Here is a 128,211-nt window from a genome sequence, read left to right as displayed (position 1 = left end):
CCCCGCAACGGTGAAAGAGAGCCCGCTCGGTCTGGATAAGGATGGCCACCTGCAACCACAATCCGGAGACATTCAGGAGGAAACCGCGTTCCATTCGCTGCTGTTCTCGTTTACCATGATCGTGGTTTCGGAGATTGGCGATAAGACATTCTTGGTGGCCGCCCTCATGGCGATGCGTCACCCGCGCCTGCTCGTTTTCTCCGCGGCATTCGGCGCGCTGATGATCATGACTGTCCTTTCCGCTGTCCTGGGTCACGCCGTGCCCTCGTTGATTCCTAAGTCTCTTACTAAGCTTCTGGCAGCGGTCCTGTTCTTCGTGTTCGGGCTGAAGATGTTGAAAGAGGGCCGCGAGATGTCCCCCGATGAGGGTGTCGGCGAGGAAATGAAGGAGGTTGAGATGGAACTGGAAGAGAAAGAACAGCAACAGATGCGCATGAACCGTCGTCGCTCTTCCGTGACTCCTCATGCCTTGGAGGCCGGTCGCGTGGGCCGGCGCAAGTCCCGTTCATCTGGCAACCGCCTCCCTTCGCCTCCTGAGAGTGTCTCATCTTCTTCCTCGCGTGGATCGTCACCTTCCCCCAATCGCTGGGGCGATGTTCTCAATGGCATGAACAACCTATTCTCGCTTCTTCTCAGCCCCGCCTGGGTGCAAACCTTTGTGATGACCTTTTTGGGTGAATGGGGCGACCGTAGCCAGATCGCCACAATCGCCATGGCTGCGGGTCAGGACTACTGGTGGGTCACCGTCGGCGCTATCACCGGCCATGGACTCTGCACTGCTGCGGCAGTGATTGGAGGAAGTGCCATTGCTGGCAAGGTCAGCATGCGTGTTGGTAAGTTTTTTTGTCTCTTTTGTTCTGTCGGTACGGGCAGAATGCTAACGTGTCAACAGTCACCCTGGGCGGTGCTACTGCGTTCTTGGTTTTTGGCGTCATCTATCTCATCGAAGCGCTCTACTAAGATCCTTCCTCTTCCTTTCTTCCCTTTGAGCCTTGCTGCTTATGGCACGCTGGGTCCCTTGATACGCATATACTTGATAATGCATGCATGTATTCTCTTAGCCTGTCTGGCATGTTTTAATAAAAGATGATTTCTGTCGAAATCCATCTTAAGGTGGATGGCATCTACGGCGTTGATTTATGGGAGCTGGTATTGGCTGAATTTACCTGGATTTAGAATGAGTTGCATTTCAATCTCATCTTGCTCTACCAGCAATTCCCTCTTTGTCTGTTGGCCGGCTGGCCACAACTTGGTTCTCTTATCTGAGTTCAGTGGCTGACGATTCGATGTCCTTCAGTTCGTCCCGTCGTCGTATGGCTTTGTATTAGACTTTGTGGCAGTTCCTCCTCTGCTACACAACTCAGCTGAGTGGTTCTGCCTCGAGTATTGCGTAGTCTGTTCCAGAACAGTTCACTCATAACTTCTCACCTGATCTCCTTCGGTAGTTCCTCTACTTCATTCTGAATTTAGCCTCCGTGATGATAAGGTCTCACTGGCTTCGTGTGAGGGTCGTTGGAAAGCAATGAATGAACATAGTTAGAATGGGGGCTTGCGGCGGGAATCGCCTGGCTCAATTTTATACTTGAGCCGAATTGACAAGTATTCGAAAAGGCACAATTTCTTAAGGACTAAAAATGGGATTCTTGTAACTTTTGGTAAGGTAGTACTCTAGGCTCTAATGTACACCTCACCACCACCCTCTGTATGTTCAGGAAATCTTGTGGGGTGAAGTTATTTGAGACTGAGTTGTCTATGATGCTGGGTGTTGCACGGGCAGACGCGGCTGAAACAAAACTTGCAGTTGTTATTCACGACGCAATTGCTCGAAAACCAAAAACAGGAATTTTTTGATCCTTGATAGAACAGTGCTTTAGGCTCTGGAATATGTTCCGATGGTCTTCATGATTTCAGGAAAACTCATGGGCTGAAATTATTTGCGGCTGAGTCTCCTAGAATACTGCGTATTGCACGGTTGGACGCGGCCGGAATCAAACCTATGACTCTTAAACGCGACGCAATTACTCGAAAATAAAAACAGGATTGTTTTGATTTTTGGTAGACGGGTGCTGTAGATACTAATCCATGCTCTAATATTCTCCGTTTATCTGGGAAAACTCATAGTGTCAAGTTATAGAGGGCTGAGTCCCCTATAAGGCGGGCTATTGCACGGATGAACACGCCCACGACTCCTGCTGTTGCTGTGCTATGTCTTCTGTTGTGCAGGATTTGTAAACAGGAATTCCTTCAATGTCCAGGCTGTAGCACTAGAGAGGCTGGGCTATACTATTGGACTCTTTCACAGCCTCCAGAATCCCCCGGGGCCGAGTAAATACAGGGTGAAGTGTGCTTGGTTTCATTGCCCCTGATTCAGAACCAGGGCTGTCGACGTTGCTTCTCTCAGTGGTCTGGCTTGCAGAGCAAGCTGCGTCTGTAGAGATTTATACAGTGTTTATAGAGAGACGCATCTCACTTCATGCGATAGCTTTCCATCACTTCCACTGGGCAGGCAACACTGTCTTCCCCAAAAGGGAATTATTGTCCAAAGGCCGGCAGTTCTAAGATCCAACATAAGGGTTTACATTAGGGTTTCGCTCACCGCCCGCAATCTGCCGCTGACGTAAGCCACTTACATAAGCTCATACCCTACTTAGTGCAACCGCTTACCCCAAGTCTGTCCCCTAAGCGTTTGGCACAATCCAGTTCTTTCCATTTCTCCGCTCCAGCCATCGACCACTTCTCTTCATCACAACAACAACCATCAGTGCTGGTGGGAAACACTCTTGTTGCATCTCAGTTTTCTACTTCCTTCGCGATTTAGTAGGGAATACCACTTACATCTTCCCGTCCCGCCTGACCGCCTTCCTGTTTACTAGGGGTTCTTCTCACTGTGTGTTGTGGTCATTGTTTTGGGTTCGATATCTATGGCGCGGTCGCGGTCGCGCCAGGTGGAAGGACCACCTTCCACCCCATTATATTCTTCATCCCTGCCGCTGATGAAGGAAGGGTTGAATGGACATGGCTTGAGTTCCGGTGCTTTTGGTCAAGTTCTCAGGAAAACAACAAGTCCCGTGACCCGGAGAGTGACCAGGAGTCAGAGTCGGGAGCTGGGGCATCGTCGTCGACCGCTACTTGATGATGAGGACGACGCTGATCATCATTTGGATAATGATGATGATGATGTTGCGGCTACCTCAGGCAAGAAGGGGCATGCAACCGGTGAGTGAATGGCTTTTTTTTCCATTTCTCTTCACCTTACTCTGTATATCAATGTGGAGGGTGTGTGGTGGTTGTTGTTGTTGTTTGTGTGGGATGGTCGGTTGTCTTTGTTTGTCGTATTCATGCCGGTTCTCCTTTGTTCTGCCTTGGGCCTGTCCCGACCCTCCTGTGTGACCCTTAAGCTCACTGTCTTTTCGCTTTGTCAGCCCTTGCTGTTGTCGTCGAGGAATCCCCTCAAAAGTCGTCGCCTCTGAAGCCGATGGCTTCGCGACCTGAAACTCAGAATCAGGTCATCCCTGAAACACCAGATGATGAGATCAATATCTCCGGGACCACTATCTTACCCTCGGAGCCGGACTTGGACCTTGACCCGGGAAAGATGATTGAGGCTTTCCCCAAGTTATGGGATGCGGCCGAGGATATGCTCGAGTTCTCGGTGCCCAGCCCTTTCGAATTGCTCGAGTTTACCAAATTGCTTCAGAAGCTGAATGATCCCCAAAGTTTGGAAAGCTGGCGGCTGGCTCGACAGACGTCCAACCTCAGAGAGGAAGCTAGGTACTTCGGAAGTCAGCCGTACATTGACGTCGAGCTGGTTGATGACATTTTCAAATCATCGGCAACAGTGGCTGAGAAGCTCCATGAGCTTGAGGGCCAGTGGGATCCAGCCCCAGCCTTGCAAAAAGCTAATTGTGCGCGGTTTGTGCTCGAGGTACTTCTGTGCGAACCCGAATCAACTTCATCTCTAAAGCAGGCGATCCGGATTCTTGACAGCATATTTCCTTTGCCTTTCACAACCAGGCTCGTACCAGCGGGCCAGAGAAGATCTGCGGGTGATAGTCTGTTGGAAAAGGAGACCTTTGATCTCGCTCTAGAACTGCGTACCCAGTACACGATCATGCAGCTGGAGGAGAAGTATCAAAATGATCCGGATTTTGAGCCTTCCAGAGTGCTGGAAGAGGGCTTCTGCATTGAGCTGGCGAATGAAGAGGGTTTAGTTCTCCGAGGCTTCGAAACTGAGGCGCTGAGGGGTCCTAACGGAGAAATCCCACCAGGGCTTGCAGCTGAGGTGGCGTATCGCTACCAGGAAATGGAGGCTCTTTGCTTGGTGGAAGACATCATCGACATTGAGGGGCTCAAGAAAAACTACGGATGGCGGAAGTTCGTCCTACGCGCTGCCCAATGGGTCTGTAAACGGACCGACGAGATCAATGCCGATATGCGACGACCATTACAAACTTATAAGGATGTTAAAAAGGCGTTCTTTGCCAGACCTAAGACGCGCTATAGTCTGGGCAGCACATTTTCTTCGACCCCTAGGATGCGAAACTCCGGAACGCCGTCAACTGCCCGGCATCCGACGCAGTCTATTCCAGGGACTGCCACGACATCGAGATATGCTGTTGTTACGCCCTCACTGGCTCGAAATGGCTCGCGAAATATCCCTGGCAGTGTGGTCTCGGCACGAAGTACGCGCTATAGTGCCACTCCTTCCAGCCTTAGGAATGAGTACCATACTATACCCGAAACTCAACCGGTGGGCAGAAATCCTCATTGGGAGTCGGGGGAGTCCGCAAGTCCCGAGGCCCGCAGATCAATGCAGTTAGAATCTCCTGTTAGACCGTCTGCAAGATCCCTGCAGAGGACTACTGGATCTCCTGTCGAGCACGATCTTAGTCGGACTCTCGTGAGCCCAGAGGTTCAGAGACAATTGCAGCCGGAGCTGCCTACACCACGGTCTGGAAGTATGGAGCAGGCTGAAGGTGTGAATGGCTCCGATACGCTGCGCGTTGAACAGCAAGCCAGAGCGCCGGAAAGAGCTACCCCAAACCCTGCTGAACCTGCTAGGTCTTCGACACGCGCAGAGCCCGCGCCTGTCACTACTAGACCGGAGAAAAGTGTCAGTGATACTGTCGAAACGACCCGGGCTAGCAACAACATTCCGCCAAACTCATTCAAGAAGCCTCCGTCGGTCGATGGAGAACGGAGGAAGTCCCTCAAATCCAAGCCGTGAGTCTTCCTTCTGCTGTTTGTGTTGTCCTTGTTCTAACGTCCTGAAGAGTGTTTCTGAATGCAACCGCCATGGATCGATTGCGGCAACGAGAACTGCAGCTCAGCGCTGCACCCAAAAATCCCGGAACTCCCCGGCAGACGGAGCCTCTCCAGCCAACAAACCGTTCCGCGAGGCAGCAGTTCACCTCAGAAAAAAGCTCTGAAAATCGCCAGGTAGAGCGCCCGAGGGCAAACACACGGGAACCGGCCCCTGAGGAACCGTCCGAAATCCCAGCATCGCCCGATATGACGTCTACATTTGTTCAAGACGAGGTCGAAATCGAGGTGACCGATGGCCAACTAGACATTGGTGAGCATGGGGAGTCTCAGTTGGAGAGGTCTCATAGTCCCTCGTTTGTTCGCAGCTCCCGTCCATCGTCCCTTCGAGAGGAGGCATTGCAGCAATCTAGGCACGGTCAAGGAAAAGACACGAATAATGATGTCAGTCAGGTATCAAACGTGTCTCACGAAGAAATCCCACGGTCTGGGGCTGCGCCTCGCGACTCACGTGTCATGTTTATTGACCGACAGACTAATGCCGCACGTGTGTCCCCTATTAGTCAGGGACTGGATCCTCGAAGCGTCGAGCGTCGGCGCAACGAGACATCCCGCAAGCGTGGGCGAGAACCCGATGAGATTCCTGAAAGCGATGCTGAGTTCGAGCACGACGACCGCGAGGTATCCGTAGAGCGCCAACGAGCCAGAAAGCCGATCCAGCCACGCAGCAAACGTGCCCGTCGAGAAAATCAAACAGAAAATGCGACGGAGCGCTCGAGCAATCGTGCTCAAGAGATACACTCTAGTCCACTTAGACGGTCGACTCGATCCGCTCAATCGGTTTCACCACATCCACCATCCGCCTCGGCCCCTTCCACGCAGAAAAATAAACCAGGTCGGCGGCCTACGGTGCGCTGGGAGCCTGGGCAATCAAAACGACTAAAGAGGCTTATTGATGAGCATGGACAGGACTGTCTAAGGGGCACCCATTTCGACTGGAAAAAAATCAGAAAACATGACGCAATCGAGCCTCTGCAGCCAGGTGAAAAAAGGTTTACTGACAAAGATGAGGGGCAGGTCAAAGACAGAGCACGGAATATCAAGAATTACCACATAAAGTACGCGAAGCCACTGAGTCGCTTGTTAATGTTTATGGGCTAATGGCGCACAGGAATGGTATACCACTTCCCCCTGGCTGGGAGGGCGTCACCGCCAGTGCATCAATTTTTGATCAAAGAAAGCAGCCGTAGGACTTTGGCTTGAATCACATTGAGCCGTTGAGATGTTGCGGCCATTGGAGTGGCTTGTGCAGTCATCTGGCCGTGTGGATCATGATTTATGATTTATTCCTAGTATCCTTTCGATGTCTCCATTCTTCTCGGGTCTTGTTACTGCGGTGCGCAATTCAATAGGGTTGGTCAAGGTCGGAATGCGACTAGCCTTTTGGTTATTGGAGACTATGTCTTCCTAATCTTCTTTCGGGCCTTATATGGTAGCGCGCATACCAATATGTCTTCTAATCTATGACTACTGTAGTAGTTTTCACACAGCAGGGAGCATATTGTGAGGACAATACTGATGGGGACCAACGTACCACGCCAGTCAGAAACGCAAGTTGCGGCGTTGGTGTCATTCGATCTCGCCGCTGAGGCTGTGGTCGTAGGTGGATGAAGTAGTCCTCTGAGGTAGTGCCCTCCATCGAGGTGGTCACTCCGGTGGCTCTGCCTACCGACGGCTACTGACATCCTTTTGCCTCCGATCCAAAGGCCCCCCCTGTCCGAGTAGATCACATCCCGTGCTGTAGGCTCGGCAATATGCCGTGAGTGTACAGGTCAGTATTTGGCATAGGGGTGTTTCCAATTGTGTGTCTTTGTTTGTATGGGGTTGATATTGGGGGTAGTGGTTCGGGTGTTGAGATAAGGGTTAGAATTGGACTCGCTCGAGGGTGGGATTGGGGTTGTTTTGGGGAGGAGGGGTGGGTTTGGTATTTTGTTGTGTCTGCATGCAGACTGTGCAGTACCGATTAAGTTATACCTGGCAGGCCTTGAGTTCCTATGTCTGCACCGTGCAATCATCTCAAGGAGGCTCAGGGCTCAGCTCCTTTGTATTCCTTCCCAATTGGCATGATCCTTCTCTCCGTAACTCTCTCGCATAACTAGTCCATTGCACCACTGCAGCAGCAGATAGTTATAATCCATCGCATCAAATCCTATGTCCAAACATCCAAACATGCAGAACATACCCTCAACTAAATCCCCAGTACAGTACACCCTCATCCCTCCCTCCCCAAACCCCAAGCCCAGCCCATCACCACCACCCACAACCCACCCCGACGACCCAACAACCAGTGACACCATCACCATCTCAATCAAACACACCCCCCCACCGCCTCCAAAACCACCTCATCCACCAACACATCCCACACATACGAACTGCCCGGCGACGTACACGACCCCGTCACCGTCAACACATCCTCCGCCCGCCGCCCCCGCCGCTGATACGACCCCCGCACCGTCGTCCACCCCTCCCCCGAGGGCTCCAGCAGCTGCGACACAATGAGCCCCGTCGTCGCGTTCCCGCCGATATACGCGTCCACGAAACAGTACTCCACCCCCGACGAGGCGCCCGGGATCTGGATCTGCGCCCGGAAGTCGTACACCGTGCCGCGCTGGAGGCCCCTCACCGTCTGCGCGATCGAGTGCCCGCGGTTGCCGTAGTCCGTTTTGAGGTCGCTGGTCCCTCTCGGCTTTAGTGCTGTGCAGTAGGTACATGTGATAGGGATGGAGGGTAGGGAGGCAGGGGGCAGGTGGAAAAGGGCAGACCTACAGGTAATAATTCCCATCGTAGGCGGCGGTCGCGTTCGTGATGGTGGCGATGTTCACGTTGGGGACAGTGGTGAACCACGGTGATAGGGTGCCGGTTTCGAAGGAGGGGTTGGTGAGGAGGTTGCACGACATTTTCGTGTTGGGTTTGTTTTGTTGCTGGATGGATGTTGGGGGAGTGGAGTGTGCTGTGCTGTGCTGTGCTGTGTGTGCAGATGTTTTGGGGGATTGTGTTGCTGTCCTTGAGCTAGAGCAGAGCATGGTTCTTATACTGCTGTCGATATCAGAGTATGTTACGTTTGGTATAGTACAAGTAACTATAGGGTCCGTCCTTCAGCCTCCACACCACCAGACAAGACCCTGGTGGATTATTCTTCCCACCGGATGGAGCGGGAATCCGGCTGTCTGGGACGCCTGATTTTTCTATTTTCAGCGGTCAAGTCTGCCCTGAAATCGGTCTACTCCACTGTGTCCTCGTATCTTGGCTCGCTTTATTGGTCATGTTTGGGGGAGGCCGAGGGGGGCCAGGCGGCTTCGTCGCGGAGGTTTACTACAAATTGCTACCGTTCCATGGCGAAGCTTGGTTTTCCGTGCGGCGTGAGGAAACTTGACATTGTCTGATTCTTGGTTCTGGTGGGGAAGGGTCCCGATTGCTGATGCTTGATTAGTAGGTTGCATCGGCATCAGGTACATAGTACTATAGTTAGGACTTATGAATAGATGCAGTGGTGTGACCGCATTAATGCTCCATCGATGCGTACCCCCACTATACTTCGGGCTGAATGCACTATTAACCCTCCTGCCAAATCTACCAACTTAGCCACCATATTTGTAATCAGTGGCTTTCCTCGGGTCCATGATGCGCATTCTCACCAGGTAGTACTCATACTAGCTTACCTCTTGTTGATCAAATTAATAGAACTTGCTTTCAGATTAGTGATGCTAGCATTTGACGGTCGCTCACCTTGACCGAGCGAGCATATGATTATGGAAGGATCCTTCCCCTCCAGCTTCTATTTTTGTATTTTCCTATTTTTATATATTTTCTGTTAATTACATGGGCGACTGCAGTGAGCATCGCAATGACCCCCTGGTAGCGATAGTAAGTACATGCGAACCGACCTGCGGTTCTTCTCGGATGTCAAGCAAGGGTATTGTAAAAGCTATACACTGAAGTGAGTACCATCTGCCATCCGTCTGCCGACCATGCGAAATGTATCTAATGAAGCAAGGTTGCAAGTATCGAAACCAGCAAGCCACCGACCAGCGACCCGTGCCCTGCACCCGCGTCCAAGACAGCAGCAGCGCCTACGCTGGCCGAGGGGCTTGCAGATGCGCTTGACGATGCAACAGCGGCCGAAGAAGATGGAGTATTCGACGCAACAATCACGATCGACGCGGCAGTAGCGGTTGCCGAGCCCACCTGCTGCTGTTGCTGCGCAGCAGTCATGGTTGGGGCAGTCAAGATGACGCTGGGAATAGATGTCTTAGCGCTGCCTCCCGCGTCACTGACGACACTGCTGGCGAGCGCAATGCCAGTCTCGACCAAGGTGGGGTTGACTTGGATATTTGCCGCAGAGTCCGGCGTGTCCGGTGCGGTCACGATGACAGAGCCGGCATCATCGCGTTTGACGTTGATGGAATCGGAGCTGACACTCCAGGTGTCAGAGCCGCCGCCTGTGTGGACATGATTAGCTGTTGTGCAAGTGATAGATAAACTGGAGGAGACATACAAGTATCAGAGGGGAACCCAGCACAAGGCGTGTTGCATCGTGCAGCTGGCACCTCAGATTCAGAAGATGGCAATGCATCGCCGCAGTAGCATTTATTCCCGTCGTGCAGAGCGTATACAGTCTGATTGCGCTTGTCGCATGTTTGTTGGCAGTATCCGATGGACTGGAATTGATAGGATCCCGCGAGAACTAGCTCGCCGGGTTCACTATAGCAGCCCACAAAAGAAGAGGCAGACGAGAGGGAGGCGAGAGACAGGATCGCGAGGTTGCGGATGCTCGTCCGAATCATTTTGTCGGTTGATGGTGTAGAATCTGAACGAAGGCTGGGTAAAGAACGTGTATGCGATTTGGGAAGAAAACTCTGAATCAAAGAGTGGATATGCGCTTGACAGGAGACAGAAAGAAGAAACAGATGGCAAAAGAATGATATGGATGACAGGAAAGGTTCCAATTTTCATGGGCGGAGCCAACCTAAATATGATCCATCTTTAATATACCAGCGGATGGAGACGAACCAACCGACGATACACACTTTCCCATGGCGAACCAACCCCTTGGGGCAGCATGCAAAAATCGGCGGTTGAAACCCAGCAGAAATGCCGATCTGATGATCGCGCGTAAGAGCGCCTCTCTTCTGTCCGGATTCCATAATGGTTCGTTAAGCGATCGTCGGCTCCGCGCCGGCAGCGTTTCGGACGATCCCTTGCTGTGTTGAGCCAGCTAAGGCTGGTGTTTCAGCATTTGTCCTCTGACTCCTCTCAGAAAGGTTTGAACGAGTGATGTAGGGATCAACGCGCTATTGGTTTCTGAGACCACCACGCGATGACTAGCGATTGTCAGTTGGTTGGATTTGTGGGGAGGCGAACCCATGATGGATCCCAGAGTGGATTCTTATTAGCTGACCAGAATGGCACAAAATGGAGATGTTCCTGATCCCCGTTTCATCACTCAATGATCAACGCGACAGAATGTCGGTTCCATGGAAGCTTAAGCTGAAGCATGTTAGATGAGTCGTTGGGCAGGAAAACATCAAGGATTCAAAGGACCAAAAAGTTTCAAGTGAGATAAAGAAGTAAGTGTCCGTAAGTATCCGTAGGGTGGAAGGCCCCCGGGGAGAAGAAGGAGAAAAAGAAAGGAGGACGGCCAAGTCACGAGACCACTATCGTCCTTTACGTCCTTCCTGTCTGGGCATCTTTCTCTGACTTCAAGTTCCAGTTACGACTTACCAACCTTCCTTCGTCAATCGGCATATCATTCAACACTCATCATCACAACCTACCCACACCATGCAATCAACCCTTTTTTCTCCGTCAAGGCTGGCTGTTGCTCATGCAGATTCTAATGTTGTGCTACTCCTGTCGATCCTCACAAGCTTGACAGCGCCACAATGATGCACTGACATTTTAGCCTCGGCTTCCATCGTCATCATCGAAAGTTAAAAAAGCCATCGCTGCTGCCCTTCATGCTGTCAGTAGATGGCTTTGGTCTGGTTTGCAGACCAATAAGACCAAACTGCAACTCCTGCTTCACTAAGCACGGAGTCAACTGAAACAGCAGCTGATCCCACTATCCACTCAACCTGCAGCAAAAGTTCATCAGAGCTAACCTCAAAGTGGTTGTTTTGGCAAATCAACAAGAGACAATGACTAGCAATCTGCTTCCTGCGATGCGTGAGACTGGCAGTCCTCCTTATCGCCGATTTCAAGATTCTACCCCGCAGGAATAGTGGCTCTAAAGTACCTCACCGCCACTCATAATATGCTTTCGAATGCAACCAAACCTTCGGTTGCTATCGCTTTGCATGAAATGCTTCCTAGTCTCTGGAAAGACTTGCCCTCTCAGGCAATCCTGGCGCGGCCAAATCCGCCTTAGCCGATAGCCGACTTATCGCGCCGGCAGATACAATGAGGGGGCTGCCATCGACGCCTTGATTGCGCAACCCGGAGATAAGATAACTCAATCCATTGCGTTGTGGCTTAAGCTACTTCCCCTCATTTATAATGGATCCATAATCCCTGAAAAGGGAATTGTTCTTCTTCCCTGCGAGTGCTGCTCTCCTGTATCCGAACCAGTGCCCATGTATCAGCTACTACCTGTCATTGTAGGGCTGCTAGCCCCTTCCGTTGCGTCTCTCAGCGTTCCTTCGGCGCAACAGCTCCTCAATTCCTGGTCCTCCGGCGAAAGTAGCGATCTTTGCCCATTGGCACCTAAAATCGAAGCCCCGGATGACGGCTTCTTCTCATCGGTCAAGTTTGTTACCGACGATGCGGTGAAGTCACGACAGGTCGACCGTCTGTCGCGAGCAGTTCAAGTCCCAACCGCGATTGATGATTACATGAAAGACCCCTACGATGAGAAATTTGCTCCATTCCTTGACTTCCACGAGCTCTTGCAAACGCTGTTTCCTCTCCTGTAAGTGGGGATTCACCTCCGCCCACCAGTGTCTCCTAACAACCGTTCGCCGCAGCCACTCCCACGCTCGTGTAGATCACGTAAACCGCCTGGGACTAGTCTACACCCTCAATGGCACCGACGACAGCCTCAAGCCGATCCTCTTCCTGGCTCACCAGGATGTCGTGCCAATCAACGACGCTGCCGACTGGACCTACCCTCCATTTGCCGGTCACTTCGACGGCGAATGGCTCTGGGGCCGTGGTGCCAGCGACTGCAAGAACGTCCTGATCGGTCTTCTGTCGGCCGTGGAGGACCTGCTGTCCCAAGACTGGCAGCCCACACGCAGCGTTCTCTTTGCCTTTGGCTTCGACGAAGAGTCCCATGGCTTCCTCGGCGCCGGGAATATCTCGGATTTCCTGCAGAAGAAGTACGGTCCCGATAGCTTCGAATTCATCCTCGACGAAGGCGGCATGGGTCTGGAAACCTTCAGCGACAACAACGACAACAGCAAGCTAGCGAGCGCCAGCGACGACGATGATGGAGTCATCTACGCGCTCCCCGGCGTCGGCGAGAAGGGCAGCATCGACATCGTGCTCTCCCTCGCCGTACCCGGCGGCCACAGCTCCGTGCCCCCGCCTCACACGGGCATCGGCATCATCTCCGAGATCATCTTCTCGCTCGAGCGACAGGACCTCTTCATCCCCGTGCTGGACGAGCGGCACCCATCCCGACAGAAACTTGAGTGCCAGGTGCGCCACTCGCCCGCGCAGGTCGAGCCATGGCTGGCCTCGGCTCTCCGCTCCTCGGACCACGTCTCCCTGGCCGAGAAGCTGGCGGACTCCCGTGGCGACAAGTTCCGCTTCATCCTCCAGACCTCGCAGGCGGCCGACCTCGTCGCGGGCGGCGTCAAGTCCAACGCCCTCCCCGAGAAGATCTCCGCGCTGGTCAACTACCGCGTAGCCCTGCACCAGACCCCGCAGGAGATCCAGCGCCGCGCCGTCGACATCATCGGCCCGATCGCCCGCAAGTACAACCTGAGCGTGACCGCGTTCCCCGCCGACAACCAGGTCGACACCTCCCTCAACAACCACCTGACCCTCACCACCCTCAGCGGCGCCCTCGACCCGGCCCCCGTCAGCCCGACCGACCTCCGCACCGACCCCGTCTGGGCCCGCTTCTCCGGCGTCACCCGCGCCGTCTTCGAGTCCGTCCCCGCCCTCCAGGGCAAGACCGTCGTCGTCAGCGGCGACATCATGACCGGCAACACCGACACCCGGTTCTACTGGCCCCTCACCCGGAACATCTACCGGTGGAGTCCCTCCCGCGCCGGCCGGGCCGTCAATATCCACACCGTCGACGAGCGCGTGGGCATCGACGCCCATTTGGAGGCCATCATGTTGTACTATGGTATGCCCTTGGACGTTGTTGTTTCATCCCTTCTCCCCCTCGACGTAAACCGTCAGACCTCTTGGTGTCTAATTCGCATATATGAAATGACAAGCTAACACGTTGATTACCATCATACAGATCTCATTCGTTCTTTTGATGCTTGGGAAGGTAGTCCGGATGAGGTCTCGCTTGAATTGTGATGGTGAAGCAAGAGACAGGTACCCCCGTGCTAGCGCGAGGAAAATAGTATATGCTAGACCCTGGTTTCGGCTCCGTAAAATGGCTCGGAATTAGTCCAGTAAGGCTATGTCAGTATCACAGGAAAGAAAAGCTTGGGTGATGGTAGACGACAGTGTCCCTCTAGCCGGGGTCATTGACACGTCCATCCAACGCTTGCAATGCATTATGACTACACCATGGATTATCCAAGGATCGGGCGATGAAAGTCGGCTTCTCTACAGCCAAGATGACTAATTCTCGTATCAGACAACAACCAGATAGAATCCAAGCACATGCGATCACCAAGTAATATTTGCAGCCCTGCAACAGCCCAGGCGAGGGAACGTATATACTCTGCGTGTCATAGCCTCCGAATGCACCACCAGGCTGACAATCGAAAACATAGACTTGGCCTAAAGATACACACAACGGTCTGGTAGCAATAAAGCGGTTCCAAAGATAAATGCATAGCGAGTGACCGGCACATCTGAACGAATGAACAAAACAGGTTGGTCCGCTCCAGGGAACCAAAGAAGGCTTTGAGCAGAACAGGTCAGTTGCGCAGACCAAGAATAGATGGGTATATATTAAAGTAATTCAATTGCCTAGATTGAGGAGTAGGAGGGCGAAGGCGCCGCCCACAACGGGTCGGGCGATGAAGGTGATCGATGGATAGCTACAAATGTTAGCCGGAATGGTTCTGAAAAGACAGAGAGTGCTGGATGCTTACTTCCCAGTGGTGGTATCATAGAGATCCGTAAGCGCTCGATTGGTTGGAGTAACATTGATCCAGTTCGCAAGAAGCTGGATGAACATGTCCCTCGTGCTGGTGGACGCGACGGCGGCAGCGAACAGCTCCCAGTCACCTGTATGATGCTTTAGAAGGATATCAACATATGATATTCGAGTTGCCTCACCCTTGGTATATGTGTGTCGCGTGTCCAACGGTACTCCATACGTATTTTGCACCGTCGGGTAGAATGCGCTTTGCATTTCGTATACTGACTTGGGTACCAAGTTCAGTCCCAGCTCGCGGTCGGCGTAAAGGTTGTACAAGAGACCTATTAGTTCGGATTGTCAGTAACTCAATTATATAAGAGTGAAAATCCGACCCCACGCACCATGGGAGTTGTTTGCGCCATATGACAACGTTGTATGGGCAGGGTGTGCATTGTGTGCAATGCCAATCTTCTCCCACTGCCGGATATATCGATGGGAGATTGTTGTATAGTTCGAAGCATCAGAAGAGTGAGCGGTTTGCTTGCTAATGGTGGCCATCGCCTCAATGCCAATGATTCCTTTCAAAGCCAAGTTTGTCTGGTTGCTATAGAATGAATCAGCATTTGTTTGCAAACGAGTCACGGAAAACGCACGCTAGACTTCCAGCGAAGTCGTCAGTGGAAATCTGGTTGGACGGGTACAGCGCATCTTCGATCAGATAGCTTGTCCATACATTCAGCATGTCGTAATGCGCTTGAAGGTAGGACGTATTGCCGGCCCTTTGAGCGTATGCCAGAGACATGATAACCATGTTTCCGCACTCTTCCAGTGGCATCGCCTCATCCTTACCATCTGCATGGCCAGTAGCATTGGGATAATTACTTCCGATATCATGCATTGCATAAGAGTTGGGATACTTCCCAGATTCCTGAAACTCATAAAGGGGCTTCAGTAGGAGGTCAAGAAGCTCTGGGTTGGTGTATAGGAATATCGGATGTGCTGGGAATATGACATCAACAGTGTTGATGTTCCCGTCGGAAGAGATCTCCTTCATGAAAAGATAAGGATCTGCGATTGTTCCACACAATTGTGTTGCACCAAATGCTTGCCGGACAGTGAGCGAAGTGATTGTAAGATAGTCCTGACCAGCTGCTGCTAGAGAGTCGGCCGCAATCTTGTCATCTAGCTCTGTGGAGAGAGACGAAGAGGTTCCGTAGTCATTATGGAAAAAGTCCAGCTTAATGGTGAATTGTTAGTGTATGATAGTATCCGCAATGGCTCAGCGAGGACTTACGGCTTCGACACCATCACTGAAATAACTTGTCCATAGCGATGGCAGAGGTGCGTAACCCTTATCAGTCCCATTATACTGCATTGCATCGGTTTGAGCCAGTCCAATGGAGAACAATACTCCAACTGAAGAGTCAACTGATCCCAAGTCGTGGGAAAACGCGAACACCGGCCAATTAGTCGAGATTGCGCGATAGTTGGCATCCTGAGAGTTTCCTAATGTCCCATTTGCCGAGAAAGCCCCTCTGACATCTACATCTATACCAGATTGATAGGTCATGCTTTCGTTCTCGTCGGTCGCCCAATACCACTCTCCCCAATCCGCTTGGTCGCTCGTCTCCGAGAAAGCAAGCTGGGTTTGGCGGCTAACCTTGTGGTACGCGACATTGTTGCTGGTGGTTTCGTAGTCCCATGTTGCAGTGGCAGTGCGATCTCCAGAAGTCCATTCTACAGCGTGTCAGTTATCCCGAAACCAAACGCACCAGACCCAGTCTACACTGTCCCTTCTGAAATTTACTTACCGGCCGAGATATCTGCATAAACTTGCACGTCATGAGACGTGCCGTCAAGCGATTCAATTTCCACATCCACGTAAGAGAAAATGAGCGATTGTCTCTTCAGATCATTTGGCGTAATGGGCGATAAGAAAGTGATGTTCATCTGCACTTTGTCTGCCACATTCATGGTAAAGATGCTTCTCGTAGACGTGTAAACATAGGAAGTCTGGTTGACTGTGGTAGTTCCTGGCAACCCCATCCAAGTGTAAGTGGTGCCATCGACACGAACCATACCAGCCCAGCCGTTGATTTGTCCACTGTTTCGCATCAAGTCTCAGTCAATTACACGCGTTGATTGTAGAGAATTGCACAGCGGTGCAGGGTAAAGTAGCACTCACGCCCAAAACGTTGGCCATTCCCCGGCCAAATACCCTCCATTGCCTCCGTCACTCCCCGCAGCAAGCCAAGTGCTCAGATACGGTGACTTGACTGCCAAAGGTAATGCTGGGGGTCGAGCAGGAGAGAATACGGATGTAGCCCCTGCGAAGGAGACCAACACCGTCACCAGTAACCCTAATATGAACCGCGTCATTGTGATTTAGCCACCAGGTACTCAGACTAGGAGCATGGCCCTCCCTTATAAGTAAAAAGCGCCTGTTTCTTCGCGCAGCAAAAAGGGAATGACAAAACAGATTAAATTTTGCAGCGATGATGGCGAATGTGGAGTCCGGAATGCTGAACTGGAATGTCAAGGACGTTTGAGCACAGGATCAAGCCAGCATACCAAGCGGAAAAGGAGGGGGTATTTGAAGGACGATGCGATTCAACGTAGACACGTCCTGAATATTGCGTCAATCTCAATTGACCTAGCATGTTTCAGCGAAAGACCAAGAGATGCGTGATGCAATGTCTTCAGCCGTCGTCTGACCTCACAGTCCCTAGGAGAGGTGCTTCTCCCCCCACCCCATGCACATCCAAATCTCCGAACAGTTTTCTTCACCGTGTCAAATATGGAGACGCTCGCTGGCATGGAAGCCATGGCTGAATGTGACCAGAACTTACCATGCAAGCTTTAATTAAAGCATCTGGTCTCGGCCGCTCTCTTTCATGCGGAACTGGGGCTGCAGAACCTCCTTAGGCCAGACGCTAATCGGCAATTCCGGCATAGACTGATCAAGCTGTATGGAGGAATGCTTGAAATTCGGTCCAGGTGAGTCTTGGGACTGAGGCTCGAACGAGTATAGTCGTGCTGAGAGACAGTCAGACTGAAGCCCAATTCTTAGCATTTTGGGGGGCAGGTGACTACCTTCTGCAGATGGAAACATGAACGAGTGACAATATCATAAGTTCAAACAAACAATAAACAATAGATTAAAGTGGTCACACATGATGCCAGTCCGTTTGATGAAGAGGGGGGGGCAAGAACTGGAGCGAAATGAATAAGGTGCATTTCAGTGGAGTAGAAAGTAGAATCCCCAAGAAACCATTGGAGATGGACGCGGAGAGAAGGAATCCCCCCCCCTCCAGCGAACGGAGACGACAATTTGAAAACGGCAGGAAGTGACATGGTTCATACATGACTAGCATTCAATAGTTTAGTAAATCTGAAGGGTCGGTTCTCTGCAGGTAAAATTACCCCCGCAAGAAAGTGCGATGCCCGTGACTTTCAGTGCATGGCTAGCATATCGAAGCTAGACTGACTCTCTCGTCCGTCAGTCCGATCATTGATAATGCAGCATGCGCCAAAGTCGCTCTCTAATAGTTCAAAGTTTAACGGTTCAGTGGGCATTGTGACCAAAGGTGGTGATGGCATCATGTGGAGGAATGAAATAGAGTAGTAGTTCGGGGGGGGCCCGGGGGGGTTTTCCCCTCATCCAACTTTTTTTAGTGGATTCCCCCTGCGTCCAGGAACCGAGGGGAAGGCTGCACTAAGTGGAACAGGGAGATGAGATCCAGGGGAGGATGCAGTGTGACCCTGTCAAACACCAGGATGGCTGCATGGTCGGACATAGGCGGAAGACGAGGAACGGGGAAGGAAAGGATGGATTAGTTCAACTCAGCTTGACTCGGATAGCGGCAGAGTTCGGTTGGGTTGAGTTGAACTCAAGACTCTTCCAGTTCCTTTTCATCCTTCCTCAACTTTGAGCAAATTAGACTCTTCCTTGCCCCAGATTTCTTCCACCATTTCTCCACCTTCCAAATCTTTCCTTTCGGAGAAGTTCCGTTCAGCCTAATATTGCGGCAACTTCACGTCTCGTCTGTCTTGTGATATACTTGATGCATGACCGGTGACTACCTCCTCCAACCCCAGAGGCAGTTGAGAGTCCGTCTCGGTCATAATTATCTTGAAAGACTCACGGAATTCGAGCATTCATATCTTATTTATATCTGAAATGTCTCCAAAAGGTACGTGTCACTGAAATTTAGGTTAGTGTAGACATTATGTGTGATCAAACAGAGAAGATCGTGGTTTCATCATGATAAGTCATTACTACCACCGCATGTCTATATCCACCAGGCAGAAATATCAGAAATATCCCCCTCGTGCTCCGAGAGAACATGTCGATATGTCCGTGTCTGCTGTTGCCGCCAGAGAGCACAGTATGCTCCGGTTTTGCTGAGAGGGTAGGGGACAGACGGATCAGCCAGTCCAGGTATCCATAAGTAAAGAACATCGCCTTGACATGTTACATTAATGATATCGATACCATTATCATCATCATAATCATCACTCGTCACGCGCTGGAAGCAAGGGAATAGTATATACTGTTCCTTTCGGGAAGAAATAAGAAAAATCAAAAGTGCAACCTTCCCCAGAACGCCAGATTTTCAACCGCGGCCAACAAGAGTCTTGGAGCTGCGAGCTAGCTCGATACAGAATTCTCCCCATTCGCTACCTCCGCTACTTGTCAATACTTCCTCGGCAATAGCGTCTTCCAGCCGCTCGCGGTACCGCTGCCGGAACTCGTTCTTGACCTTTTCCAAGTGTCGTGGCTCCCAGTGAAGCCGGACCAGTCGTGAGATCAGGAGCTCGGACCGCTCCTTACCCGTGCGTGATTCGCGTAGCGCTTGGTGCAGAAGGAGAGCATCACGCATGGGTCGATTGATTGCTCCGTTCAATATATGTGCAAGTGTCTCGCCCTGTGAGATGAATTAGCGAAATGAAACTTGAACTGCGGCATAGTGAACCTACCACGAGATTTTGCGACTTTTCCATCATGGCCCGAGCGAAGTTGCGCTGGTAGACCTTCTCGTAAGCGCGTAGCACTTCTCGAAGATGAGGATCGCTTCGCCGGACGATGATATAGATCATCGCCGTCTCACCTCCATGGCGCGAAATCAGAGCGCGATGTAACTCGTGCACATCTCGCTCAATAAGTTCTGGATCAAGTGGATCTCGTTCGTTCTGTCGAGTCTCTTCGAGAGCAAGTAGGACTGCCAAACGGAACTTATCTGCCTTCAGTTCGGCTTTCATACACTTTTCCAGGCTATCCGAGTACCGTGAATCCCGAAAGCATTCTTTGATCTCACTGATTTCGCCATTTGTCCGACCGAAGAGAGACTCAATCAGGAGTTCACGCCGAGATGTACTTGACTGGTAGTAGCAATTTGCCCAATAGGCCTCGGACTCCCAACGTCCCAAAGCCGTAGCATAGCATACTTTGCCAAAAGCGCTGTTGCCCAGATTCAGTCGGACGTGCTTCGCCAGGTTCACTCCCTTTCCGTGGACTTTGACGTGCTTTTTGTACTCTTTGCGCAGATCCAGGATTTCATCGCTTGTCAAGTGTGGCAGCACTTTAATCAGGGTCTTATTGTCGACATGTCGCGTGTGCGATAGAGCCTGTTGCAAGGCTAGAGCATCAGGACCTGCATCGTAGAAGGTAACTCGTTTTCGACTGCTGCTGGGGGTTATCATGACGAGAGCGTCAGGACCGGTGGACCCATGTCGTTCGTGCCGTACTCGGCTACTCTCCCGTCTCACACGATCGGGTTTCAACTCCCTCTCGTCCTTACTCTTCTTGCGTCTGTGTTCCCTCTTTCCCTCGTCTGAACTAGTGCCCACTAGCTCTAGGTCTGAGATGTCATCATCGTACCGTGACGAAATGACAATAGGTGATGGCATCGGCGATATACTTTGATAGGTCCCTTTGTACGGCTCTTGGAGCGGGCTGGCCGGTCGTTGAGTCGGGTCAGGGCCAGCAACTGTGAGATTATGGGCCGACGATACGGAGTGACTGTGAGGTCGGCCAGCATTCCGGTTTCCAGGTGCAATTTCCACGTACTGCGGACCGCTTTCCTGACGACTGGTCGGAGTTTTAGGAAGTTGAGGAGCAGCCGTGTATTTGACTCCACTATAAGGCGAGTCATTGGCCTGTGCGCCGCCGCTCTTCGAGTATTGAGGCGCCGCGGAATACGTGACCGGCTTGGTAGCATTTTGCGCGGCACTTTTGGTCGAGTATTTCACGTTGGGATCAACTTGTGCATACTGAAACGGGGTTGGGGCAGCATATGAAGGCTTGATTGCCGCATCGCTCGATGCGGAGCGTTGGTGGGCTGAAGAGCCCACTCCAGCTGCGTATGTATTGGCAGCAGACACCGACAGCGGGCGACCATTCTGCGGCGCATAAGGGTTCTGTGTCGAACTTGGATCGACATATCTGTATGTAGGCATTGGGGCTGCAGTGGTTGCGGCAGGCATCTCAGGCTGAGTAGAGCCGGCTGGGTATGCACCAGGCATTGCTTGATTAGGCCTCTGAGGCAATGGAGGTACAAACCCCGGTCGCTCACACTCAGGTATCGGTGCCCATGTAGATGGTACGGTAGATGAAGCAAGAGGGTCACCGTAATGTGAAGGTTGAGCGTGAGGATGCTGAGATTGCGCAGCATATTTGAAAGGGTCGGGTCTGGCATAGCTAGGATGACTACCAGGAACCCGCTCCTTGATGCCATCCCCAGAGCGAGATGACGCCCCAGCCGGGGGTGCACCCGGATTGAGTGCACCGGACATCATAGCGCCCCCATGACGCGGTGACGCAGCGCGGCCGGTACCCTTATATCCGTAATAACTTCGCTCCAGGTCATCATCGGGGAGGTCACCGTAGGCAAGCGCATCATCCTCCGAGTCCGAGTACGAGTTCTCCGAGTAGCTCTCGTAGCGCGCATCGCGGCGATGAGCGGAAGAAGAGTATCTACTGTCGCGCTTTGCACCTTTGCTTTCGCCCGAATCAGATTGGTAGTAGTAGTCTCGACCGTGCTCGATTCCTAAGTAAGGATCCCGGCTATCAGAGGGGCCATAACGATGATTAGACCGGATAAAGTCACCTGGCGCAGCACCTCTGCTCCTGGATCTGGTCCTCAACTTCCCGTCCGCCGGAGCGGAAGACAAATAAGTGCGGTCAAGGGTTGGAGGCTGCCGACTGTCGCGAGATTTGGAACGATCGCGGATACGGCCGCCTGGGGACTTGGAACGGCCTCGCGACCGTGGGTCGCCCACCTGGAGTGACATGGATGAGGAAGCTAGAAACCGGTGCGACGATAATCAGAGGTCAGAGCTTGCGAGCAAGAGTCCCACCGAGGCTGAGCGTAAAGTACAGAGTAGAAGGTCAAAAAAGCAGGTGAAAATGCGACCAAGCGAAGTACCAGTAGATAGGCGGAGTCTCAAGAGTGCGATCGCCTTCAAGGTTGTGTGGAGCACAGAGGAAATAACGACTGGGAAGGGCGGGATAGGATATGATGACAGGAACGGGGTACGCAGATCGGAGAGTCAAAAGGGGAGCAGACTCAGAAGAGAGATTAGGTAAATGGAAGTAAGTTAAGACTAGGTGGCAGTGTTTCTCTCCAGTCTCTAGTCTCTAGTAATTGGAGTGACAAGGCTGCGTAAATTGCAGCGAGTGATCATCAAGAGTTCTGGGAGTTCAGCTGAGCAACAGCAGCTGAAGTCAATCGCGTCCGCATGAGGAGGAGGGGAGTTAGTATTCGCCCGCGGGGCTGCGCGCACCACCGCCTTGTCTGCCCTTTCTGCACGCACACACAAACACTGCACACAAAAGTGTAACCAGGGCATATTTGCTGCTGTCTTTTCGCGCCGTTAACAACCATGCGACAGTGCAACTGTAGTCTAGGACTCTCGCTACGGAGTGTACTAAACTATCTGAAGACTGAGAAGTGTCGCCATCCAATCGAGGGCCTGCGAACCCATTGGAGCCGCACACCGTCTTCTGCAGCCTTGAAAACCACCTATCCACTGGGCACGCCCATTGCTGGTCCACCCTGGGCGGCGGCAGTCTAATCATCATCTCATGTTCATAAGGGAGCTTGGGGTCCGGAATCCACCCGCCTGGGCCCCCTCCGAAGGCCCCTCCCTCAATCCATTCAAGCGTCTGCCGGGACTAGCGCTTCGTATCATTGATTCATTAGAGGGTCTCATTCCCATCATTGGTCATTTACTCCTCGTCAAGTGAACTAGGCTAGCCTAATCCACTTCTACTAGTCGGAGGTGGTTGGTTCTCTTCAAAGCAAAAAAGAGCGGTGTTCCTTTTACAGTAATAAGTGCATGCACCCAGTCCATATTCATGTAGTGAGTGGTGGTAACGTTATCTCCGACCGAACAGAAACGACATCAACACTAAGCTAGCAGACTATACTTGAACACCGAAATATCTACTCGATACACACAGCCTTATTACCGGAATGAATAAACCAATTTCACGCACGGAGTCTGGCATGCATTACCCGCTATAACAGCGTCGAACCATCGCAGTAACAGGCATGATACAGACATGCTGAAGCTTTAGCAAAGCCACGAGTCATAGAAGTAGTTTGGCAAGACAGAGTCAACATAAAGGGACCAGAAGATCATCAGAAGTACAACGAAGGAATGGAATTGGGTATGACTTGTGGACGCAATGGGTAACAAAATCAGCATAGATGACCAAGCAGTCAGGTGCTTAGTCGAAAGTGCCGCAGTAGCGCTGGTACATTAAAACATGGGGTTGATATCACATCAAAGGGTAGAGGTGTTTAAGGAGAGTATCGAACGTTGAATAGTGTACGCAAGAGACCATTTCTCATCAGCAGTTTCGGCTGTCGAGAGGCTGGCGGTCTCTCTTCGTATCATCAACAGGTAAAAACAGTTCGCAAGATCGGGTTGCTAATAACCAATGCTGTGGCTGCAACAAGCAAATATGAGAAGATGGTGGTAGATAAATCTCAGACAATTGAGCATAATGCAAGCCATATTAAACGGCTGTCGAGAGTGCAGGGGATCACTCAAATCGATGGAGATCAGGCCCAGTCTTCCCGCCGTATACCTTCTTCTGGGCAAGGTCTTTGGAAGGAGCAGGAGACGTGGCGACATGACGGTTGAGGCGGCTGGTTCTCCATCTCTCATACCAGACCACACGACTCGCTTCCCGAAGCTCGATCCGCCAGTCATTGAAGACAGCCTCCTTCAATTTGAGGAAATCGCAGTGCTCTGGATTGTATGGGTCGGCAAAACCCCACGCGAATTTGCGGCCAATGGGCTCATCCCCAGACTTCAGCGAGTATGGATCGGGAGACAAAGTGGTGAAGGGAAGTAGCTGAGGCACGGTTTGGGGCTCGGGAGCGTTCTGGCTGGGTTCGGATGGGGCGGAAGATCTAGAGATCCCCTCATCATCGCCAGACTCCTCCTCGTCACCGCTTTCTGAAGAAGTATATTCTTCCTGATCTTCCAGAGTCAATATTTCCAAGGGATCGATGTTGACCTTTTTGAGACTTTCCCAGACTGCTTTCCTCAAGTATGCCATGTGCCCGGCAGTGATTGTGTCGGCTTTGCTGATTACTGGGACGACAGTGGTCTTTCCCACCATGGTTCGTAGGACTTGCACATCCAGTCTTTCATCTAGGATGCCAATTATGGTTGAGTCGGTTGATCTTGGAGTCCCTTGCGCTGCTCTTTCAGCGGCCGCGATGTTCTGATCCAAGCGTACGGGATCGAGAATCAGGAAAGTGCAGTGTATGTGCGTGTCTCGGGCGTTGGGAGAGCGAATGACCTTCGTTTCCTCCCTCAGGGTTTCCTCGAACTTGCTCTCCAAGAAGCCTGTTACACCACGTAGTTGGATATCGACAATGTTCTTCTCCAAGCCCGGTGAGTCCCAGAAAGTAAGGCCTACCCGCTCACCGTCGATTTCAGTCTCAAGATAGGAGGAAGTGTAGCCTTCGCCTGTTGTAGACAGACCCTCTTGATCTTCCAGGCCACTCGGCTGACGATTTGAATGCTTGCTGGGCAGCTCCAGAGACTTTCTGAGAAACTTGAGGAACGATGTCTTGCCCGAGTTACCTGCGCCAACAACAAGAACACTGACGCAGGTCAGTATATTGTATCGAGAGATGTCCCCGGATTGATGACAGCTTACTTGTATGGAGTAGGATCTTTGCGACGACGTAGACGGCGCGGGTTGTTGACGGAACTAGCAGCGCTGCTTACATAGCTATAACGTCCACGGTTTGCCATGCTTTCCGCGCGCGCGTATGGATCGCTGCTCTCTGGCTTCACTGGCGTACTCATCGTACTGCGGGACACACTCTGCGGACGGGGCACGGGAGACTGGGTGGGAGGCGCTGCAGTGGTTTCTCGTGGTGACTCGCCACCAAAAGTGTCCAGGACTGGAGCCGGAGACAAGCTTGGAAGACGGGGAGGTTGGTGGTATAGCATTGATGCGCGTTGATGGTGAGATTCCGCTTCCGTCGGTATATTCTTGCCACTTTTGCTTGCAGATGGTCTCCTCTCACCCAAGAGTTCAATTGATTTGGAGCGACGAAGGAAGCTTAAAGATGACGCTCTGCGTTGATCCTTTGTCTCTGCGGCGACAGCGGAAGGGTCAGTCCGAACCGGAGTCCGGGGTGTTGTTGATGTGCTTGCCATTGGGTTTTATTCTGGGTCACCTCTGCTTTCTCTTATCACTTGACTGGCTGTAACACGAATGGGGGGGCAAATGGCCAAACAGAAGTGGGGTCACTGGGAATGATGCGTGTCTCAGATATAGTCAGGAATAATTCATTCACTTTAGCAATCCCGAAATTGCTCTCGGCTCAATCTAGACTGGAACCCCGAAGGATCCAATGGGTAAATTCAGCTAGAGGGGTGGTGAATTGCAGTCAGTCGATGAATTCTTAAAGAGGTGGTTTTGGCACGGTATAATATGCGCCGCACCCCCTGACCGGAAGACTCATTGTTCTCAACGGATTGCCTGTCCCCGGATTGCGAGATGATTAACGTACCTGATCTGCTCGGGTGGCTTCGCTGTTCTTCTAATCTCGCTTGCACTAATTCCTCTTGACCAAACGACGGACAAACGGACCAGAAGAAGAGAGCAGAGAGGCCAGACACAATTATCGGATGTCTGCGCAATCGCTTGACCCGAGATGAGACGAAAAGTCGAGCGACCAGGTGTTTATTCCAATCGACTTGCACAAGCTCAGCAGGTGGATCGTCCAATTGAAAGACCTTGCTACCGCGAATGTACTGTACAGCAAGCAATATGAAAACGAAGGCCAGCAAGCAATACGTCAGCACTGCAGTTCGATCCGACCAGGGAATCTTTGAAAGCGATGCCTGCTCAACAGCGCCCGACTAAAGCGGCGCATACAACTGAAACGGGATCAATATGAGAAGAAGGAAAAGGGGACACAAAAGGATATGAAGGATTGAGCCCGAGACCGAGAAGAGCGGCGCAAAGGTTGGATGGAGCTGGAGGATAGATGATGATCGGCCAGTGAGATTGGACAAAGGCGATGCTGCCTTTATCCGGACTGGGCTGATGTCGACTGAACCTTCTGCTTCGCAAAACAGAAGCTCGACTGACAGACACACTGCAACTGCAGACTTGCAGCACGTTTGCCTTTCTCCAGGACAACTGGACTTTCGGACCTGCCTGAAGTCTGTCTTGTTTGTGAGAATGGAAACCAATTATTTTGTGTCGGTTTGCTTCCCACGTTATTTCTTTTTCTTTTATTCCAAATCTCTTTTCGTCATTTCTCTAGGTACTTTTGCACGTCTACAAAGTCGGAGAGAAGCTTGAGAAGCTTTTGAGCCGGAGGAAATTCAGGGGCAAAGCGGTAGCGAAGCTCGGTCTCTTCCAGACTCTCTCAGCAGTGTAAGTTGGTCTAGTGCAATTTGGGGTTAGTGAGCACTGGGTTGCTTTGCTAGGACAGATTGTTTAGCCTCTAAACTGTTGGGGTTTTAGCTTTGAATTGGATGGATGCTGGAGGGGTGAGCCGTTTGATTGATTACAGCTAACTAAGTTAGTTACTGGCTCTCGAATCTGGGTCTCTTCTCTGATGTTGCTGATGTTGTACGACGACAATTTCCGTACGCGTGGTTAGCTTCTATTACCCGGAAATTAGTGTACAATCCCCGTACCTGGGTAAGAGCTCCAGGCTCATACGGAATGAAGCCCTACAATTGACTGTGATTCCTTTGCGATTGGAATGCTGTGGGAAACAGCTTAAGCCGCGCTAAGCTGGCTGATCCATCTCACAACAATTGATTGATTGAGGCACAGTGATAGATTAATTTATTAACGTTCATGCAGCGAAGGACGGATCGAATCGCGAATTGGAGCAGATATGGTTGCCGTTCAATACGTCTCCGATACCCCTCGTATTGACCGTCCTGCACGTTCAACTGACGATCAGGCGGTGGTCAAAACTCCCCAGGTACAGTACACGTGGGTACCGTCCTGTCATTCCTCGTTAGGTTGTTTATCTCTTGCATCTGGGCGACATTCCTCTTTCCCTTTCCCCGGATTTTCTGAGCATTTGCCTCAACACCCTCTGACTCCCAGTCCATAATTGTCGGATTCTTCAAGGTCGTGGGAGAAGGTCAGACTCAGGAAAATTGAACCAGCCTCGGCCATTCTTGGGGGCTTATCGGTTCAGCCAGCACCTGCCTCATACAGCGAGTGGCCCCTTTTTTCTTAGTGCGGGGTGGGGGTCACTTTCCGTTCCGAGTTGCCCGTGTCTTACGTGGGCAGAGACTGCGGATGCTGCTTTGATGCCTGGTCCTGACTAATGAGAGCAGTAGATTCACTTCCTGGTCTGCTTTTCGCTCTAATTGGCAGAGGGAATATCACAATCGAGAAACAGACGGTTCCAACAGTCTTTGCATTGACCATGCTAAGAAGAACTCACGCAATCCTCACCAAGCCCCTGAGTCATGGCCAAGGAGCACAGAGATACTAAACGCGACCGGAGGGAGCGCAGCATTGGGAAGGGGCCCAGCTGCATCCCAGATATCAATTCAGCTTGTTGGAATTTTAGGTTTTTCATTATTGAAAGCTAACATTTATGATCCCTGGGCCTTTTAGCCAGCATATTTTTTCGAATGAATCCTCATATTGCTGGCCCCATTCCGATCACCAGAATTCCCCTCCCTCGGCATCCAGAGCAAGACACACCGCAGGCCCCACACGTTCTCTCCCCCAACATTGGATTCTGCTGTTGTCATCATTTAGGAATCGCATGATGCATTGCTGATAATAAGAAGTCCTCTTATATACTGGGAGATTCACTGCCTCCTCGTGGTCTCGCCGTCACTCCAGATTCGGAACGGGAGAACTATGCACGGGCTTTTCGGACACACTTCGGATCGGACGATGTGTTTGAATTTGGGACCGTTGGGGCCCCCGGTGTATTTGGCCTGTCCAAAAAGCTCCGGTCCACCCGGCAATGCATCGTCTCCCCATTGACCGTTGTATTCGAGCCAGTTGACCGGGTACTTGGAGTCATAGGGCTGGAACTTCTTGCTCGTTGCATCGTAACTATATGCATATGAGTTGAGGGTCGGATCCCACAAAACCCCGCGATCGGTGTAATCGACGATCAATCCCGTGGGAAGGTTGAAGTTGGGGATGGTATGATCATGAGACCTGTCGGAGAATACGGTAAGCTCCTGACTCGAATACAAACATCGAGACATCATACCCAGCAATTGCATACACAGCATGTGTTCCATTTGCGGAATAGGCGATGGGCCGCTTTCCCTTCTTCTCTGTGGCTTCATAAGTGAAAGCCTGTCCGCCAGCGTGCTGGCTATACCAGAGCGATCTGGGAACTCCATTCTCGAAGCGAATCATGTTGTGCTCCCTATTGCAGTGTGAGCCTCGCAGCCATGATGGCTATGGGGGGTGGTCTTACCAGTCACCGACATGGTTGCCGAATTGCATGCCCAAGACCGTGTTGCCTTGGTTATATCTACAAGACTCGTTAGCCGTGAACCCCCCCCCCCTCTGCTTAGTCTGCTCACTCACGCAAAGAAGTAAAAGTAGAAGGCATCCAAGGTTCCATCACCATGATCGCGAACGACGATGGTAGATGATACAGCACCTTCGGTCACGCCGTGGATATCGGGATCTACCCCATAAAACCACGATGGGTGAGGATCCGCATCGATCCCCTCCTTGGACGTGAGATACACGCTCGTGTTGCCCACGTCGTTGAGGTACGCGAGGTTATCTAGAGTTAGGAGCGACGGTGACTCTGGAATGGATGACCAATTCACCATGGGAATGGTGTTTATGAGCTGTTGACCGATGTCGGAAGGCCTGTATACATCTTGGCTGTGTAGCCATACAAGCGGTGCTGTGGGAACCAATCAGATCACATGCACTCGCTTCGCGGTGTTCACTCACCGTATTCTATCACATATGCGGGGATCGTAGTTGCTGTGAGGGAAGTAGTCGAGGCGACAGACAGGACACTCTCCGTGGCTAGGAGAGTTAGCTGGTAGAGGAGTTTCAACATGTTGACATATTGGAAGAAACAAAGTCTACATATGATTTCGAAAAGCTGCTGCTGTTGCTTCGATGCAGTATTCTAACTCGAGGATTAAGGGGCCTTCCAAGTCTAATACAAAGTTCCTTTCTCAGCCCTCCGCAACCTCCGCAAGACAATGTGATCTTCAAGTCATTTAACGTTGAGTATGCTATGAAACAGCAGAAGCATACCATACCGTGTCATCTGGAGATGCATGTTGCAAAGCCTTACCCTCCTGATGCCCTACAGTGTGCGGATCGAGTCCTGCACCCTTTTTTCCAGCCTCACATGCGACACAACGATGATTTCGGTGTCCGAAACCACTGCTTTTGTCTTCGGCTCCAAGGTCAAGCGCTCACAGTCAGGGTTCTGTCGGCCTTGCTTCATCCTCAGACCGTCAAATCATCAAGCTACTGGGTCAGGCTCCCTGGTTGCAGAGAAACCAGAGTCTAGCATATCATGCAGTTTCGACAGAACCTGAGCTTTGCTATTGACCAATGGGCTTGACCTAGGGCACATTTGGTCGTTCAAATCGGAATTTGCACGATGACTGGGTGATCGTCAAGGTCACACCCTGCAGCTTGTGAGGAGGTTTGGGGCCCCGTGAAACTCATAATGGCCAGTAGCAAGGCCCCTTACCCTGGCATGTCCAGCTTCGATGTCCAGGGAAATGACACCATCTTCGATTCACTCCTCCTTGTCCTCACAAACACAACCCCATGCAGATGACCAATAGTCTTGGCACCGACACTTTCCCCCCCCCCCCCCCCAATTAAGTAGTTTGATGCGGGTGACAATCAATCAACCCAATCAGGTTTCTGCGGCATTGAGAACGTCAAACATTTGGATTCATAAACAGTTTCAATACGAATCACCCAGGCTATGCTATGCTATGCACACAAAGTCGAGTCACGGTCGAGAGAATGACCCGCCATCACTACTGCCTCATCCTCAGTTCCCCAATTCCTCCTTCTTCGCCTGCTCCGAGATCAACTTGAGAGTCCGCAGATCCAACGGAATCCTCTCGCCCAACCACGTAGCACGCTGCGTATGATTACGCAGCTCCTCCGTCTTCACCGTATTCGGATGGATTAAAGCACTCAACGGCCCTCGATTGATGACCAGCCATGGCACGAAGGCTCCAAACTGCGCCGGGGTGAATAGATTGACCTCGAACATGGCCACGGGATGCGGTCCTACGGGACGATCGAAGAAGGTGTAGATCCGGAGTTCGGGGACTGCATCCATATGGGTCAATGTCAATTATTCAAGAGCCCACATGCACCCCTATAGTACGCAGCGTGGCCGTTTGGAAGCCCACGTGCGGAGGTATTCAGAACGCTGGACTAGGGGAAAAACAAGCTCACATTCACGTCGGATTCTTTCCCAGAGCGCCTTGGCGAAAGTGACTTGGTCGGGGTCATTCTAGAAACAGATACCCCTGGATTAGGTCTGGAGAATATGCAATTGGGTGTACTATGGCTGGCTCATCATGGGGGCGTGAACTCACTTGAAAGTGATAGATATGTATGTCGAAGCCTCCGCGTTGGCCTTTCGTGAGGGGATCCGGGAATTCCTCGTATGCTTTGCTCAGGATGCCATGTTGGGGATTCTTGAGGGACTTTCCGTCCTCGTTTCGCTCACTTTGAAGCCGCAGTATCTCAGTAACTCGTGTTGTGTAGAATCGCTTGGCCAGGTACGGAGTATTGTTTCGTGAATATGCGAAGGCTAGGCTGGACTTACTCCGAGAGCGGCTCCAGATTCTCGTACCCTTTGAGCGGAGAGGGGTATGAGAAGGCATATTGATCCGTCATCTTGTCTGGTATTGAACAGTACTGAAGTAATTTATTGTTGAAGATTCGGTTGACTGTGCTTGAGTATTAATTCGGCCCGTTCCTCAATGCGACACTAAGTTACAGAATAGTTGACTTATCAGATGGTGCGAAAAGTCTATTCTTTAAGGACTTTACAAGGTAGTCTACCATCTCAAGGCTTCTATCTACATTACCAATCATAATCTCCATTAGCAATCACTTGAGCCCATTGTCCCACCACTTAAAATCGTTGCGATGAGGCAATTAGTGACCGATTTTGCAAAGCCATGACGAACAATTCCGCACTCCTGACCAACGGCGCGGAACTGGTCGGGTTTGGGTCTTGGCACTGCATCCGCAAAGTGTTCGAGACAGCCAACTTGGAAGCCATCATGACGATCATATTCTTTCAGCTGGTTGTAGCTGATACCAATGGGATTGCATGTGTAGTACTTCTTCGCAAGGCCAACCGGTGAAGCTAAATCCTATCTCTCCACAGCTTTTGATAGTGTACATCTATGTACTGCCGATGCGGGGTGGATAGGGGCGGGCGCCACTTTATTTATATTTCCGTCAAGATTTACCTCCCAGCCTCTTACTACGAGTGTAAACTGACCTTTATGCCTCTGATAATTTAGTAGTTATCTGAGAAGAATTATCACACAGAACCGCCTGTGTGCACAGTGATGCGAAATTCATTGCATGACAGTGTAATAGTCTTTATGATATAGGTTAAGAGTAATGCTACGGCCCCTTGCTAATTCCAAGACGATTCTCTATTAGTCCCAGGGGCTACCAGGAGGCCTTTACATCAATGTGTCCATCTTCATCCACGTATTTACCGCGGTCCCATTCCCGACCCTCACCTTTCTTGGACCATTTCACAGTTTCCAGTCTACCATCGGTATCATTCTCAGGCTTGGAGGTAGTGTTGCTTTTCCAACGCTCCACAAAATCCGTGCTGAACCCAGCTTCGCGGAGCCGCTCCTCGCCTTTCTGCTTCCAACGAGCACGGTCACGCAGAGCTTCCAAAGCATAATCCCAATCATCGTCGCCGGTCATGAGACCAGGAACGTGTCTGCGAGAGCTCTTGTTACTGGACTGTAGATCGTCCTCTTCGAGCTGCACGTCTGTGGCTGGGTCATAATCGGGTGCGAAATGGGCGTCGATGTTGCTCATATTGGGTTTGTAGGCACCTCGACCGCGCGAACGAATCAGCGCCGGCTCCTCAGATCCATCCTTTTTCGGTAGTAGGGGTCCAACGAGATCCTCTAGTGGATCCGACTCGCTGTCCGATGGCTTGCCTTCAGTTGCTGATGGGTGACGACGTGGTGGGTCCTCGCGCGACGCCCTATGGCCTCTGGAGCTATGACGATCATAGTCCTTAGGGTGAATCCTCCTCTCCCTGTCTGTGGTTGTGCGCTTGTCCGACCTTTCGTGGGACCGAGACCGGGAGCGTGGCGGCGATTCACCACGCGTACAGTAGCTTTTGCGAGCACTTCTGGAGCTTGAGTTTCGATCGATCCGTGGGGATCGACTCCTAGACCGCGAAGAAGATCGATGTCGACGACTTCTTCGGGAATGATCATGCCGGCTGACTTTAGTGTCATCATCCTTGTACCTCCTCCGGTCGCTGCTGCGCGTGTGATCACGTTCCGTGGACCTCGAACGACTTCCGTGTTTCCTCCGACGGGAGCTGTGCCTGTCCTCGCGCTCTTCCCTGCCTTTCGTCCGCGAGCCTCGGTGGTCTGAAGGATAATCGCGCCGCCGCCGATGCTCCCGGCTCGACTCATGCGTTGAAGTGGACGCTGGATTTCTCAACTGCCGCATCCGCTCCCTCGCCTCTCGCTCCTCCTTCCGTTTCAACGCCGCATTATGACTGTCCGTCTCCTTGATGATATGCCGGAGAAACCTCGTATTGGGTTTTGGGGCAGCGCCTGTAGGTCTTGCGGGCTTGTATGTCAGCTCTTGCCCTCCTAAACCCCAGAGAACTGCATGCGCGCAACCAACGGTGCTCACCTTCTTGGCATATATGCTTCCAAGCCTTGTGCGGAGTACTTGAGGGAGCTGTCGCGCGCCTCGCGCGCAAGGACTTGGGCAACGTAGTCATCGTCGTCGAGCGCGCCGAGCGATTTCGCTGGATTGGAGGACATGGTATCAGACGGTGCTATCGGTGGGGAATGCAGGAGATTTGATGAGTTGGGGAAATTGCATTATCGTCGGAAGCGGGGCAGGTGGAGGGGATAGTATTTAGACATAAATGGAACGTCGAAGTCGCATTCACCACCAGCTCATTAGTAGCTTAACTGGGAGCAACCTGAATTCAATAACCCTGCAGATGTGAATACAAATGCAAGATACGATTGATTGCAGGAGGGAGCTACGAGCGGCGATACTGGCTGGTCATTGCGGCGGCGAAGACTTCACCGCCCAGCCCCGATAAGGCATTGTGGGTCAACAAAGGGCCACCATGAATGGGAAATCCACTGTTTACCTCCGCATGTTCTGCCGACACGCGCAGCAGCATCAGAAAACCGCCGCTAGATCGTCAAATCCTCTTCGGTCGGCTACACACTTTCACCAATTCATGGCCACTAGGCTCAAAGAAAGTCCTGTCACCTACCTCGTACCTGTCCAATATCTACACCATCACCATACGATAAGACATGTCCGATCCGAACCCCGCAGAAGTACGAAAACAACTGCAGCAACTGGAACAGGAAAATGGCGACTTGAAGACGCAGCTGAATATCATACGGATCAGCGAACCGATATTTTCTCCGACATCTGAGAAACCGACCACTACCCCTTCGAAGCGCAACTCAGATGTCTCTTCGCTAGATAACCCAACACCTGCTTCATTGGAGGCAGACCTCAGCCACTACAAAGTGCGAACCCTTCGATTTTTTTCCCTTAGCGAAAGTCTGCAAGTTAGCGTAGGAGAGTGGCATACTGATGAGTCAATTTTGAAGGAGTTATTTTCGAAACTACGCTTCTCTTATGTAGAGCAAGTGACAAAGGAGAAGTTCCTGCGCGCGATCGTCGGCGATCCTCCTTTGGTCGTTGGGCACAATGAAAACGTCGTACTCGAGACGCAACTGGCCGAGGTGAAGGCAGAACTTCGCGCAAGGAAAGAAGAGGTCCGGGCGATGACTGAGGAGATGGAGAAGATGGGTAGGGATTTGGCAAATCGTGAGTGCTCATAACAGGCCAAGTGAAGTGTTGTGCAAGCCTGTCTGCCTTGGAATGTTGAAAACGCCTAACACGATAGTATGCCGGGACGCGCAGGATACAAAAACGTGCAATTACAGTTGACTAAGCTTTCAACGCTGCCGGAATCGATCGAGAATCTCGAATCAACCATTGAAGAGTTGCGTGCTAAACAAGTCACTAACGCAAATGCATCATCGTCTCAGAATCTACCTCTGCCGGCCACGCTGAGCCTGCTATCCGAACGGGAGGCCGAACTGGCGGCGCTTGATCGACAACTTGCCGCGGTGCAAAATGCCTTGCCCCGCAAGACTAGAGAGGCGGAGGCGGTGGAGCGCGAATTAAGTGTTCTAGAACGGCGGAAGACAGAAGCCATAGCGCAAGCGCAGGAGATTCAGAGGAAGAAGGAAGAGGGAGAGAGCGACGGACTCGAAGAAATGGGAAGATGGTATAGAAGCGCGGAAGAGACGCTGAAGAGGCTGACGGGGGTGGAAGGGTAAAAGATGTTGGTTTTGAGATGAGTAATGACTACGGATTTTTGGGCGTAAACGGCGTCTTGTGCTGAGTCCCATCTACAGATTGAAAATTCAGGAAATTGGCAATACACGCGCAACTACGCAGAGAAGAAGATAGGGCATCGAAAGTGAGCCGAAGGCTATTTGTTCATTCATGGTATTGCAAGACCGTACAACGTGATACGCGATACTGCAGCCATAAAGGAACCCCGCAGTTTTAATTTCGCTAACGAAACCCGTCCGTACTCCAGTTTTAAATCGTTTACTCCTCCTCTTCCTCCTCCTCACCGGCACCGCCGGAAGCAGCAGCGGCCTTCTTGCGCTGGACACGGCCAGGGCGGCCACCACCGTAGGGGGAGGTGAGAGCGAAGTCGATGTGCTTCTGGGAGTCGAGGCGGACCATGAAGGAGGGAACGTTGACGATCTGCTTGCCGACACTGATGATGAGGGTTAGCGCAAATTCATGGTAGTGGATCAAGTGATGGTCGCATACCGGATGTGGCGCTGCTTGATCAGGACACGAGCGTGGTGGATGGACTTGGCGAGGCCAAGCTTGTAGACGCAGGTCTGAAGACGACGCTCCAAGAAGTCCTCAACACGGAGGGCAAGGACGTAATCGAGCTTCATGCGGGACTCATCGAGGACACCGATGCGGACCAGACGGCGAATCAAAGCGTTACCTTCGAAAAGACGCTTGGGGTCCTTCTCGTCGAGGGTGAGGAGCTCACTAAGTCATGGTTAGCGCTTGGGTCGAAGTTGGATCGCGCGGTCGCATTCGAAAATTATGATCGGGTGGCGGGTCGCATACCGAGCAGCACGACGAATCTTGGACAGGGTGAGCTGGACACGCCACACCTCACGCTTGTTGCGCAGGCCGTACTCGCCGACAACCTTCAGTTCCGAGTCACTATAGCATAATTAGACACAGGAACACACGACATAAACAGAAGCACGCTTCTGATCAGTGGCCGGAGAGTACTAACAGACGGGCCGACTCGAAAGCTATATCGACATTAGCACATGACCAACTTCCATATGTATCGAGATTTCTTTTTTTCGATCCCAAACTGATAAGGCTACTTACGACGACGAGGGACCTTGTAGGTCTTGGAGTAAACGCGGCTACATCGCAGCAATTCGAGTTAGAAAATGCGACATCTCGAGTTCTCATCGTAGACCGTATACTCACGGGACGGGGGCCATGACTGCTGATTGCGCGTTGTCGCGATGTTGTCGTGCTACCGAACTTCACGAGAATCGTAGACGTTCAGGATGATGAAGAAGCGTTTTGGAGATGGAGACTAAGCGAGCGAAGGTGGAGCCGCATCTGGATTAGTGCGAGGGCTAGCCCTCGGCGGCGGAGAACGGGCACACTAACTACCCGAACAAGTCTACACCATCGCGACGGGCGGCAGAGTGAGGCACTTTTTCGACGTCGACAAGTTCTCAACACCAGCACCACCAACACCGCCGAAATGGGTCACTCGCACGGTTTGAGAGCCGGCACTCGGGTATGTCGATATCTGCAGGATTTTTGCATCGCCAATTTTCGCTGGTCGGGACGCACGCGCTGACCACAAATTATCGTTCAGTATGCCTTCAGCCGCAACTTCAAGGAGAAGGGTCAGATCGCCCTGTCGACCTACCTGAAGACCTACCGGTACGCCCGATCTTTTTTCCCTCCGCCGAAAACACCGGTATATACGTGATTTGCAGGATCTGATAGTTTTGATATAGGGTTGGCGACATCGTCGATGTCAAGGTTAACGGTGCCGTTCAGAAGGGGTCAGTACCAATTTTCCGCCCGATCCAGCCGTGACGAGTCCGAAAAGAACGACTTGGCTTGGTTGCCTCCGCCAACGTGATCGAATGGTTTTTGCTGAGATTTGGAATAGTATGCCCTACAAGGTCTACAACGGAAAGACCGGTGTTGTCTACAACGTCACCAAGTCCTCCGTCGGTGTCCTCCTCTACAAGGTCGTCGGCAACCGCTACATGGAGAAGCGCATCAACGTCCGCATCGAGCACGTCAAGCACTCCCGTTCCCGCGAGGACTTCATCAAGCGCGTCAAGCTGAACGCCGAGAAGAAGCGCCAGGCCAAGGAGCAGGGTGTCCACCTCCACCTTAAGCGCCAGCCCGTCGGCCCCCGCGAGGCTCACACCGTTGAGGGTTCCGCCCCCGAGACCATCACCCCCATCCCCTACGACACCCACATTTAAACGAATGATATCTGGTCGTTTGCGGTTGCTTGGTGTTTCTGGGTTTTGCATCTGGGGGTTAACCTTTGCATTAAGATGAGATGAAGCAGGGTTCCCGGGTGTACTAGCACACCTTGATCTTGTGCATAGATTCCCCTGAATGAAAGAAAAAACAAAATTTTCATTTCCTTGTTCAAAAGCACTCCAACACAACCTGCGCCCATCGCCGAGCTGCCATGAATTTATTCCGCACGTCTTCACAAGGACCGCTGGCGGTTGCCCCGCCATCACAAGACAAGAGCCGACGAATTCCACACCCCCGAATTCATCTCCGACGTTCTGCTCTGTTGGAGGTCAATATCGTCTTTGTCATGTCATCGGATTGCCAACGCCCGATCTTATGCTGGGATACCCGAACCGCTGCATACTCAGTCGTTGTACCGATACGCCCTGTAAGGCCAGCGCCTCATCCAAAGCTCCTCCAATCGTGTGCGCTCTCCATATTATTGTAGTTCTAGTACCTTGCAATCTTTGTTCACGTAGTCATATTGTAGCCCAGTCGCACCCAGCCTTCATGGGGAAATGACCCTCGCACCGGTGATGTCACCCCGGATCTCTTATCGGCGCCGCACCGTCGCCCCTAAGTAGGCTAGAGTAGTGGATCTCGATTCATCCAGAACCCTAACGATGTTAACGTCTAGTATGTTTTATGCCCTGGCTACATCATGAGCTGTGACTCTTGGGATCGCCGATCGTATCGAAGTTGATCCGACCAAATATTTTGGCACTCCACTGTTGCAAAGCATTCTATGAGTACCTCATTATCTCTGAGACGTCTTCTAATCGGTACTGTCTATCCTGATCTAATTCGAAGTCATTTGAACACTGCAGCGAATGCAGTTCTTGAATGTCTTCGAAAATGGGCCTAGTTCGCATGGATTGGACGAGAGACCTCATTCTGTTTCGCGCGTGGACGAACTCCTTGTGATCGCAGGTCGAATTTTAGGTTTCTACTTTCAAGAGTAGCAAAGCGCTGGTGATTCGCGGTGATCATACAGATTAAGTGACGGTTTAATAGCGTACGGTGTTCATGAGCTATGAAGGACCACCATTCGATCTGCTTTCGACCCGCTCAAAAATAGTTCAACGTAACGATACCCGCGGCCGATTGGGTATGAGTATTTTGATAGTCTGAAAGGAGAAGGAGAATTTAGTAGTGCACTGTGGGTTTCAGCCGAGCCTTCACTGAAGCCTCGAGTTTCAGTCAATGCCCAGTAGCAAGGGCAGCAAGACGGCTGTTGTTGCGAAAGCATCCTCCGACCGTATCAAAAGCTTATATTAGGTGAATCAGCGTGGCCGCCTGGGTTAAAGCTCTGTGTCATGGTTCTGTGGTTTAGATTGCCCAAATGCGGTAACGGTGCTAGGTAGCCTGGAGGTGTCGTGCTGGTAAAGAGACTACTTGAACTCATCGTCGGTCAGTGCATCTCTGTATACTGTGCAATGCAATATTTGTGAGAGGTCGCAGCCAGTGAGCATCGATGTAACCGGCAAATCATGATCAACATAAACAGTGTGAGATGTAAGTTGCTAACACTGGGGGCTGAAGGTGTTGTAGCACCGAGTGAATCTATCCGATGCGGGCGGCAACAAAAGGCTCCAACGCGGCTCCAGCCACAGGGTTTGCGGGAGGTGGCCGCGCTAACCGAAAACAGCCACCCTAGTGCCTCAACCTGAACCGTCCCGTCAAGTCACCGTCAATGACTGCAGCAGCCATCACCCGATCATTCACAAGCATCACCACCTCTTCTATCGCAACCTCCCCCCCCTTAACGGGTCTGCCTGGGCAGCAGCTTTCACTTCTCACTCTACAAGCTCTCATACGCCTGCCCTTCCTCCGCCTTCCTATCTTTCACGGCTTTCCAGCCATTCTGCTGATCTTGGTCCCCTCTCCGCCGTCCACCTGGTCGTTCGGAGCTTTTACCGCTCAAATAGTTGAGCTAGCAAGTCCAACCGTGGCGATCTCTGATACCTGACAATAGGTATATCCTCAGACCATTCCTTGCATGTATCCATGACTCTCGGATCTCAGCCGCCTCTTGTTTCCATATTTACCTGTTCAGAACACTTGTCTAACAGATGTCGCAACCTGTTGGCCTCACAGACTCGAGAATTGTTATGGCAGAGCAGAGTAACCACGATGTGGTAAACCAAACCCTGTCGGGCGGCGATCCTTCGCCTTCCGACGTTCCTGCGAGCACCGCCGACATGACACCTGTTGGAGGGGACGCGGGGGAGACGAAAGATACCGCTACAACGATACGAGCCGAGACGGGGACGAATGCTCAACAGGGTGAACGCAAGACGGGTGCAGCAGCAGAGCCCTCAGGTCAACACGGGAAAGGAGAGGATTCTGAACAACCGCCGAGTGTGAGTGGCCTAACTTGAGGCGTGTGTCGCGACCTACAGCATACTGAATGAGACCCAGGACACTTCGAAGTACGCTCCTGTGCCGGTCGCAGCACGAGCGCTAGAAATGAACGGTGTAACATCTGGGTCGGATATTGGGGAGGACACAGCTTCGCAAGGAGGTTCTGAGTCCGACGCAAGTCGTGCTGAGAGCAAACTCCATGCGCGTGCCGGTTCGAAGAAGCCGACGTCATTTAAGCCGGTCACTTTTGCCAAATTTTCAGTTCCCAAGGCGCCTGGCACTCCTCCCATCAGCAAGCCCTCCGAGAAAGGTAACTAACTCGAATAAAATTGCTCGTCGAATCTATGTTCTAACGGCGCACAGCCCCCTCCTCGACTCTGACAACTCCCCTGGGTACGCCGCAGCAGACCTCACGACCCCGATTGGTCGTAAAGTCCACTAGCAGCCTACGGGACTCGTTATCAAAATCAGGCACGAGCGCTTCCAAAGCAGGCGGTAGCGGACCGGATCCAAATCAGGTTTGGAATAAAAATCGACGTAAGGCTCAATATACGACATGCTTTTATTAATCCTTTGCTAACACTGTTTTGCATTCAGCGGTTCAGCAAACTCCCCCTAAACACCTGACTGACGAGGAACTCAAGCAACAATATGGCATCCACATGACTTCTAGAATTCAAGAAGACGGCGCGGGCACGGAATCGAAATGGGCAGATATCGATGACGACGAAGACGACTGGGCTCCTGAGACAATTGAATGGACTGACGGGACGAAAACGAACCTTACCCACCCGGAGCCTCCCACAACAGCGCCGATACCGACTCAAGAAAAGGCCGTCGCAGACTTCCAAAAGGATTTCCCTCTGGTCGAGCAAGCTGCGCCTCCAAAAGAACTCCCGAAGCCTGTTCCAAATATTCCCAAAACCATAACGTCAGTTGGTCCAAATCCGACTGTCTTACGACTTGGAGCGAACGCCGAAAGACAAGCTAAGAGCGCTAGTATCGTCGCAAAGGGACCAAATGACAAATCTCCCCTGCTATCGACTAGTCCGGCGCCGCCTCCGGCCAAGTCACCCTGGGCTCCCCTTCCCCCGGTCGAGAAAGTGTCACCTGTGATGCCCCCAATGCAGGTTCAACCACCTATACGCCTCCCGGTCAGGGAATCCCATGTTGCCGATAGTCTCAGCGGGCCATTGCCTCCGAAGGAGATTGCAGCCGATGATTTCAACCGATCTTGGAGAGAAATGCAGTCTGGAACACGCGAGCTCTACAACTCTAGATCGGGACGTTACGAGCCTGCTCCTGACACCAGGAAAGGGCCATGGCGTGCTGAGCAACCCTTCCGCACACCATCTGTACTTCAGAGACCAGCACAAGGCGATCAGGCTGGCCCGGCAGAGCCTTCTGCGGCATTCCAGACGCATCGTTCGAGTGGCCAAGATGGTGTGCACCGGACGCGCCGCCGAACATCTTCCAATGTCAGTGGTGGAAGCGGCAGTTTTGGACGTCGGATGTCGATAGGTCGACCTGACGTGGTTCACAAAGCATTCGAGTCTAGAAGGGGCTCTCAAGTCAATGGGATGCCTGATCCATCTATCTTCATTAGAGAGGCACCTAGAGACATTCTTCACCGTGAGATCTCTCCTGATCGACGTGGCGCTGGCCCTTATTCTGCGCGGGGTCCTACGCATGTTCAAGACAGAAATACCACTGCGCCTACCGATGTGAGTCAGGCAGTCGATGAGCAGACGACAGTGCCGCAGGCGCCTCAGGAAGACCCTGTAGCAATGCAAGAACGTATCATGAAGGAGAAAAGAATGGAAGCTCGCCAGCGGAGGCTTGATCAGGAGAAGGAAGAAGAAGCTGCAAAGCGTGAACGGATTCGGCAGAAGCTCGAGGCGCTTGGTCCTCCACCAGAGAAACCAAAGTCGATACGCAGAGAATCAGTTGACACTGGAAAGAATGAAGCTAATGCTCAACAAGCTACCGCACATGTGCTACATTCCCCTCCGAAGCCTCCTGTTCCTGAGCCAAGTGGGGAACCCAAGCAGTATGGAATGATGAAAGTTCACCACCCCGACACTGTGAAGAAGCTCGTCGAGAGGGAAAGAGCTGCGGAGAAACCTGTTGCCACTGCTGGTGTGCGACGCACATCTTCACCGGCTCGTGAGCCCAAGCAAGAGGCGCCTTTGCCGAATGGGATCCAGCAGAGCAACGATGTCCCGGCTCCGTCGTCTGATCAACTCCCAGAAGCTAAAATTGACGAGCAGAACCCGCAGTGGAGGGGCAACATCAACCCTCCTAGCTCATATCTGCCGTGGTCACCGAATCCCAAATTCGTGAACACTGCCCCTCCAATCGCAAACCCTTGGAAGCCTCTCAGCAGTGATAAAACCTTAGGAAACGGGATCTTTGAACAGGGCCTTGGGGGTTTCCCAGCACGAGACATCTCACTCCGCAGTCACCTAGGTTTGGATCAACCGCCCATTGCACCAGCACAGACCTTCTCCGCGCCTGCGCGGTCTCCGCAAGAAACTACGTCGATATCACCTCTACCATCGCCCGAGGTTCGCCATGTCCCTTACGAGGTTATCAACCCTATTGGGCGGCCAGGCCCCATTGGTCCTCCCAGTTTGCAGCATATTCATCATCGTCAGCATGAGAACCGTGCTCCTGGTACTGCAGCCTGGAACAATTTCCATGCGGTTGCTTCAAAGCGTGAGGCAGAAGAGAACGATAAGATCCTCAACGAAATGAATGCCATGCCACAAGGGCCTTCGTCGCTTCAGGTCACATTCAACGAAACCTGGCGTCAAGTCCGCACCGGGGACCAGGCTGGACAGAGACAGGTGGTTGGGATTGCGAGGTCGAACGAGAATAACGCTCCCCTTGCGAACCCTCTTCCGGGGCTTGATCACCCCGTTGGCAATCTTCCTTTTGCAGATACGCACGCACGCCCTCTTGGTAGTGTTCCAGTGCGTAGTTCACGCTTCTTCCCACAGGCTACAGAGACTCCTCGAAAGCCAATGGCTGATGAAGCCGAGTACTATCGAAGCCCTTCCCCACCTCCGCCTGAAGAAATGTCCAGCCATCCGGTGTACACAGGTGATTGCAACAGACCCTTGGTCCATCTCCCAGCACCTAAGCCTATAGTCAAGCTCCCCCCGAAGATCGTCGCACCCCCGCCACCGCCGCCAACTTTCGCCTCAATGGTTGCTGCACCCCCTCGCACCGGCCCGCAACATGGTTCGACAGCGACTTCCTGGCAGGAAAAGATTAATACTTTGTTCGGCAAGAAGACCGTGCCGGAGAAGAGGAATGCTCTGGCAGTCACATCAGCGACGAAGGAGCCTCTCGATGTTCAACTCCATATTGCTGCTGTCTCGGTTTCTCTGCCCTTTAACGTTGAGCTCACAATCGGCGACGGGGAGATAACTGCAAAGCAAGTAGAGGAAGCCGAGGAAATGTTCGAAGATCGCGAAGTGGGGTCTCTGCCAGTTGTGCGAGTGCCAACCCACGCTCCTCCGGCAGCATGGCAAGCTGCCTTACCACCCACGCAGTCGAAGCTACGAGCCAAGAACTTGAAGTCGATGCAAATTCATAGCATTGAGCCGTTCTCAGTTGGTTTCCATGACAAAGACCCCTCCGGATTTATTCGCGCTACGATCCGGCTTCCGGGCGCTATTCTTGCGAAGACTATCTCCCTTCCAAAGAAAATGGGAACGCCCAACCCCCGGCCGCGCAATTCGACGACTTACAAACCTCGTAAGAATACGAAGCCACGTGAGGCCTCCGGAGGATCAGTCTCCAAGAAGCCCACCTCTGCTCAGCAGACGAATGGCGGCAGTTCTCCACGACGTCAATCTCGAAATGCGTCCTGGGGCCCTCGCACACTCAGTGGGTCTCAGTAACCTGGTTCTTTTGGAAAAAACAATTCGCTCGCTTTTGCTGGTTGCCAGATGTTCATTGAGCGTTCATTTCGGTATTGATGAGCTACGCCTGCGGGGGATTTGTTGATCGGTCTGGGTTCGGTCTGAATTCTTAGTACTCCTTTAATCTTCCTTTTCTTTTGCCCGTACAATATTCCCTGGCGCTATACCTTGTTAGTACCTATTTCAGAGTAACATACTGATCTTCGAGCGCGGGATGGGATGTCGGCTTCTTTTCAAGGCAAGATGCGGCGGCGGTTGCTACCACTCTCTCCCTTGCCATTATTCCATTTGGCATGAATCATGGATGTCCATTTATTCATCCCTCTTTCTCTCTCATCTCCAACCTCCTCCGCATCTCTTGGTCCTGTGTCATCTCCCACCCCTCGACCTCATTCATGGTTTCTGGGTCGAGTCCGCAAACAAACTCACCGATTATCTCCCTCATCATCCATATGTTAACACTCAACCCATATTCTGCCCTCCACTCTTCTCCCTCCCACTCATACTCTTTTCTCCCAGCCTGAAAACTCACTTCAAACGACTTACTTGTATGGAAAAGGTTCCTTGTCTTACGTGTTGTTCTACCATGACATGGTCTTCCCAAGCTCGTCGAGTGCAATAGGCAGTTGGGTTGGCTATTGCACGTACACGCAAAGGAAAAAAGAAAAAGAGGAAAGCCGGGAGAGAGAGGGAGAATGCACCTGCGGGCCCTTTTTGTTCTTTTGTACCCCGTTTCTGAAAGCGTGTAATTAGCTTTTGTGTGCGCGCGCGCACTCGCTCCGAAAGTGTGCCCCCATTCTCAATACCTAACAGAATGTTCTACTCGTGGTCCTTGGGACGTAGAGGGTTGGTTGTTTATCTGGGAGTAGAGAGTTTAGAAGGAGAGTTTTGGGGGGGGGGGGGGGTATCATTAGTACTTTACTAAACATTTTACGGTGGTGAGTCCGACGGGACTGTATATCAAAATTATAAAATAGGAGAGGTGAGGACGAGCTTTCTGGACCGTAGATGCCCTGTACTGTACAAGAGACATATACTGTGGTCATCATCCAATGCTATTTGCAATTTTGATTGCTTATATCTTGGCTGTGTGAACAAATGAGCCATTACTACTACTACTACTACTACTACTACTACTACTACTACTACTCATTTATTGAACCTTTTTGAACACCTAGGAAAACACTCACCATCCAGCGAAACATCACCTGTTCCCTGCTCCATAGACTAGAAGATCGTAAAATTACACCGTCCAAGAAAAAAAAAAGGCTCAACTAGAGAGAAACAAAAAACACCCCGGTTCCCTCTTCAACACCATAAGATCACCAAACACCCCGGACAGAAACAAAGGCAAATCATCTCTAAGAGGCAGCACCGAACTCCGAGAAAACAAAATTCGTAAATGAAGAAGGGAGGCGAAGAGGGGGTATCAATCCTCGCTTTACTTGGCGAGCTAGAAAAGTCTTGTTTAGACCATTGACCATAGGCAAACCTTATGGCAAGGCCACACAGCACCACGTCCGCCTTACCAGTTCCACGTGCGCGATGAGGCAGTGAAGACTGGCGGCTTCCATTGCAGGCGGGCGGGATCGATCTTGCGAGCCCCCTTGAGCTTTTCCTTCTCGAGACGCTTTTTGTGCTCTTCGACCACTTGGTCGGTGAGGACTATGACCCAGTTGCCTTTCTGTAGTTCAGGGGTTGTGTTAGTGGGTATGTTGTTGGTTTCGGAAGGTGGGCGGGCTTGCTGATATGAGAGCGAGAGGGGCGAGGGGAAGGAAGGGGGCAGAAAACGTACATGATATCTAAGCATGTTGAACACGACCAGTGTTTCATGGACATCTTTCTCGGTCATGGAGGTCTGCAAGGATAGGTCGTGTTCGCTGATGTTCTCCCGTCCAGACTCCATGAGGATCTCCACGAGCGTCTCTCGCCAGTATTGTCGGTAGCCCAGCAGACCCAGATCACTGAGGGGCTTCTCGGGCGAGCCCAGTTTGCCCTCTCGCTTGCTCAACTCGTAGCTGAACGAGATCAGGAGACGACCGTAGCCTCGACGCTGGTACTGGGGCAGCGTCAGGATACAGGCCAGGTTGTAGCCCTCGGCGGAATCCTTCTCCTTCGAGAAGTAGCCGACCAGGTGGCAGCCGGTCTCGTCGCGGCTGCACATGCAGTAGAACAGGAAGGGGTCGACGTCGTAGTAGAGCGTCTTGTGGTCCAGGAACAGCTTGCTGAGCAGACAGAGATTCCGGCACCAGGTGCGCTGCCGGCGCCCGTCGACCTCGAAGAAGGAGATGTAGTCGTCCCGGTAGATCTCGTTGCCGGGCGGGTGCACCAGCGTGCACTTGGAGCGGTGGCGTTCGAACGACCGCTTGTTGTCGAAGTACCCCAGGCAGAACTCATCGATGTACACAATGTCCGCGTCCGAGAACGAGGCCGGGTAGGGCGAGAAATACCACGGCTCGACATCGTACTTGCCCATCTGCAGTCGCGTCAAGTTCCGCACGCGGTGGATCTCCGTCGGGTTCTGCGTCATACTGCCGCTGGTCCGCAGCCGCTCGATCTCCTCTTCGCGGGACATGAGGCCCAGCGCTTTCTCTTCTTCCTTGACGTCTTTGGAGAAACTGACATCGACCATGTCCACGTCGTCGGATTCCGGCTTGGGGGTCCCGTCCGCGGAGACGGCCTCGGAGCCGCCGCCGATGGAGAGGTTGGCCGGCGTCTCATCGCCGCGGTTCTCCTTCCCACCCGCCTTGGAGGGACGCTGGGCTTTGCCGACGTTGGCGTTCTTCCCCGTGAGGAGATCTGGGGTGACTGAGACATCGCGGCTCTCGGCTCTGGCGCGTTTCTGCGTGTTCTTGCTGGGTGCTTTGTTGCCGGGGCCGGCTTTCTTCTTCTCCGGTTTCTCTGGCTGGGGCCATTCGACTTCATGCGACAGATCGATGCGTGATGAGGCAATCCACTCTGTTGTCATGTCAGGCCTTAAAGTGAGTCCACCCTAAGTTCTCAGAACACTCACCATCAAGACGCTTGTTGAAATCAACATAATGGACACTGCGCAGCTGTCATCAGCACGCGACTCAAGATGCAAAAGTGCAGCGGAGGGGTAGCTTGAGCATACTAAAAGGAAGGGCCGTCTTTTCGCTGCTTTATAGACAAGATTTCCGCTTTCCGTAACTCTCCATCCTAGACGGGGGAAGCAAGTCAGCTATACATTGCCGGCCAAGGCTCGGAGTATACAGCCCATCATCATATCACGTGATGATAGGCCGCGCGAAAAAGTGAAGCGCAGGGAAATTGCGACAACTGACTTTCTGTACCATAGCTTTCACACCGATCCTATCATTCTGATCAGTATTTCCGACCGAGGAAAGCGAGGCTGAAAACCTCGAAACAAGCATCCAAAAAATTATTCTATCGCTTACCGGATGGTACTGAGGGTGGCGAACCCTTTCTCAACAGGGTCTGGTGTGCCGGTTTCGTCCCTGCCGCCCATGGTGCTCGAGGGACGATTTATTCTTTCAATACAAGGCAATTTCTTAGATGATAGGGCTCAAGGGCAAGAGTTTCGTGATGAAAACGCGAAGGGGCTTGATAGGAGGGGATGGGAGGAATCTCCGTTTCGATGCGCCGGAAGAGACCGCCTTTGAACTTTTGCCATCCGCTTTTGGTTCATCCCCAGCTTGCCTGCTTCGGTACGTTGCTTCGGTTCGCCGTCAATCTATGGGATGCTACATCTCTTACACGTGTGAATATACGAAGCATCTAGAGCAAAATAACTATTGACTGCACATAAGCAATTTTTCTTTTGCATATTTGTGCGGTAAGCCGACTTCTGTAACCAATTCCATGGTGTGCCCGGTCACATCGCTCCGCGCATTCCGGGCCAGACTTGAGGAAGTACTATACAAATCGTACATGTAGGGCATGATTAAATTCAAATCACCAGGTCAAACGTCAATCTAGGTATCCTTGTTGGGGCCTCAATGCCAGCCATTCACCATGCCCCCCGTGCCTGTCACCAGCTCATCCAGCTCATCCTTCCTGCTCTTGTAGAGGTCCTGCGCTTCACGCTCTCTCCTCATGACGAAAGCAACATCGTCTCGAAGCTTCTCTAGCCTTCGCGAGAGCGCCGACTCTTCTGAGATTTGGAGAGTCCGGAAAGCATCTAGTTCATCCTTCGATCTTTGAAGTGCATCGCTGGCTTCGACGATCTTCGTGCGAAGCGTTTTCGCCCGGTTCTGATAGCCACCATAGTGTAACGCAAGCTTCTTCTCCAGCTTGTTTCCTCGCTCAGCTGTGGCCAGCAATGAGGCTTGTTCGTTATCGAAAGCGCTGATCATGCGCTGCTCTTGTTGGAAGACGTCTTCCTCCTCGTCGGTATAATTGGCAAGGCCAGGGAGAACATCTGAATGCGTGTTTGACCACTGCTTATCAAAGTTCTCTTGCCATTCCTCGAGCTTTCCGGATGTCGAGGCTTCCGCCGCAACCACTGCACGGGCCTGCTCAATCAGACTGTCGTCAAGTCGCTCTAGTTTTCGTGCCTTGCCCTCCACTTTAGCACCAGGAACAGGGAACTTGCGGGCATCGTGGGCAATCAAGAGGGCGGCTTCCTTCGCAATTAATGCAGAGATGGGCTCCGTGATATGTGATACCCGATCCAGCATCGCATCGATATCGAGAACGCTTGGTCGGGGTAGGGCGCGCTGATATACTTGTGTCTGACGTTTGAGTTCGGCCTGGGCGGCGCGTTCTCGCGCTTCTCTTTCTCTCCTATCACGTTCAGCCGCATCTTCTTCGGTCTCCTCCGCGGCTACCGAGGGCTCATTGGACTCCGTGGGAAGTTCCTCAAGTTCCCACTCTGTCTCTTTGGGTTTAGGAAGAGCAGCCAGCTTGCCGCGAATGGTCTGACGTGCATTCTTCTCGTACATCTTGATATCACGGGGGGTGCTGCCGATAAGCTGCCCGGCCTCTGCCTGATTGAGCGCAAAATGATCTCGAGGTGTCCGCAGCGGAGTAGCGCCGGGTCCGATACCGCCGCGCATAGGTGTAGCGCCGACGCCGTTGGCTTGTCGGAATGGGGTGGCCATAGGGTTGGGAGTAACGATTTCCTGGCGGCGAGGGGCAATTCCATCGAATCCAGTAGTAGCCCCGCCCTCGTGAAGGGGAGTATTCTCTCCACCTAACAGAGACGATTGAGTTTCGGTGAGAGCCTTGATGTTTCGAATTTCGTTTGCGATGTGATCCTCCTGCGGGGGTGCTCTGGGTGTCCTGATAGGTGTCCCACCAACAATCGCATTGTAGTTACCGAGTAAGCCTCGAGCTCCCTCCTCATCTCCTGCCATCTTACTGGCCCTATCACCCGCCATGCCCATCTTGATGATGTCTTCCATCTCGCCCTCGCTGACCTGGGGGCTCGGAAGCACAAGCGCCCTCCGCTTGCTGCTTTGCTCGGCCTCCCGGATTTTCTGCATCTGGCCAGCGCGAGCGGCAGCTGCGAATGCGGCGGAGTTGCTATTCTTGTCGTTCTTCCGTTTCTTCCGTTCCGCGTCTTCGTCCTGATCGCCCTTCCGTTTATTCGCGAGTTGTTGCTTGCGAGGATCGAACATCTCCCGTTGCCTCTCGTTTCGACCTTGTTCATCTGTGGTATCGTAGAAGCCAGGTGCCGCAGGCTTCTCGAAGGGGATGTCGGCGTTGTAGTCCATTTCGCCCTTCTTGCGAGTAACGACCTTGATATTAATGCCAGCATTTTTGAGTTCACGTCGTTTCTGAAGGACCGCCAGTCGTCGCGACTCTTCCAATTGTCGTTCTCTGGCCTTCCGCTTGGCCTTCTTTCCCTGTGTGTTTGCTAGACGGGCACGCGCTTCACTCAGCATCTCCTTCTCATCTTCATCAAGGTCGATCGTATCGGGACGAGCGGGTTTCGATTCCGGGTCGGGATCCAGTTCACCAGGGCTAAACAAAAGTCAACACCTTGTTCTGCGGGATAAATTAATTGGAGAAGGTGACAACAGCATACCGTAGTCGGCGGACGTCGTCCGCACTGGGGGCAGCAGCCTCTGTCCCGGAAGGACCTCCCAGGCCCAGCTCATCATTCTCCCGAGCTTCAGCCTCATCCAACAGCTTCTGGTAGCGCTCCAAGCATTGTGTTGCCGTTCGCCCTACAATGGGCGCAATTGTACGCCATTGTGTGGGCATCAACTTGGCCAGGTGCAACAGCTTCTCATCCTCCTCCCTCGACCATTCGACTTTGCGGATACCAGGATCCAGCCATTCCACCCACCGCGCCTTGCATTGCTTGGGTGTCTTCCGTGCTAAGAGAGAGGATACGCGAGCCCACTGGTTCATACCATACTTGGACACCTGAAAAAAAGCGGTACATTAGCATTGCTCAGAGCTCCAGAGCACCACGTCTATCGATCGGAGAAAAAGGGAAAGCTTACCGCCGCACGAAGCACCTCATCCTCAATGTTGGTCCTGGATAGCATGTTAGCTGGGAGTTCGGCGACATGAAGTAATGTAGCAATGGCTCTCACCAGACACCTCCTTTGACGACGGGCATGGCTGTTAAGAGTCCGGCGGCTCACAGGAGCGAGCCAAGGGAGATAAATATCAGGGATAATCTGGAAATGGTCTCAAAATAATGCGCAGGGGGGATGACAAGTGGAACACTGATGTCCACGATAGGGAATGCCGACGAGCAATCAACGCGGTGCAAAGCGAGAGATCAAGTCCTGAGGCGGCGGCGTTCGTCACTTGCCCGCGATAGCCGCGCAGAGCCTTAGCGCGCGACAACTACACTAGCGTTGCTCCTCCCCGCGGGATCTTATGTAAGCGGGTCCAGATTTTTGGTCCGAAAATCAAAATTTAGGATGCCGCCAAAAAAAAGATAAGATCTCACAAGTCATATCTCCATAGCAGATTTCACACAAGATGTCTGCTTCCACTGAGGCCCCCAGGCAATTCAGTCAGCCATCCCGCAAGGGCAAGAAGGCTTGGCGCAAGAATGTTGATATCACAGAGGTTCAAGAAGGCCTCCGCCTCTTGAAAGATGAAGAGATTAAAGGGTACGAGAATCTTATCAGGCTTTCCTTCTTATTTATATTTGGAGTCTCGCTAACGTGCCATTTACATCTAGAGGTGTTATTGCGGAGAAGCCCTCGGACGAGCTGTTCGTTATCGATACCACTGGTTCAGCAGAGGTCCGCAAGGCAATTCAGAAGAAGCGCAAACTTCTGAAGTCGGAGGAGATTATCGCACAGCGCTCTGCGATTCCTGCGGTGGACACACGCACGCGATCGAACTCGAAGGTCACTGACGGAGTTCTCGAACCGAAGAACAAGAGACAGAAGAGCGATTGGGTTACCCGGAAGGATTGGCTGCGCTTGAAGCAGGTGGCCAAGGAAGGCAAACCCACCAACAAGACCGAAACCGACTTGTACGACCCCTGGGCCGATGCGGAGGACACCACTCGCTATGACGACCCCAAGTTCGATTTCCTGGAGAAGCCCAAGCAGAAAGTCGAGCCCGTTACCTTGAAGCACGCTCCTATCTCGCTCGCTGCGAACGGCAAGCCGATCCCTGCAGTTCGCGCCCCAACTGCCGGCACGAGTTACAACCCCACATTTGAAGATTGGGACAAGCTACTACAAGAGCACGGCCAGAAGGCAGTCGAGGATGAGAAGAAGCGCTTGGAGGAAGAGCGCAAGGAACAAGAAAGACAACGGATGATCGCAGAGGCCAAAGACGACGATGGTGCGGTAAGATCGGATGATGAAAGTGCTTGGGAGGGCTTTGAGAGCGAATACGAGAAGCCTGAGTGGCTAAACAAGAAGCGTCCGCAACGAAAGACCAAGACTGAAAGGAACAGGATCAAGAGACGCAAGGAGGCTGAGCGGCAAGCGAAGTGGGAGGCTCAGATGAATAAGAGACAAGAGCAGTATGCGCGGGCCAATCTCACTCCCGAAGAAATCGAGGCAAAGGAACTTGAGCTTGCCGAGCAGTCGGAAGGCAGCTCTTCAGAAGAGGAAGGTGATGATACTGTTCTGCGCCGCAGACCTCTCGGAAAGCTACGGTATGTCGCACATTCCCCGTTTTGTCGTTCCCTTTTGCTTACTGACCTGATAATAGTGCTCCCGAGAAGCGATTGGAGGTCGTGCTACCGGATGAGCTCCAAGACTCGTTGCGTTTGCTCAAACCCGAGGGCAACTTGCTCGATGACCGTTTCCGGACCTTGGTTGTTCAGGGCAAGCTGGAGGCTCGCAAACCAGTGACACAGGTCAAGAAGCCCAAGAGGGAGGTTACGGTGAAATGGTCCCACAAGGACTTCAAGGTTCCAGGCTTGTAAATAGATTCCCTTTTTGGCGTTTTCATGCGGTGGATTTTAAAAGCAATTTCACATAATATGGGTCAAGGCTGCACGAAAGATTTGTATATGCCATTATCTTACTTGATCATAGAGAGTTCGTAAACAAATGAGCAGATACGTACTCTTGGAATCCTGGTGGGCTGGCTGATATGATATGGGCAATATCGATAAGCCCCCTGCAACAGCGATCGAGAACTGACATGTGGATCCTGTTCCGAAAATTTAGTGCGGGAGGGAAAGCCGGTCCAGGAAAGTTGCCGGGCCAGCCTAGCCTGCCTCCGCAGCAACTGAATCCTTTTTTTTTTCTCCCTGATCTCCCCTCTGCCATCCTGACCAGACCACAATGCAATAGCGATTGGATCTGATATTGGAATGGACTTGAAAAACCTCTCCAGTAATTGGAAGAAACTCCAGGGGACGTTAAAGCAAAGCAACGCCTCCTCTTCCGCCACCAAGCGCAAGATCTCGGACCGCGAGACGCAAAATGCTACCGTGAAGAAACGCCGAACAGACGCAGCCGACGGGAAACCGAAGATCGAACGGAAGAAAGCCACCATCAAGAAGAAAAGCATGTCGCAAAGCGCCGCCCAGGATGGAGGCCAAGAGGCCACTGCATCAGATAGCTCAAAGCCAACGTCGCGGAGGAATTCCGCCGCCGCAGCGGTCGTGGAATCGAAAACTTCCAAGGTCAATGAAGGCCGTTCACCAACGTCAGTTACCATCTTATTTGCTGTCTTGACTTTCCTCAGATATGGTTGCTGACTGTAGACTAGTGCTGAGCTAGGAAAATACGTTGCGATGGATTGCGAAATGGTGGGCGTCGGCCCCAACCCCGATAACGACTCTGCCCTTGCGCGTGTCAGTATCGTCAACTTCAACGGCGAGCAGATTTACGACTCGTATGTCAGACCCAAGGAGATGGTCACGGACTGGCGAACGCATGTCAGCGGCATACTTCCGAAACACATGACCAATGCGCGGTCACTCGAGCAGGTTCAAAAAGAGGTTACGGAAATTCTCAGTGGGCGCATACTCGTGGGACACGCGGTGAGCAACGACTTGGATGCTCTGCTTCTGAGCCACCCCAAGCGCGATATCAGAGATACCAGCAAACACCAGCCCTACCGAAAGGTAGCTGGCGGAGGCTCCCCCCGTCTGAAGATGCTGGCTTCCGAATTTTTGGGTTTGAATATCCAAGATGGTGCCCACTCTAGTGTTGAGGATGCGAAGGCGACGATGCTCCTGTACCGGCGGGACAAGGACACATTCGAACGAGAACACTTGAAGAAATGGCCGGTGCGTGTGATAGTCGAGAAGGAACCGGGTGACGATGAGAAGAAAAAGAAGAAAAAGAAGAAGAAGAACCGTAAGAGGTGATTCCAACAATATCCTGATGAGTCGGCAAGAAATATCTGTCTTAAATATACCCCAGCTTGGTTAACTTACAAAGCTACTCAACATCTAAGGCTTTTCTGAGTATATAGAAATGAATAAACTATACCTAATATACGTTACTTTCTCCCAATAATACGGCATGAAGGTGCAAGATCTACTATGTTAGTCGAAATAAATGAACTCGGGTGGACAACGGAAAGACACTCCGCTTCCGCTCCGTTCGCCCACTTTACGCGGGCAACGCGTCGCGTTTCTCCGGGGTCGAGCATACAACCATCATCGAAGAAGATAATAGGGACAATCAAACATTGCTACTCAAAAATAAATCTCCACCATTGTTCAAGTTGGTATTGAGACTTCTCTATACCTTGTCAAACTTTAGTCACTGCAAACCATATCAACACCTGCCAATCTCTTCTCACAAAGCAAGCATGTTCGCCATCCAAGCAGCGCCAAAGTCGTCTGCGACTGGAACTCAACCGTCAACGGATCGGTTCACTCCGAACATCCTCCCCTGCAAAATCCACTACGATGGGCCCGTGAAGACATTGAATCGGTATTGGGAACCCCAAGCCGACGAGAAAGGTAAGAGCCGCAACGCCAGCTCTTCGTACTCGCAATTCGCTCGCTCATTGATGGGAACCCTCAACAGAAAAAGACGTACAGATCGCATATTTCCGCGGTCGTAGGCTCAAGGGTCGACAGGTTGCTATTCCAGAAGGCTATGAAGGTGCGGGAAACAAAAACTTCTTGCGAAAATTCTTCCCTGGCCCCCCAACTCATAACATCTTAGGCGTCATCGCAACAAGCACAGACCGTGTATTGCCCCCTACTCGCAATGAGAACGAAGCCGATGTTGAGGAAGTTCAGCCGGAGGAGCCGGTCAAGATTCTCGAGAAGCAGGGAACCTTCAACGAGTATGTGGTTTGGGGGCATGAGTTGGTACCCGCGGCGGACGATGCCTTCGTGAAGGGGGTGGAGGAATGGATCAAATTGGCTGAAGCGGTATGTGTGCATGCAATTTCTGGCCAGTTTTCTACTAAAGATCTTGTTGTAGATGCACGGCCAGCCCAGCAATGAACCGAAGCCGTCTTCATGAGCGACGCCCTCGAATACCAAAAGGTTTTCGCCCACCACAATGAGCCAAACGGATTCAGCTCTCATCGCAGCGGCGCCAGCACCTCTCACAGCCGCATTCTTCACCCCGAGCCCAGGGTCAACCCGAACATGTTCGCGACGTGGCTCGATCACCATTCTGCGGACGCGCAAATCGAAAGCATGGCGGGCATAATGGCGCAATAGACGGCGGGCATCAGTGTAGACGATGTAGTCCGTGACATACAACCGAGAAACGAACGAGGGTAACCTAGGATTATGTCTACCATGTCGATTTTGTTATCGGGAGGATGAAAGGTACACACCCACCAGCATCACGGGTGAGCAATATATAGATAGATTGCATGGGGCTTTTCCTCTCTGGACTCGTCTTCTATCCACGAGTATATTTGCACTTTTTTTAAACAACTCTAAATGTCACAATGAAAACCCTATACGACCAAGGTTTGCAAACATAATAGAAGAGGCTGAGTACACTGTTCGATAGTCAATGGATCTCCGCCCACGATCCCTGAGCAATCGATAAGGTTCACCGCCAACACAATTCTGCCCAACAAAGAATATCTGGGGTAAAATCATCAACATTGACCTCCTCTGCAACCAAAACCCAATTTTGTCATTCCTGCAAGCCATTTCCCACAATGGCCAGTACTACAGACCGTCCTGCCCCGGAGACTCTGATCTCCAAGTTTGAGGTCGACAGGTTGCTCAAGCAAGGTACGGTACTCCACAATCCCCTCACCTGCGGAGCTCGCCCCTCTCACTCAGAACGCACCATCAAATGACCTAAATGGTATCGTGATTCTATACTGTGGACTGACACGGTTTTAAACGACTACAGACCAAAGCGGCCGCCGCATCGCCATCCTCGGCGCCATCGACGGCCAACAGGGCATCCTGATCGCCGAACGCGCCGCCTTCGCAACCGAGACCCCTGCCGTCCTCCAAGCCTTCCACGCCGCGATCACGCACGTCACCAACCTCGGCGACAATGACATCTACCGGTGGTACCTGGCGTCCTCCGGCCCCGACGCCGGCGGCCAGCAGCCTCCCGACCTCAAGCTGAACCTCATCTGGCCGTGCACGGACTCCCACATCAAGAAGTACTCGGAGCAGGTGGTCCGCATGGTCACCGAGACGCCGGCGATCTACCGCGACCACGTCCGCCCGTACATGCGCGCCAAGCGCGAGGAAGGGCGGCTGAACTGGGTGTTCAATATCCTCGAGGGCCGGACGGAGCAGGAGGATGTGATCCTGCGAGATGAGGGGAGACGACACCACAATGGGGCGGCTGATGATGATAATGATGATGTTGATGATGATGGATTTCTGATGTTGCCGGACTTGAACTGGGACCGGAAGACCATGGGATCGCTGCATTTGCTGGCCCTGGTGCAGCGGAGGGATATCTGGAGCTTGCGCGATCTCAAGAAGAGACACATCCCGTGGTTGAAGTATCTGCGGCAGCGGCTGCTCGAAGGGACGGTGAAGATGTATCCGGAGCTGGAGCAGGATCAGTTGAAGCTTTATGTGCACTGTGAGAGAGACTCTTTCGCTATAAGTTTTCTTTTTTTCCCCGGTTGGACGGTCTTTTGCTAACACCAGTCGCTTGACTTGCCAGACCAGCCAACATACTACCATTTCCATGTCCACGTCGTCAACGTCATGCTGGAAGCGGGCGCTACACAGGCCACGGGGAAAGCGTTTGGATTGGAGAATCTCATCTCTCAGCTAGAGACTCTCTCCGGTGACGAGGATGCAGGCATGGCGGATGTGAGTCTGACTTACTTCCTTGGAGAAGCCAGCGAGCTATGGACGAACGTCTACGGACCATTGAAGAGAGGGGAAAAGCCGCTGGCCGCATGAGATGAGGATCATATAGATCGACACTAGATATTTGATGTTATGAGCTAGAAATGACATGATGACATTTTTTTTTCTTCCAGTCACCTTAGTCCTACGATTTCTCCAAGATTTGTTTTGTATTTGCACGATGACGTTTTGCCCGCCCTTTGCCCCCGAGACTTTTCCCAACCCCGCAACACCGAAAGTCAACCCCTCACCAACCAAACAAACCATCTTCACTTACTCTTCTGCATACGCTCTCCCACCCACGCAACTCTCCATTTCCACGTCCAAACCAAGACCTGCAATTACCTTAGATCTGAAACAACCAAACCAGGCCGGTTGATTCCTCCCTCTACCACCCGCAACAATGGCCGACAACCCGGACGTGGAATCCACCAACAAGGCCTTCGTGCCCCTCGGTACGTTTTACACACACACTCCAACCAACCCACCCCAAAAATACCCTATACCCCCCGAGCTAACCACGAAGTGTTTCTAGAAAACAACCCCGAAGTAATGACCCATCTAATCCACCAACTCGGCCTACCCCCCACCCTAGCCTTCACAGACGTCTACTCGATCGACGAACCGGACCTCCTGGCCTTCGTGCCCCGGCCCTCGCACGCCCTCCTCCTCGTCTTCCCCGTCTCCGCGACCTACGAAACCGCCCGGATCACCGAAGACAGCGGCCTGCCCGCCTACACGGGCTCGGGCCCCGCCGAACCCGTGATGTGGTTCAAGCAGACCATCCGCAACGCCTGCGGGCTGATCGGCCTGCTGCACGCCGTCGCCAACGGCGAGCCGCGGCGGCAGATCGTCGCCGGATCGGATCTGGATGGTCTCGTGCAAGAAGCGGAGGCGCTGGACCCCGGGCGCCGGGCGGATCTGCTGTACGAGAGTAAGGCGCTGGAGAGCGCGCACGCGGACGCGGCGCGGCTGGGCGACACGCAGGCCCCGCGGGCGGAGGATAACGTGGATCTGCACTTTGTGGCGTTTGTGAAAGGGGCGGATGGACGGTTGTGGGAATTGGATGGGCGGAGGAAGGGGCCCCTGGAGCGCGGGGTGTTGGGCCCCGGTGAGGATGCCTTGAGTGAGAGGGCGTTGGAGTTGGGGGTGAGGCGCTTCTTGCAGGTGGAGGCCCGGGGCGGGAATCCGGATTTAAGGTTTAGTTTGGTGAGTTTGGGGCCGAGTTTTGATTGATTCCGGTGGATGAATTTGGGGGGGGGGGGGGGGGTGGTTGTATTTTGTTTCTTGCTCTTGTATTCCGCAATGTAGGGTCGATAATGGGGATATAGCTTGTTTGTCTTCGAGGTTGCAGGGACGTAAGGTAAAGGTGGTCCTTTGTTTCACATATACATTGGGCAATCAGGTTATTGGCAATGGCAATGCAATGGCTACTGGGAGAATGAGCCCGACATAAATCCTCAAACCCTCGATAATATACGCACAGACTAAGCCTTCAATCCAAGCTATGTCATGCCATACCATCGAATCAACTCTCAGCCCACCATTCCTCCGCATTAAACTTCAGAGCTTCATCCCCAACCGCCCACCATCCCGCTGTGAGATTGCGAGCAAATACCTCTAAGGCCGTATACCGCATCCCGGCCTTGTCTCGAGGACTGCGATCAGAAAAAAACACCTGCTCAAAGACCTCGCGCAAGTTTGGCTTTCGCGAATGAACATCCGGCACAGCCGCAATCACTCTTCGCGTAATGCGATCCTCGCCGGCTTTTGCTGCGGAATGGGACTTGAGATGGCCGTCGTCGCCTCGAGAGGCAGAGACAGAAAGATCTGCCCTCCTCCTCCCAATCACCAGGATCTCATAAGGCTTCCGCCAGAGCGCACCCACGGACGTGATGGGCTCACCCTCCGTCGTCGTCTTCACCCACACCCACTCTTCGCAGACCGTCAGCCCGGCCCCTTGCATCGCGTCGTAGGCCGTCTTGCGGGCTTTCCCTGAGTTCGTGATCCAGATGGCTGCGATGGCGCTCCTGCGACGGCCATCTCTCCACTGTTCAGCGGCCTCCTCCTTCTCCCCCTTGTTGGGCGAGGGAGAGTCCTGAACTAGATGGACGGACAGGACATTGCGAATGCGCTGGGTGAGCAACTCCCAGTCGAGGTAGGTCTGAGTGTGGTAATGACCGCTGCGACGGACTGAGCGGTTGGCCCAGGGTGGGTCAAGCAGAATGAGATTGAACTTCCGGTGGTGAGGGAGGCCTGGGATGGGGGTTTCTGCGTTCGCCACGGAGTCCGTTGAGATCGGGATTCTGCATTGAAGGAAGCTTGAGAGTGGCGGAATGTAGAAAGAGTGAGGAATAGGGCGTGATGATAGGTGATGAGGTCCCCTGTGACAGCATCGTGTATCGTCCGCTGTCCTCTCCAGATCCACCGCACAGGTAGCGTGCACCGTGGCTGATTCCAACGACGTATTGCGGACCACGATGCTGGAGAGCTCTGACATGCAGCTGAAGCGGTTCACGCCGGGAGACACTATCAACGGGGGATTGAGGGAAGCACATGTCGCAGCAGTGGAGGTAGCAGAAGCAGAGCCGATCTGCGTCATTGCAGCGTCCACGTTCCCGTGACTATTGCTGCGTGTTCGCCCGGCCGTCCCCTTCCTCTTCTTCGGGAGGGGAGCTTCGTCACCCATGTCCCCATTGGGAGGTAAGTCCGGTGCGCTGGGGTCTATCTCAACCCGCGGAAGACACCATTGAAACCCCGAGTCGAGCGTCCTGCGTATTTGGAATAACCCCTCCGTCACAAGGGGTTCGAGGATCTCGGAATGCAAAAGCCTCTCCGCAAGAGCGGTCCTTTCAAGAACTCTTGCCCGGGCTGCATCATTTTTCGGCTCTGTACGAGCCGGATATGGCACCCTCAGTGGTGGTGTTGAGAGAAGTGTGCGATTCCTGTCGTTCTTAAGATCAGAAGGCGGTCTTGCGGAGGGCAAGAGCGCTGATGATTGGAATGGGGAGAGTGACTGCGCGCGAGCGATAGATGCGGGAATATCAATCAAGAAGGTGGTGGCCTGGGGATCTTGATAGAGTATAGCTGATGGTGACGGTGCTATCATACTCGTAAGCACATCAGCTAGAATAGTATAGTCTAGACCAGAGCAGTTGGTTGGTTGAATCACGCTGCGGTAATTTTCTCTTCCCCAACAAGAACTACTTACTCAGTACTAAGCATTACCCGGGCGGCGGCCTAGCCAAAAATGGCTTGCTGTTGACATGCGAATTAGACTTCATCTTCGTTGTAGCTCAATTAGGCTCCTCAACCACGCATGTACAGAATACAACATCTGAATACAAGAGGTCTCGATGAAAGACTGGGAAATCGCAAGACGCTCTCTGTTTTGATACCCAATGTAAATTATAGTGAACAGGAGATAGTTAGAGCCAATCTCCCCAAAGCGGTTATGAAATCACTTAAATGCTTATGGACATGGGCAACACCATGATGCTTCGGATAAACAATAAACAATAGCACTTTTTTCTCATATCAGTCCTTCCTCCATTTCCAAGACGATCCAGCGTCGGTCTAGGTGTGACAAAGGTCATTTCATGCATATAGCCATACTACTCTGTATCCCGGAAACTGCAAACAAAAGATCAAGTAAAAAGAAAAAAAAAGAGAGAAACTTTATACATAAGGTTGAAGTTAATGGCGGATTAAAGCATCTTAGGGAATCCTCAATGCTGGAGGCAACCCCACATCAGCTTCGTTCACACAGGCGAGTCCCGGGCTTTCACATGTGCTGGGGGTGGCTTGGACGTCCACGCCGGCCCCCGGCAGACTGCGCCTGAGCTGGCTGTGCTTGGGCATAGAACTGTGAAGGGTACTGATACATTTGAGCAGTGCTCATGACGGGGCTGAATTGCTGAGGAGCGAAAGCCGCCTGGTTCAACATCGAGCCTGGGTTGATTTGCTGGGTGGGAGGTCCGGCCAAGGAAGCAGCCTGAGTCTGCAAGGACCGGAGGTTGTCTGCTGAAGGAGCGCCAGCCGCAAACCCAAAGTTGGAGCTCCCGAGACTTGGATACAGCCCGGACGGCGAAAGGCCACGGCTTTGCGCCGCCAGATAGGCTTGATACTGTAGCTGTTGCTGGGCCAAAGGCATCATGGGGTCTTGGCCAAATCCGGGTGCGTTAACCCCTCCGATCCCGCCAAGAGGGTTGATACCACCGGCAGAGCCAAGGTTGTTCATTCCATTGATGCTATAAGGGTCGTAAGCTCCGGCACCGGGTTGCTGTTCCGAAGGCATAGGTCTGGTAGCGTCCATGTTCTGGTTAAGCATAGTAGGGAATGGCGCGCTATATTGCCTCTCCAAAGGCGGCTGCGGAGCGTAGTTCGAGGCTGCCTGGCGAGACGTTGGACGGTGTTGTTGCTTGTCCGCATTAGGTCCGTGATCACGTCCATGGTGGTTGTCCCGGGCATTTCCACGCGAAGATAGACCAACTTCATCCATCAGGCGTTTATATCCTTGACTGGGGGTTGCCTTAAGTTTGATAAGAACCTTGGAAACATTCTTGACAACCTCGGCGCGCATTGACTCGTCAAAGAAAGGTGTAGTAAGAACCTTGAAGATCAGAGTCGCTCCCGAAGTCTGGTCACTTAGAATTCTTTCCAACACCTCGTCACCCGGACTGAAGAACAGGGCCTTCAGCACGATCTCACGGGCCTCAGGCTCATTTCGCTGATTGATGACCTTCAAGACGGTAAGATAAGCGACTTTATGAGTGCAGAGATGGACGAGATGAGGAACCAGCCTCGGTGCAAGCACAGTGCGGCGGTGAGGGAACGTGCAAGTATCGAGGAACCACGTGAGCAGAAGGGCACCGTTGGCATTCGTTGCAAGTTGCACACTGTGAAGAGCGATGGCCGCAGCGAGCATACGCTGCTGGTCCTTTGTGGCATGGTGACTCTCAAGACAAGCCCGCATGGCCCGAGCACCGAATCGGCCCTGGGCAATCTCCCACATCCGACTGAGCATAGTCTCGAAGATGAAGTCGTTGAACGGGGCACCGAAGCGTAGACAGCACTGCAGTACGTAGTTTCCATACTGATCAAGGAACAGAGGTACAGTGTATGGCCGGAGAGCATCAACGATCAACCCCATCTGATTTGGTGTCTTAGCGACATCAATGATCTTCTGGGCGGCCCATGTTCCGTTCTTATGAATACCAATTTCAGCGAGGTGGGGAGCAATCGGCGCCAGCATCTGTTCCTTGGTTGATTCGGAACAGAACTCGAAAAGTTTTTGAACCACGGTGTTGCCCAGATAGTCCGACGCCAATTCGGCAATCTCTGGAAGCATCGCAACTGCTGTCTCTTCGATTTCCTGTACAGAACAGGCACCATTATCGATCCTCTTGCGGATATCGCGGAGGCGAGGGGCATCAAACATTCTTGTCTGGCTAGGTTCAGCAATCGAAGGGATTTCGTCCTCAAACGCATCAAACGAAATGGCGCGTTGAACACTAGCAGAGATGTTCAGAGCATCCTCTTCAGCAGCACCGAACTCATGAACGATCTGAGCCATCTCTGGTTGGAGCTCCGAAAGAGCTGGGATTTGAGGGACGATGAGCCCGCCCTCGGATCTGGCCAGGCCATCGGGCCCATTTACGCCTGCATTCGGATCCGGAGTGGGCGAGGACTGAGATCCATTGACCCCTGGAGTGCCACTTGCAGAGCTCCCAGGAACCTTAGCATATCCAATACGAACAGGGCCAGCACCAGGGAAGATCTCCTTGCCGTTAAGCAACGACTTGGCCTGGATAGCGCTTTCAATGCGCTCGAAATTGACGAAACCGCAATTCTTGTGAGTTAGCACACGGGTGGACTCAATTTTTCCGTAAATGCTGAAGATCGCTTCGAGGGACGTGACCGTGGTTGAAACAGGGATGCTTCCAATCCATAGTGCGCGAGTCGGCCCATCCTGGTTGTTCTCATCAGCCATTTCCGCCGCAGGGCGCATGCCGAGATTAGAAGCATTATTGCCACCCAGATGCATCAGCTGCACGGCTTCGGACAGCTCATCGTATTCTCCGCTTTCTGCAATGTTGAGATCAGACGCACTGAAGCTGTTTTCCAGACGCGATGGTGTAGCCAGGTAGTTGCGTATAGACGAACGCTGAGGCGGCGCTTCCAGAATTCCGGCTGTCCGGGCACGAGGACGGCTGGCAGATGCGTGATTGGCAAAGGCCTGCACAGCCAGGTTGTGCTGGTGGATCTGAGCCTGGGTTGCAGCCAGCTGAGCAGCCGTCGCGGCGGCTGAGGGCGTGACGGTGCCTGACGGGATTTGTGCATATCGGCTCTCGTATTCCAGGTCCTCGTCATCCGCATATTTTTCCTTGGCATTCACAGAGTAGGAACGAATTCTGCTGTTGTTCTTCATCATCGCCAGTTCCGCAAGTAGCGGAGGAAGGGAAGACTGCTGCTGTTGCTGCTGCTGCTGCTGTTGGAGAAGCATGTCAACTGACGGCCGCACAAGTGTTGCTCGCGGTTGTTGCGGGGTTTCGGCAAGGCCCAGGTAGTCCAAGGTTTTGACATCAGTATCGGCGAGACCGTCTCGAGAGAAGGACGAATGACTTGGCGAAGCCGGGCCCTCAGAGGATCGGATGCTTGTGAGTGTCGTAGCCCGGTCGCGGCCTGTTGCCCAGCTAGTCGAAAACAGAGACGGCCCGAATGGACCGGAAGTTCCGAGGAAATTTGCTCGCTGCGGCATAGAGCCAGCTCGGAGACGCGAGAGGGAGCCTGCGCTATTTCCGCCTGCGGTAGTTGCAGTCTTTGCGCCTGTGTCAATGCCAGTAACCCCGGTTGGACGGAAAGGGCTGGTCGAAGGCGTAGGCCTTGAGGTCTGGGCTATGTGAGGCTGTTGAAGGTTCGCTTCGTTCAGCGCACCGACGGGTGAGAACCTCGAGGGAACGGTCCCAGCTCTAGCTCTTCGAGCAGTGCTATTCATCGAGCCGCTTGAATTGGGCACTAAGTCGGGAAATCCTTCTTGGCTTGGGGACTCGGGGATGTTCTCGCGCAGGGGGGTTGAATGGCCACTGGTCGGGGGACCCCAGATACTGGGAGAAACACCTTCCTCTGCTTGAATTTCACGTGCGCTAGAATGAAGAGCGGCTAATGTCAGTCATCGGACATTCAAATACAACTCTGCTTCATGGCGGACGTAGAACTGCCTACCGTTTCGAGTATAAACGTGCACCGAGTTCATGGGATGGGGATCCAGCCCCTAGCCTCGCACTTCCAATGGAGCCTGCAGCACCGTTCAGGCCGGTTGATGATCCGAACGGCGGCTTCATACCAGCAGACCCCGATAGATCGCTAGGAGAGCTGCGCCCCGTGCTGGTTCCCGACATCGGTTGGGTGGTTGGAATATAATTGAGGTTCATATGGCCCTCGGGTCGTGAAACGGGTAACATTATGTATTATATCCCTCCACCTCAACAAAGGCGAACACCTAAAACTTAGCGCACTTGAGGATGATAACGAAGGATGATGGTTTCCGTAGGGATTGCCAAATTGTTGTTCAGTCAAAGAGCCAATTCGCGCGATTCGTATGCCAGTCCGATTATTAGGGTGACGGAGAGAAGTGAAGCGATAAACCGCCGGAATTTGGGTGAACAGGCAGTGAACAATCCTGCGTATGGATATGAGAATACTCAAATACGCGATGCGTCGCTGAGCGGTGTGAATGTGCTCGTAGCGTAGATCGGCGAGGAATCGTTCCAGAAGAATACGTATGCTCTAACGATCACAAAAGGCCAAGAGCTGGGCAAAAGAGGTGCAAAATCGTGAAAAGCTGTGCGTAATCCGTTATGAGGGGACCAGTCGACGGGTATGACACTCGGGTAAGAAATGTCTTAGACCAGTGTCCAGATTCGATGGCCACGATCTACCGCCGTGATCAAATCTCAATGATTGATTTCCCACTAAATCACTCGGCTCGGCTCGAAACGACCGTAAAGACTCGCAGTGTTGTCTGGACAAGCAACTCGAGCGACGGGGAGGAAAGTTGATAGAAATCAGGAGAAGAGACGCGGCGGCCGTTGAGGAACGGGAGATCCAGAAGGTCGGTCGACTAGAGGTGGCTGGAAATAAACTGCGCGCGTTCGGGCAGAAGCCTAAAAAAGATACAAGAATGGAAAAGACCGGAGATTGAGGAACGGATAAAGATGGATACGATGGGCGAAAAGATTAAGAGTGGAGGCAAAGAAAAGGAACAATGGAGATAGAAAAGTGAAGAAGGGGATGAGGGGGTGGGTGGTGGATGTTGGAGGGAGAGGGGGAGGGGGTAAAGTAAAGAGATGGGAAGAAGAGAGAGAGAGAGAGAGAAGCTGTGAGTTATGGTGGAGGAGAGGGAGTTGCTTGTTAGGTTAGGCGGAGAGAGCGGGAGAGACACAGAGGATGGAAAAGACGGGAGTTAGTTTCACGCTCTCTCAGGCTCTCGACTTTGCCGGATCCCCGGAAGAGAGCAGGCATGTCATATATTCGGCTTCGTGGTTGGCCGGCTCAACCGGTCTGGGGATTTATTGTTATTGGGACGGAGTTATGATTCTTACTTCTGTCACTGCGGAATTCTTAAGGTACCAGCAAAGCTTATTGAACCATGCAATAATCCAACACAGTGAGTCGATTGATTTCAATTCATTGTCCTATTGAAATTGTTGTGTTTGTGGTGAATCTCATACTTGGCAGGGCAAGAGACCGACCCCCTGCTGTTTTGTACAGTAGATGGCAGAATGTTTCACCTGAATTCCCTCCTAAGACCTGATTCTTAGACACATGAGTTCACTTAGTTCCCAGTAAGAGGGATTATCACTATAGCTGAATATACAATAATAGCAGCAGATAGTCTGGCGATAAAACTACCCTCCACCTCCAGGATCACCGTCTAATGACAATGAAGTTTGGCCTACAGCCCCTATAACTATGAAACATAGCACCAAGAGTGGTTCGTCATGGCACCTAACAAGTACACAAGATGATAGGCTGCTGATTCCTACGCCAGAAAGCAAGCAGAGACTGCCAATGGCGTGTTGGACATCTCGAAACCGAGGATGTTGATTGACCCCGACCGGGTGATGCTCGCCCTGAAACATGCTAAAACCCCGCATTCCAAGGTCCGTCTTTATGCGCAGTATGTTTTTAGCTCGATACCACGACTACCTAGAACAGTACAGAGGAGAATAGATATTACCGAGTGCTTCGCGCCAGAGGACATGTAAAGAGTTCGACCAACAGATCCCTTCTCTCTAATGGCCGTGATCCTTGTGGTGTGCTAGTTCCGCCTAGCCGGGAGACCACGGATGTGGTTCTCGTGCGCCCGCAGACTGGCTGGCGACCTGTCTTTCTATGATGACCAATTTATATTCAGGCTTGCAGTGCCGGATATACGATGGCATCGTATTCGGCATGCCGCTATAAAAGAGCACACCTTTGATTGGTCTCATGCTAGATTTAAGAAAGCACCCCATCATTCCAGAAACTGCGGTTCCTGGTAATGACCAGAACATACTAGGTACGACTCAAGGTCATGTTGAGTAGTTTTAGTCACCAATGAAGCCGATCCTTAACTATCCTGAGCTATCGGCTCTGTCATTAGAAAGGCGGCGAAAGGAGCTTTCTGTCCGTGGCCATATGATCAATCAAGTTATCTTGGTATTCAAGACACTAAGCTACCACTCGAGAGCTTTACCATTCTAGTCCTTCCTATGCTATTCGTAATCAAAGACATCAATCCAGGAGAGAGGGAACGGCCAGAGGGAAATACCACCGCCTCCGATATGCGGACGCCAACCTGCCCGCTTCCCTCTGCTGATCCTTGGGTGGGGGAGGCGATCATCACCACAACTAACCAAAGGTATAGACTACAAGTTAGTCAAAGTCGTCAGAGCCTATCCACCTACAAGAGATTGACTCTGGCTGAGCCTCCCTCTGGTCAGTGAGCTGTCCCTCCAACACTGATGCACAAGCGGCAGAAGCCTAGTATACAACATGGTGCACGGGTACCCAGCATTGACCAGCTCCGAATATGGGTCGCTTCTGGGTGCATTGACTACCGACCCAGCGAGCTGGTGGATGCCTTTGTGGGACCTGTGGTGAGGATGATCGTGGACTTGAACATAGGTAGGGCTGTGGTTATCAAGACTTTAGTAGAGGATTCTTTATCCTCGATGTTTACGGCCTCGCTGGTCACCGATTAAAGCCACAGTACTGGCATCTTCAAATGAACTTATCTGAGCATCTATGGGTATGATATGTGGTTTGGTAGATGTTCGATGTTGAAGTACTCCCTAATTAGTCCCTTGTGATACTTGGGTCCTTTAACACAAAGGACGAGGTCAGCGGCAGTCCAATTAGTGATATTAGACCTATATCATAGATGATCTTCCCGTCGCAGTTGCCCTCATCGAAGCGATCCAGCACTACGCCAAATCTGACCTCGGTATTCTCAGGAGCTCCAGTGGGCTTCGCTCTCCTGCATCGTTATCTCCTGTCTCAATCATATATTGTTCAGTGTTCATCGTGGAAAGGACGAATGGTCGGCTGTACTTCTCGAAAGACGATCCCGAGGGTTCGTAACAGTGGAAGAAGTCGATTCATTTCTTCCCCGACAAAATGCCGAGTAGAACTTGCGTCAGACGTCATTGGATATGGTTTTCTGGACCGCAATGTACTCAAAAGAGGAAAAAACCAGGAACCTGCAAGTTCAGACAAGAAGGCTTCTTGTAACGATGACCACGTCCGGATGGATGCACGACACCGTTTTCACTACAAGAACGAGGGATCATCTCAAAAACTGGCAATGCAGACATTGCCATGTAATCAGCCATTCATACACTTCCCTGCCTCTCCAGAGGCTCGAAAATCAGATCAGATCATTGACCTTGGCCATGCGAGTCTTCGTCATGGCTTCAAAAAGCAGTGGAGTTGTTTTCCCCTCGGAGATATATGCTGAGTACTCCATAGATGGCAAGCAAGGGCTTGGTGTCCTGAACAGCAAGGGGTCAGTCCTTTCTGTTTTGATTTCGTCATATCTTGACCAAGGAACAGAGAGCAACAGGCGCCGATTAACTTCATCTTTACTCAGTATAATAAATGTAATACTGACATAAGAGCAGTATATGAATGGGAACAGCTCACAGCCTCAGGTTTGTATCAGTGAACACAAGCCAGCCCAGAGCTGAGGAGCTCCACCTGCATGTGGCACCTTTTTTAATGCAGTGACCGCAATCAGTAAGCAGCATAGTACCTGTACCTACTGCTACCGAAATTGACTGTTGTAAAAGCTCATTTCAGGTGTAGTACCAGGTAGGCATATGAGCTCCTGTTAATGTTTAAGTTAACTCTGCCCAGAGTCAGAGTTAAATCAGTTCAATTGTATCAAATCAAATACTCGTTGAGATCCTGTTGAATGTTCACTGGATCTGGGATCTGACCGCATGTCACGTGAAGATGTTGATGCCCGGGGCAACAAGGTTAGTGAGGGTGAATTTCCGCACCGCCTGCCTGCCTGCCTGCCTTTCCGCAGCGCAGCTGTCGGCACCGCTAGTCGCATGATCTAGTCAAAAAATTCACTTTGCCATCACTGTTCTTCTATATATACTACCCAACCCACATCAGTGTCTCGGGAGAAGTGGAGACGCATGGCAGAAGTGGTGAAGCTGCTGTGACTTGACGCGCCTTAGCCGACTCGCGTCTTATCGTGGCTTGACGGTCGGCTTCTACTGAACGAGTTCGCTTTACCTGCTCCGAGGGACACCTTTTTGGTCAACGAGTCTACGAACAATGGCCGACGAACATGAAACCCCATCCTCCGTGGAGGAGGAACCCCAGGTCGAGTCGCTCGTCCAGGGACGCGCCAAAAGAAGCACTGCAGGGCTTCACATGTCGGCTCTTCTGGATGCTGCCGCAGACGACGACCTTGCACTGCTGTTTGAAGAAGTCGAAGACGACAATGAGTTTGCCGTGGATGCAGAGGAGATGGGTGGCGAGGAGGATGATATGCGCTTTGATTCTTCATCGGAGGATGAAGACGACCAGGGACCCAGCGCCAAGGACGACGACTTTGAAGGCGAACAGCAACTACAGAAGGAAGAGCGGGCAGATAAGAAGAAGAAGAGAGCGAAGGACGACCTTCGATATAAGATAGCCGCCAAGAGAGTCAAGATCGATCCCACCGCCGTGCCCGCAGTGCTTACCCCCCGGCCGAAAAAGAAGTCCGAACGCGTTTCGTGGATTCCGACCCCCGAAGAAGGGCCAACGAGGTCGTCGTCTCGTCGACAAACCATGCAGAACAAGGAACTCACGCATGCACGACTCAAAGATAGCGAGGAGAAACGCATCCGTCTCATAGCGACCATGGAGGAGGCAGCGAAGCGGAAAGCTCAATTCAAGCCGAAGGAGATGACGCAGGCCGAACGTCTTGCCGAAGCAGAGAGGGTAGAACGGCACAATAGCAAGAGTCTCAACAGATGGGAGGAAATGGAGAAGAGAAAGGCCGAGGAAAGAAAAGCGAAGATTGAGGCGCTGCAGAACCGTCGTCTCGAAGGCCCGGTCATGTCATACTGGAGCGGTATAGCTACATGGGCCGATGGTCGCTTAACGCGGATCGGCAAAGTCGATATCGCCCCCAAGCCAGAAAAGGAGGACACTACACGCAAGAAAAGCAAGAAGTCGGACAAAGAAGGGAAAAACGTGACGGAGCAAAAGCCGACCGAGGATGGTGCTACTGTTGGGCCTGCCACGTCGCAAACAGCCCCTCCCGCTACCAACCAGGCCGAAAACTCCAAGGATCCAGTTGGAACTGCTGGAGGGGACCCCGTGAAGGGAAAGTCCGAGCCTTCAGAAGTCTCACCAACTGATTCTCGCCCAGTTCAAGAGGCCGATGCGCCATCAGAAAGCAAAACCACCAATGCCGATGGCGAAGCCTCCCCATGTGCTCCCGAAGCTGCATCTGCATCTGCAACTGCATCTGCACCTGCAGAAGCTTCAGCCGCTGTCCCGGAGCAACCGTCCACTTCCGCGCCCGTAGAGGCGTTGGGTACCGAGAAGTCGTCGGAATTGCCTCCCGTTGATGTCGAGCTTAAAGATACAGAGATGAAAGATGCAGAACCACAAAATTCCGCTCAGGATACGGCTTCACAGGGTGGGGAAGCAGAAACCGACAAGGCAGAGAGTAAAGTCGAGAAATTCGACGCAGAGAAGCCAGAAAAGGCTCCAGAAACCGCCGCTCAAGCTCCGCAGTCCTCAGCGCAACCCTCTGGCGACGAGACTTCTGCGGCCGAACCCGCAAAACAACCTGAGGTAGACTTACCAGCTACACAACTAAAACCCAGCGAAGCCACACAGCCTACAGAGGAAAATCCCAGCGATGGAAAGAAGGAACCAATTCCTGAGCCTCTTGCAGCTACCGGCCAAGTAGTAGAGGCAGTCGCAGCTTCGGAGGAGCTCTCGCCTACTGCAGTGCCGGCAGCTGCTGAAGCACCTTCCCAAGCCGACTCACTTAAAGATGCCTTGGTCCCAACACAATCCGAGAAGGATATTCCCGAGGTGCATGCTAATCAGCCAATTGTCGTCACTGGAGACGCACCACAAGTAGAGGTCCCTCAACCTCCTTCAGTCATTGAACAGACGGGACGCAACCTGACGATCTTGGAAAACTTTGATGAGAAGACGGCTCAAAGTCGCGAGTTCAGCATTTATTTCAATGCGAAAAAGCCTCCGAGGCTGACCAGTATGTCAACCTTCCCCTTGACCCGCATAATGCATGCATCCTCCAGAAAGAAAAATAGACTAAAAAGTATGATAGAGATCTCCTCATCCCTTTGTGTGATCACATCACTTCCCTCCCGCTATCGAGACCCTGACACGTCTCTTCCATTCGCAAACGCCTACGCATATCACGAAATCCGAAACGCCGTGTCGCAAAAGTTCAGTTGGAGCCCAATGCTTGGGTGCTATGTCGGCCCAGCTGGAGTGGCTGCACGTGGAGTGCCGGCTAGGTTTTTGGGCGGACCTGAAGCAAAGGAGGAACCCAAGGAGAGTGCATCACCCACTGCGGGCGATAAGGCTACCAACGATTCCCCTGCGACCAAAGCGGACGGGGAACCAAAGGCTCCAGCTGCAGCTGAGGCCTCGAATACCGCTACTCCTGACCCTGGTTCGGCTGCTGCATCCGCTCCTACCCCGGCGGCCACGGGAGATCCAATGGAGGTTGACCGATGATTGGATGGCAGCCTGAGCTGCCTCCAACTTCCGCCTTTCTACCTCAACCTGTATAACACTCTGATCCATTCAATGATACCCATGTCAATTATTACAATATGCCTAGAGCGATTGCACCTGGCTGCTATAGCCTCATCCACCAATGCTCCCTTTACCACACGATAGTATGCTAGGAAAACAGGTCATAGTCGAGGCGTGTTCGCGTTCGCCTGGTCTACTGTGAACATGTTGCAGTACATTAATTTATGCATACCATAGTTGCTCCCGCATCGAACAGGGGCCATCAAGGTACTTCATGCATTGTGGATACGTAGAGAACCGCCGACCATCTGGTCACCATCGGTAGGGTAGTGTGGTATTGCTGCCGCTTCTTTCCAGCTCACTATCAAGCCGCCAGTAGTCAACGTCGTAGAATGATAAAAGTTAGTATCAGCAAAGGCGCAGCGGTCCACATGCGGCGTTCATAACAAAATCACCTCATGTCCACACATCAACGACTCGAGGTACTCTCCACTGAAATCTATACCGCTATCTCACTACACAACTCAGTCAAACCTAGAAGCAACCAGCACGCTTGACTTAAGTACTCACCACCACCACCCCACAAGTTATTTGGTGGATACTGGTAGCTGGCCAAGGAGCCGAACAGCCGCCGAGTCCCCACAAAGACCTACCCTATCTGTGCTATATACTTCAACTTATAGTGATGTAGTATCCTCGGCCCTCCTACCCAACGCAGATTCTGCAGTGCATATGCGCAGACAAGCCAATTCGATCTAAGAAATAAAAAAAAACCCAGCCTGAAGGTTCCTGTTCCGTACCAGTCGGTACATACGGAAGGGTGAGTGATGTTGCATTGGTGCGGAACCCCCCCTTCCCCCCCTTCCCCTTCGGCCCCCGCGTCTGGAGTTGATTTGAATGCGGGCGAGGGGCAGAGAGAGAAAGAGAAGGTTCCTTGGTTACCAAATTTAATGAGACGGAAATTGCTGGATGTGAGAGATTTTTTTTCTTACGCTGAATGGGTTCTCGGGGTTTAGAGTTTGTTCGAGCCCAACGAACGTCTAACGTGAGTGGGAAAGTCGAGGTTAATTGCTTGCCTTGGTTTGTATGTACTGTTATGTAGTGAGGCGGCGCGGTAGGGAAGATTAGTTTAGCTTGGTTGGAGTGAGGATGTACTGTTGGTACTGTATACTGTAGGTGCTTATCTGCCCTAATGAGGCAATTTGGCGTGTGATAGTAATGGGATGATGGGAGGGAGGGAGGCGCGGGAAAGCCGACAAAAAAAAAACAGTTAGAGAGAGCGAACGCGAGAGCGAGAGCGAGAGTGGTGGATGGGCGATGATCTTCCTGCGGCCCGGTGGAATGTGAGTATTGTCTTCTATGTAGGATGTGAACGGTAGTTGCTGAGTTTGGGGCGTTTAGAAAGATAGGTACGGAGTAGTAGCAATCTATCTGGAGATAAAGGGTCAAGGGGTTGGAGGGGTAGGTAGGTACAGTAAGTTGCTAGGCAGGCAGGCACTGTAGCAGCCACGGCCATGGCTGCATCGCATCGGCATTCCCGCTGAATGCAGTAATTTAGGTCGAAGATACAGTAAGTATATTCATTGATGGAGGGACGGGAAGGGGAAAATAGCCGTTTGCACCCTAATTTGATACTGTAACTACGATGTACTCCGTACTGGCAGCATGGAAGGGAGCCGTTGTGGCAGTCACCAGGACTCGGGAATGCTATTTGCTTTTTTTTTTTGTTAATTGAAACTGAAAATCTGTACATCATTAGGTAATGCAGGCGGAGGTTTGAAGTGAAGTGAGGCTGTCGTCAATGAATTTCCCAAAAAGTCAAAGATTATTTCCCCGGGGGTCAACGTAAGCGACTTACCTACTCAGACTAGAGAAAGTGGCTTCGCTTTGTCAGAAGTCCAGAACAGATCCTGACACGGTCGAGATCGGTGGACCTCGGAGTTTGAAAGTGCAATGAGTCGATACTTGGTCCGGAGTTATTCGTCAGACAAGTGGAAAGGGAAGTTGATTCCTGGAACGACTGGGTGGGAATGTCCATCCGCCTTGAGTCAGATACTCAGTATATTTCATCCATAACGGCACCGTAGGGAAGACCGGCAAAGAGTTTTCATTTGATAGAGAAATACCGTTCATAAATGAGGGAGGCGGCACGGTTTGGACAGACTGTGATTGAGATAGGGTCTTGTCGTCTATCATGCCTTGAATTGTGGTTGCAGTTATCGTAGAACTGCATGGTGCGCTTGATGAGCGTGAAATTGCTTTTATTTTCTTTTCCTTTCTTTACCCCACTATCATTGACTCTTCATTATTGTCTCAATGGCATCATAGACCACATCGCCTCCAGTTCGGCGGCCGGGCAATTATTTCCTCTCCGACCTTGTCTACTCCGTTGATCGCCGTGGACCTTATGGGCGCAAGCCGTTGATGCGCTTCCTTTCCTTCCTAAGTCTGTCTCAGCTATTTTCGTCGTCCTTATTTATGAAAAATCTGTCCCCTTTCATCGGAGCAGCATCGGAATCATGGAAGCGTTCCTGTTGTGGCTGACCCCGCCGAACTCTCTTTGCTTCTGTACCCCTTCTACCGATAGACACCAGATACCCTTCCAGACATTTGTATTGATGGCGTCACACCCCCAAGGTAGATGAACCGGTGGAAAGATAAAGCATGTACTCCATAATGAAGTGTAGTCTCGAACCTTCCTTGTTTGCCTACCACCACCACTACCACCACCACCAAGGTCAACAGGTATTCAGGGCGTGTACGTGTTGTACTACCGGTATGCACTGCATTCGAGCCATATGGCGCGATCATTGGATCTAGACGGCGGCTGATCTTACCGCACTGATCCTACTAGGGGTCGTCGCAATTTCAGATTCACGTCCTGCAGGAGACGACTTCACGACGGAGTCCGCGCTGGAGACGCACTAGTTACCATGTGTAAGTTTGTACGTAAAGCATTGGTCTATCCCTTCCTTGTACTCGGAGTCTTAGACACTGCCCTAGAGACTCTAGACCAAGAGCGGTGGAGTAGGAGGGATTGACAGCTGACGCCCCTCGGTCGATGATGGGTGCCCGAATCAACGAAGGGTGCCAATCTAGAATGGGGGAGGGGGTTGTTGACGATCAGACCTAGAAGCCCCGCGAAGACCATATCGTCTGGAAGCCAAGACGACATGTCATCCGGATACGACAGCATGATTGGGAGGGGTTGAGCTTTTTCCCTCTCGACCCGATAAGCGTGGTTCGGTCGGTTATGGGAAAATCCAGAGAGAAATCGAAAGGGACAGGTTGGAGGGGTGAGGTGATGTGATGTGATGGGCTAGGAATCAAACCGACAAATGGCTCTGCTAAATCCAAAACCAAGCGTCATCACACTTGTTCAAGAGTAATCAAGTAGAGTAGTTACCTAGGATTGTGTAGGAAATCAAGGCTCGGTGGAAGTGACTCCGTAGTTACTAAGGTTATCTCCAAGTAACTTACTACTGTATGTACAGTACCCCGCTCCGGCAACGCTGGAGTGCCGATTGTAGGTATGCCGATTAGAATTCCAATATAAGAATGCGGGAAGGCGAACAACGGATCCGGAGAGGGCTGGAATCTAATTCTTTCTTTTCCTTCAGTCTGACCTCAATTCTCTCCACCGGATCCAGAGCAGTCACAACGTCCAGGTACTAAATTTAGAGACCATCCAGCGAAAATTCTGTTTCAACCAGCGGAGATCGATTGCAACGGTCCCCAGTGCGTCAGTGCAGACCGTAACTGCGGAGTATCAGTTACGAGTAACTAAGTTGACTTTGTCACTTTGCATTGGACAATTAGGTCATCCAGGCTCCAGCTGGTGGTGAGGTAAGCAGGTGATATTTTTGTTATGTTGCTCAATGGTCTTCTCCCAAAGACAATTGAAGACACGATTGCGCGTCGACTGTGGTGCCTGAGGCCAGCCGCGGGGGGGGGAGGGTAAATCCCTCCGTTCTAGACCGCAATGGCGTGACTCTCCAAGGTGGACTTTGACGTGCTCGGCGGTTGTCACCTCGCCCTGGGGAAATAATGCGCAATCGTTTGGGGAAGAAAAGCTGACCTTCTCATCTAGGTGGTATTGCTCTACTCTACCCAAGTATACGGATAGAGTTCAGTTCTAGAATTCCCCGCTGTTCAGTTATATTTACCATATCTTCCTCCGCCTCCTCCCCTTCTCGCCCTCCCTCTGCTTTCCCTCGTCATACTCCCACTCCCATCGGTTCATCGGCAATCGGACATACATCCATCGATCGACTTTCCAAGAAGGGACCGGAATCGACCATCATTCTTATACATCGACGATTCTTGTGTCTTGTGTACCTCATTTCGGTATCCCTTGGTCACGCAATATTCTCCGAGCGAATTTTTTGGGTTTACTTTTCAGCCAGCTGCACGATAACCCATCACCGCCACTTAATAATCCCGCAACGGGATCACAACAACACCCTTCTTTGGCATCAGCCGTTGCACGTGCGGTGTGGTGTACCCTGAGAACAATATCGTCATCGGTCTCCCTTATCCCCAACAATTACAAGAAAAAAAAAGGAGGCAGGAAATTCAATTTTCTCTGCAAGCCAGACAACGAAAATAAAAATTGGTATGTATGCCTCCTCGTATCAGGCTAAAATCTATTATGCCTTGTTGGAAAAGTCCCTTATCTCTCCCCACTCAGAGGCCTTTGATAACCGTCCAACAAGTCGGCCACTTCCCGTTTTAGTGGAACTGCGCCTTTATTTTTTGTGACTGATCTGACCATTGCCGTGCCACTGCAGATACACCGATACACACTCTGAAAAGCTTATCGGCATCATTATCATCATAAAGAATTTGCAATCCGGCTGCTACATATTTGCCTCATTGCTGGGGTTCCCTTCCAAAAAAGAAACACAAAAAAAGGGCGCTCAGATCTGTATTTAGGTCATTCCGTCGGATTGATCCAGCACATGCTTTCAATCATTGCCTCCTTTCTGGACAAGTGCGAGGCATTATTACCATCACGGGGACTGCAGTACCTCTCTGTTCCACTATCCGAGACAGGCTGGTCCAGCTGGTTGGTCCAGCTGTGCACTTGACCCCCCCCCTGCTAGTCGCAAATCCCTCATACTCTGCCCCCATCAGGGGAAGCTCTCGTGCTCCACAACTGGACGCGGCCTCCATCGGCGCAAGGTACCACCCGCCGAACTATCTCAGATAGAGCCACTTCGGTGCCTCTGGACGAGTATATTTTTTTATTTTTATTTTTTTGATTGCCCTATACATATACCCCTTCACCGCCATCAATGACTCAAGGCGCTTTTCATCATCGTCGCACACCCTCGGGTTCGAATGCCACTAAAGTGAGGACCTCCCGGCCGGCACTACATCGGAGAGGCACTTCCTGGGTGAATCATTCCATCTCAAAGCTAGGCTCTGGACAGCCCAACAAGCATTTGCAGGTGGAAGACGACCGGCAACCCGAGATGGCGGCCAGCTTCCTCAATTTCTGGTATGTACCTGGATTGCTTCTTCTTGGCTTGCATTTTGTCTATTCTCTTATCTAAAGTTCACTCAAAGCTAATTGATCAACAGCGCCATGTGCGAGAGACAGATAACAGTGCCAGACAATACTCTTCTTTACTGTAGTGAAAGGTATGAGAATCTCCTTATCGTGCACAATACTTGCCAGCCACTGAGCACAGCTCCGTTATTTAAATCTCACCTCATCGCCCCTATCCGCCCTCAACATCCTGTTTCTCATGCTTACACTCATCTTATCTATAGCTGCCGTCGCAAGGACTCCCATAAACCACTTTCAGCATCCTTCTCATCTGCTCCCTCCATGTCTTCATCTTCGACTCCTCCGAGCTCCCCTTTAATGTCGCCTCGGATGATTGTCGCTCCCTTGACCCCGACAAGAAGCTCCACCAGATTGTCCAGCTCTGCCCGGATACCCGGCGAGTGGCTTGATATCAAGACGGATCAGGATCCCAGCGAATGGAAGCCTGTAATACCGATGGGTAACGGTGCTCATTCAGTGGCAACCTCGGATGCGTGGAAGTATCTGTCCCAGTTCCACAACGATGATCGTGGTGTGCCGCTGCGCCGCCCTGGGCTCGGTCATCGCAGCTCCGCCAGCCTGACTACTCTCATGAGTAGCACGGGACCCGTTCCCTCGCTGACCCATACGCCGTCTACGGTCGCGTCGTCGTTCAGCAGCAACGCGTCGGATTACATGAGTCAGATGCACGATCCGGCATACCGTCCGTTGCCGCCGCGCCACAACCCGCACTTTTGCAGTTCGAGTGCGGCCAAAGGGGTTGAGCTGGTAGTTCCTCACGTCCATGTGCAGGCTGAGGACGTCTCCCCCGTTGACATGTCCAATGATGGGTCCATCTTTCCTGCCAGCAGTGCACTGTGGAATGATAAGCCTCTCAACAAGACATCTACCCTGACTACGACCTTGGGTGCAGTGAGCTCCGATGTGCCTATGCGTTCTGTCTGAGCACTAGGTTAGCTATTTCACGTACTTGCATAGTTGAGTATTTTGAAAGCATCCCCAGTTCCTCAACTATACACACCTGGGTCGCGTGCCAACTGCAACAGTGGTTTCATCCTTCTATTCTTCTTCTTCTTTTTCTTTTTTTATCATCCAGTTGCAATCATTGGACAGGGAACATGATAGAAAGCATGCGAGAAACGATGTCATGGGCGATAGGCGTGGAAACAACTCTTTTTTTCTTGAACATGGACAACAGCAGCATATTATGGGATAGACTCTTTAATAAGCAAGCCGGTGTTGGGCTTGTAAAAAGGCGGATAGCGACGAGCATTTTAGCTAGACCTCACGAAGTGAATCTTCTACAACCACAACTCTTACCGTGAATGTGAACCAGTGGAGCCTGCGAGTCAGGCTGAAAGTGGACATGTATACTTCAGACCTTGTACGTAGCTTGCTGTCCATCGGTCTGCAAGTCTGCCGACTTACCCCAGATTCTCATGGCTTGGCCCACCATTCTTCGTCAGCCTTGTAGGCGAGTCGAACTGGTGGCATCAGCTAGGACAGGACGATACTGCAAGTTAATATGTAAGTAGTGAGCCCACTCTGCATATCTGTTCGGTACCACGGCAGATGTCAAGCATTTGGAGGCACAAGGTTTCAGAACCATTTAACACTTTGAAGACCTCACTTCCCCTTAACTCGACACTTGAGAACCTGTTACGAACACCGTACACTTCATGTACAGTATTGCCTCAGAATAGCAAGTGAAGTCAAGTGCACTACCCCGAGCCGGAGGAGCATTACCCACTCAATTTACCCCCCCCAGCCCCACCATCATCCATCGTATGCACGAGCAACATAAGTAAGACAAGCACGAATGAAATCAACAGCATAGAATCCATTAAACCGGACTACCCGACCTTATATAAACCGTCCCGCTTGAGGATATCAACCTTCATAGTATAAATCCGACTCGCAAGTACATACAGCACAGTCAGTCCATCATAAACTCGCCCTCGCGCGTGTATACGTATACCCCAGAAAAGCAAAGCCAGTAACCGTCACCACCCGGCGCGGGCGTCTTTCACCTCACCTCACATCACAGCAAAAGCCACACCAATCGAACCGAGCCCCTAACGGCTCGGCGGAATCAACCCCCCCTTTCGATCTGAATCAAAAATCCCCAAAGTCATCGTGAACGTGATCGGCCCACGCATCGGCGTCATCGTCCGCCCAGCAGCATACATAGCATCCTTGGTCGGGTTGGTACTGATTGTCGTGGTGTTAGCCAGTGAACCCACCAACCGGGTTGAGGCAAGGAAAGGGGCTGTGGGCACGGCCACTCGTTGCAGGATAGTGCAGAACGACCTCAAGCCCACACACGGCACTGGGTGATCGAGGCATATCGAAGTAAGGGGGGGGAAGGTTGGTCTACCTTGGTCTTGGGACAGGTCAACAGCTTGGGGTTGCGGACACAGGAGCCCACGCAGGCCTCGTTGCCGATGTCGATGCCGTGGGGACGGCTCTGGGCTGAGACGGTGGAGGCGAGGAGGGTGACGGTTGCGAGGAGGAGGGCGGAGAGTTGCATTTTGGATTATTTTGCGGGGGTTTTTTTGGGGGGCGGGGATAGGGGGTTTTGTTGATGGTTGTGTATGTGGATGTGTAAATGAGTGACGAATGGTTGTTTGGTAGAAGGAGTGGAACGTCTGGGGCTGTCAGACTGTGGGTTGGGGATGCACCGTTCTGTTGGATGTATCGACAAGATCTTGGACTCGGGGGATGGAGCTTTAAATTGAGAAACCTACCCTGCGCGCCATACATACATACATGCCTACGTGATGCGTGGGGATCGGGAAGTAAGGGGTGTGGGTAAGCAGCTGGGTTTGTTTGGATTTCGGCAGGCGTTATGGGAGTTCAACTTCTGGGTCGTCGCGTGTTGACACCTTCTCGCTAATATGGATTCTTGGCTCATCACTTGAGCTCAGTCAGGTCTCTCTGGGGATGCGGTCGAGAGGGAGCAGGTGAGGAGGTTGAAGAATGTGGGCTCGAAGGGGGCGATGGGCTGGTCGGTTGGTTGGTATTCGATGGGGTTGGCTGTGGTATGTGGGTTTCAATTGGAAGTAAACAAGGTTGCGAGATCGGCTCACTGGATGGGAGGGAGATTGTTCTCTACGCTATGTAGCAAGTTGATACTGTGATCTTTTACGTCCATCAAAGAAGGTCCAAGCAGTGGACTCGTTGGAGGTTACAGACAAAGGAAGAATTTCAGTATAGAACTGAATGTCGTTTGCCCTATCGAGCCTTCGTAGTCAAGAAACAACAATGGATACGTATACCACATCCTCGAGGTAGATGCTGTTGTTGACAGTGTGATGAAACCTTTCTCGCGCAGCGAGGATATCAAGGTTGTTGAGGCGTCATTGCCGAAAGACCCGCCTGGGTCCTATAATTGAGTGGCCTGTGGAATGAAGTGACATTTAGAAGCAGCATTAAACTGTGATGAAATAAGATGGAAAAGAAGGCCATCGATTGCCTAGGCTTCCTGTAGTGCGGCCTGTCAAGTCTGCCACCTCGGACACCAAGGCGGACAGATTGTTCTGGTCTAGAACGAGGACATGTATAGACTTTCGTTTTGCAAATTGATCAGTCAAAGCTATATGAGCAATGCGATCTCCTGTGCACTGTACGGCAGCAAGGGAATGGATGAAAATGGGTATGTCTAACCGAGTTTGGAAACAAACACATCCTACCTACTAATCAGGTTCGCCTGATAGCGGCCGTTCGACGAGAGGAAGCCGCGTCAGGAACGCAGATGCAATCCAAACAGACTTACCTCTAGCATCAGATGAAGGAGGAGGGATAAAATGAGCGGAAGTGACATGTAGTTGGAACCGTCAAGCGCATGATATCCCCTATGCTAGCTTTACACAGTCTAGGGATCTTGGCCACGGACGGACAAGCATCCTGGGCCCCTATCGACCTGACCGTGTCATTGTTCTGCGGATAATATTTCCGAAGGTGTAAAATGCAGAACGAGCCATTTGTAGTGTATTTCAATTCAGCATTGGCTATGCTTCACAACGTGACCTGGCCAGATCGCATGGCCTTCAAAGACTGAACAGTCTGACCATGACAGAGGACGAGGACGAGGGTGGTTATTTCCATAACGGCAGCTCAATAAGATCGGGCAATCGGAGGAGAGGAAACAAATTGCGAAAGTATTCAAAAGACCTGGGTGGGAGAGAAGGTGGTTAAAACTTTGATGTTGATGCATTTCGATCGCTGATGGCGTCGGATTGATTTGCAATACCAATGGAAGTTAATACTCACCTTGACAAAAGAGGTTGTCTAAAAAGATTCGCCGTGTGTAGAGCCTAGCTGAGCTCGACTTGACTCCATACAAGCAATGGAGTCACGTATCTCACCGCAAAAGCGAGAGCTAGGCTGTTGCGAGCCTACGGCCCTGGCGTTCATCAAAAGTACCATAACCTCCCCAAACAGATGACAGGTAAGACCTGCCCCTGAGTGAGCGTCATTAATGCAGAAGCCAACCGCAAAGATTGGTACGCGAAAAGACCTAGTCGAAAGTGCCGTGCATGCGAACAGCGGAGCCCAATAAGCGGCTCAGGAATCATTATCCATCACAGAGACAGGAGCGCCTCTCCGCCAGACTCTGCTTCTCGTTTTCACATCCTCAATCTGGTCTTTCTCGAAAGGCCGTCTGTCGAACATTTGTTGTGCTCCCACCCCCAAAGCCGGCTCCTTATGACTGCATGGGAGCTGAGATCTCATACCCCGGAAATATCTTCCATACCCGCCTTCGGGCTGTACTTGCCGGTTTGAGGAGGTTTACTCCCTCCTATTGCTTATTTGAACAAAAGGGAGGCTTCTGAGCAGAGGAGACTTGCTCTAGCGGTGGTCTGAGTCTCGCTTTGAGACTTCTCCGACAACAATCCTGGATTTACGCGCGGGAGAATTCGAATATGATTTACATGGGTGCATGAAGGCATCAAGGCGTGCCATCACTTCGGGCTCATCGGGGCGTTTCAAAGGTCCTAGTTGTTGTTTGGCTGTGTTGCTAGCCATCAAGACTAGGAGTGCTGGAATATCCAATATATCGCGACGCTCAGAAGCCCATCGAAGCAAGATTGACTAAGGATCCGATCGAGCCAATGGATCCACCGACGCTTGTGAGTGCGGCTTAGAGACCAAGTGCATGTGCCTTGTCGCGCAATGCAGTGGGAACGCATCCCCTGGCCTGTTGAGCGATTCACCCCAAACACCCTTTCTTACACGATCGACAAATTCGCCACATGTGAAATCATAGCATCGAACGTGGCCGAGATAAGGCAGTTCAGAAGTTGACAGCTGCTAATCCCCGCCGATCCGACTCCCTGTGACCGCAAAACGATGCCCACGAGAAAATTCAACACTCCCTCAAGCGCAAGCGCCTCTCTTTCGTTCCGACCACTTCAACAAGCCTGATCGAATTGCCTTATGCTTGAATGGAATGCAACCGTGTCGGGTCGGCCACCTCGCAGCTTCGAACCGAGACCCGCGCTAAGGCAGACTAAGACGTCCATCGATTGCCGCCGCAACTTCCGTTGAACGAAATCAAGTGCAACATGAACGAAACAAATCAACGAGAAGGTCATTTCAGGATGCACGATGCGAACCTCTCACCGGCCATGTCCTCCGATTCAAATTGTGTGCGATATGTATATCAATGCCGGCCCGTGTTGGTGCCTAGAAGCTCACTGACTTGTGCCTGTTTCTATGCGTTCATAGAGCTGCGTGTGTCTAGTATTCGTGCCCTTCAATTCTGCAACCCGACCCTGCGCTCTCACAGATTGAAGAGCAAACTGAAAAAATCTTGTCCTGCTCATATTCAAGGTCATTCCATATATGGACAAATCGATGGCCACTCATGTCCAAGTGAGCGCATCAATGTCCACAAGCTGTCCACCTCTTACCAATATGATGACCCTGTCTCATGGATATCGTTCTGTCCCTTAACACTATCACACACATCCCCCTCTCAGTCCTGTCTGTGACCAAAGCTCGGGGGTCTCTGCTTTGGCATTGTATGTGCCCAGCCAGGTCGTGTTTAATCGTGCGCATTCTTGAACCAGCTCTCGAGGTGTTGGTGCATCTTTGATAAATACCGCAAGGGGATGCTCTTGGTTGGGAAGTGCATCAGACAGACAGTTACCTGGAGTCCATATCGGACCTAACTCTTTGCGGGGAAAGAGTTCTGAAAGTGGACAGCAGACTACCCCATGTTAACTCAAAAGTTTCACTGCGACCATGAGTTTCGAGAAGCGGTGGGACGGAAAGTTCTGGATTTCCGATTGCTGATACGCGTTGACCATATTGAACGACATGTGTTGAGCTCATAAGACCTATCTCGCACGCAAGATTTCCTCAGTAGCTGCACAAAGACTGGGTGAAACAAAGACATGATGGTAGGATTATACCTCTGCGATGGCCCTGCATCTGAAGTGCCCTCCGTCGTGTTCTGGCCGGAGTACGGGCGCCTTTCGAGATATGTCCACAATCGATTTATGTATGTGACGTAGTCGCAAGATTGACAAGGCACGGTGTTGATAGAAATCGGGAGGAGCATATGGCTTCAAAAGGGGAACAGAAGCCAACAGAACGTCCGTCCCAGATGACTACGGGCGAGTCTCAACATCTGGTAGATTTGCTTGAGGGCGACCAGTCGACGTACTGCTTATCGACAAGAAGTCAGATTGATAGAAATGAAAGCTGAAGGCCGAGTGACGCGTGTTGTCCGTTGCGAGATGCGGTCGAATGAAGGTGACAGCTGGAGCACGTTAATTGCCAATGGATGGCGGGACAGGTACCAAACTGTCGATCAATCCCCTGGATGAGCTAAATGATTAGCCCCAAAGGCAAGTTCTTCACTCGTGTGCGAGATGTATGGAGTCTGCAGTTTTGGCCACAACATGACCTTCTGATGAGGGCATTCGCGGCAGTGGCAAAGCCAGGGGAGACAATCTGCAGCAGTGAGCCGGTGGGGAGAAGACTAGTGGGCAGCTACCGGCGGCAGCTACACAAGCATCGAATTGAGATACAAAACAATAAATCAGCTATGAGCAGCGGGGAATCAATTGAGCCTATCTGAGAGAATGGATGATATTTCCAGAGGATTGCAGGTTCGTCGACCGGCCCTTGTTCTGTTCTTCGTGATGGGCGGCGGAGACCGCCACGGGCCCAGGGATTGGTTGGGGACTTTTTCCGGGGTTTGGGAGGTGGTCGAGACAAGCACTCTTTCCCGGCCATGAAACCATTCCACGACCTCCAAATCTCCAATTTACACCTCCATCGACTTGATGGATATACTTCCATTGGCACTTTGACACCCAATCTCCCTGACTTATCCTGATTCCCGTGTTGCTGCTCTGCGATGGAAACCCATCGGGGATGTTTCAGCATACCAAAACGTGCCATTACAGAGCATCCGCAGCGTCCGTGATGGTAAAGTGGCCCCCCAAATCCAATGGTATATTGGGCGGAGTACTAGCGATACCCAGATACCCAGTGGTACTTGCCACTGAGGGTTCCGGTGTGGTTTAGGGTGAATTGTGGCACTTGTTCACTACTACGGGCTGCAACTCAGGCTCGATTTGTGACGGTCTACCCCTTCTGTAGGCGCGCCAGTGCGCCTATCAGTCCACCCTGTCACCCAGTTTGTTTGGCCTAAAAGGCATGGATATTTTTTCCTCCCTCATCTCTCTCTCTGTCTGGTTCCAACCAGGAAGATGAAAGCTCTCCCCTACCACGCAAATGGCTGATGCGCGGAAGTATCGGTTGAGTGTGTGACTCTTCGGACACCGCATTGACTGCCCAGGGGGTCAGCCTCAGCCGACTGCCAGCCTGCCAGCCTGCCAGCCTGTCACTCTGTCTAGGAGGGACTAGACACCACTAACTCATTGCACTCTTACTTCCTATCACTGCAACTTCCCCCTCTCTCTGGCCGTCCAGATATCATCCAGTCGATAGTGCTCTTCCTCAGTGGGAATCAACCATTCTTCCCTACTATTTCATTTCACACCCAACCTCATCATTTCCCATACCTTTCTGTTGCGAGAACCCCCTGACGTACTCAACCGGATCACCACCAGAACCCCGTGTCGCTCCCGTCTTGTGCAGCCCTCAACCACTACCCCGCGGGACCTTGAGGCAGCCAAGACCAGCAAACTTCTGCCTTGTGACGATATAACAATATGACTGCGGAAGAGAGCAGCTCTGCCCCAAATGGAGATGAAAGGTAGACACTTTTCAGCCCTGAAACTCACTATGCTGGCCCCGCATTGGTTCCTGCCTAACCGTCTGTGGATTTTTAAAGCCTCCACAACGACCACCCGGACGACACTAGCCAGAGTTCTGATCTTGAATCAAGCACCTCACAGGCCCCTGAAGAACTCGCAGCCGAGCTCGACTATTTTAGAGGTCTTCTGGAACGGATCATGATCATTGTCCGCAGCGGAGATCAGGCGCGTGTTGCTCACTTGATCTCCATCATTCGTGCCAATCCCTCTGATACCGACATCTACGATCTGCTGAACAACGATCCTGCCATCAATGATATTCCCGAGGATGAAGATGACGAAAGCCCCAGGGAAGAGAACAATTAGAGTGCTACTCGAGTCATGTCTCCCATGAAGTTAAAATCGTGTTCGGCAGGGATTCGTGATAAACTCTATGGGCTATGAGACAGTTTCTCTTCGGGTTGACCCTGGTTGACCGCAGGATGCACTAATGGGGAGGAGAATGGTTGGGTGAAACATTCTGTCACTTAGAATCTGGTTTAGTCGACCACTGAGAAGAGAGAATCACCTGTCTATTCCTCGGAAGTATTCCCAGATGAAGTTGCGGCTTACAGTACCAGCGCACTATATCATTTTCCGAGGATGTGCCCCAGAGGATAACACCATGAGGAGGTTGTGTCTTGACTTTATTTCGCATACCACTAACTGGGTCGCTCACGGTGCCCATTCGGATGCACATGGACGCTAGCCCATGTGAAGACGATCAGGTTCACACTTCGACTCACTCGACTAAAAGACACAGTATGATTGTCACATTGCGTCATCTCCTGATACCACACACACGAGGTCGACACGATCAGCCTTAACGCTCGGTTTGACATGCATCAGAACACAGTCTTTCCAACAACAACAACAACAACAACAACAACAACAACAACAACAACAACAACAACAACGTCGGCTCGTAAGTGCCAGCGCCATGATCCATTTTCGACCGGTTCCCCTATGCCAAAGTACAGCGGTAGAACATGGGAATGCCACCTCCTACAACAGCAGGTAGACTCGAGCAAGTCGAACGCAAATCTGTTTCTGCCTCCTACCTAGGATAAACTTTCGATGCCAATAGAGCTCCCCAGGCATTGCGCGTGTGGACATAGCCCACCCGTACTAATAACTTTAACCACCAACGCCCTCCCTCTGACCACCATTCCGCCCAGTTGAACCCTCAAAATCTTTCCCCAATTCACAAATACCTCGTATCTCCAGGCGAGAACAACCTCTTATCACATGCCAAACATCCCCGCGGATGTTGCAACCCGCTCGTATATGTATACCGCCCAGGACCATGGCTCGGGAAAGTGTGGGTTACGACCGATCGGATCGGACGCCTTGACCCAAATCCATGGGTTGTCTGCTGCCTTTTGCCACTGCGTCTTCTGCTGCAACACTAACTGCCATCCTGGCTGGGACCAGCTGTTCTCGGATGTTTGTATATTCTTCCTCTTGGGTGTTGGCCTTGTTGTGAGGTCTCTAAGCGGCCTTGTGCGTCGTATCCCTCTCGTTGATACTGGGGATACTTCCGATGGACCTTCTCTCCCGGATTATTACCGTCATCAGGTGTGACGGATCATATCCGCACGTATACTTTGCAATAAAGCTAAAGCTAGCCGATTGAAATGAAGTCGAAAGGTCTGGGATAAGAATGCGGCCACTGGAAAAGAGGAGCTAGGCGCCCGTCGGCTTGCTCGCCTCTACGCAGAAGACTCTTGCACATACAGCCTTCATCTAACTACGAACGATCTGTCCTGTTAGAAGTTAGAGGATGACCTCCGAACACTACATAGTGGATTCGCCACGTCGGGATGGAATTCTACCCAGGGAATCTACGTTTACTCCCTCGCAGCTGGATTTGAACATGCAATCTTCGCGATTCTTTTGAAGGGCACAGACAGTCCACATTAACGCGTGATATCTATGGATGCTTTCTACTTTATCACACAACTCCTTAAGGCGTGCAGCGGCCGGTGAAGCGGGGATACAAGGAGCAGTCCCTGACGGTGTAGCGGGCACACAACCAGGCCAAGAAACGCTCGAGACCGAAACCGTAACCACCGTGGGGGGAGGTTCCGTACCTAAGAGATGTTAGTCAGACATATCAAAGTGGTGACAGGGAGAGGAGGGGGGGGGTAGAGGCAGGAAGACGTTGACATACTTGCGCTGATCAGTGTACCAGTAGTAGGGAGAGGGGTCCATGCCCTCGTGCTTGTAGGCGGCCATCAGCTCATCATAGTCGTCCATTCTCATACTACCACCAACGATCTCACCGACACCGGGCATCAGGACATCGACACTCTCGGTGACTCGGCGATCCTGCTCGTCCTTCTTCATGTAGAAGGCCTTGATCTCGGCGGGGAAGTGGGTCAGGAAGATGGGCTGGTTGATGATGTCGGTCATTTTGCGCTCGGCGGCCTCAGCGATATCATCGCCGAACTCGTGGGGCTTGCCCTCCTCGTTGGGGATGTCGTGCTCACGGAGCCACTCAATAGCATCGGAGTAGCGCATGCGCTTGAAAGGACGGCTGGGGGGCTTGAAGTCGGGGTTGAGCTTCTCGATGAGTGTCTTGGTGGCAGGATCGGCTAGCAAGATCTCGATGACACGGCAAATCATGTGCTCCAGATGATCCAGGAGATCGGTGAAGGTGATGAAGTCCAGCTCCGCCTCAATGTGAGTGTACTCGGACAAGTGACGACGAGTGAGGGACTTCTCAGCGCGGAAAGAGGGGCAAACACAGAAGACATCGCCGAGCGAGGGGAGACAGGTCTCCAGGTAGAGTTGGGACGACTGGGTCAGGTAGGCGTCTTCCCCGTAGTAGTCGAACTTGAAAAGAGTGCTTCCACCCTCCACCTGGGTCTGCACCATGGCGGGAGGAGTGACCTCCAGCATGCGCTTCTCTTCGTAGGTCTGGCGGAAAGCCCGCAGGGTGGCAGCGCGCACCTTCATCACCGAGGAAATGGTCTCACCGCGGAGAACCAGATGACGGTTGTCGTAGAGGGTCTGGGGATCGGCGTCAGGGGCGACACGGTTGGAGATGGCATCCTTGTCACCAGCAGCACGGCCGATGATGGTGAAGAAGTCCGCGTGGAGCTCGCGGTTGTCGGGAGCGTGTTGCTTCGGGGGCACAGCACGCATCTCACCGTGGATGGCAATGGAGGTTTCGAGAGTGAGAGTCATGGCGTCGTACGTCTTGACGAGCTGACCGGTCAGAACACACTGAAGGTAGCCGGAACCATCGGTCAGGGTAAGGAAGATAACGTCCTTCTGGGGGCGGAAGCGGTGGACACGTCCAACAACGCGGACACGAGTACCAGGGCCCTCGGATTCGGGAGATCCCAACTTGACGACGGCGGGGTCGGTTTCATCGAGGCGGATCTTGACGGGCTTGGGAAGGGAGGTATCTTCCTTGATGACGACCTTCTTGGCTTCCTCCAGGATGACCTGGCGCTTCTCAGCCTCTTGCTTCTCGCGGATTGCCAGCTCTTGTTCCTTGGCGGCCTTTCTCTTGCGCTGCTCGTAAAGGTTGGTGGCCTTCTTGACGGCCGACTTGGTGGCGGGCTTCCACTCGAGCTTGTCGGCACCCTCCTCGGCGGGCTCGGTCTGGGACTTGCGGGTCAGGTATTGGTTTCCTTCGGAGGGAGGGTGCTGTGTGAAAGCGTGGACAAGAGTCTTGTAAGGAGCGGATTCGGTGCCGGTCGCGGTCGACTCGTCCCGGCCGACATCCTCGTCGATATAGATGGTGGCCATTGTGTTGGTCCTCTTGCAAGGTATTGTGGTTTGAGGGTATTGAGTCTATGTTCTAACCAGGGAGCATTGTGATCAGTGGATATCCATTTGGAGACGTGCATGTGAGTCACACACACCTCCTGCCTTATCAGGGGCGACTGGAGTGGAGGACAGGGGTATGATAAAAGTACGGAACTTACATCTTAACCAATCGGTCAGACAAGGAAATGCTACCACAGCAAGTCCCGTGTGAAGGTGAGGTGAGGTTGTCCGAATCGCACAGTGCGGAAAGACTGTTCTCTCTTGCGGAGGGGTAAATTTCTGGATTCCGCCCAATATCCCCGCGTGTGCCTCAGGCAGAGATGGCTTTAAGGCCACCGGGCAGTACTGACGGAACACGCATCCGGTCGTCCCATCAGTCGGTGCGTCATGCCTCAACCCTTCGTAGTTAAAAGCAGAGCATTTTCGGTAGGCTACTCCATATAGGACAACACAAGACATAACTAGTATTCTCTTGATAAAGAGCGTGAGTGTGCAGAATGTCGTTCCCTGCGGGGAAATATGAGTATAATAGGCACTCGTCCTAGACCGCCTCAGTCGCCTCGCCCTGCACTTCTGGTCGCTTGCCATTGAAATTCGCACGGATTACGGTATCCTTTGAAGTAGAGCCACTTTTCCCGTCACTTGAGATGACTGAGAGCACTTAGCTCCAATCTGCCATCGATATGCTCTCCCCCAGATACCACGAATGTGATCTGTCTGACTGTCTGGCTGCCTGTCTGCCTAAGGCACTGACCAAGTAGTGGATGCTTCTGCAGCCGGACCGGATCAAGATGAGTTCCGTGCAATATCCCGAAAATCCTCTCTCCGGTCCAGGAACACCCCACCGTCAGACGGTCTGTGGCTGGTTGACACGCCCCCCATTACCCAATGTGGATAGTGACTACCGATTCCACGGTAACTGATCAGAGGTCTGAATGACTGATCGCGCGCGAGCAGAAGAAAAATAACGTCTGTGAAGGTGATGCATCTTATCCGGATGGAAGACAAAAGAGCGCGTCGCGGGAGGAGTGTCGACCCTCTCTGTTAGGGGCTATCTATGCGCTCGCTTCACATCAAAAAGAAGATCAACAAAAATAATCTCATTCCATTCAGATCCTGGACGCGCGAGGCTAGTGGTCAAAGTCCGCCTGAGACTTGGCTGACAGACACGAAGACGCGGTTGAGACTTGAATCAAACTACTCGATATACCTCTCAAGAAAGAGGTAATGTCATGGCTATGGATACGATACTATTATCATGAAGTGTTGATCCTAGACGCTGGTCCCAGAGCCTTGCCGGCCAAGCAAAAAAAAGACTGTTTCAGACAATCTGGTTGACAGGCAGATGGTTGGATCATTCGTTCGATGGGGTCCTTTTCCCCATCTTTGCTTCAAAACTACGGATCTACTAATCAACTCTCACTCCACAGGGGAAAAGAAGATTATCTGCCACTTCTAAAATTATCGACACCTTCAAAACTTATTATGATGGCTCAATCGACCTTAGCTTTGCCTGAGGAATTTCCCTCACCCCCTTTTGCTTTGGTCCCGTTCGACAAAGACTGCCTAGTTTAATTTCCCCATATCATCGGTCACATACCTGTCCCCTCTCATTCCTTGCTTACATGATCCTCTCTTTGTGTGGTTACGGTTGCTCTTTCTCGCCTTTCTGACGCTTCGTGTTTCTACCCGGAAATTGTCGGCGTTGACCAATTTCATTTGTTTTAACCCAGTTATTCATTTGTTTTTCAAAGTCTTACCTTTTTGAGTTGAATTTTCTACTGTCTTTTCTTCAGACATTCTTCCTTGAGCCAGGTGTGAGAGGGCAGCAGCCTTGCGAAAGTCCCAGCAAATCGCTCAATAATATCAAGGTATTATCTTTCTCGACGGACAGTCTATCGCTCTATCTCTCACACGCCCCCCTTTTCCCCCTTCCTACCAGGGGTCCCCTTTTGCGTACCTTATTTTTATTTTATTTTTTTATTTTTCTTACTCCATCGGACCTCTTTTCCTTCTGAACTTGAATTGGCAACTATTAGTCTGGCTTTTGTTTATCATTTCTTTCAATTACTTTTGTTCTTTGCAATCATCCTCCTCTCTCTCTCTCCACAGTCAATTTCCACTTATCCCTTTTGAGCTCAACTATTGGTGCCTTTGGCAGACCTTCTTTGTCACCATTTGAAACTCTAGCAATCTGGCACTTTACGCAGGGTTCGCTGGATTATTCCTTTCATTCACTTCTTGATGTCGGTTTTTTGACTTCGGCTTCTCATTTGACAGACCCATAGCACATTTTCACTATTGTTCACCTGTTTGATCGTCATTACAATTTTGGTTGAACTGCTGTTCGTCCACTTTCTTTCTTCCTGGTGCCCCTGTTCCAGTCTCCTGGATCTCGGCCTTCTTTACCCGCAAACTTAACCCACCCCCCCTAAACTCAACTAAACCATCACAGGTTTGTCTCCGTTCCACCAGCCCATCCGCTCATTGTCCATGCACATTCCAATTGACTACTGGGATCCCTTCTAGACACGTCTCCGTTGGAAGAGGACTTCTGCCCCGTGCTGTGTCCTTATTCTTATTACTTTCATTCCTCAATCGCCTTACTCTCATTCTGGCCTCTTGAGCCTCTCTTCTTGTCCTTATTCCCCCCCCTACTCTTTCTGGGGGTGATCTTCAGGCCCGGCTTTTTTCCCTCTCCCCTGGCCATTCTTACCGTGTCAATTGCATCGTACGTCCTCCCTCCCTTTGGCCCTTGGCTGGGTGACATCAACCATCCCATCTCCGACTACTCACCCCCGTTCTCTTTTTGTTTCTCTAGGGGACTCTCGTGTCCAGTCGCTCTCTTCTCTCGCCATGCAAACCTCCGATGCGAGCATCCCGAGTCGTCTGATTCCCTCCAAGTTCTCTCATCTCAACGCGGACAACACGGGCTTCTCCCACGGTGCATACAATTCCAACAATATTCCCTTGCAGGGTCTATCGGACCGGAACGCTCGTCGTGCCAATATTCCTGCCATTAACACCTCAGCTCCGATTTCGGACACCATGGGTTCCGCGGGGACCGCGTTCGACATGAACTTCACTCCCCTCCTACCGTCTCAGCTGCTACTTGGTAGTCCTTTCCAACCCGGCACCCCATCTGCGTTTGCCTCGCCTCAATTCGCCAACTTTGGAGGCTTTCCTCAAGTCAATGGTCCCACACATGCACAGAATCAGAGCCACCCTCTCGCAAGTCCGACTCAGCCTTCACAGAATCATGGTCTTTACTCCGGCATGTTGTCGCCAGATGGCATGGGTAACTCCCAGATGCTAGGAGCTCCGCAGTCTCCAGTAGGAGGCTTGAGCGGGTTGGGTAACGCCGTGTTTGGCGCTCATGCCGCCTCGGTAACCCCTGGTATGCTTTCTGGAACGAGCCGTACTGTTTACTTGGGGAATATCCCTGCCGAAACTTCTGCGGAAGAGATCTTGAACCATGTGCGGAGCGGTCAGATTGAATCCGTTCGCTTGCTTCCCGACAAGAACTGCGCATTTATCTCTTTCCTGGACAGTAACTCCGCGACACATTTTCACTCGGACGCTATCCTGAAGAAGCTCGCCATCAAGGGTAACGATATCAAGGTTGGATGGGGAAAGCCTTCGCAAGTACCTACATCAGTGGCGCTTGCAGTGCAACAATCTGGCGCATCGCGGAATGTTTACCTGGGCAATCTTCCCGAGGAGATGGCAGAAGAAGAGCTTCGGGAGGAACTTGGCAAGTTCGGTCTCATCGACACTGTCAAGATTGTCAAAGAGAAGGCGATTGGTTTTGTCCACTTCCTGTCGATCAGTAACGCTATGAAGGCTGTCTCACAATTACCTCAGGAGGCCAAGTGGCAGGCCCCCCGGCGTGTCTTCTACGGTAAAGACCGATGTGCATACGTCTCAAAGACCCAGCAGCAGAACGCCGCCCAATTCTTGGGCATTGCTCCAGGATACGCTCATATTCTTAACTCGGCAGACCGTGACCTGATCACGAATGCGCTCGCTCAACAGTCTGTTGCCGCCGCAGCCGTGGCTACCACAGCTGGTGGCGTGAACAACCTCGGTAATCGCACTATCTACCTGGGCAACATCCACCCTGAAACCACAATTGAGGAAATCTGTAATGTCGTACGTGGTGGACTTCTTCACCACATTCGTTATATTCCGGACAAGCACATCTGCTTTGTCACCTTTATTGACCCGACCTCGGCGGCTTCGTTCTATGCCTTGAGCAATCTTCAGGGCCTCATGATCCATAACCGTCGTTTGAAGATCGGATGGGGTAAACACTCGGGACCCCTCCCCCCAGCCATTGCTCTCGCTGTGAGCGGAGGTGCTTCGCGGAATGTTTATGTTGGAAACCTGGACGAGACCTGGTCGGAAGAACGTCTGCGTCAGGACTTTTCGGAATACGGAGAGATTGAGCTTGTTAACACATTGCGCGAGAAGAGCTGCGCTTTCGTCAACTTCACTAACATCGCCAATGCCATCAAAGCGATCGAGGGAATGCGAAACCGGGACGAGTACAAGCGGTTTAAGATCAACTTTGGCAAGGATCGGTGTGGAAACCCTCCGCGTCAGGCTGGTAATGGTGGCCAGCAAGGCCGTAACGGTTCAGGAATGGAAGGCACACAATCCCCCTCTCCGGCCTTGAACGGTTATCAGCAGAACCTGAGCCAGTCCGGCTCTGGATCCAGCCCAACTCATCCCGCTCTATCACCTGCCCCTGGGTCCACTGGCTCTCAGAATGGACACCCCGGCAGACACCCTTTGCAGCAAGTCTCCTCGCCGTCGGGTATTCTTAATGTCGGAGCCAACAATCCACTGACAATGTATCTCAATCAAATGTCAGCTCAGCAATCTCAGGAGCAGGAGAACCGGCTGAATGATCCGATGACCCTCGCTGCGCTCCAGTCTCATTCCCAAGCCCCTCAGCAGCAAAGTCTCTACAACACAGCAAACACTGGCGAGCTCGGCAACGGGAGTATCGAAGCTCCTTTACATCAGCACAAGCCTTCCATCAACGGGTTTCTGAATGTGACAAATGGTTCATCGGGACCGGGTCACCATTCAACTGCCAGCACGGGTGGCTTGAGTGTACCTCGCGCACAGCACTCTCGAGCTGTCAGCCTGCCTTCATTCTCTCAAGAGCCTTTTGGGCATATTTCAAGCCAGGCTGGACCACCTCGTTCGGGAATGGCTCATCAGCCTCAAAGCAGCTTCTCTAGTTTCTCATCCGCTCTTGGGGGCCTCAAGCACGCAGGCTTCGGATTGGCAATCCAGAACGAAAGCTCGCTTCCTGGTTGGGCTGAAGAGGAGATTGGAGCCAAATGATTGCTGCGACGAATATCTCTTTTCTAAAATCACTTGGGTGGTTTCAAAATTTCATGCCCCCATTTTGGCATCTCGCCATTACCTTCAGTGTCACCATTTTTGATCCCTTTCTCTGTATTGGCTTGTCGCCCCTTGTGGTTTTTCACCTTCTCTAATTGTCTAAATGTTTCGTTTCTTGACCACACCACTTTACACCGTTTAATTCCCTCGTTTCTTCATATACCAACACTTGTATTGCTAGCTGGGTATGATTCTTCTTCTTCTTCTTCTTCTTGATCTTCTTTTTCATTTGCCCCTTCTTTCCTTCTATTTCCCTTCTCTGCTTCTCTTCTTTTGGCTACTTACATTATTTTATTGGATCTGCATTTGGCTACGAAAGCGGGCGGGATCTCGGCTGCACCGCAGATCGGTTGGCTTCGGTCTGTTCTTTATGTTTCAAGCTGCCCATTTGCATATGTGATGCCATTCGACGGAACTTGATCCAGAGCACACAGCTCCCCCAGTTGCTTTCTAATAACGACAAGGGTTATATAGCAGGCGGAGGTAATTGATACTGGATAACGATAGCGCTTACCACCATCAAACAACATAGGAGAGACGAGGAGGGTTATCCTCAAGAGCAAAGAAAATGACAACGCCTGGTTAATATGTGTAAGGCTGCAAAGGTGCAAGTAATGCGGATCGTACAGTACTGTTTCCACCCACTATTGGGGGTAATTTGTTGATGGTTTGCCCGGCTTGGTAGCATGGAAAAAACATATATAGTCACGTGATGATAAGACCGGCCAGATAGCGCTAACCTGAATAGGGATTACCATGATCGAACATCCCAAGCAGCATCCATCATAGCTTTGACTTCGCCTTCATCAGTAGCCGTGTAAATCCCACCTTCACAGCCTTCTTGCTACTACCTCAGGATGTCTCTGCCCCCGGAGCAAATTAATATCAAGCGGCGTCGCGAAGAAGAGCCCGTCGACACATTATGTGAGAAGGACCCTTGCTTGATTGCTTTTTTCCCCAACCATTCATTGCATAAGAAGCCGTTTCCTCAGGTTTCTGACCTGGCGACAATCTCGTCTATCTAAATTCCAATACTACGGCCCTTTTCTGCTTCACCCAGAACTAGAACTGACTCACCTCAACAGATATCCAATCAGAACTTCATCAAACCAAACGAAGGTTTACAGACTTTGTTTTCCAACGAGTCCAGGTCAAGGGCCATGGTCCCAAGGGCACTACTAGCGGAACATCCTCCAGTCCACCGCCCCTGGCGTCCGGGCAGCAACGGGTGATCCGCACTCCACGGTCCGTGAGCAGTGGTCTGTTCCCTTCGAGCACCGCTGCGGGGGACGGTGGTGTCCCCTTGGTGCGGGCGACATCGCCCGGGGCGGAATTCCGCGAGGAGCGCCGCCTCGCCGCCGCACGGCGGGAGCACGACGAGAAGCTGAAGCGAGCGTTGCACTCATCGCCGGCCGGCAGTCGCTCGCCGGCCCTCGACAGTGGTGCCGCTGGGCCCACCGTCGCCGCCTCCAGTGGGCACGAGAGTCCCGCTTCCTCGTCATCCGCAGCTGCCTCGCAGCAGTCGCTGCGGCGGTTCCAGATCTCCCGGTCCAGCACCCCGATCAACACTACCCTCCGGGGGACGGGTGCGGGGGTGCAGAAGCGGAAAGGGGACGGGCCCGTCGCGATTCTGGTGGAAAAGCTGAAGCGCAAGCCCCATTCGAGGCAGGCGTCCTTGGTGGCGGATGCGGTTGCTGGTGCTGAAGGGTTGGATGGGATCTCGAGTTCGGGCTCTGGTGCTGGTGGGGCGGAGGAAGCCGTTCGACCGCGCAAGCGGCCCGTGGTGAACCAGGCGGAAAGGAAATGGAGAGAAGAGCGCAAGAGCGCCATCTCGGCTGCCAAGCAGCATATCTCCCAGGTTCTGGATCAGGAATCCCAGGCTTCTCACCAGAGCACCTGGGAGGATCAGTCGGAGCGACTCGCAAAGGAGCTCGAACAGGTGGCCCTGGAGTTGGATGCGGAGATGGAAGTCGACATGCAGCATGCGGGGCCGTATAGCCCCCAGAGCAACATTGGGTCCTCGGCTTTTGGAGGCGGGCAGCCGTCGCCGTCTCATTCGGTGGGAATGCCCAAGCTGCCCCTGAAGTACCAACCGCGGACGCCCAATAAACATCGCCCTACGCAAAAGCCCCGGGAGGGCAGCGCTGTACAGGATCCTCACTCGGCCGCAACGGTGACCGACGCCCTGCCTGCGGAGCAGGATGACGACGAGGAGAGCGACGGCGAATATGTCTACGATACGTACATTCGAAAGCCGCTTCCAGTTAGTGGCATGCTTACGGACCCGCTAGCCAACCTGGAATTGGACCATGATGCCTGGTTCAAGCAGCACGGCATCGATATGACTCGTCAGGACATTGGGGTTATTGTCATTACGCAAGAGGACGAAGAATACTGGGAGAATTTCGCTGAGGAAGAGGAGGATGAAGAACGGTGGGACAGCGAAGATGCAGACTCGAATGGTAAGTCCAAGCGCAAGGTCCCGTCTGGTTGTGAAGACAGGGTGAAGCGAAGGATGAAGGATGAAGGATTGAAGGGCTAACGGGCATGGCACGACACAGCTGAGAATAATCCCGCAAATGATTATCCGGATGAAGAATTGTCGTGGGACGATGAGGACGAGGACGTCACGGCTATCTACAGTAAATACCGAATTCATGCGCGGTCTGATGACGAGGAATTTGACTTCGACGACTCCGGCAGCGAAGGGCGCCGTCGATTTGACTATGGATTCCGGTCACACGTGGAGTCGGATGAGGAAAGCTGGTGAAGAAAGATTCGAATAAGGTCTGTGGGACTGAGCTCAAAAAGCGGGAAGGAATTATTCACAAGTCGAAGAAGGCAGCCGAGACTAGCTGGGGTGGCTGCGTCTGCAGAACGAAAAGGCTGCCTGGTTTGGTAAAGGACGGTCGATGCACGGTACTTTGGTGCTGGGTGCAGTGCTGCAGGTCGCAGGAGGAACCGACAACGACCACGGAGAAGAGAAAATGATACACCTAACCAAAGAAAGACCTGTTCCTTGATAACGAGTTTTGGTTATGCGCGCGCGCGGACGAGAGGCAAGATAGCTCCAAGGAAGATTCAGTCTACGAGCCAACGCATCCATGCGTCGCCAAACTGGCAGCGGCCTTTCTGCAGAATCCGCAGCCAGTGTTGTCAAGCTCAATCGGCGAAGGGAAAAAAAAAAGGAAAGACAGATCACGATAGCAACAATCTGCAGGCTTTGTTCCGGTGCTAACTTAGCATCTATTCGTTCACTTGCAAATCAGCCAGCCAGCCAGCCAGCCAGCCAGCCAGTCTCATCCAGTCAGCCCTGCGATGCGTCCCGAAGAGGAAACAGACAAGATGCTGGAGATTGTGCAGCAAAACTATTCATCCCATGAACAGCCAGCTATCAGTTACCCGAATTAGATTGAATATCGTATTGGCCGATGATCGTGTCTCGAAAGGAAGCGAAGGGAAAGACAGACAAGACAATCAAATAGATTGGATTTGATGCAGACCGAATGGAATGGAAATGGTTGATTGACTGAGTGAATTTGAATGATTGAATGATTTGAATGATTGAACGATTGACAGAACGAATGGGCCCCCAAGAAGATGATGCGGGGTAACTTGGACGACAATCCCCAACCCTTCCATCCATCCATCCATCCTTTCCTTTTCTCATCGGATCCTTCTCTGTTCACCCCTCAACAATAGTATTCTCCATCATAACAACAAGCGAAGGATGGATAGCTTACCCGCTTACTACACCCGAATCATCCCATGATACTTGCACATGCACAATCTCATCATCGTTGCTCCATCCCAATCCTATTCTTTCCTGAGCGTGAGGATCCATGCACGATCGCCTTGTGGTCGGCAAGAGGTCTTTGTTTCAATCGAGAGTTCCTTGGCCTGTTGTTCCTTTCCTTATGCTTCTGCCTTTTTTTTTCTTTCCCTGCCTCTTTCTTTTTTACTTTTTCGTCTTCCATTCCAGGTATCGATTATCTATGGGGCCGTAGTCAGAACTCCATCGTCTAGTCTCTATCAACTCATTCGCCCGAGATCCACAGACACCGCTGTAACCTATGTATGGTATACTACCTACGCCCACTCGTTCGTCCACTGTAAGAGGTTCATCTTATGTAAAACGGCTCTTGATACTCAATATGATTGAGTCATCGTCATCATCGTCACCATCGTCATCATCGTCATCATCATCATCATCACCACCATCCACAACAACCATATCGCATCCATGCCTCCAGCAACCAACTCCCGATGATCTTTCTATCCCCCATGCCCAACCGTAGCGAAGCGAACATCACCGATCATTCCCGCGGGGATATTGTCGATGTCAATCTTGCAATCCAATCCAGAAAATAAAGGACCTCGATCAGCATGGCCTCCTACTACAAACCGCCAAACCGCCAAACCGCCAAACCGCCAAACCACCTCAAATCCCCACAGATCCCTCTCGCTTCCGCTCAATCAATCAAAAAGTCCCCATGAAGTTTGTAGACATTCTCTTTTCTTTTCCCTTCCTTTCCGCACCTACTCTTCCTTTGGCTACTGCGTCAGGTCCCAGTCTAGCGAGAAAGGGGGGGGGCTGTGCAGTGCATTGAACATAATAATAAGCAAGTGCTGAGTAGTTAGTGAGCATGCATAACATGCAAAGCAAGGCCTGAACTAATATCATGCTAACGACTTGCGATTAAGCCTATTATGGAGGTACAATATAAATTATTGATATACTATAGAATGTACAATATTGTGTACGGTACAACGCTCACAACACACCATGCAAGATGCAATATGCAATTATGCTTTCGCTTCGCGTCCTTATTGTCTTGCACTCAATTATGGTTAACCTGTGTAGCTTGGCTTAGCTAGCTAGGTGGTTCCCTTTGGAATCAGCGGGCTTCCTCTTGTATTGTTCCTCTGAGCCTCCAGTGCAGCTGTAGATTATCATACATGGTCAGGAGGTAACTAAGAGGGATAGGTCTACTGGAGTATACTAGAGTTGGAACCCAGGTGAAGTACGTGGTAGATAGTCCTTTTCCCCTGTTGGGATGGTCGGAGTACTCTGGGAATGTAAGCGAGGTGAGTTATTTGTCATGCTTCAGCCGAAGCCAACGTATCATTGTTATACATCATATCAGATCATCTTTCAAAAGACCTTTCCACTTCACACACACACCGTCTTGTGCATGACTAATTCGGTAACAAGTCTTCTTGTATTGCTTTACCTGAGTACCCGTTGTTACCAGCCTGACACGTATAGTACCCGTACTGTACACAACGTTACTCTCCGTACCTCCCTGTCAACGGACGATCTCGGATTTCGGAGGTAACTTATGGTGCGATGTAGTCGGCGACATAGGCACGAAAAGAGTTAAATTGGTACCCACAAGGGTATCATGGTAGAATTCTTCCACTTCAGATAAATCCTCACGGATAGATTGAACGAGACATCCGCCATCTAGACAAGAATGGTAGGTCCATCTAAATGGTATTTGGTAGGTCTGGCCAGACAGAGAGGGAGGTAAACAGGTGGTATGCCTCCGCATATGAGAAAGCAGCAAACAAGTGTAAATCGACGAGTTCCTCCCACAAGCCCAGTGCGTTTTATGCATGCTCATAACGACAAGAAAGCAGACATCCTCCCAGGCAAAAATCAAGACATGCTAAAGGTGACTTTCAAGTGGCAAATAACGAGCGTAAGAAAAGACAAAGAGAATCAAGAAAATAAGACAGAGGAAAGAAAAATATAATAATAACGTAGAGGTATCTTCGGGGTCGGCCGTGAAACAAAGATGTGTTCGGTAGCGGTGGACTAGGAGTAGGTAAGAAGAGAGGGGGGAGAGAGAGAGAGAACACGCGCTGATGAGCGCAGGAGGCAAAGAAATGACTCGACCACCAGGCGGATGCTGATGAAGCTATCCGAAAACAGGATTATCTACCTCGCAATTCGTCGTCTGCGCACCGTTTCTTTGTCCTCGCGCATCCATGGATACCAGGTCCCTACCCACTCAATAACTCCAAATTTCGGAGCCCCCGAGTCGGCAACTCCCGCCCCCTCCCGCAGAAAGTCGCCGTCACGCATGCGGCGCTGCTCCCGTAATGTGGGACACTTCTTCTCTTTGATGAAGCGGTAAAATTTGCATTGGATTCCTTGGAACCCTCGTCGCTGCCGATCGGGGAACTGCCTGTTGAAGCTTTCACGGACCTCCTTCCATTCTTGGCCGAGGTCCACACGGTGGTACCAGATGAAATACATCTCTTCTTCTTCGTATTTGGGTCGGGGAGGCCGCCGTCGCTCCGCAGCATTGCTGGAGCTGCTAGATACCGAATCGTATCGATCACGAGAGTAAGGATCCGGGGAGGATTCCACCGATCGTGTCCGGTAGGGCAGGTATCCCTGGTCCTGCGAGTCCTCCCGATAAGGATGGTGGCTCTCTGAGTAGGAAGTATAGAAATACTGATTCGGACTGGGCGGGTATAAGGGCGAGCCGTGCTGGCTATATTGTGACCGAGTACTGGTAGTTTCGCTTTCTGCGGATGGATTCAGTAGGGAATCAATGGCCATGCGGCTCTGACGAGACGAGGCAGGCAAGTAGCTCGCCCGGTGCTGCTCGTGAATGGCCTGCATTTTCGACTTCGTTGGCGTTTGTGACGAATTTCCTCGAAGATGGTTGTCTTGCACAAGTACACAAGATTCAGCGTAGAATACTATGATGGATCAAGGCGAGCCACAGTGGGGAAAGTACCGGGCACCACTGATAAGAAAGCAAGCAAGGAAGCAGATGCAAGCTCAGATTGAACTCGCACCTTTTGTGTAGGAAAAAGACGGGGTAGCAACAATAATGAGGAAGGAACCACCAGGGACTCGACTTGAATATCAGCAGGCAAGATGATATCTCAAATAGTAGAGAAACCAGTGCAGTCAAGAAGACTCGAGAGACGGGGAACCAAACGAAGAAGAGAGGAGAGAGAAGAATAAGAATGATCGAAATGAAATTGGAGCACGGAAGATCGAAGCCACCCAAATGTGATAGATAGTAGGGGTTTAGTTTCCGCAATAAAGGCCAAAGGTAGTTCCTTTTTCCTCTCCACGGGGAGCGAAGTAGAGTGCCTGGGCTCTAGGCGGATCAATGACGTGGGAAGACAGAAAGAAGAAATGTCAAAGTAAAAAGAGGAGCTGTGCAAGATGGAAATCCTTCGGGCCAGCCTTCCTCCTTAAAGCATTACCAACGCCGCACGAGACTTCCGGTTGGATTTCCGGTTGAGGGCAATGGCGACCAAGGGTCCCGGTTAGTGGTGTTTAGTTGTGCTGACCCATGCAGCGGTACCAGAGCCCTGGGACGGACTGGCCTGTGATAGAGGCCGACGGTGACTGCGCCCCCGGTGTCTTCGTGGGGGAGGGGGGATTGTATGTCGCTTCTATGGCGGGTAAATGAGGTTGACCGGAGTGATGCGTAGCGCCAGCAGCAGCAGCAGGAGCAGGGGTGGGTGGTAGCGTGGTGGTAATGGGTGGGTGGGTGGGAGGGTGGTGCGTCGTTTGGTAACGGGGACGAGAGGGGTCGAGGCGAGGCAAATGCAAGAGGCGAAAAGAGCCTTGGGGTGATGATTATTGTGGTGATGGTGGTGGTGATGGTGATGGTGGTAGTATCAGTAGTACTTAGTAGAAATTGTTGTCTGGTGATGTTGATGCTTTTCTCTTTTCGTACCTTCCACTTCTAGTACTTCACCTCCGCGGGGAGGCCCTCTTTAAGAGTTATATACTGTACAGAACTCGCCCCCAGATAGATTTGAAAAGAATAAACTTATCAAGTCAGCGGAGATAATGCCCTTGAAAACAGAGAAATTATGATTGAAAGAGGACAAATTCATTCCTTTGTCCCCCCCCCAAAAAAAATAGGAAAAGAGAAATTAAAAGAAAGGAAAAAAGACAAGACAGAAAAAAAAACAATTCCCCAGCGTAGAGCTTGTTTCTTATATGCAAGGATGTTTAGAAATGTTCATTCAGTCATTTTGAAGGATTTGCCACTTTTCTCCACGACAAATGGAGCCTCCGCAAGTTCTAAACGGTAAGAAGTGTAATACTGATAATAACAATAATAACAATATTAATATTAACAATAATCTTGCTGATGTGGATGTCATGGACGGATGGAACAGTTCGGGGAGTGGAGATCATCCAAGGATCACGTTGGCAGGCAAGCAGGACAGACGTGCAGTTCATGCTGGAACAAATCAGTATTCGTGTACTGACTTACATGGACTAGTCCCCGTTGGACCGGGTAATTACATTGCGGCTACTGTATTTTAAAAGTTTTCCTTTTTTTTTTTTATTCGTTTTCTGTTTTAAAATGACTATTCTTCGAGCGAGGGATGGATGAAGGGGGAAATACCTGGGCTGATAGTAGAAAGGAAAACCAATGGATATGTTTATTTATCTTGAATTCCATTCGATCGAATCTATTGTTACCCACCCCCTCCGAGACGACGGATCCACTGACATTGAATGGAAGCAAGCCAGCCTAGTGTTAGTTCATGCATCCTGCTCCATCATATCGAGAATCAAAGATGTGACCCCCTTTCCCCGACAGCATTAAAGGAGCCGCAAGAAGGAGCTTTGACTGAAGCAAAAGACCGACGGTGACTTCGGTTGGAGGGAATATTGACGCAGGAGATTAGATTTCTTAAGTCAGTGCCGCGACAAACGAATCAATCAATGATGGTTCTTAGTGCGATGGAGTGATCAGTTGGACCCGTGTTCCGATGATGGACTAAGCTCCGCGGGTCCAAGTCAATCAATCAATCAATCAGTTTCCGAACTCGCACGGTCGTCTCGATGCTCATCATCCAGGGTTGACGGAATGCCGGATGACTCCCAGGATCACCCCCAAAACATCCAGGCTGGAGCTTGAGGGTTGGTTGACCCCATCTGCATGCGCAGCGGGGGAACAGAGGATAGAATCAGACAATCAAAAGAAAAAAAAAAAAAGACTAAGGAACGGACGGATCTATCCTCGTCCTTGCACGGACTCTCCCTCTCGCGCGCGAGGCCATGCAGTCATGAAGGATGTCTTTCGAAAGTTCTAATTCAGGGGACCGTACGGTTTTCTCGCCTACCTACCGATCGATCGGCCTATTGGGGTTATGACAAATACTCGATGCGACTGATGAGTAACTAGTCAAACTGGAGTATACTTGCACGATCCCAACAGTTGACATAGCAAGCGATCATAATGAGATTCCGTAGACATAGTGAGCTATGTCTGATTGTAAATGACATACCGACTTCTTTGCTCTTCCGTGAAACAACGTAACATCCGATGCTCATGGATAAGTTTTCCTGGGCTATCGACTCGGAAGGCCAAGTCAGTCAATATGTTCGTGTTGAGATAGGAATTCAAAGCCTTCCCTTCCTCTCTCTTCCATCTGTCTTCCTCCGTCAGAGATCCGACCATGAAGAATGTGTCATGCTTGTCGTATTGTTCATTCCGGCAGCAAGGGCTCGTATTTGGTTCCCCACCAGCATTCCTCCTGTACATGAAAAAGGATGCGGACGTATTAAGTCCATACAAGTCGCCTTAGTGTCTCTCAACCAGCATCATACAGTCAAAAATGTAGACAAGAAAGGGGCGGGGGGGAAGATTTGCTCGAGGGCTCATGTAACTCATGTAACTCATGTATAACCTGATGAATGTAAATCAACATGAAATTAGGTCCAAGAACTTAACCAGTTGATGACGATGACGCGGTAAAATTACGCCCGCCCGCCTACCCTGCAGCCCTGCCATTGCAGGGGAAGATTCAAGGCAAATACGGAGCTGATAGGTCCGTTCCATGGCTGCAAGACGGGTGGACCGAAACGAAGCATTGCAGGGTTCAAAAGTCAGCCACGGGCGAAAGAGGAAGGCCAAAAGGGAAAAAAAAAATCAAATCAACAAGACTAGAGGAACATCAGACGACACCGGACCTGCTTGGATGGCCGGCTCGTTTGCTCCTCCTCCGGTGCAGTGTGGCACTGGGGGGGTGTGGATTCATCTTCATCTGCTGCTCCTGTAAAGTAGATTGCAAGCGGTGGAGCCGTGAATTGCTAACTAGTCAGGGAATTAATCAGTTCAATGTTCGTCCCGAAGTCCCCGACATCTACTCTAAATTAAATCCGTCATCTCTGGGGTTTCAACCGGGTCTCGACCCATCTAGGAGCAAATGAGAGTGAATGAAGAAATACATTTCTTCCAACTGGGAAAGAGACTGGCTCGGTTAGTAGTAGTGCACCGGGAACACGTTCGGTGGCAGGAAATAATCCGACAGCTAGTCGTAGAAAGGGAGAGGAAGAAAAGAAAAATCAGGAATACAAAGGAGGCCTCTGAAGTAGCATGCAGAACTGCCCTTTACCCGTGCTCCGAAAGTTATAGGGCAAAACAGGAATAAAAGGCAGCCGAAGCGGTATGATTCTCCAATCAACTATATTAAACAGATAACAAGAAAAGAAATAAACACAGAAAAAGGTAAAGGGTCGGAAACCGAAAAAAATGATCAACTGCAGCATTATCTCAATACAGTAGAGGGCGAATCGATGCTTGCTGAAAATAAAATAAGTTGGAGAGAGAGAGGGGGAGGACTCGGGCTTGCGAAATCGCTGCAAGAAAAGAGAAGAGAGGGAAGAGAAAAAAAGACGCAAGACCAGCAGACACAGAAACAGCAATGGTTGGAAGCGACCAGCCAACAAAAGGGCGCGCATAGCCCGCGTCTATTGGGCGCGGAATGGAATCAGCAACCCAACCTGCAGTGGCTTTGCTAGTGTACCAGTCTGTCGGGTCCAGCCTACGAATAATATCGAAGCTCTATATTTGCCTAGCTCTTATGGTCTCAGATTGCGCAGGGCCGCTGCTGAAGGACAGCCAACCTGACAACCAAGCGGTAGACACGATGTGGGTGGGACCTTCTTTCCCTTCCCCCCGCCTCCCTCCTTCCCTCCTTCCCTCCCTTCAAGCCCACACAGCAATGCAGCACATCATCACACCGTACAGCTTCTAGTATCTATTGCCCTATCGATCGCGAGATTATGGTCCACACTGCCATACCCATCGATGCAGAGTACAGAAAAGGGGAACAACCATGTATGCCACCCCAGGCCATTTTACTTGACTACACTACTCGACTCGACTCGACTCGATCTTTCTGAATTCCCCATTATCCGACAGGTTTACTGCATGTACTACTACGAGTACTAGGTAGTAAGTTAGTCCTAAGCACTAGGCTGTACCCTGCACAGTCAGGTACTCTGTACTACGGTGTAGATACCAATCTGCAGAGCCTGCTGCCAACACATCTCTGCAGAGGTGAGCCGATCACTTTCTTTTTTCTCCCCTCACAGTCGTCATGGAACGGTATGAGCTCATGTCCCACTACCCTCCGCAATAATTGAGAGGGGTGAGGCAGGAGGGTGAAGCAGGGAATATGGCCGGTTTTCACGTGTTCCAGGTCTGAAGCTGATATGCATGATAACGAGCGGCAAACTACACAAGGGGAACCACCCCCCTCCTCCCACATCCCCTCACACACAACCACAACCACTGATATACAAAATTCCTCTTCCATCATGTACAGGACTGATTGAGCAGAAAGTAATGATCTGACTGACGGTTCGCAAAGGGCTCCTGACGAGCCTACTGAGACCCAGCCAAAGCTCATGACAATTGACAAGAGGTTATAGTGGATCTTATTATGGGAATGCCAAGACCGACTGCATGAGGAGAAATCTGGAGTGATTTGTCAACCTTCTTCAGCAAAGCTACTAGTGCTGCCTGTCAAGCCTATGAGTACAATGATTGGCAAAAGCAACATTTCCATTCATCTAGAGGGAGGGAGGTAAGACCCAACACTGCTACTAAGCCTGTCTAGGTAAACAGTCAGGAAATGGTGGGTGGTTATCGGCTGAGGTCGAAGTTTTTGGCAGAGCGGATTCATCCTCTTAGATCCCGAGACGGCGAGTCTAATTCCGAATGCTGTGCAGGCGTAAAGAGACCAATGGGAAGTAGGTGGACCTACAGAGAGTTAGACCTCTCAAATGAAGAAGAAATGAAGAAAAGAAGAGAAAGGAAAAATCAACAAGACAAATTAAGTTTGCGGAAGCACGAAGTCTCTTTCTTCTCCCCAGCCATATATCGGTGAGGTGCCCTGTATTGTACCTGATACCTACCTGATACGACAGAGAAATTTGTTTGTTCTCAACAATGGAAGGAAGATACAAGATACTTACTTGGCCCCGGAGATAGATACAGATTAACAGATTAACAAGTTACAGATTGCAGATTGAAGATTGCAGATTGCAGATTGACACCTAAATGATTCTACAGGAAAGAATCCCCACAAGTCGGCTGTGGCACCGATCAACTTCGGGTTCTTTTTTAGACGAGCCAACGAATCAAGGGTCAAGATGGAAGGTGTTCTGGACGGCCAGAGCGGTACCTCCGCGTGTGGATTATCGATTGGGTTGGGGCCGGGACACGGGGAGGAAAGAGGGGAACGGAAGAGCTTACGGAAGAGTCTTCAGTAACCACTGAGTAGGTACCTAGTACCTAACTACTAGCACATACGTAAGTAGTTTGTATGAGTAAGTAGTTACAGACAGTCATAGTAACTCATACCATAGGTTGAAGACTTAAACTCTTGACTTGAAGGAAGGGAGGGGCGGCCGACGAGCGGCGAGCGGCAGCGGCAGTGGCAGTAGTTAGTGCCAAGTGGTAATCAATTAGTTAGTACCCATTTTGTCACGGGCGGTCTTCTTCCTTTGCAGCTCCTTCCGAGTCCCCTCACTCTCAGGCCTGCCGACGACTGCTGCAACCTGGATTGAGGTCCTTTGTTAATCCAGGCCGCTGCAACCTTCGCTCCCCCCTTCATCTTCTTCTCTCTATCCATCTGTCTATTCTCATCTCGGCAGCATCTATCATATGTTCTCGATTTCGTTTCCATGCACCCCAGTACGGAGTACGGAGTACTGCGTGCTTACTTCAATTTCGCACGCGAAATATCATTAGGGGAAAGAAAAAAAAAAAAAAAAACTTGTCGGTGTGATCTCCGGAGCCGAAAAGCTCACCAAGTGGAGAGACTGCCGGCATACCATCCCTAAAAAGCTACGATATGTCTTGCAAAGTCATCTTCGTTTCCTCTCATCCTACGTACCGCGCAGTGTCACTGACGCGAACATGACGACGGTGACATACCATGCAAGTAACAGAGCTCGGTGTAGGAGCTGAGATTGGTTGCTCAATAACAACCATGTCTGCGGCACAGTCAACTTGCGCAAGCTTTCAAAGCCTCTTTATCCCCCTCCACTTCCCCCTTCCAGAGCGCATAATTGCGTCTCTGTGTGTGGAGAATTTTTTTTAGGCGCCTGTGCAATCGGAGTCTGGAACTCCATGCTATCAATTATGACTTTGGCTCAAAGCAGTCGGTTCATGGCCTGCTCTGCCGCCGGTATTACTGGACTATACTCACAGCAGACTTGAAGCACGTATACTGCATACCTTCTACCTGCATTGCTACATAGAATTAATCCAATGTTGCGCCCGTGTCTAGACCAGACATACGCCAGTGCCTCCGCGGAGATACCGACCAGCCTTCCTCTCTCCTTCCTCCCCGCCATTCCACAGCCAGCGACTTGAATCGGCGGATGATCGTCCACTTGCTTGTGCCTGTTGTAGATCTCTTTTGAAGTTCGGCAGAGTTGAGTCGGCAAAGTGGGCGTGGTATGAATGTACAGTACCATACAGACTTCATACAAGGGCACAAGAAGCAAGACAAGCATTGCTGCCTTATTTGCTTCCTCTACACCAAATCTTCTTCCAAAGCTCCAGGGCCGAAAACCTTTCCTTGTCTGCCTTAGTTCTCCCCTCGCCGTCTCGTCACACGCGTACCCGCAGATGTGTTCAATCACGTGAGTCTCTACTGTCAAGGATTATGAGGACCTAAGCCTATGAGAACAGCTTGTTTGAAGAGAAGGCGCACTTGGACAATTTGATGGACATGGAAGCCCCGCGGCCGAGAGCAGCGTTGCGTTGTCTGGTGGTGGGTACCTTCATTCCAGTGCCACTGAACCAGGATGAGAACAAAGAAAATGCTTCGCCAGGGGCTGGCTTTCCGGCGAATAGAGATATGGAGGACAGGGTCCTGACTCGTAGTCAAGTATTGTACAGCACTCGAGACTTTGTCCCTGTGACAACTATCTCCTGCCGAGGTACTGGCCAGCAGATATGGCGTTGTTTTTCTTTTCTTTTCTTTTCTTTTTTGTTCTTTGTCAGGTGCAGGTTACAAACGGTCTGGTATTATAATCACTGTAGCATCGGTGACACACTAACACAAGCGATCTGAAAGGGAATTTCTTCTAACTCAACCTTAGCTACACATCCGATGCTAGCAGGTTTGATAGTGCTATTACCTGGGAACGACCTAGAATGCGCAACGTTTGCGGCTCTGTGTCAATTGACACGGTCTGGCGCGGAAGTTGAAGGCATTGCCGCGGTGCCGATGGATCCTCCTGAGACCACTTAGTCCCACGCTACAATGCACTATTTAATCCACTACTTACGGATCAACTACGGAGTACGCCATGGTGGAGTCCCGCCGTATTCCGTACTACAGCCGACTTGTGGAAGTCTGTCTTCGAAGCTGAAACGTGTGTCCGCAAAATAACGATACTAGCCGACCTGCAAGCGAACTACAGTGTGCTCCGATCACCTAAGGCACGATGACCCTTCAGGGCCGTTTAGATTTACCCTTACTTGGCTAGCAGTGCTGCAGTCTGGAGTCGGAGTCAAATCTGTTTGGAAGGCCCCAGCTGTCGATTTTTCCTCGCCCTGGCCTTGACTGGACGGAACAATCTCATGAAGGAGACTGTGATATCATCACATTGCAGTGGTGCGACATCTGGGAATCGAAACCGAGTTTTGCCTGCCTGCCGTACGTTTACCGCGGTAGGGATGCTCCGTAGCCCCTTCGACGGAGATTCCCCTTTTTCTTCTCTTTCTCCTTCTTTTCATTCCAGGAATGTTGGTTTTGACCTTGTTCGTGGTGGCTTCAGCCACCGTCCGCACTTCTCGAACGCTGGGAAGCCACAGCAGGACAGATCTGTAGAGCAACAGCATGAGCGAAAAGAAAAGAAAAAAAAAAGAGAGAGACGGTTCGACCCAAGGGAATCGTTTGCAGAAGTAGAAGAACCTTGTGTAAGATTATCATGAACCCTTGGTATCCATCACCTTCAACCAGAGATGGTGAGGCTTGAAGGACAAGCTCGGTTTCTTACGCCCAAGGATATTGCCGCCTCCCTCCTTTCTACCATAAGACGGACGCTCTCTTGTCCGATAAGTCTTGAGTTAGGGGAGGCTCACACTGGATGACATGATTTATTGAGCGATGCAACGGTCAAATGAGCGACATTTTTCTGCATCTGCAAGAACGACTTCCACCACGATCTCCTGTGCGCAGCACACCCTCTCAGCCAAAAGCAGAGCCAGATAAATAGATACATTTATTGGACAGGTTCAAGCAAGAGTTTCGAGCTCAGATAGCAACGCCCCGATGGTATTCGGTCAATCTCGGTTGCACCAGATTCTCGAAGCCATGCAGGATATTCCTTTCGGTAAGGGTGGGCTCTAAAAGACAGTGGATACATCAGAGCTTCTCGGGCTGGAAATGGGAAGAGTGTGCGCCAGATCAATTTACGGCTCGATCCCAATCGTCAATGATCGACGTCGATACCATTTCTCCATGATCATGATGCCTCAACTTTGCACAAACGCGTTGAGTGATATGTCAACTCTCAGTCAATAGTGATGCTGAAGACTGCATACTGTATTTGCAAGACATCTCCGTAAGGGTATGGGCATATTCAGGTGTACTTGTACATCCTCCGACTCTCCGAACTGATATGCCTATCAAAGGGGATCATCATCTTTCGCCGTCACCCCAATAGAAATAGGCCATGAGAATCAGTCATAGGATTCCAAGTCTCGATCCCCAGTATTTCAGCTAGCCCAAGCCAAAACGGAATAACTACTTGGTTGAGACCAGGATACTTCCAGGCATTCTTTGGCACCTGAGGTACAGTGTCTGACTGCCTAATGTAACTAAATTCACTTATAGTTATCATCAAGTATGACTATGTGTAAGAGACACGCATTGCAGACTGTGATCATGTGGTCAAAGCTCGCAGTCCTTAATCCACCCGATCAAGCAGTCGCACTTATCGTCACTGGCTAGCCTGGGACAGGGCTCGATACCTCCAGTTGGCACATGTCGATCCTTCCATCATACACCTCACAGTCACCAGTTGACCTGCTTCCTTTCTCTTCCTCTCAGGTATCTGGCATATTCCTGTCATTCCCCAATCGGGTTATTGATTAACACGCTGCGAATAGGTTTCTAGCTCATGGAAGGGCAGTAACGCTAGAAGCTCTTGGCACTATCACACTAAGTCCCTCGAAATTTCTGACATCCTTCACACATTTCAAACCCAGCTACGAACAGGGTGATGAATCCTTTGTTGGTCCAGCGCTACGGCAACGGGAAAAAAGGCACCAGGTCGATTTGGCCCCCATGGTTGTCCGATTATTTCTTTTGTTTTTTTTTTCGTTCTAGTTTTTTGCTGGGCCACGTTCACCACGTTTGATCTTCAGGATCCGTGGCCCATAGTTCTAGTCAGATAACGCCACCTTATACCGACGTGCGCTTCGGGCTGATCTGAACCATGGGACCATACCCAGGACAGGTTCCCGCGTTAGTACTCGGCTCCGGTGGACCATGCGCCGGACAGGAGAACAAGAGACTACCAAACTCCCTGGGAGTGAGTGGAATCTTCATTTATCCGCCATTATTGCCTATATTGATTGCATCAGAGTATAGATTTTTCGTTGAGATGTCTTTTTCAGAAGAAAGCAGAGTCTAATACGTGACAGTGGATCACCAGCCTGCTCTACCAATGATCACTGGATCGTCGATTACGGACGAATGATATTCTCCTTTGCCGTTCGACTGCACTTGTCACAGCTTGCTAAGTGGTGGATGTTCGAAAGATCGAGGAACTCTAAAAGACCAGATACTCAGCTTGACAGAATGTCTAAGAGTCATTCAACAAGATGAGTTTGGAGACAATATCAGTGACAATTGCTCGTTGGTCTGGTCGTCTAAGTGCAAACCCCCGAATGATGCGCCAATCTTTCGATTCGGGGGCGAGAGTGGCTAGCTAAGAAAAGAACGCAGACCGCGACACCGACCTTTCCTGTTCTACTATCCCCTGATGGCACTCCTCCGATCTATCCTCAGCACTAGTACTGCGTCTCGCTTTCGAGATCGGCTTCTATTGCCCCTGCGCCGCTTAGCACGTGGGTCGAGTCGCCTCAGACCGAGTCTTTTATTCCGCCGCCGCAATTAGTGACGGTCCGGACCTCACAGTGGCTTGAGTAAGTTAGCAAGGCTGCTCAAACACCTCATTTGAGCTAACCCATCTATTGCGTGTTTACTTGAACGGGCAAGCACAGATTTCTGTTTCAGACGCCACCTTAGAGCAAATAAGTTCTAGTTCTCTCTTTACTGCTTCAATCGATCTGGAACTCCTGATTTCTAGGGGAATACAGGCATTGGCAAAGGCTTGTACGTATCATTGTGACTCCAGTGGCCGGGTGAGTCGGCCCTTTTGTGCATCGCATCGGCTCCACAGCCAAATCAGTAGATTAACGTCTCGCCTGCCTGTCTGCCTGCCTTCCCGATATGACGTGCGGCACAGTTGCTGTGCATGAGTTGAGGTCTTGGGCGGAGCTGGAAAAATCGAACTAACCTCCACAAAGCTCGGCGCTTAACGTCTAGCTCAGCAATCCTGATTCGAGACCGTGTTGTAATCGACCGGTAGCGTGATACGTAAGCCGACGTCGCGAATCTAACGAGGCGTTTTTTTTTCCGTTAAATTTTGGCCATGGACTCTATTTGGTCAGCTACGGCCCTGCTACCCTTGAGTCATGAGTTAAGCCATCAATCTGACCTCAGATGACATCCTTTTTGCTAAGGCGGATCATGTGCGTTAACTTTTACGTCGACAGGAACCTCTGGTTCAATCAGAAACGAAGAGCAAGCGAACGAGAGGACACATGGATGGAAAAATGGCGGTGGCCGATTGGCACCCCGTCGCCAATGCATGCCATCCAAAAGAGGAGTGATCATGTCTGTTCTGTAACATTGTGTCAATGTAAACATTTGTAACCTGTATTACCCTATAACACGGTATTGTCAATACCCACCACCAAGACTGACGGCCGTTCGATCGACAAGCAAGTCCAGATCGATCAATATTAAAATATGTACTCGAAGAAGACTAGGACTAAGACGCGGCCATTTCTTCCCATTAGCAGTAGTCCGGACCTTCTCTAGTGCCCTCCACAACACCCACCTTTACCCGACCAAATTCCCCCCCCCCCCTCCCCCTCCACCCCATAACACAACCCTTCACGGGGATGGGAGGGGAGGGGAGGGGAGGAGAAGGTGAAAGAAGGGGGCTACGGGAAGGCACGCATCCAAGTAAGCTTACTTCCGTACCTTAAAACAGACTGAAGAACTGCCTAGCTCACTAACCACTTCCAATCGGCTGAGTCAGTGCTTCTTTCTCATCACCTTGAGCTTCATCGTACGTTGGTGATACACCTCCTCCCACTGTGCTGCTCCAAGGATTGACGGGCCTCTACCGCAATCTTGCCACATTTCCGCACTCGCTAGGAAGCCAATTGCCTCACTTGCAAGGATCCTTGTCTATCCACCCTACCCAGAAAGCAGAAACCCCTCAACTGGACGGAAATTGCTCAAGGCTGCCTACTAATGCCTTACTATCACACCTCGACCAGACTGTCGGGTCCGTTGGTGCATTCTCTTTCGCTGCTAGTCTCAGCCGGTGCTGCCTGCCCCCTCACCGGATCCAATTCTTGGGCCGCGCTTGAGCACAGAGGCAGCTGAGATATTCTCACTTCGAGGGGGAAAACTTCCGGGCTGTCAAATTTTCCTACCCTTCCTTGCTATCCGCTCTTCGAAGCTCCCTTGGTGATTAAGGCAGCCCGGGCCTCATGAGGGGACGTACAGCCATCACAGCGATTGTGGGACGGGGGAAGGGAGGGATGGGGTTACGGCGCGCCCACGGAGGCTTACTCCGTACTTGTCACCGGGTTCCAGTGGATGAGATGGGGCTGAGAGTCAGTCGTGCAGATGCCACCTCTTAAACTTGCTTGTTTAATTTAGCCTACCGACTAGTATGTTCACGTCGTCGTCCTTTTCACCTTTACGCAAAACACCACCGAAGTCGACATGGCCGCATGGGACAGACGGAGGACTTCCGCTGCGCGGTTCCCATTTCAGGTAACACCACCACCGAGTCCCAATGGAACCATGGACAGTCGAGGAAGCCAGCCGTCTCTATAGATCAACAATAATAACCCTCCAGCGATCAATGTCGTGACTTCTCGTCGAGTCCGTTACCACTCCGGTCGCGATCGTCAGGCTTCACAAGACCGACAACCCCACCACCGGCAGCAGAGGGGACAAAGAAATTAACGTAACACCTCTTTGTTCCTCATCGTCGGCGATCTCCGCACGGTATCCACTCCAATGATAGCTTAGTGTTGGGTCCGTCCCTCGACCGGATCTCGGCCTGCCTTATCCGCGCCTTGTTACAGTTCAATTTGGGTTGACTTGAACGACCCTGTGGTTCCGGTCTTTTTCGAATTGGAAAATTTCGATTCCCAGTACTCCGTATAACCAACGTTGCTAGAAGCCACGGGCGATTGACACTACCACAAACTTCAATCGTCATCATCGCTAACTTGACTACCACCAGGCTACAGTGTTACTACGCCTATCATCTTCCCATCACTGCCACTCCCCTCCGGTGGAGCCTCGTTTCAAACTTGCACTGACTAACGCCGGTAGACGTGCGTGCAAACTAGCCTGCATTTACCTCATCTGGTAGGACTAAATAGATTGCCCTTAGTCTGGGCTAGGAGACTAGTTTACTGTGCATTAGTCCTTAGTAAGAAGTGAGAACGAGATCACTGACAGACGAACAGGCCATTCAGTATGGTGATCTCCCTCGTTGGAGCCGGCTAGCCTCCGCAAATGCCTAGACTGACAGGACTGCGGCACTGCCTATTATTCAACGATGCATGAGCGCAACGCAAAAGAAGCTGCTGCATCCCTACACCTGTCCAGTAAGGCTGGTTAGGAGCAGATCAAGCAAGCGCCAGTCAGATCCATGTGGATATTTTGGCCCCGAGATTAGAGTCTGTCTCCGGCTCCGATTCTACCCAACGTCTTAGCCTAGAATCGCAGAGAGAACTAACTAGTTAACGCTTGCTACAGTCGGCATAAGAAAGAAAAATCAATTCACAAAGAAAGAAAAACAACCCCAACTGCTTGGTGTGCGCAAACATTTTTTTTTTTCCCTTTTGGCCTGCCTGTCGAGTGAGTTTTGGAGAACCCATGTCCCTAGCACAAGCCTATCCTAGCGAGAACAGGCAAGACCGGGGGGGGGGGGATTGGGGAGAGACAAATAAGTCAAAAGGTTCTTTTGGTGGCCGACTCCAGTTATGGCCGAGTCAGGTAGAGCTAACCGAGGACAAAATGACCGAGCGGTTAACTCAATGATGACCTTACCAGGCAGGCAAGTGACGGGAGTGACCCGCCTTCACTTGCCATGGCTGGCAGTTGTTGCCAGGTTGTACCTTTAGCAAGCCAGCCAGCCAGCCCACTTGGAACTGATTCCCTTGTCCTTTGAATGAACGGAAATTGCTTGTGATAGATAGATACCTAGCCATTTAATTGCTTCCAACATAAGCCCTGCTGGACAAACCCCTTTATGAAGGGTGCTCGAGTATGCGAAACTACCGTCAAATCTCATTATCCAGAGGATGTGTGTACTGTATGTACTAAAAGCACCACAGCTTACAAGCACACAAGCACACAAGAAAGAAAGAAAACTCTCTTTTATTCTCCAAGTGGAGTTTGACTTTTAGTGAACTGTATGTACTCCGGAGTACCTACCGGTCTTCTCTTCGTACTCCCTCCCAAATCTAGGAATCTAAGTCCGCCGCAATCGCCGCCATCAGCGCCGGTCGGATCTCGGACCAAACACACATAACCAGCAGGAAAGACTTGGGAAAAGCACGCACTTTTCGGATGTCTCTCGTACCCGTCCAGACCTTAGTAGGTAGGAGGGTCTCACACTTAGGTACTCTGGAGTTTTGTATGATAGAGGTTCTTGAGCCAGCGCAGGCACGGTAGAATCTGGTGTCTGTTACTCCGTGCCAGATTTCGCCCGAGGGCATCCCGGGGAAACATGCCCGGGCCAGTTCTTGCTGAACCTCACGCACTCACTCACTCACGTGCTTGCTGGCTGGCTGGCTGGCTTGCTGTGCGGACTTTGGCTTTGCTGGGTAACTACGGAGTAACTAACTTAACTGTCTTACTCATGCCTGACTCATGCCTTACTCATAGTTACCTCACTACGTAACTAACTAACTAACTACTCAATAAAGTGTTTCGGGAACACCCAACTTCGCCTACTATCTCCGATCTTGTCGGCGGTCACTTATTCATCTAGTAGTTACTGTACGTAGTAGACTAAGGAAGGACTGTACTCTACGTACATTACACAAAATAATTCGAACATCGCATGGCGCGTTGGATTGCTGACCCGAAGAGTCGGAGGAGTTGTTTTCTCCTGTGAGTACCATTCCGATCTCGATTCCGGCGTTTGTCACTGTATACCTAACAAACCCCGAGGTTTTCGGGGTAGGGCCTCGGAGCTGGAGTTTGGGGGGGCAGTGTTAGTTATCCGACGGATGAGTGTAATGTGGTATTGTTGGTTACTGTACGGAGTACTTTGAATACGGATACGGAGACGTACTCTGTGGTGGGTTGTGTATGGTAATTATAGGGGTATTGTATGTGCTGGGTTGTAATGGTTGTGTATTAATATCGTGATAGCTGGTTGGTTTGATCTGGGGCGTGGAGGAAGGATACTTAGTGATCAAGTGAGAGAAGGGGAAGGGGAGGGAAGGGAGATAGTTAGGGATGTTTGTTGCTCGATTTCTTTTTCTTTGGTGGGTGGTGTTGTGGTGATGGGAACTATACCTGCCTACCTAAGTATATTTCTAGCGGATATAGTAGGGCGTCCAACTTCATCGGATATAATAGCCTTACGCAACTTAAAAAAGGCTACCCGGTAGAATACAAATGCAGCGGGTGACTCTCGTCTTCGCATATTCCTAAGTCTGGATATGACATATGAGCTAGCTGCATTGATGGCGCTTGCTTTCATAGAACTCGGTAATAGTCATAGGCCTGAAGCCACCTTAATGTACAACATGAAGAAAGAAATTGTCCTTGGGGCATCGTAGAACGCTTGAAATGCCGTGTGTACTGCAGAAGATCCACAATTTAGATCATGGCAGAACCGTGGACACACAACAATCAGACATCTAGTCCACATGGTAGCCAGTCGCAGTCTCGCATCTGTATATGCTTAGCCAAAAGCCCAAACCTTATGTGCCAAGGTATGCAGATAGGCTTCACTTACGGATCAGCCGCGTACTGAACATTGCACTGTTCGAATTCAATCTCGCGGACAAAGGCGGCACGGAAGCGGACGGCGTCGTCGACACTGCAGAAGCGGAACACGATGCTGCGGGCCTGGAGTCGGTTTGATCAGTTGAGGGAACTGCAGGGTCAAGGGAAGACAACTTACTTCACCGGGGACGTAGGTGTCAATCATCTTCTCCAGCTTGCCGTTCTTGGAGGTCGCCAGCTTGACCAACTTCTCCATATTGACATCCATCTGGGCTCCGACAGCACGAACAACACGGGTGGCCCCGACGGAGAGACTGAAACTGAGACTGGAGCTGACAACGTCAACCTCCTGGCCCATCTCCACAAACACGGTGAGCTTCTTCTCCCGGTCCAGATCGATGCCGTTGGGGTATTTGTCATAAAACGCCTTGCAGGCATCGGCTTCACAGAACAAGATGTGTGCAGTGCCAGAGGAAGTCACGTTGATGCTGTCGATGGCACCCCCGTGCACAAGCGAAAGGACCTTGGCAGGGCTACACCAGGCAGTGGGAAGACCCTTGATGATAACACGACGGATGCGAGCAGCTGATAAATAAACAGGGTGTTAGTCTGCATTTGAGGACAATGAAGTGGGCAAAGGGGCAGCAGTACCGGGCTTGTCACGAGGAGCGGGAGGACCCCACGACTTGAAGGTAGTGAGGTTCTCGCGATCTTCCTCCTCCGAGGGGGTATGGGTAACAGGCAAGCTGGAGGCGGCAGCAGCAGTAACACGCTGCTTCTGCTGCTGCTGCTGCTGCTGCTGCTGCTCCTGCTTCACAGTGTTGTCAGCTCCGTCCCAATCTGTGACCGACTTCTGAGTCTCGAGTCCTGCTTCAAAATCTCCAGCATCGGACTTGGGGGGAGCGAATCCGTCGAAAGCATCATCACCGGGGATGCCAACTGGATGCACAGGTGAAAATTAGTCTGTGTGGCTCTCAGGTTGAAGTGTGGGTGACCTACCGAAGTCGTCATCGCCAGCAGTCGCGTTGTAGTCCAAAGCGTTGGCGGAATTATCCTCACCACCTTGCTTGTCATTAGACACATCCTCAACCTGAGCGGACGAGTTGAAGTAGTCTCTCTCCGGCTTCCAGGCGCGCGCAGCAGCCATGAAGCCGGCGGTATCGTCCACGTCAGCGACGGGATACATGTTCGCTGTTTTGTTGTCTTTCTCTTCGGTGTAGTCTTGTTGGGTAAACAAGCTAGGGGATGTGTTCTGGGGTCTGATGGAAGGGGAACAAGAGGAGGGAGATGTAGAGGGTGAAACCAGAGCAAGAGAAGACGCTCTGAGTGTGTTGACCGAGTCAACGAGGGAGGTCCTCTGGTTGCCGGGTGAGATTTGAGAAGCCTGCTGATTTTTCCACTACTTGTCAGTATTTCAAAGAAATGGTCAGACTGGAACTGGAGCAGGCGGGAAGCAGAGCGCGAACTTTGACACAAGCGAGACTGGAGGAAGTCGAGAAGGAAGAGTTGGACGGACCGCATGGAGACGAGAGCCCTTCATTGTCGGCCACTTCGCAGCTTTAGGGGCATGGTGGCTTTCGTCAAGGCTGGCCAAGGACGCCCGATCCATAAGAGAATCGAGCACCCCGTAGATAACTCCTGTGACACGGTTGGCGAACTCCATGTCTCTAGAGGAGTGATGGTTTACAAGGTCCAAGGCGGAGGAGGAAGCTGGTGACATTTTGGAACGAGAAGAGAAGGCATGAATGATCACCATAACATCCAACGGCTCGGTGTATCTATAAAAGCGAAGCTGAAATGAGTAATCTCCCCAAGTGAAAGCTACGGATTGAACCACGGGAGATTCTTGGGGTAATTCACCGGAGTTCTTCAAAGCGTTTGTAGTTGAGACTTTGCTGCGCGCGTTACATATATCTCTTGGGCTAATGGAAAGGCGGGGGAGACGAGGCTCTCAAATCAGGACCCTCAGTACAAACAAACGCATTACCAGGCGGTGGAGATTCACGACAGCAAAATGATACGTGCCAACTTTCAGCAAAGACAACCTCAAGACGGCATCGGGATGGTTTCCCACCCCTTTTGTCCCTCTTCGCGATGCTCAACAATTACCTGCAGCCCCGGGCGTCCACAGAAGCCGTCCTTCCCTGCAACCCTATCAACTGTCTGGAACGAGCCACTGCCATCTTCTTTTTCATCTGGAACCCAGACTGTCTGTTGTACATTTTGTCCCGGAATCTCATCTCGGCGAGGATTGAACCATGGTAGTCCAGCAAGGCGACTGATCAGATTTTGAATCAAGGCATACAGTCTCTCAAATCGTCGAGTCGTCCCAAGCCAAGACAGAGTATGGGGATCATATGCGACACGGACATATGGGTTTATATAAATGCCGCTATCTCCCCCATTCGCCAGAGGTTCCTGAATGTCAGCATGGATGAGGCAGCACTCAGACGCTTCCCAGAACAATTCATGTGAAGCACGAAACTGAACTGGTGTTTCAACGCCCTTGTAGCTTTGGCTTTCCGGAGATTGCTGGAAGAACCGAGCGTCGAAAGCCACCATGCCTGACCAGCAACTGCGAACCCGCACGGCATCTTTTCCGGATAGCACATCCTGTCGACTTTGACCTTCTCCCGCAGTTGAGAACCAAGGGAAGATAGGAAGCCCCATGCTGTAACCCTGCAAGTCCCGCGTCGCGTAAGTATCATAGAACTTGAAAGGATTGACGAAATCGATAGCACAGGCTGCGCGATAGTGAGAAACGCCATCGTCCGCTACATTTGTAGAGAACAAGAGGTGAAGTGCGTCGACCGGGTTGAAGGCAATATCATTCAAGTACAAGAGCCTGTCGTAATGCACATCATGCTGATCGCTCAAAGGCCGTAGGGCTCGATTTCGAATTTCAGCCAAGTATTCGATCCGTTTCGTTCGCCTTGACCCATCGGGCGCCACGATTTTTGCAAGAGAGTCTAACTCGAGATGCTCTTCGAATACGATGGATTTCTTGCATGTGACCTGTGTCTCCAGGCTGCGAAGCGCCCGCTCCCCGTCCGCGCCGCTGTCATTCTCATAGATACTCAAGAAGACATTGCTTGGCCCAAGCAGGTCAATTAGCCGTAGCACACTATCTCCCCAGTGTCCCTGCGCCAAGTCGCCATCGCGGTCGTACAAGCTTGCAGCGATGAAGACTTTCTCGTTGCGGGGATTTCCACGGCCGGGTTCAGTCGATTGCGACACTGCATCCCGAAGAGACGAATAATGTGGCGGCAGCCGAGTATACGAAGGTCGGAAGATTGACGTTAGGACGATAAGCGCAAGAATGATACCTGCGGCGGCATGGAGGCGAAGGCACCAGCGGCGAAACAGCAGGCGGCGGTAGCAACCACGGCGTGTTGAGGCCGATAGGAACGGTCGCGAAGGCTTCAGGCTACGATAGCCAGAATAGGTCGAAGAGAACAGTCTCAATAGGAAAGGAACCTTTCTCAGCATCCGTCTGGGTCGCGGAGGCACCTGCGATTCGAAATCGGCGTCATCGAGATTGAAGCTCTCCTGAGAGTCCGCTGAAGAGCGAGTTTCTAGCTCATACTCATCTGGGTGAAGGAGACGGGCAGACATAACGAAGGAGAAACATCACAGAGAGTTGGATAATATCAATCAGCCCATGCCTGGAATTCGTCGTGCCAAATCAGCATCGATCGATTTGACGCTGGTTGCCATTTTGGAGATTCTCTGACCGATCGACAACGCAACGCCGCCTTCTAGGAGAAGGTCTCGCTTATGTCATCTCCCCTGTGAAACGAGCACTCATAGTTATGCAATCAATTTCGATCGGTTACGGGAAGGAGGAGCATTGCGGCACTACTGTACTTATACTATCTGCCCACCCCACGGACTTTGCAGCGCCTGCAGTACGTAGATGCTGTACTACGAAGCCACCTACCTAGTATGCTTATCGATCTACCTCTTTGAGTATGGTACTGTACAGAGTTGACTACTTTGGCTAGTGCAGCAGCAGCAGCAGCAGCAGCAACATTCGTGTCTGCCGTGCTTCCTACCCTCGCCGACCCCTCCGATAACCCCACCGGAGATGGAGTCATCGCTGTCATAGGTTACCGCAGAGGGCAATGATCCCTTGGGATGCTTCTCCAGCTTTGACCCAGCGCCTTCTGGACGGTGGAGCTGCTCCCCCTCCAAGTGACGTAGGGTCTGGGCCATGGTCCTCCGGCCTCTTATTCATATTGAGGTTCCCGGTCTTCCTAACCGTGCTACTCATATCTTCATTTGTGTTTCCTCATATCAACCATCGCATTACACTTCATCTTTTCCCCCGCCTCCGCACTTCAAGACTTCCGCTTCGATCTAATCTATCTCCTTCAACGCTACCCACATCGGATCTCACACTGCGCGCGATCATGACGGATTTCAAATTCGCAAACTCTTCCGAAAAGGTTCCTGGTGACGGGAACCTCCCCGCCGAGTTCTCCATTAAAGCGAGCCCTTCAACCGACATTTGGGCCAAACCTCCTTCCACAGAGCCTTTCAACGCACCCATCCTGTACAGAAGCGTGCCAGTGCAATCCTTCAAGAGGGCCAGGGTCGCATTCAATGCCCTCTGGAAACACAAGTACGACCAGGGAGGCGTGATCCTGGTCCTCAATGGTGCCGATGGAACTCGAAAATGGGTCAAGTCCGGCATTGAGCTTGCCAACGGCAGGCCACACCTGAGCACTGTCGCCAAGGACCGTTGGGCGGACTGGAGTCTGCAGCCTGTGCCGTCAGGTGGTGGAGCGGCCACCCTGGAGATTGTCCGAGAGTCGGATAACAGCTTATGGATCTATCTGGTTGAGGGCGTTCAGAAGTCTCCCCTTCGAGAGGTGACCTGGTTCTTCGAAGACACAAAAGTGCAAGACCTTTGGATCGGACTTTATGCAGCGAAACCTTCGGACGAAAAGGAGGATCTGGTAGTCAACTTCGGCCACTTGATTATCGATTCGGCTGAGTGAGGGGTCTCATTAGATCTGTGGCTGAATGTAATTTTGACGTTGTCCATAGACATCTTGTTCAATGTATCTTCAGAAGCACAAATCTTTAACATTCTTCATATTGTCAGGAAGGGTACTTACTACACATGGATGTGCCTGTGAAGAGAAATGGTAGGTCTGTCGCCAACTAGCGTCGGTGAATGCAGCATGCGTTGTGGTTGTGTAGTCAGCAGGTACAGGATGCTCTCGCTGTAGTTATGCATTTTTAATGGCCCTACCATGACCTTGAAATTTGCAGTGCCTAGCTGATTGGTCGTCTGATATGCATAATTTGTGAGGTTTGCAACTCATTTCCGAGGCATTTCCCCAAGCCCATTCGATGCAAGACATGGCAATAGATCGACGACGGATTCAAAAAGACCTATTTGAACAGGCTTATTCCGACCTGACCATATATGCATCGATGAAAATGGAGTCCGGGAATGTTAACTGTTGTTCAAGAGTAATGAGTTCGAAAACACGCAAACCACGTGAACAGAAACCAAGATACACATCAGTTGGAGTTCAGCGTAACAAATGAATTTGTGAGCATGATAGTGGGCGATACACGAATCAACGGCAAGTAGTCGTGACAGGAGCGCCATCTGTTCTCAGTAACGCAAGCCAAATGCCCTTCTCTAAATGCCCTCTCTGTTCGTGGTTTAAGAGCCGAGATCTGGCCATGCTTTCCTCGAAATCGCCGAGCAACCCTCAGAGTCACGCTAGAAATCACCGACAGGTCGTACAGAGGAAACATTAATCCCCGAGACAGGACCTTGTCAAACTTGGAGACTTTTTTTTCTTTTCTTTTATTTTGGCTTGCAAGCATTGATGGACTAACGAGTGGGGTCCATTTAAGGCTCGTCACAGGTCGAAGTGCACCTACCACCTTCGCGATCTGAGGGTATCTCTTCATTGTTCTCACAGCGGCTTGGGCGGGAGGGAGTTATTGGGGGATACTATAATAACTCGCAGGTGACCCGTGAGCGCGCTATTTCATCTGATCCTCGTACCTCACTCACCCTGCTCGGTCTGTTGGTGGTGTGGTGGGAGAACGGCCTCCGATGACAGGTCGGGTTGGATGACGCGGTTGCTCCCGAGTCATCCATGATCCATTCTTCCCCGGGCGAGCTTTGTATCTCTTAAGCCCAATCAGGAAATGGGTCCGGGCTTCATTTAACAGTGATGTACCGGTAAGGTCGGGTTGGGGGGGAAGAGGACGTGGAATTTCATGCTAAGCACTTTTCAAAGGGTCGAAGCCGCATGAGGAGCCCGGTGAGATGACAATACCTCTCCTTGGATTGGGCAACGCGGTCGAGTCATGCAGAGAGAGGTGCAAAGCATTCCAATCAACATCGCTTCACAGAGGTCTTTGGGTCGATAAATCCAGTTTCAAACAGGTTTGTCGTGTCTGCACGCATGCAAGGGGGTGGAAGTGGATGAAGCGGCGATGCGCAACTTCATTCTTGCTTCCAAGTTGTCCAAGCAGAATGCCAGCCAGCCAGGCGGTCAGACTGGGGAAAAGAGGGATGAATGGATGACTTGCCTGAATACTTCCTACCTACTACTGGAGGAACAGTACTGTGTCATCTGGTAAGTATAGAAATCCATCATGGATCTTGACTACAATGTATAAGAGTCGGTTGCTACCAACCAAACCATATACAAATAGCAAAAAAAAAGAAAAAAGATGAGTAGCGGAGAACCACTTTTCCCTTTAGTCTACTAGTCTCCACGGACCACTCATCTATCCTTCACCACCACCACCACCACTACCACTACCACTACCACCATCATCTGATCCCGGCTTTTCCCTCCCCTCCCCTCACACTGCCGCTCGGTCCGACCGCCGGACCAGGTGATCTTATCATATCTGATGTTCTCTTACACTGCGTAATATTCGACATCCCGGTCACTTGCCACACTATCTTCCTTCCCATCCCCACCCAGCTTCCGCAACCACCACGCCTCTTTGGGGTGAACTCCTGCAGTCGAAGCCTTCTCTGCAGAAAGGCCAGGGGTACCTACCGGCTCTTGTCGACACTCGATATCTTCCCCTCCCCCCACCTCCATCTCTATTATCTATCCTCTACCTTGGTCGTCCGCCGCGTGTAACCAAGTATCTGTCAATGAACTGCCTGGGGCGCAAGGCACAAACTTTTGTCACCACTTAAACTTGCCCGACAGGCAACATCCGCCCGCATTCGACCTAACGATTGGTGCTGGATAGAAGCAAATTTCGAATCTTTTTTTTTCTCCCCCTCTCTCTTCCAAGTATTTATTCGCTGCAGCAACTCTGCGGGTGCCACACTTCCCTTCTGGGCCACGGGCGTTCAGCCCATAGGCTAAGTCCTAGCTTCCCATACCGACTTGCATAAGTGCGGCCTGTCGATCGTGGTCAGTGGTGTGAATCATCGTGAGGGTCTGATTTGTGACTGGAAGCCTTGGAGCTCAGCCCCTTGTGCTTCCTCCTGCACTATAGATCTGGCGATCCACGCGTTGCGCTGTGTATTGACTTGACTGTCTGCATCTGGTTACCTAACGCAGGACTGGTACCCAAACCCATCTGACCTTGATTCAGTGTCCACCAGTCTATTAGCTCTGCCGTTCTGACCTGTACCCCTCATCGGGGATTATTCCTAGTCTCTGCGCTACTTGACTCCTCCTTTTCGTTGGTCGCCTGTTGATTGCTTTTTCTCTTGTCGGTGGATCTGGCTGGTTCAGGTCGCAGAGACTCCTTTCCGTCCGCGCAGCCTCGCAAGCGTCAGCTTGTCGCCTTTTCTCTTCCATGTCGATGCTTCGGCTTTAACACTATTCAACCTCCTATCCACATGCTACTTTCGCCTTCACAACTACTCACGACTATAAACCGAGTCTCCCACGGTCGGTAGCAGTAAATGGACCTTGCCCTTAGTGCGACTCTGCCACTCGATCATACATCATCCAACCCGACACACCCGCAATGCCCTTAATTGATTACCGCTCGAAAGTTTCATATGGCACAATCAGTCAAATGGATCAATACAACGACGAGGAAGGAGAACATCTTCTCCAAGCAGGATATGAGGCAGGCGGGCATGACAGCGATGTAGAGTCCTCGGGGGATTCTATACAGGAGGGTGTCAGGAAGATTGAAGCAATCAACCTGACCTGGACCACACGGTCTTTGATCATAGCATATATCAGGTTTGTGCTTCTGGTGTTTGTGGAAGGGGACTGAGAACTTGAAGGCGCATATGTACTAACGATTCTGAAGCATATTCCTCATGGCATTTTGTACGTCCCTTGAGGGTCAAACCGTAATGTCCCTTTCGGCATATGCTACAAGCGCTTTCAGCAAACATTCGTTGATCTCAACTGTTCTTGTTGTTCAGAATGTCGTTAATGGTCGGTACACTGTCTGAGGCTGGATACTCCTAGTTTTGGCTAACCGTCCATCGCAGCTGTCATTAAGCCACCCATGGCAAAAGTCGCTGATGTTTTCGGCCGTTTCGAGGCCTTCTGCGTCAGTATATTGATATACGTTCTCGGATACGTCCAGATGGCTGCGTCGACCAATGTTCAGACATACGCCTCAGCCCAAATCTTTTACTCCGCCGGTTCAACTGGCCTGCAAATATTGCAACAGGTCTTCATCGCCGACAGCAGTAGCCTCCTCAACCGTGCACTTCTTGCACTCCTACCGGAGCTACCCTTTTTAGTGACTGTCTGGATCGGGCCGACGATTGCAAACGCGGTGCTTGAGCATACCTCATGGCGCTGGGGCTACGGCATGTGGTCAATCATTCTGCCCGCTTCGTTTCTTCCTTTGGCACTCTCACTATTGTTGAACCAGCGCAAGGCCAAGAGGCTGAACCTCATTAAGCCCAGGAGCGCTCACCGTCGTGGATTCATTGCCGCTGTTCGCCACACTTGGCATGATCTTGACATGTTCGGCTTGATTCTGCTGTCCGCGGCAGTGACCTTGATTTTGGTTCCCTTGACACTGGCGGCCAATTCCAAGAACGGGTGGAAGAATAACAGCATCATCGCCATGATCATAGTTGGTATAGTCTGCCTTTGCGCTTTACCTGCTTGGGAAAGCTCGAAGAAGTTGGCTCCCAAGCCCTTGCTTTCCTTGCACCTCCTCAAACAGCGTACTGCTCTGGCAGGTTGTACTCTGGCTTTCTTCTACTTCAGTATGTCAATCTTCGCGAATTACCCCGAGGCTAATGCCTGACCAAACTAACATTTTTGAAGTGGCATTCTATTTTTCTGTTCAGCCGTACCTCTACTCTTATCTCCAGGTTGTCCAGGACTACGATGTAGCGACAGCGGGTCGTGTGACCCAAACGTTCGCTTTCACATCCACTATTGCCGCCTTCGGAGTTTCGATCCTGATCAAATATACACGGCGTTACCGCGTCTACGTCACGATTGGCTGCGTGATATACATTTCTGGGATATTCCTAATGTTGACCTACCGGAGAGAGGGGAGCTCACCAGCTTTGATTTTGGGGACCCAGGTGATAGTCGGTGCGGGCGGTGGGCTCCTCAATGTACCTGTCCAATTGGGAGTTCAGGCCTCCGCCAGCCACCAGGACGTTGCAGCCGCCACGGCAATGTTCCTTACCTCCATGGAAATGGGCGGTGCCGTAGGAGCCGCCATTTCGGGCGCCATCTGGACACATCACATTCCACGCAAACTACAACAGTACCTTCCCGACGAGGCCAAGGCGGATGTTGGTGAGATATTTGGAAAGTTGACCAAAGCACTTTCTTACCCTGTGGGCTCGCCCGCGCGAGTGGCCATCAATCGAGCCTATCAGGAAACCATGAACAAACTCTTGGTTCTGGCACTGATTGCGACCATCCCATTGATCCCCCTGAGCCTTCTCATGTCCAATTATCAGCTCGACAAGGTATGTCACTATGAAACCCTGTGGCGCTTATATGACTAACAGGCGCAGATGGGCGAAACCCCAACTCATGAGCCCATTCCTGCAGAAGCAGAAGCGGATGAGCCTGAATCTGAGGCACACTCGAAACGATCTGAGCGTTGAGAGGTGTCTTTGATGGTTGTTGTGCATGTATAGACACATGCATACGAAAATGCTCCCGCAGGGAACAGCGAAAAATGCTTGTCGCCTAGCATTTTCCCTGTCGATTTCCGCGCCAACGCGCGGTAACCCTAGTGTACTAGGGATCAACAGGCGGCCACCTCACGGCCGTTACATCGTACCACCCTGATCGATCGACTGGTCATGGTATGGGGCCGCCACGACCGTTACCCTGGCTTGAATTGGCTTGCAGGGGTAAATTGTATATGAAGTTATGACACCTGAGCTGCAATGGTGAGAAATGAATGGTCACCGGCAGAACGACAATGCGATTGCTTTCGATTGAAATTTGTATAGATGACATGATTAGATTAGATGACCTTTTGTGAATATTTGTACTTATCAGCGAGTCAGCCTGCATACATAAACCTCATGAGACTTGGGACACCACAAAGAGATTTTGCCGTAGTAGGCTTAGAGGGGCGGCAGCGCCGCGGAGGGTAAGTCGATGGATAGACAGAGTAGCTACTCCTTACACACTCAATTTACTAGTGACTTAATTAGTATCCTGGGGGTGACCTGCGGGAAGTCATGAAACTTAGCGTCTTGCCGAATTATTTGAGTACTGTGGATCCTCGCTATAACGAAACAATTGGAAAAGGCCGATCAGTTCGTTATAACGAGGATTTCGTTGTAGCGAATATAGGTTTTTGGTGTGTGAACTTATATCGGAGTATACATGTCCTGAGACCTGATCCTTAAAAACACCAACCACGTGACCTGTAAAATCTTACCTTTCTAAATAGGTATAAATCCTTACTTATTCAGGTATAACTCTTCCTCTACGTAGCGAATTTTGTATGTAGGAATAGTCTTGACTCATGATTTTCGTTATATGGCGAAAATAACGAATTTAGTAGGGGGGGCGGGAATTCCCAGCCCAAAAGGCTCGTTATATAGAGGAATTCGTTTCAAAGAGGTTCGTTATAGCGAGGATCCACAGTAGTGGGTAAGTAGCCATGCTGGAAGTTGGGAGGTCAATGCTCTATACTACAGATAATATCCAAACAGGCAGGCGGTCCTCGAATAAAGTGTGGTTGACTGTGTCTGTATCTTTTGGCATTTCCTAATGTGCCAGCAGAGTTCTTCATGTTAAATAAGGGGTCGTTGCTCACGATGATTTGTTCTCCTCTGGCGCGTAGGAGTCGAACGGATCCATGCGCAGTGCCAGATGAATGTGACCCGACTAACACTGTAGTGGTCTAGCCAGAGCTGTGACCGCCCAGGCGGTCAGCTGCAATCGGCCCAGACAGGACTAGTGTCACCAAAGCAGTGGATTACTCGTACTGTCTCATACCGCTTCATACCAATTTGTCTCGTCTATCTCACCTCTTTGGATCAAGATGGCGGTAATACCAGTACCTTACTTGGTAAAGCACTGTAGCCAGGCTAGCCGGAGCTAGATTTACGGGCGGTATCCATCGCCTCGGCGCTATTTGTCTCTATAGATGCTTTGTTTCTTCTCCCGAGCAACGCTTTTTCTGCTACGGCTTGTTGCTCGGTCTCGTCGATCAAAATATCAGGGTCCTGGCTGCTTGTGTTTCAGCCAGGGTAGCTGCTTTGACCTGCGACTCCCTATCGATCCTTTCTCTAACTTGTGCCTCTTCTGCGCGGCTGATTGTCGCCTCTTAGCTTCTGCCAGAACTGTCGCAAAATTCCTCTGGTCTTGATCACCTTTTGGCACATGATTCCGTGAGTATTCAGGACGCGGCTCGAGAGCCCTTGGAGCCAGTCTGCGGGGCTGTAACAGATAAGTTACTGTCAACACAGCATATGTAGCGCTCATACAAGAACTTGAGAATGATGCGGAGGAAGCTCCGTCCAAGGGCTAAGGTGCTTCGTTGAGTAATGATGATTTGACTGGGTTCATTATGGTGATTTCTGTGTTTTGTCGTGAACAAATCCCTGGAAGACATGCGTGGTAATTATAGCCATTTGACTTCGAAGCCTGAATTTTATGTGATGGTTTGACCACGGAGGCGACAGCGCTTATGTTTCATTGTCCTCTTTAATAGGACGGGAGATTATCAAGAGATAGGAAAGGAAGAAGAGAATGGGAGTCAAAGGCTTTATCAATATTTGAACAGGAAGAGAAAAAGAAAGATTGTTGTTCTGCTTTCTTTAGGTTTCCTCAATGACTGAGCTAAGTTAGGTATGTGCTGTACAGCAGCAGGAGCTAAATAATTGAATAGAGCTCAAACTACTCCGTACTAACTGCCTTACCTACCTAGCCTATCTACCTTACCTTAACTTATCCACTAC

General features: G+C 51.4%; 38 protein-coding genes across 38 annotated transcripts in view; 20 read left to right on the top strand and 18 right to left on the bottom strand.

The window, feature by feature from the left end:
- Nucleotides 1-1,278, top strand: part of BO72DRAFT_219098 (TMEM165/GDT1 family protein) — a 2,064-nt gene extending 786 nt beyond the window's left edge. Inside the window, exon 2 of the mRNA XM_040939751.1 lies at nt 1-1,278. This exon is cut by the window's left edge and continues 50 nt beyond it. Coding sequence (XP_040798014.1) covers nt 1-1,090 — 1,090 coding nt within the window. The 3' untranslated portion in view covers nt 1,091-1,278.
- A 1,434-nt stretch (nt 1,279-2,712) lies between these two features.
- On the top strand, nt 2,713-6,768 carry BO72DRAFT_530534 (uncharacterized protein). Its single transcript, XM_040950302.1, has 4 exons — nt 2,713-3,216; nt 3,423-5,223; nt 5,274-6,380; nt 6,434-6,768. The coding sequence occupies exons 1-4, from the start codon at nt 2,922-2,924 to the stop codon at nt 6,510-6,512; spliced, it is 3,282 nt and encodes a 1,093-aa protein (XP_040798013.1). The 5' UTR covers nt 2,713-2,921; the 3' UTR covers nt 6,513-6,768.
- A 787-nt stretch (nt 6,769-7,555) lies between these two features.
- Nucleotides 7,556-8,230, bottom strand: BO72DRAFT_451115 (uncharacterized protein). Its single transcript, XM_040945410.1, has one exon. The coding sequence runs from the start codon at nt 8,102-8,104 to the stop codon at nt 7,631-7,633; it is 474 nt and encodes a 157-aa protein (XP_040798012.1). The 5' UTR covers nt 8,105-8,230; the 3' UTR covers nt 7,556-7,630.
- A 1,346-nt stretch (nt 8,231-9,576) lies between these two features.
- On the bottom strand, nt 9,577-10,052 carry BO72DRAFT_338509 (WSC domain-containing protein; the record flags this gene model as incomplete). Its single annotated transcript, XM_040940581.1, has 2 exons — nt 9,577-9,761; nt 9,818-10,052. Coding segments are annotated over 2 exons (420 nt in total), but the record flags the coding sequence as incomplete, so codon positions are not given.
- Nucleotides 10,053-11,894: 1,842 nt separating this feature from the next.
- Nucleotides 11,895-13,800, top strand: cps1 (Gly-Xaa carboxypeptidase; the record flags this gene model as incomplete). The annotated part of the gene is made up of 3 exons (XM_040946530.1): nt 11,895-12,229; nt 12,285-13,618; nt 13,739-13,800. The coding sequence occupies 3 exons, from the start codon at nt 11,895-11,897 to the stop codon at nt 13,798-13,800; spliced, it is 1,731 nt and encodes a 576-aa protein (XP_040798010.1).
- A 616-nt stretch (nt 13,801-14,416) lies between these two features.
- Nucleotides 14,417-16,918, bottom strand: gta1 (glutaminase GtaA; the record flags this gene model as incomplete). The annotated part of the gene is made up of 8 exons (XM_040947075.1): nt 14,417-14,495; nt 14,550-14,685; nt 14,737-14,880; nt 14,941-15,143; nt 15,193-15,776; nt 15,834-16,276; nt 16,351-16,643; nt 16,725-16,918. The coding sequence occupies 8 exons, from the start codon at nt 16,916-16,918 to the stop codon at nt 14,417-14,419; spliced, it is 2,076 nt and encodes a 691-aa protein (XP_040798009.1).
- A 2,237-nt stretch (nt 16,919-19,155) lies between these two features.
- anxc4 (annexin ANXC4) lies at nt 19,156-25,231 on the bottom strand (the record flags this gene model as incomplete). The annotated part of the gene is made up of 4 exons (XM_040947074.1): nt 19,156-19,467; nt 19,520-21,820; nt 23,637-24,666; nt 24,723-25,231. The coding sequence occupies 4 exons, from the start codon at nt 25,229-25,231 to the stop codon at nt 19,156-19,158; spliced, it is 4,152 nt and encodes a 1,383-aa protein (XP_040798008.1).
- Nucleotides 25,232-26,893: 1,662 nt separating this feature from the next.
- Nucleotides 26,894-27,368, top strand: BO72DRAFT_451107 (uncharacterized protein). Its single transcript, XM_040945409.1, has one exon. It carries the CDS (start codon nt 26,935-26,937, stop codon nt 27,157-27,159), a length of 225 nt encoding a protein of 74 aa, XP_040798007.1. The 5' UTR covers nt 26,894-26,934; the 3' UTR covers nt 27,160-27,368.
- A 490-nt stretch (nt 27,369-27,858) lies between these two features.
- BO72DRAFT_218950 (vacuolar protein sorting-associated protein 62) lies at nt 27,859-29,200 on the bottom strand. Its single transcript, XM_040939749.1, has 5 exons — nt 28,998-29,200; nt 28,617-28,947; nt 28,504-28,560; nt 28,291-28,452; nt 27,859-28,235 (listed from the first exon to the last, which is right to left on the bottom strand). The coding sequence occupies exons 1-5, from the start codon at nt 29,107-29,109 to the stop codon at nt 27,875-27,877; spliced, it is 1,023 nt and encodes a 340-aa protein (XP_040798006.1). The 5' UTR covers nt 29,110-29,200; the 3' UTR covers nt 27,859-27,874.
- Nucleotides 29,201-30,072: 872 nt separating this feature from the next.
- On the bottom strand, nt 30,073-30,956 carry BO72DRAFT_436114 (uncharacterized protein; the record flags this gene model as incomplete). Its single annotated transcript, XM_040943312.1, has 4 exons — nt 30,865-30,956; nt 30,632-30,764; nt 30,489-30,546; nt 30,073-30,359 (listed from the first exon to the last, which is right to left on the bottom strand). Exons 1-4 carry the CDS (start codon nt 30,933-30,935, stop codon nt 30,073-30,075), a joined length of 549 nt encoding a protein of 182 aa, XP_040798005.1. The 5' UTR covers nt 30,936-30,956.
- Nucleotides 30,957-31,108: 152 nt separating this feature from the next.
- BO72DRAFT_218793 (uncharacterized protein) lies at nt 31,109-31,675 on the top strand. The gene is made up of 2 exons (XM_040939748.1): nt 31,109-31,407; nt 31,577-31,675. Exons 1-2 carry the CDS (start codon nt 31,223-31,225, stop codon nt 31,620-31,622), a joined length of 231 nt encoding a protein of 76 aa, XP_040798004.1. The 5' UTR covers nt 31,109-31,222; the 3' UTR covers nt 31,623-31,675.
- Nucleotides 31,644-33,316, bottom strand: BO72DRAFT_479794 (uncharacterized protein). The gene is made up of 2 exons (XM_040947599.1): nt 32,955-33,316; nt 31,644-32,880 (listed from the first exon to the last, which is right to left on the bottom strand). The coding sequence occupies exons 1-2, from the start codon at nt 33,086-33,088 to the stop codon at nt 31,728-31,730; spliced, it is 1,287 nt and encodes a 428-aa protein (XP_040798003.1). The 5' UTR covers nt 33,089-33,316; the 3' UTR covers nt 31,644-31,727.
- A 124-nt stretch (nt 33,317-33,440) lies between these two features.
- On the top strand, nt 33,441-34,785 carry BO72DRAFT_530524 (uncharacterized protein). The gene is made up of 3 exons (XM_040950301.1): nt 33,441-33,823; nt 33,908-34,127; nt 34,224-34,785. Exons 1-3 carry the CDS (start codon nt 33,602-33,604, stop codon nt 34,643-34,645), a joined length of 864 nt encoding a protein of 287 aa, XP_040798002.1. The 5' UTR covers nt 33,441-33,601; the 3' UTR covers nt 34,646-34,785.
- Nucleotides 34,778-35,872, bottom strand: BO72DRAFT_451100 (40S ribosomal protein uS4). Its single transcript, XM_040945408.1, has 6 exons — nt 35,850-35,872; nt 35,745-35,782; nt 35,644-35,662; nt 35,469-35,567; nt 35,154-35,387; nt 34,778-35,097 (listed from the first exon to the last, which is right to left on the bottom strand). The coding sequence occupies exons 1-6, from the start codon at nt 35,861-35,863 to the stop codon at nt 34,923-34,925; spliced, it is 579 nt and encodes a 192-aa protein (XP_040798001.1). The 5' UTR covers nt 35,864-35,872; the 3' UTR covers nt 34,778-34,922.
- A 263-nt stretch (nt 35,873-36,135) lies between these two features.
- BO72DRAFT_479791 (60S ribosomal protein eL21) lies at nt 36,136-37,363 on the top strand (the record flags this gene model as incomplete). The annotated part of the gene is made up of 4 exons (XM_040947598.1): nt 36,136-36,171; nt 36,253-36,320; nt 36,398-36,445; nt 36,556-37,363. 4 exons carry the CDS (start codon nt 36,136-36,138, stop codon nt 36,878-36,880), a joined length of 477 nt encoding a protein of 158 aa, XP_040798000.1. The 3' UTR covers nt 36,881-37,363.
- Nucleotides 37,364-38,867: 1,504 nt separating this feature from the next.
- BO72DRAFT_218544 (uncharacterized protein) lies at nt 38,868-43,316 on the top strand. The gene is made up of 4 exons (XM_040939747.1): nt 38,868-39,286; nt 39,345-39,597; nt 39,651-39,824; nt 39,885-43,316. The coding sequence occupies exons 1-4, from the start codon at nt 38,996-38,998 to the stop codon at nt 43,196-43,198; spliced, it is 4,032 nt and encodes a 1,343-aa protein (XP_040797999.1). The 5' UTR covers nt 38,868-38,995; the 3' UTR covers nt 43,199-43,316.
- Nucleotides 43,317-44,406: 1,090 nt separating this feature from the next.
- Nucleotides 44,407-46,825, bottom strand: BO72DRAFT_451097 (NuA4 histone acetyltransferase complex catalytic subunit ESA1). The gene is made up of 6 exons (XM_040945407.1): nt 46,639-46,825; nt 46,525-46,552; nt 46,335-46,399; nt 46,233-46,267; nt 45,015-46,177; nt 44,407-44,903 (listed from the first exon to the last, which is right to left on the bottom strand). Exons 1-6 carry the CDS (start codon nt 46,707-46,709, stop codon nt 44,745-44,747), a joined length of 1,521 nt encoding a protein of 506 aa, XP_040797998.1. The 5' UTR covers nt 46,710-46,825; the 3' UTR covers nt 44,407-44,744.
- Nucleotides 46,826-47,010: 185 nt separating this feature from the next.
- On the bottom strand, nt 47,011-49,923 carry cef1 (putative cell division control protein (Cdc5)). Its single transcript, XM_040943311.1, has 4 exons — nt 49,750-49,923; nt 49,657-49,690; nt 49,233-49,576; nt 47,011-49,168 (listed from the first exon to the last, which is right to left on the bottom strand). The coding sequence occupies exons 1-4, from the start codon at nt 49,773-49,775 to the stop codon at nt 47,197-47,199; spliced, it is 2,376 nt and encodes a 791-aa protein (XP_040797997.1). The 5' UTR covers nt 49,776-49,923; the 3' UTR covers nt 47,011-47,196.
- A 170-nt stretch (nt 49,924-50,093) lies between these two features.
- BO72DRAFT_488519 (Nop53-domain-containing protein) lies at nt 50,094-53,087 on the top strand. The gene is made up of 5 exons (XM_040948046.1): nt 50,094-50,280; nt 50,352-51,287; nt 51,344-51,556; nt 51,977-52,291; nt 52,355-53,087. The coding sequence occupies exons 1-5, from the start codon at nt 50,147-50,149 to the stop codon at nt 52,956-52,958; spliced, it is 2,202 nt and encodes a 733-aa protein (XP_040797996.1). The 5' UTR covers nt 50,094-50,146; the 3' UTR covers nt 52,959-53,087.
- A 138-nt stretch (nt 53,088-53,225) lies between these two features.
- Nucleotides 53,226-54,476, top strand: BO72DRAFT_436087 (ribonuclease H2 subunit C). Its single transcript, XM_040943310.1, has 4 exons — nt 53,226-53,561; nt 53,629-53,706; nt 53,770-53,981; nt 54,034-54,476. The coding sequence occupies exons 1-4, from the start codon at nt 53,408-53,410 to the stop codon at nt 54,073-54,075; spliced, it is 486 nt and encodes a 161-aa protein (XP_040797995.1). The 5' UTR covers nt 53,226-53,407; the 3' UTR covers nt 54,076-54,476.
- Nucleotides 54,477-54,692: 216 nt separating this feature from the next.
- On the top strand, nt 54,693-56,028 carry BO72DRAFT_451092 (putative mRNA decapping hydrolase). The gene is made up of 3 exons (XM_040945406.1): nt 54,693-54,809; nt 54,934-55,629; nt 55,714-56,028. The coding sequence occupies exons 1-3, from the start codon at nt 54,734-54,736 to the stop codon at nt 55,956-55,958; spliced, it is 1,017 nt and encodes a 338-aa protein (XP_040797994.1). The 5' UTR covers nt 54,693-54,733; the 3' UTR covers nt 55,959-56,028.
- A 108-nt stretch (nt 56,029-56,136) lies between these two features.
- Nucleotides 56,137-57,148, top strand: BO72DRAFT_479786 (ubiquitin carboxyl-terminal hydrolase). Its single transcript, XM_040947597.1, has 2 exons — nt 56,137-56,359; nt 56,440-57,148. The coding sequence occupies exons 1-2, from the start codon at nt 56,308-56,310 to the stop codon at nt 57,138-57,140; spliced, it is 753 nt and encodes a 250-aa protein (XP_040797993.1). The 5' UTR covers nt 56,137-56,307; the 3' UTR covers nt 57,141-57,148.
- A 284-nt stretch (nt 57,149-57,432) lies between these two features.
- BO72DRAFT_436078 (MT-A70 family) lies at nt 57,433-59,056 on the bottom strand (the record flags this gene model as incomplete). The annotated part of the gene is made up of 3 exons (XM_040943309.1): nt 58,009-59,056; nt 57,727-57,954; nt 57,433-57,663 (listed from the first exon to the last, which is right to left on the bottom strand). The coding sequence occupies exons 1-3, from the start codon at nt 59,011-59,013 to the stop codon at nt 57,433-57,435; spliced, it is 1,464 nt and encodes a 487-aa protein (XP_040797992.1). The 5' UTR covers nt 59,014-59,056.
- Nucleotides 59,057-59,544: 488 nt separating this feature from the next.
- Nucleotides 59,545-63,565, bottom strand: BO72DRAFT_218452 (putative RNA binding protein Jsn1). Its single transcript, XM_040939745.1, has 2 exons — nt 63,129-63,565; nt 59,545-63,049 (listed from the first exon to the last, which is right to left on the bottom strand). The coding sequence occupies exons 1-2, from the start codon at nt 63,365-63,367 to the stop codon at nt 59,689-59,691; spliced, it is 3,600 nt and encodes a 1,199-aa protein (XP_040797991.1). The 5' UTR covers nt 63,368-63,565; the 3' UTR covers nt 59,545-59,688.
- A 1,205-nt stretch (nt 63,566-64,770) lies between these two features.
- Nucleotides 64,771-65,158, bottom strand: BO72DRAFT_218459 (uncharacterized protein). The gene has a single exon (XM_040939746.1). It carries the CDS (start codon nt 65,060-65,062, stop codon nt 64,814-64,816), a length of 249 nt encoding a protein of 82 aa, XP_040797990.1. The 5' UTR covers nt 65,063-65,158; the 3' UTR covers nt 64,771-64,813.
- A 1,135-nt stretch (nt 65,159-66,293) lies between these two features.
- BO72DRAFT_451088 (uncharacterized protein) lies at nt 66,294-67,326 on the top strand. Its single transcript, XM_040945405.1, has 2 exons — nt 66,294-66,940; nt 67,092-67,326. Exon 1 carries the CDS (start codon nt 66,331-66,333, stop codon nt 66,904-66,906), a length of 576 nt encoding a protein of 191 aa, XP_040797989.1. The 5' UTR covers nt 66,294-66,330; the 3' UTR covers nt 66,907-66,940; nt 67,092-67,326.
- Nucleotides 67,327-67,484: 158 nt separating this feature from the next.
- Nucleotides 67,485-70,438, top strand: BO72DRAFT_411167 (putative signal transducer). Its single transcript, XM_040942458.1, has 2 exons — nt 67,485-69,684; nt 69,760-70,438. Exons 1-2 carry the CDS (start codon nt 67,737-67,739, stop codon nt 70,173-70,175), a joined length of 2,364 nt encoding a protein of 787 aa, XP_040797988.1. The 5' UTR covers nt 67,485-67,736; the 3' UTR covers nt 70,176-70,438.
- A 5,055-nt stretch (nt 70,439-75,493) lies between these two features.
- On the top strand, nt 75,494-76,695 carry BO72DRAFT_385728 (uncharacterized protein; the record flags this gene model as incomplete). The annotated part of the gene is made up of 3 exons (XM_040941597.1): nt 75,494-75,699; nt 75,783-75,842; nt 75,975-76,695. 3 exons carry the CDS (start codon nt 75,494-75,496, stop codon nt 76,693-76,695), a joined length of 987 nt encoding a protein of 328 aa, XP_040797987.1.
- Nucleotides 76,696-77,570: 875 nt separating this feature from the next.
- On the bottom strand, nt 77,571-78,574 carry BO72DRAFT_451084 (uncharacterized protein). Its single transcript, XM_040945404.1, has 2 exons — nt 78,128-78,574; nt 77,571-77,961 (listed from the first exon to the last, which is right to left on the bottom strand). Exons 1-2 carry the CDS (start codon nt 78,278-78,280, stop codon nt 77,866-77,868), a joined length of 249 nt encoding a protein of 82 aa, XP_040797986.1. The 5' UTR covers nt 78,281-78,574; the 3' UTR covers nt 77,571-77,865.
- A 5,368-nt stretch (nt 78,575-83,942) lies between these two features.
- Nucleotides 83,943-84,353, top strand: BO72DRAFT_499467 (uncharacterized protein; the record flags this gene model as incomplete). The annotated part of the gene is made up of 2 exons (XM_040948841.1): nt 83,943-83,986; nt 84,065-84,353. The coding sequence occupies 2 exons, from the start codon at nt 83,943-83,945 to the stop codon at nt 84,351-84,353; spliced, it is 333 nt and encodes a 110-aa protein (XP_040797985.1).
- A 1,639-nt stretch (nt 84,354-85,992) lies between these two features.
- BO72DRAFT_385849 (asparagine--tRNA ligase DED81) lies at nt 85,993-87,788 on the bottom strand (the record flags this gene model as incomplete). Its single annotated transcript, XM_040941603.1, has 2 exons — nt 85,993-86,119; nt 86,200-87,788. 2 exons carry the CDS (start codon nt 87,786-87,788, stop codon nt 85,993-85,995), a joined length of 1,716 nt encoding a protein of 571 aa, XP_040797984.1.
- A 2,877-nt stretch (nt 87,789-90,665) lies between these two features.
- On the top strand, nt 90,666-93,167 carry BO72DRAFT_461604 (putative differentiation regulator (Nrd1); the record flags this gene model as incomplete). Its single annotated transcript, XM_040946529.1, has 1 exon — nt 90,666-93,167. One exon carries the CDS (start codon nt 90,666-90,668, stop codon nt 93,165-93,167), a length of 2,502 nt encoding a protein of 833 aa, XP_040797983.1.
- An 850-nt stretch (nt 93,168-94,017) lies between these two features.
- BO72DRAFT_217996 (uncharacterized protein) lies at nt 94,018-96,164 on the top strand. The gene is made up of 3 exons (XM_040939742.1): nt 94,018-94,151; nt 94,313-95,689; nt 95,789-96,164. Exons 1-3 carry the CDS (start codon nt 94,085-94,087, stop codon nt 95,995-95,997), a joined length of 1,653 nt encoding a protein of 550 aa, XP_040797982.1. The 5' UTR covers nt 94,018-94,084; the 3' UTR covers nt 95,998-96,164.
- Nucleotides 96,165-99,171: 3,007 nt separating this feature from the next.
- Nucleotides 99,172-99,864, bottom strand: BO72DRAFT_385752 (uncharacterized protein; the record flags this gene model as incomplete). The annotated part of the gene is made up of 1 exon (XM_040941600.1): nt 99,172-99,864. The coding sequence occupies one exon, from the start codon at nt 99,862-99,864 to the stop codon at nt 99,172-99,174; it is 693 nt and encodes a 230-aa protein (XP_040797981.1).
- Nucleotides 99,865-115,568: 15,704 nt separating this feature from the next.
- Nucleotides 115,569-117,344, bottom strand: BO72DRAFT_451076 (uncharacterized protein). The gene is made up of 5 exons (XM_040945403.1): nt 116,829-117,344; nt 116,481-116,768; nt 116,008-116,414; nt 115,840-115,952; nt 115,569-115,775 (listed from the first exon to the last, which is right to left on the bottom strand). The coding sequence occupies exons 1-5, from the start codon at nt 117,013-117,015 to the stop codon at nt 115,742-115,744; spliced, it is 1,029 nt and encodes a 342-aa protein (XP_040797980.1). The 5' UTR covers nt 117,016-117,344; the 3' UTR covers nt 115,569-115,741.
- Nucleotides 117,345-117,558: 214 nt separating this feature from the next.
- Nucleotides 117,559-119,689, bottom strand: BO72DRAFT_451075 (glycosyltransferase family 69 protein). Its single transcript, XM_040945402.1, has one exon. It carries the CDS (start codon nt 119,442-119,444, stop codon nt 117,876-117,878), a length of 1,569 nt encoding a protein of 522 aa, XP_040797979.1. The 5' UTR covers nt 119,445-119,689; the 3' UTR covers nt 117,559-117,875.
- BO72DRAFT_217522 (uncharacterized protein) lies at nt 119,676-121,178 on the top strand. The gene is made up of 3 exons (XM_040939737.1): nt 119,676-120,828; nt 120,882-121,018; nt 121,090-121,178. The coding sequence occupies exons 1-2, from the start codon at nt 119,954-119,956 to the stop codon at nt 120,919-120,921; spliced, it is 915 nt and encodes a 304-aa protein (XP_040797978.1). The 5' UTR covers nt 119,676-119,953; the 3' UTR covers nt 120,922-121,018; nt 121,090-121,178.
- A 2,634-nt stretch (nt 121,179-123,812) lies between these two features.
- Nucleotides 123,813-125,892, top strand: mirC (siderochrome-iron transporter MirC; the record flags this gene model as incomplete). Its single annotated transcript, XM_040941598.1, has 5 exons — nt 123,813-124,036; nt 124,107-124,237; nt 124,294-125,028; nt 125,090-125,751; nt 125,800-125,892. The coding sequence occupies 5 exons, from the start codon at nt 123,813-123,815 to the stop codon at nt 125,890-125,892; spliced, it is 1,845 nt and encodes a 614-aa protein (XP_040797977.1).
- Nucleotides 125,893-128,211: the final 2,319 nt, after the last annotated feature.

This window comes from Aspergillus fijiensis (assembly GCF_003184825.1).
Source record: "Aspergillus fijiensis CBS 313.89 unplaced genomic scaffold BO72scaffold_53, whole genome shotgun sequence".
Taxonomy (NCBI): Eukaryota; Fungi; Ascomycota; class Eurotiomycetes; order Eurotiales; family Aspergillaceae; genus Aspergillus; species Aspergillus fijiensis.
Note: the sequence above shows the minus strand (reverse complement) of the source record. Positions and strands in the feature narration are given on the sequence as shown.

Excerpts from the sequence above, each read along its gene's own strand:
- BO72DRAFT_451115 (XM_040945410.1), bottom strand. The coding sequence starts at position 8,104 with ATGGGAATTATTACCTGTAGGTCTGCCCTTTTCCACCTGCCCCCTGCC.
- BO72DRAFT_217522 (XM_040939737.1), top strand. The coding sequence starts at position 119,954 with ATGATCCCTTGGGATGCTTCTCCAGCTTTGACCCAGCGCCTTCTGGAC. Across the intron at positions 120,829-120,881 it reads TTGATTATCGATTCGGCTGA|ACATCTTGTTCAATGTATCT; the intron begins GTGAGGGGTCTC and ends CGTTGTCCATAG.
- BO72DRAFT_451097 (XM_040945407.1), bottom strand. The coding sequence starts at position 46,709 with ATGGGCGGCAGGGACGAAACCGGCACACCAGACCCTGTTGAGAAAGGG. Across the intron at positions 46,553-46,638 it reads GCCACCCTCAGTACCATCCG|GATCGGTGTGAAAGCTATGG; the intron begins GTAAGCGATAGA and ends TCAGAATGATAG. Across the intron at positions 46,178-46,232 it reads TTTCAACAAGCGTCTTGATG|AGTGGATTGCCTCATCACGC; the intron begins GTGAGTGTTCTG and ends ACATGACAACAG.
- BO72DRAFT_451092 (XM_040945406.1), top strand. The coding sequence starts at position 54,734 with ATGGCCAGTACTACAGACCGTCCTGCCCCGGAGACTCTGATCTCCAAG. Across the intron at positions 54,810-54,933 it reads CGACAGGTTGCTCAAGCAAG|ACCAAAGCGGCCGCCGCATC; the intron begins GTACGGTACTCC and ends AAACGACTACAG. Across the intron at positions 55,630-55,713 it reads GTTGAAGCTTTATGTGCACT|ACCAGCCAACATACTACCAT; the intron begins GTGAGAGAGACT and ends TTGACTTGCCAG.
- BO72DRAFT_488519 (XM_040948046.1), top strand. The coding sequence starts at position 50,147 with ATGTCTGCTTCCACTGAGGCCCCCAGGCAATTCAGTCAGCCATCCCGC. Across the intron at positions 51,557-51,976 it reads GACTTCAAGGTTCCAGGCTT|TAATTGGAAGAAACTCCAGG; the intron begins GTAAATAGATTC and ends AAACCTCTCCAG. Across the intron at positions 52,292-52,354 it reads AATGAAGGCCGTTCACCAAC|TGCTGAGCTAGGAAAATACG; the intron begins GTCAGTTACCAT and ends ACTGTAGACTAG.
- BO72DRAFT_451075 (XM_040945402.1), bottom strand. The coding sequence starts at position 119,444 with ATGTCTGCCCGTCTCCTTCACCCAGATGAGTATGAGCTAGAAACTCGC.
- BO72DRAFT_451107 (XM_040945409.1), top strand. The coding sequence starts at position 26,935 with ATGGTTGCCGTTCAATACGTCTCCGATACCCCTCGTATTGACCGTCCT.
- BO72DRAFT_451088 (XM_040945405.1), top strand. The coding sequence starts at position 66,331 with ATGATCTTCCCGTCGCAGTTGCCCTCATCGAAGCGATCCAGCACTACG.
- BO72DRAFT_218950 (XM_040939749.1), bottom strand. The coding sequence starts at position 29,109 with ATGTTGAAACTCCTCTACCAGCTAACTCTCCTAGCCACGGAGAGTGTC. Across the intron at positions 28,948-28,997 it reads CGCATATGTGATAGAATACG|CACCGCTTGTATGGCTACAC; the intron begins GTGAGTGAACAC and ends TGGTTCCCACAG. Across the intron at positions 28,561-28,616 it reads TTCTACTTTTACTTCTTTGC|ATATAACCAAGGCAACACGG; the intron begins GTGAGTGAGCAG and ends CGAGTCTTGTAG.
- BO72DRAFT_411167 (XM_040942458.1), top strand. The coding sequence starts at position 67,737 with ATGGCCGACGAACATGAAACCCCATCCTCCGTGGAGGAGGAACCCCAG. Across the intron at positions 69,685-69,759 it reads AAAGCCTCCGAGGCTGACCA|AGATCTCCTCATCCCTTTGT; the intron begins GTATGTCAACCT and ends AAAGTATGATAG.
- BO72DRAFT_451076 (XM_040945403.1), bottom strand. The coding sequence starts at position 117,015 with ATGTATCCCGTCGCTGACGTGGACGATACCGCCGGCTTCATGGCTGCT. Across the intron at positions 116,769-116,828 it reads TGCTGGCGATGACGACTTCG|TTGGCATCCCCGGTGATGAT; the intron begins GTAGGTCACCCA and ends CTGTGCATCCAG. Across the intron at positions 116,415-116,480 it reads CGCTCCTCGTGACAAGCCCG|CTGCTCGCATCCGTCGTGTT; the intron begins GTACTGCTGCCC and ends TTTATTTATCAG.
- BO72DRAFT_479786 (XM_040947597.1), top strand. The coding sequence starts at position 56,308 with ATGGCCGACAACCCGGACGTGGAATCCACCAACAAGGCCTTCGTGCCC. Across the intron at positions 56,360-56,439 it reads CAAGGCCTTCGTGCCCCTCG|AAAACAACCCCGAAGTAATG; the intron begins GTACGTTTTACA and ends AAGTGTTTCTAG.
- BO72DRAFT_436087 (XM_040943310.1), top strand. The coding sequence starts at position 53,408 with ATGTTCGCCATCCAAGCAGCGCCAAAGTCGTCTGCGACTGGAACTCAA. Across the intron at positions 53,562-53,628 it reads ACCCCAAGCCGACGAGAAAG|AAAAAGACGTACAGATCGCA; the intron begins GTAAGAGCCGCA and ends AACCCTCAACAG. Across the intron at positions 53,707-53,769 it reads TATTCCAGAAGGCTATGAAG|GCGTCATCGCAACAAGCACA; the intron begins GTGCGGGAAACA and ends ATAACATCTTAG.
- BO72DRAFT_530524 (XM_040950301.1), top strand. The coding sequence starts at position 33,602 with ATGTCCGATCCGAACCCCGCAGAAGTACGAAAACAACTGCAGCAACTG. Across the intron at positions 33,824-33,907 it reads CAGACCTCAGCCACTACAAA|GAGTTATTTTCGAAACTACG; the intron begins GTGCGAACCCTT and ends TCAATTTTGAAG. Across the intron at positions 34,128-34,223 it reads GGGTAGGGATTTGGCAAATC|GATACAAAAACGTGCAATTA; the intron begins GTGAGTGCTCAT and ends CGGGACGCGCAG.
- BO72DRAFT_218459 (XM_040939746.1), bottom strand. The coding sequence starts at position 65,062 with ATGCGGGGTTTTAGCATGTTTCAGGGCGAGCATCACCCGGTCGGGGTC.
- BO72DRAFT_217996 (XM_040939742.1), top strand. The coding sequence starts at position 94,085 with ATGTCTCTGCCCCCGGAGCAAATTAATATCAAGCGGCGTCGCGAAGAA. Across the intron at positions 94,152-94,312 it reads AGAGCCCGTCGACACATTAT|ATATCCAATCAGAACTTCAT; the intron begins GTGAGAAGGACC and ends TCACCTCAACAG. Across the intron at positions 95,690-95,788 it reads CGAAGATGCAGACTCGAATG|CTGAGAATAATCCCGCAAAT; the intron begins GTAAGTCCAAGC and ends GGCACGACACAG.
- BO72DRAFT_479794 (XM_040947599.1), bottom strand. The coding sequence starts at position 33,088 with ATGTCCTCCAATCCAGCGAAATCGCTCGGCGCGCTCGACGACGATGAC. Across the intron at positions 32,881-32,954 it reads GAAGCATATATGCCAAGAAG|ACCTACAGGCGCTGCCCCAA; the intron begins GTGAGCACCGTT and ends CAAGCCCGCAAG.
- BO72DRAFT_218793 (XM_040939748.1), top strand. The coding sequence starts at position 31,223 with ATGACGAACAATTCCGCACTCCTGACCAACGGCGCGGAACTGGTCGGG. Across the intron at positions 31,408-31,576 it reads CTTCTTCGCAAGGCCAACCG|TTATCTGAGAAGAATTATCA; the intron begins GTGAAGCTAAAT and ends ATAATTTAGTAG.
- BO72DRAFT_451100 (XM_040945408.1), bottom strand. Across the intron at positions 35,388-35,468 it reads AAGATTCGTCGTGCTGCTCG|TGAGCTCCTCACCCTCGACG; the intron begins GTATGCGACCCG and ends ACCATGACTTAG. Across the intron at positions 35,098-35,153 it reads ATCAAGCAGCGCCACATCCG|TGTCGGCAAGCAGATCGTCA; the intron begins GTATGCGACCAT and ends CCTCATCATCAG.
- BO72DRAFT_218452 (XM_040939745.1), bottom strand. The coding sequence starts at position 63,367 with ATGTTACCCGTTTCACGACCCGAGGGCCATATGAACCTCAATTATATT. Across the intron at positions 63,050-63,128 it reads GCACGTTTATACTCGAAACG|CGCACGTGAAATTCAAGCAG; the intron begins GTAGGCAGTTCT and ends TCTTCATTCTAG.
- cef1 (XM_040943311.1), bottom strand. The coding sequence starts at position 49,775 with ATGCCCGTCGTCAAAGGAGGTGTCTG. Across the intron at positions 49,691-49,749 it reads GTCGTCAAAGGAGGTGTCTG|GACCAACATTGAGGATGAGG; the intron begins GTGAGAGCCATT and ends CATGCTATCCAG. Across the intron at positions 49,169-49,232 it reads GACGACGTCCGCCGACTACG|CCCTGGTGAACTGGATCCCG; the intron begins GTATGCTGTTGT and ends ACTTTTGTTTAG.
- BO72DRAFT_451084 (XM_040945404.1), bottom strand. The coding sequence starts at position 78,280 with ATGCAACTCTCCGCCCTCCTCCTCGCAACCGTCACCCTCCTCGCCTCC. Across the intron at positions 77,962-78,127 it reads TGACCTGTCCCAAGACCAAG|TACCAACCCGACCAAGGATG; the intron begins GTAGACCAACCT and ends CACGACAATCAG.
- BO72DRAFT_218544 (XM_040939747.1), top strand. The coding sequence starts at position 38,996 with ATGTCGCAACCTGTTGGCCTCACAGACTCGAGAATTGTTATGGCAGAG. Across the intron at positions 39,287-39,344 it reads ATTCTGAACAACCGCCGAGT|GACACTTCGAAGTACGCTCC; the intron begins GTGAGTGGCCTA and ends AATGAGACCCAG. Across the intron at positions 39,598-39,650 it reads CAGCAAGCCCTCCGAGAAAG|CCCCCTCCTCGACTCTGACA; the intron begins GTAACTAACTCG and ends AACGGCGCACAG.
- BO72DRAFT_530534 (XM_040950302.1), top strand. The coding sequence starts at position 2,922 with ATGGCGCGGTCGCGGTCGCGCCAGGTGGAAGGACCACCTTCCACCCCA. Across the intron at positions 5,224-5,273 it reads AAGTCCCTCAAATCCAAGCC|AGTGTTTCTGAATGCAACCG; the intron begins GTGAGTCTTCCT and ends AACGTCCTGAAG. Across the intron at positions 6,381-6,433 it reads ATCAAGAATTACCACATAAA|GAATGGTATACCACTTCCCC; the intron begins GTACGCGAAGCC and ends AATGGCGCACAG.